Source organism: Opisthocomus hoazin, chromosome 23 (genome assembly GCF_030867145.1).
Source record: "Opisthocomus hoazin isolate bOpiHoa1 chromosome 23, bOpiHoa1.hap1, whole genome shotgun sequence".
NCBI lineage: Eukaryota > Metazoa > Chordata > Aves > Opisthocomiformes > Opisthocomidae > Opisthocomus > Opisthocomus hoazin.
This window is the reverse complement of record NC_134436.1, coordinates 12,311,888-12,447,802: the sequence shown is the minus strand read 5'-3', so window position 1 is coordinate 12,447,802 and position 135,915 is coordinate 12,311,888. Positions and strand designations below refer to the sequence as shown.

The 135,915-nt window shown below is 55.4% G+C and overlaps 6 protein-coding genes across 20 annotated transcripts in view; 4 read left to right on the top strand and 2 right to left on the bottom strand.

Moving 5' to 3' along the window:
* The window catches only part of SH3TC2 (SH3 domain and tetratricopeptide repeats 2), a 24,717-nt gene extending 11,711 nt beyond the window's left edge, over positions 1–13,006 (bottom strand). For 3 of the 5 annotated variants that reach the window (XM_075442121.1, XM_075442123.1, XM_075442125.1), the window contains exons 1-10: positions 12,812–13,006; positions 6,339–6,458; positions 5,109–5,213; positions 4,708–4,835; positions 3,620–3,725; positions 3,120–3,263; positions 2,792–2,993; positions 2,067–2,140; positions 1,063–1,258; positions 1–28 (exon numbers count right to left, since the gene is read on the bottom strand). The exon at positions 1–28 is cut by the window's left edge and continues 109 nt beyond it. In XM_075442121.1, coding sequence (XP_075298236.1) covers positions 1–28; positions 1,063–1,258; positions 2,067–2,140; positions 2,792–2,993; positions 3,120–3,263; positions 3,620–3,725; positions 4,708–4,835; positions 5,109–5,213; positions 6,339–6,458; positions 12,812–12,956 — 1,248 coding nt within the window. In that variant the 5' untranslated portion in view covers positions 12,957–13,006. Of the gene's footprint in view, positions 29–1,062; positions 1,259–2,066; positions 2,141–2,791; positions 2,994–3,119; positions 3,264–3,619; positions 3,726–4,524; positions 4,621–4,707; positions 4,836–5,108; positions 5,214–6,338; positions 6,459–12,811 lie in introns of those variants that run through there. The other 2 variants (XM_075442122.1, XM_075442124.1) reach the window with 2 other exon arrangements.
* Positions 13,007–24,451: 11,445 nt separating this feature from the next.
* On the top strand, positions 24,452–81,040 carry ABLIM3 (actin binding LIM protein family member 3). Of its 5 annotated transcripts, XM_075442131.1 has the most exons (23): positions 24,452–24,922; positions 56,317–56,457; positions 59,871–60,054; positions 60,449–60,561; positions 63,075–63,201; positions 63,338–63,431; positions 68,485–68,572; positions 69,723–69,781; positions 70,345–70,416; positions 70,801–70,956; positions 72,110–72,139; positions 72,718–72,847; positions 73,736–73,834; positions 75,246–75,296; positions 76,657–76,776; positions 77,025–77,089; positions 77,454–77,601; positions 78,352–78,381; positions 78,834–78,892; positions 79,419–79,479; positions 79,710–79,717; positions 80,293–80,373; positions 80,771–81,040. In XM_075442131.1, exons 1-23 carry the CDS (start codon positions 24,910–24,912, stop codon positions 80,882–80,884), a joined length of 2,043 nt encoding a protein of 680 aa, XP_075298246.1. In that variant the 5' UTR covers positions 24,452–24,909; the 3' UTR covers positions 80,885–81,040. The 5 variants fall into 5 exon arrangements, with proteins under 5 accessions (XP_075298246.1, XP_075298242.1, XP_075298243.1 ...); XM_075442127.1 differs by lacking the exons at positions 80,293–80,373; positions 80,771–81,040 and having other exon boundaries at positions 56,320–56,457; positions 79,710–80,039; XM_075442128.1 differs by lacking the exons at positions 78,352–78,381; positions 80,293–80,373; positions 80,771–81,040 and having other exon boundaries at positions 79,710–80,041.
* A 1,950-nt stretch (positions 81,041–82,990) lies between these two features.
* AFAP1L1 (actin filament associated protein 1 like 1) lies at positions 82,991–105,864 on the top strand. 6 transcript variants are annotated; one of them, XM_075442174.1, is made up of 20 exons: positions 82,991–83,074; positions 92,570–92,686; positions 97,093–97,221; positions 97,799–97,882; positions 98,257–98,354; positions 98,518–98,629; positions 99,023–99,121; positions 99,835–100,046; positions 100,414–100,593; positions 101,318–101,404; positions 101,668–101,761; positions 101,909–102,061; positions 102,529–102,740; positions 103,170–103,315; positions 103,746–103,824; positions 103,958–104,072; positions 104,286–104,450; positions 104,660–104,886; positions 105,139–105,267; positions 105,662–105,864. In XM_075442174.1, exons 4-20 carry the CDS (start codon positions 97,807–97,809, stop codon positions 105,683–105,685), a joined length of 2,208 nt encoding a protein of 735 aa, XP_075298289.1. In that variant the 5' UTR covers positions 82,991–83,074; positions 92,570–92,686; positions 97,093–97,221; positions 97,799–97,806; the 3' UTR covers positions 105,686–105,864. The 6 variants fall into 6 exon arrangements, 4 of the variants coding, with proteins under 4 accessions (XP_075298289.1, XP_075298287.1, XP_075298288.1 ...); XM_075442172.1 differs by lacking the exon at positions 92,570–92,686 and having other exon boundaries at positions 83,002–83,074; positions 101,668–101,752; XM_075442173.1 differs by lacking the exon at positions 92,570–92,686 and having other exon boundaries at positions 83,002–83,074; positions 104,708–104,886.
* A 42-nt stretch (positions 105,865–105,906) lies between these two features.
* Positions 105,907–120,607, top strand: GRPEL2 (GrpE like 2, mitochondrial). The gene is made up of 5 exons (XM_075442016.1): positions 105,907–106,350; positions 107,765–108,119; positions 113,574–113,742; positions 114,615–114,696; positions 116,291–120,607. Exons 2-5 carry the CDS (start codon positions 108,052–108,054, stop codon positions 116,644–116,646), a joined length of 675 nt encoding a protein of 224 aa, XP_075298131.1. The 5' UTR covers positions 105,907–106,350; positions 107,765–108,051; the 3' UTR covers positions 116,647–120,607.
* A 2,212-nt stretch (positions 120,608–122,819) lies between these two features.
* PCYOX1L (prenylcysteine oxidase 1 like) lies at positions 122,820–126,655 on the top strand. Of its 2 annotated transcripts, none has more exons than XM_075442029.1 (6): positions 122,820–122,834; positions 123,570–123,776; positions 124,248–124,422; positions 124,512–124,723; positions 124,810–124,950; positions 125,557–126,655. In XM_075442029.1, exons 2-6 carry the CDS (start codon positions 123,752–123,754, stop codon positions 126,213–126,215), a joined length of 1,212 nt encoding a protein of 403 aa, XP_075298144.1. In that variant the 5' UTR covers positions 122,820–122,834; positions 123,570–123,751; the 3' UTR covers positions 126,216–126,655. The 2 variants fall into 2 exon arrangements, with proteins under 2 accessions (XP_075298144.1, XP_075298143.1); XM_075442028.1 differs by lacking the exon at positions 122,820–122,834 and adding an exon at positions 123,192–123,282.
* An 823-nt stretch (positions 126,656–127,478) lies between these two features.
* On the bottom strand, positions 127,479–129,789 carry IL17B (interleukin 17B). The gene is made up of 3 exons (XM_009935786.2): positions 129,727–129,789; positions 128,453–128,739; positions 127,479–128,235 (listed from the first exon to the last, which is right to left on the bottom strand). The coding sequence occupies exons 1-3, from the start codon at positions 129,745–129,747 to the stop codon at positions 127,980–127,982; spliced, it is 564 nt and encodes a 187-aa protein (XP_009934088.1). The 5' UTR covers positions 129,748–129,789; the 3' UTR covers positions 127,479–127,979.
* Between the last annotated feature and the right edge of the window lie 6,126 nt (positions 129,790–135,915).

Genomic DNA, 135,915 nt, shown 5'->3' with positions numbered 1-135,915 from the left:
CTCGCTCAGAAACACCGTGCCCTTTCCCCTAGGTTGAGGCAGACATCAGGAGAAAACAGTCAGTGTCTCCCCATCCCCTGACACTACAGCTGTCCTGTGGGATGGAGATGGGCTTTTTCATCTCTCCTCTTCTTCCCACCAGAAAAGCTCTGCTGCAGGTGAATACCAGCATCTGGACACCTTCACCACCAGGGCTGTCAGATCTAGCCTCTCCATGGAGGACCCAATAGTTGTCAGAGGGAGCCACCTATTGGTCTTTTTTGTCTCCAGAAGCCCTTTCTGAGGCCAAGGCATCATCTGATCTCCTCTGTAGTGTCAGAGAAAAATGCCAAAGACTTACCTTCAGTGAGTTTGTCCCAGGAAAGCCCAAAAGACCTAGCAACAGGTTGAGAACCCTGCCCTCCCACGTACACTCTTGGAGGTGAAGCGTTTAGGATGGGTATTGAACTGGAGCTATGTCTTTAAGCCACCAACAAAGACAACTGTCTGGGTCATCACAGTGGGGCTGTGTCACCCTCCCTCCCCAGATAACTCTTGCCTATGTTCTTGAGAGGGGGTTTAATTCTGCCCAGTGAGGAACTATGCCAGTGGTCGTTCTGCCTCAACATCCCACAGAAAGCAAAGGGGCAGAAGGAAGCAGAGCAGGACTTGGTTTCCTCGGCAGTGATCGCTCTCCCTGCCCTTGCCAGACTCACAGTCCCTCAGACAATATTAAAAAGACAAGAATTTTTCTAGGTGAAACTGTGAAGCCAGCTTGTTTGGTACACAGATGTCCTGGGGTGCTTTTACATAAAGCCAGGTCTATCCCAGGGCCAAATCTGTTCCTCTCCAAGAATAATTTGAGGCAAGTGAAATACCATTGCTTTGTCTGCATAGAGGCTCCTGCAGCCTCTCAGCAGCAGAGTCTGGCCAAAGGCTTCTGGGCAACCTCAAATGGATCGTCTGTGAAAGACTCGCAAAGCAAATTACCTGGACTTTCACATAGTCTTGAGTTGGGACTTGGAGTTTTCCCTTCATTTTCTCCTGAGCTTAAATCAATCTGGGTGGTAGCAGTAAACTTACAGAGGTCCGCAAGCCTCAGGATTTATGTATCGGGTTGGGACAAAGCCGATGCTCCCACTGCTGAGGGATTTGCCCAGAAACCATGGCAGTCCTGGAATGAGGAAGCCGATGACTTCTATGCTGTCACCTTTGGAGAAAGTCAGTTCATCCCATGCTGCTCCTCTGTGGTCCTCTGTGGCTGTGCACCTGCCTTTGACTGGAAACCAAGGCAAACAAAGGCATTTCAGTGTGAGGCCACTGTTAAAACTTACTTGCTTGAAAAGACTTGGGCAAGGAGTGACCATGATTTCAGCTTGAGAAGGCTGCCTCTCTGTCCCCTAAGATTTATTGTGCTCTCAGACTCAGATCTCTGCAGTTTCTTCTTGAAAAGGGGATTATAATAAAATATACAAGAGGCATGAATAAATGCCACACAGCCATAAAATGAAACCTCTGAGAGCTGCAGTATTCAAGGTGGCTGGAAACACAGAGATTCACAGAAGCTGCACTGTCTCAACTCTCCGCCAGCACTAAAATCTTTAACAGTGCAAATGTCCACCACAGTACTCTCCAAATGCACACCTGCAGTGACCTCCCATGTCCAGAGTGCTCTGAACAATGCCCATGTCCAGGCAGGAATGGTCTGGGGCTAGTGTGTGAATGGTGGGCACAGGTTTCATGTGCACACTGGTGAGACCCTAATTATTTAAAATTTCAGTCCTGAAGGAATTAAAGGAGAGATAAGATTGCAGTAGAGTAGAAAAACACAGCAGCAGAAAGGATGCCACCGGCAGCCCTCTGTGCTCTGTGCTCTTCAGATCACCCTTTTAAGTAGACGCAATTTGCAAGCTCTACTCTCTGTTCAAGAGAGTCCAAATATACAATATTCCCTTACAGCACCTTGCAATGGAATGTAATTGTCAGATCAAGAGATGGGCCCTTTGCATTTGTGGCCAAACCTAGGTTTGCAAGAGCCATACTCTTCCCTGTGGGAAGGGCAGTTGCGTTGCACAGTTATCACTCACTAATTGGCTGAGAGGTCGTCCCGCTGATCTCCTCAGAGAAGCCAAAACTCACAGCATAATTTTTCAGGAACCACCTGCAAGGCAAAAGGGAACAACACTGGTCCTCTCTGAGCAGTCCTGTCCTCAGGCCACCACCACGGATGGTCTCACACAAGCAGAACAGATGTTCTGTCCCATGGGAGTGCCAGAGCTGCTGTGGAGCATGGCCAGCAAGGCCAGTCCGGTAATTCCTTGTAATGGTGTTACTGGGCATGGGGGGAAGTTTGCACCTCGTGACTGCAGCCTCACACCACATGGTAAGAGCAGGTTAATTTTGTCAGCCTGTAAGGAGGATTTCACTGTGTGAGTACAAGAGGAGCTGTGGGTGTCTTTGAGGCTCAGCCAGCTGTCCAGTGAGAGGACCCACTTTGATATTATCTAAGTCTTGGGCTATGCTTTTTCTCCCAGTTATTCACCTGTGAATCACAAATAATCTTATGTATGACCTAGATCAATATCATACAAGAAAGATATCTGAACTATGTCCTTCCCCTGTCCCATTAACAGGACCTGAATTGGTTCCAGTGGTTGTTTTTATGTATAACGTATATACTCACAAAGTTATGTAGCTCTTGCCCATTGCCAGAGGCAAGAGCAGTTTCTCACCCCAGGTTTGTCACTAGCTCATGCATCAGGATCAGGAAAGAAACTTGGCTTGAGCACTATTAATTGGCCAGTCTACTTACTGGTAAAATGGGTGAGGTATTGGCTCTAGAGCTGTCACAGGAACCAGGCCTCGTTGACCCGTCAGTAAGGACATCCCTTCCCACTTGGACTCTTCTCCAATGTTCTTCACGTGGATCAGCTCATTCTTGCAGAGCTGCAGGCCTTCCTCTCCCTCCTGCTCTGGCTGCCGGACACCAGGCACCACTCTGGAAAAAAAGTTACCTGCACATCGAAAGAGTCATGCCCAGGTCAATGGCATCAGAGCAAGACATCGCCCAGCACAGGGCTACAACACAGCCCTGCTGAGGTGCTTTTGAGGAAGTCCCTACACATGCAGTCCCTTCTCACCTTCCTGGAGTAGCAGACCCATATATATGGTGGCCAAGCGAACTTCATCCACAGTGACTCTGACCTCTGTGTCCTCCATCAGAGCACAGTTTAGCCAGTACTCCCAGTCAAAGAGAAGCTGCTCCAAGCAGCTGCCCACATACCCTAAGAAACCAACAGGGAAAGCAGTGTTAGCACCCTCCTTCACTGTGCAGGATGAAGTGCTCTTTGGATGTCTTCCAGTTTGCCATCTGCAACCATGCTGTGAGGCAGCAGCCTCTAATTCTGTCTCCATCCCAAAATGCGATAGCAGCATTACCCAAAAGGTGTCCTCCTGGGTCTCTTTCACTGATCCAGACAGTGGTTTCATAAACCTGTAGATGGACACCAAGGTCTTCTAATTCATATTCTTTATCTGTTCACCCTGTTACATCACTGGGTTTTTTGCTGTCAAAGAATACCTTCTCCAAAAATGCTTCTCACACTGTCTGTTTAGATCTCCCATACCTTGAAAACATTACCTAAGGTCAGATACGTGGAAAACTTCCAGACTTCTTCTAGGGTTTTGAAAGTGAGGAGGAACCGATCCTCCTGTGCTTGCATACAGACCAGCCTGGCTGACAGCTCCTACACACAGAAGACAAAGAAAGATTAAGGGACTGTCCTGGGATGCTGGCAGGGGGTCTGCTTTGTCAGTGTGGAAGTGATATTAGAACCTGAAATGAGACTGGGCACTCATCTATTAGCATAGTTGAGAACGAAGCTGTGTGAGTTGGCTGCTTGGGGTTACAGGGAGGGTGATATAGCCAGCTGAGTCCTTCAGCCAGGAGGGGTGGAGTACCCACTGTGACAACTCCACATAGTGCAGCAGTGGGAGAGCAAGGAAGCTCCGTCTCCTCCAAATCTTTTCCCCTGTAGCGCACACCTGAACCACTGTGCTTTTGAAACCCAGACACCCGAACCATACCACACATGGGTTAATGTTCAGTCAGGACAGGCATAGCTTCCAAACTGCAGCTCTGAGGCTGAAAGCAGAAGCTGTGCCCTGAGGGTGAAGCTCTCCTTTCACTATTGCTGGCACTGGTATGTCTTTACTGTTCCAGGTCTTCCAGGAAGCTCTGCAGGGAGCCCTGAGGGGCAAGGGCCTTAAAAACCGGCAGAGAAGGAGAGTTCTGTCCAGGAAATGTCACTATACATGCAATGATGTTTCTAAGTGAAGCCAAATACTCTGAGAACCCCTGCGCATGTCCAAAGATGCCACCTCCAGTGGGGACCTGAGGCTGGCACACAGTTTTGGTGATCCCAGCCTTGTGAAATGCTGCCTATTTCAACTCACACCAGGACTGTCTGCATGATCCCTCAGGCAGCTCAGAGCTTCCAATATGGTGCTCCTGACACGAGGTTCAGCTTTGCATCTGCCTCTCACCTGTTACAAGTTCATTTCCCCCATCATTCCAGTCCCCTGTAGCGTCCCCCTGTGCAGGAACACATTTTGCAGTGGCCTTGGAGGAACGTCTCTTTCTCAGCTGGGTTTGGCATCTCATCACAGATCCCATCATGCCAGGAGCCTCCCAGCACATGCTCTGCCCTGCCAGGATGGGGCTCCCACCTTGAACAGGGCACGGACGTCTCTGTCATCACTCTCCAGGGCCCACAGCTTCTTTCTGGCTGCTTCCTGGAGCTGGGAATTGAGGCACCGGGATGAGCGGCTCTCAATGGAGAAGAAGAGCGAAATCTCTTGGAAAGGAAATGTGCATGGTTAAGGGGGGGAAGGAGATCCATGCCACTCAAAGCTGCCTCTGCCTCACTGTCTCTTTTCAGCCAGCCCCACCAGTGCCTCCAGGCCTTGCCTGGTTGTGATGCTCAGACAATACAAACCCAGCCTGTTATCCCCCTCCAGCAATAAAGATGAGAAACTCAAGAGATCACAGGGGGTCAGTTAGCTGCACTGCCAAGCCTTGCTACATTCCACCACTGGAAATCTGGGTGATGCCAAAGGCAGCATCTTACCTAGTGGAAAGCCCTCCCCGACATCCAGCAGCACTGAGGAGGGGTCTGGCGAGACTTCTGCTGCTGCCATAGCAGGGTCGCTTGGCTCCAATGCCCCAGCCTTACCTAGCAAGGAGGGGGGACACAAAAGACCTGCTGTCAAATTTTGTGGCAGAGGTCTATGATATTCTGCCTAACCAAGCCACCTGAAAGCAAAGCCCATGGGTTGCACTGCAGCTCTGGCTGGCGATTGTGTGAATCTAATATCACCCTAAAATCATGCTGAAGCATGGAGGCAAGATCCATGGGACTGAGGTGTCCTAACTACATGATAACCTTGGTGACTGGCTTCTTTCCGGTGCTGGAGTGGCTTTGAAGTGAGGGGACTTTCCTTCCTTGCTCTTGTGACAGACCCTCACTGAGCAGGTAGAAGGATGACCCTGTGACACAGAGATTTTTTTGTAGGAGACCTCAGAGTGGGGGCACTTCACCAGCACAGGAGAGCCAAGAGCTTGCAAAACTCTTTGCTCATCAATTTGACAGTCAAAATGTGATTTTTTTCCCCTGCCTACTCTGGTTGGTATCTGCCATTAGACAGATAAGTGCCACAAAGGATTCGGGAACTGAAACTTTAGCTTCAGTTGTGCTAATGAAGGCTGAGGCACATAAAAATCCAGCTTGCTCTTCCACAGCTGTATTGGCTGTGGAGGGATAACAAGATTAAAAACCATTTTTTTTCAGTAATCAGACTGGACTTGTGAGACAAACATGGAGCTGGAACATGCAGCAGCATCTTTTGTAAGTCACTTCTGTGACCATAACTATACTCTACAGCTCTTTTTATCGAGCCAGCTTAGCTACTCAGTCAAATAAACTGTTAATTGCATGCAGAATTATAATCCTTATTTATAGTTAGCAGTAGAAAAGAATGGCCCAAGGCTGGATATGTAATGAATGAGCTTTTCTTTGAAAGAAAAGGCTCTACATTTCTCAACAGCTGATTTGAACACACTTAACAAAGAACTTCATCCAGCAACTCTGTCCCCTTCCACACATGCAAGAAACAGAGACAGGAAAGTGAAATGAGCCAGAGGCAGAGCTAAACCTGAGCTGGCTCCTGCTTGGGCTGGGCTTGCCTGCCAGTTCCTTCACTCCTCCCTCTCTTGCTCTTTTCCCTGCATCCCAGCAGACCCTGGGTTCAGCACGGCCTGGTGGGCAGAGGCTGGTTGCCCCTTCCCTGGGGATGGGTACCTGATGCCATGGTCTTCTCCTGACACCATTTTCCCCAGCGCTCGGCTGCGGTGCTCTGCAGGCGGTCCCAGCAGGGCAGGAGCACGGGTGAGCGGGGACAGCAGGAGTTGTGCTCTTCACCTGGAGAAGATGAGTGGTGGGGAGAGGCGTGCAGACCCCTGGCAGAATGCTCCCCGCCCAAGGGGTCTCCATATGATGTGCTGAAGGAGGTGGCAAGTTGTACACCGCTCATGCCACCTCTGCCAGTGGCATGACAAAGCATGCTGGTGGGTCTTCACAGAGCCAGGCAGGGACAAGGGTTTGCTTGAGCAAGAGGAGAAATGCGTTTGCTCCCCGCAGTGCTTGCCAGTTCAGTGTTTATTTGTATTTGAACCAGGCTCAGAAAGGGAACTGGGAGCTTTTTGAAGGGACCAATTGAAACTGCTGGTGGGGAGTCATTCCCAGTTGTGCCAGTGACTCATTTACCTCCCCGGTGCTGAAGTATTTTGTAACAGCGGGCAGTAAACACCCCCCAGCCTGGAGACAATTGCAGGTTCCGGTGCTTAGGGCTGCCCTCCTGGCAGCCGGGGCATCGGCTCTCCCAGGGTTCACCTGGCCACAGCTGCTGCCCTGAGCCATCTCCCTCCTCCCACCTGTTAGCACAGTCCCACTAGCTCTTTCGGGCACGCTGGTACGGGAATTGTGCCTCAGGGGCTGGCATCAGCCCATGGGCTCTGCAAGCCTTGCGATGCTTCAGGGGCTCCTGGGCAACAGTGACAGCAGGACAGGAGGGGTAAGGGGGCTCCTGAAAAGCCAACAGCAAGGGAATAAACCAGTCCCCTGAGTCATCCTCTCCCCTCCCTGGCCAAAATTCCCTGCCTCGTTCCCCACACAACCAAATCTAGTGACACAGCAAGTGCTCAGCAAGAGCAGGGGACACCAGTGTCCACCTCAGGAAAAGCAGGCAAGCAGCCAAAGGGAGCCATTGCTCAGCGCTGGAGACTCCCCAGGAGCTCCGACAGCAGAGTGAGCTCTGCAGCCACAGGTCTCGCAACCCCACTCAGACAGAGCAGGGTCGTAGCATCCCCATGGACAGCTTACCTGTGCACCCCAGGGACAGGTCCTGGTGCCAGGGGGTCCTCAAACAGCAGCCCATGTGTCCAGCAACACTGCCAGCCCCGAGCCGGTGGGTTGCTGCTGTGCTAGCAGGGGCGAGCGTGCCGCTTGCTTCCCGGCTGCACAATGCGCCTTTTGACTGGGGACCGTCTGCCAGCGAGGCGGGGGCAATGGGCACAGAGTCAGAGAATGGTTTGGGTTCGAATCATAGAATCATTTAGGTTGGAAAAGACCTTTAAGATCACTGAGTCCAACTGTAAACCTCACACTGCCAAGTCCACCACTAAACCATGTCCCTAAGCGCCACATCTACATGTCTTTCAAATACCTCCAGGGGTGGTGACTCCACCACTGCCCCGGGCAGCCTGTTCCAATGTTTGAACACTCTTTCAGTGAAGAAATATTTCCTAATCACAGAATCAGAGAATGGTAGGGGTTGAAAGGGACCTCTGGGGATCACCTAGTCCAACCCCCCTGCCGAGGCAGAGTCACCTAGAGCAGGCTGCAGAAGACCACGTCCAGGCAGGTTTTGAATATCTCCAGAGAAGCAGATTCCACAACCCCTCTGGGCAGCCTGTTCCAGTGCTCTGTCACCCTCAAAGCAAAGAAGTTCTTCCTCATGTTCATCTGGAACTTCTCATGCTTCAGTTTGTGCCTGTTGCCCCTTGTCCTGTTGCTGGGCACCACTGAAAAGAGTCTGGCCCCATCCTCCTGACACCCACCCTTAAGATATTTAGAAGCTGTTATAAGATCCCCTCTCAGCCTTCTCTTCCTCAGGCTAAATAAGCCCAGCTCCCTCAGCCTTTCCTCGTAGCAGAGGTGCTCCTGTCCCCTAATCATCTTTGTAGCCCTCCACTGGACTCTCTCTAGTAGTTCCTCATCTTTCTTGAACTGGGGACCCAGAACTGGACGCTAAAAGTCTACTTACTGAAGTCCAGGTAAACAACATCCACAGCCTTTCCCTCATCCACTAAGTGGGTCACCTTGTCGTAGAAGTAGGTCAGGTCAGTCAAGCAGGACCTACCTTTCATAAACCCGTGCTGACTGGACCTGATCACCTGGTTGCCCTGTATGTGCCATGTGATTCCACTCAAAATGAGCTGCTCCGTGACCTTTGTTGGCACCGAGGTCAGATGACAGGCCTGTAGTTCTCCGGATCCTCCTTCTGGCCCTGCTTGTAGATGGGTGTCACATTTGCTAACCTCCAGCCAACCAGATGCTGGTTAGCCGAGACTACTCATCAATGATTGAAAGAGGCTTGGTGAGCACTTTATCCAGCTCCCTCAGTACACTTGGGTAGATTCCATCCGGCCTCAGTGACTTGTGTGTGTCTAAGTGGTGTAGCAGGTCGCTAACCATTTCCCGTTGGGTTACGGGGGCTTCATTCTGCTCCCCATCCCTGTCTTCTAGCTTAGGGGCTGGGTACCCTGAGAACAACTGGTCTTACTATTAAAGGCTGAGGCAAAGGTGGCATTAAGTACCTCAGCCTTTTCCTCATCCTTTGTTGCTATGCTTCCCCACACATTCAATAAAGGACGGAGATTCTCCTTAGCCCTCATTTTGTTGTTAATGTATTTGTAGAAACTGTTTTTATTGTCTTTTATGGCAGCAGCCAGATTAAGTTCTAGTTTGGCTTTGGTCCTTCTGATTTTCTCCCTGCATAACCTCACAGCATCTTCGTAGTCCTGAGTTGGCTGCCCCTTCTTCCAATGGTCATAAACTCTGTAGTATTGCCTGAGTTCCAGCCAAAGCTCTCTGTTCAGCCAGGCTGGTCTTCTTTCCTGCCGGCTCATTTTTCAGCACAAGGGGATGGCCTGCTCCTGTACCTTGAAGATTTCCTTCTTGAAGAATGTCCAGCCTTCCTGGGCTTCTTTGCCCTTCAACAGTGCCTCCCAAGGGACTCCGTCAACCAGGCCCCTAAACAGGCCAAAGTCTGCACTCCAGAAGTCCAGGGTGGCAGTTTTGCTAACCCCCCTCCTTACTTCTGTGAGAATCAAAAACTCTCTCATTTCTATGCCCAAGATGGCCTCCAACCATCACATCACCCACCAGTCCTTCTCTGTTCACAAACAACAGGTCCAGTGGGGTGCCTTCCCTAGTTGGCTCACTCACCAACTGTGTCAGGAAGTTGTCTTCCACACACTCCGGGCACCTCCTAGACTATTTCCTCTCCACTGTGCTGTATTTCCAGCAGATACATGGTAAGTTTAAGTAAATCCTCCAATGAAAATTTAAAGACCTTGTTCCAACCACCTTGCCATGGGCAGCAACAACTTCCATTAGATCGGGTTGCTCAAAGCCCCGTCCAACCTGACCTTGAACATTTCCGGGCACAGGGCATCCACAGCTTCTCTGGGCAACCTGTTCCAGTGTCTCACCACTCTCATAGTGAAGAATTTCTTCCTTATATCTCATCCATATCTATGGTCTTTCAGTTTAAAACCATTGCCCTGTATCCTACCACTACAGGACCTCTCTCCATCCTTCTTATAAGCCCCCTTTAGGTATTGAAAGGCTGCAATAAGGTCTCCCCAGAGCCTTCTCTTCTCAGCCTTTCTTCCTAGGAGAGGAGTTCCAGCCCCCCGATCATTTTCACAGCCCTCCTCTGGATCCTCTCTAACAGGTCCATGTCTTTCTTGTGCTGGTGGCCGCAGGCCTGGATGCAGCACTCCAGGGGGCTCTCATCCCACCAGCTGGCATTGCTGCCTTGTGCTGGTCTCACTGTTGCCCTAGGCTCCTCTCTCTCGCCCTTGCCTTTGGGAGCATGTGGCCCAGCCCACATGGAACATTCCTCTCATTCCTCCTGCCGCGGCAGCACGGGGAGCCCCACGGTCTGCTGGGCCTGCCCAAGGTTCTGGAGAGCTTCAATGCTGATCTCCTCTCACCTCCAAAGGCAGCCCTGTTCCTGACACTGCTGCAAGCACCTGCCTCACCTGCGGGGACACCCCACTGGGGCTCATCCAGCATCCTCCATCTGGGGTTGGTTCCTGGACCACTTTCCTGCCTGGCTGAGCCGGCACAGCCATGTTCTCCCAGTTTCACAGCAAGGGCAGCTGGCAGTACCACGCACTCCACGCTGACCTCAACGGAGCAGAGCTATGTCCAGGCAAGCCACAGATGCGTTTCCTGCAAGTACAGATGCTGCAGGCTCCTGTGGGACTAGCAGGACTCCTCTCGTCTTTGAGATCAGAACTGTCTGAACCGCAGATGTGAACCCCAGGAGGGACCGATTTGGCTGCTGTGCGGGATCTCTTGAGCTGCCCAGAACGGAGTCTCATTCCCTCTTCGCTCACACACTCTGACCTTCCCCAGCCCCAGAACTAGGACTCGGGACTGGCTTGCAGCAGTCCTACTGCGCTATGGGTGGCAGATGTCTGCAGAGCATCTCTTGGGAAGAGAAACACAGCCCCTGCAAAATGAAAACCAAAAGGGCTAGGGAGAGAAGTCACGGGTAGGGAGGTCTTTTACGGAAGGACTTTTACTTCAGCAATCAGCCAATGCCAGTGCCACCACAGGAGTGACTTGTTAGCTGTGGTGTGCTCCAGGAGCACTGCTGGCGTTCCCAGACACCCAGGCTGCATCCCAATGCATGATAAAACCTTTAGCTTCTACAGAGTAGTAAGTAATTACTCCAGTGAGTAATGTCTCACCAGACTCCTGTGCCATGACAGGAGCTGCCAGACACCACTGCAATACCCCTAAAGCAAAGCATGAGGAGTAGCTAGCTGTAGGACAGGCTGTGGCAGGATGGAGTCCATGGTTATGGAGATGGCTGGGAAACTTCTAACAGAAGTGAAGTGAAACCAAAAGACTTTGTGGGGAGGATTGCACTGAATGATAATGCTGTGCAGTCCTGGCCTGGTACCAGCCTGCCTGCCCAGGAGAAGGCTGAAAGAGTGGAGGTTTCTAGTCCTCATCAGGAGAAACCATATGTCAAAATGTTGGCGATACCTGGAGAAGGGACCATCCTCCTCATCCTCCTTGCTGCAGCTCATCTGCCCTCCTGAGCCCCAGACTTTAGGGTTCAAAGCGCTGTGGCTTTCTCCTGACATGCTAAAGTCAAGCTGATGTTTCCCATGCAAAGCTGCGCAGCCACAGAGATCTGCACAAAGGTGAGCTGCTGGGACAGGCCAGCGCTGCTTACCCTGTGGCGAGGACACTGTCTGTTTCTGCTGCATGCCAGCCCTGGAAAGCTTGGCATTTAGAAAACTCCCCTAGTCAACCTAGGGATGCTCTGAAGGTGCAGAACTGGAGCGGGAATACAGATCCAGACACGGGTTTTGGCCTGCCTGTGCTCAGAGCACACAGCCTGAGTTTCTGTGATGGAGCCAGGCACATCTTTACATGAAAGTTGTTGCTGTTTTGGGCCCATGCTGTCGAAGTGGTCAATGCTCAAACATGGCAGGTGCTTTCAGACAAAGCTGTTTGCTTCACTCAGTAAGCAGTTGGTTTTAGCAATGCCTGCTCACTAATTAGCCTCAAAATATTCTACCCAGTGAAAAATAATATATTTTTTAAAAATCAGCAGAATCTTATGTTTCATTTTCTAAACAAAAATGTCATCTTTTGTGGTTTCGAAATTTCTTTTTCCTTGTAAGTTTACCTAGATAACTTGGTGACCAAACCCACCCCTCTACAAGCAAAGGTATCAACCTCCTGTTTGACCTGAAATGGAATTTTCCTTTTGGCAAGTAACCTGAAAGCCTCCTGTTCCACTCCCTACCGCTCTGCTTACCATCCCTGGATCTCCCCTGGGGAGCCCCCATTGCAGCAGCTGAAGCCCTTAGCCTGGCCTCCCTGGAACAGACCAGGCCTAATAAGTACAGAAGCAATTTCCCAGGGGTCCCAGCCTGTGCTAGGTAGGGATCTCTGCCTGTGCCAGCTCTCCAGGGTCTCTACACCCTTTGCAAACCTGGTACAGCCATGCCAGCGAGGCAGCCTCTGCGGGCAGGCACCAGCGGGCCATGCTTCCGTCCCCAGCAGAGGATACCCTTTGTCTGGGGGATGTAGCAGCTGCAGACGCTGTCGGTTTCCAGGGCTGTCACACAGCAGTACGCTTCCCTGGGACCAAATCTACTTTCCTAAATCCAGCATGTCTGCTATGATTTCTCCTGTCCTTCTCCTATCAGTTCCTGTGTGCTCATCACCACTGCATCTGAGCCTCAAATTCAGCCAGGACCAAAAACTCATTCTCTCTGCCCCAACCTGGATTTACGCAGCCGTGCCCCTGCACTGGACTGCTCCAACCACCTGCAACCACAGTGTCCCGAATGTGTTTGCTCAGCTGGGGACGAAGGGCACAGGCATGCGACCAGCAGCCAGCAAGACACCCAGCATGGTGGCTGCAAGGGCAGAGCGGTGCAAGCAGCTGTACTGACCTGCTCCTCCACACACGCCTGTGCAGGGCCCCTCACTCTGCTCACCGGCACCACTTTCCTCCTGGAGAACTCTTGGCCACGAAGCTCCAACCTCTCCAAGCTGGGTCTCCAGAGGGAACACTGCTGGCGCTGGGACGCAGCGCATGCCCGTGCGTGTGCACAGGGCTGTGTACGTGTTTACGAGGCAGGCGAGCACGCCCAGCTCCGCCACTCCCTCACACAAGGAAAGGAATTTCTTCCAAGAGCAGCTTATCATCTTGGGAACCTCTGCTTCCCAGAAGAGCCGCCGGTGCGGAGGTCAATGAGTTACCCAGAGTTAAGCTATAAACAGCCCGGCATGCTGGCAGAGTGCCAGCCCCTGAGAGGAAGCACAAGCATACAGGCACCACCCTGGCTCTGCAGTAAACAAGATCCAGCAAAGCTGCCCACAGGTGTGGTGTCAGGGAGCAACTCGGGGCTCTGCTCAGCCTGAACGTGGCTGCACCAGCTGCAGCTCACTCCCGTTATTGCAAGAGGCTGCTTTGCAAGAGCAGCCTCTCCCAGACTCACCTGTTCCCTGCTCACAGCCCTGGTGCTGTGTCCTTGGGGCTCCAGACTCTCCGTCCTTGCTGCGCGCTGACTACCCCTGCTACAGTAGAGCCAAGGGAAAATCTCTACCTGCACCACGGTTCAGGCATCCCAGGGAGGTGGCAGAGGCGCTCAGCCCTGAAACCCCCTCTTCTCTGACAAACTGCAAGTATAGACACACAGAACAAGAGATCTGTGGACGCAGCAGTATTTGTGCACCCCAGCTAAACTACACAAACAAGGCTAGCAGAGAAAAATACAGGGATATTTTTTTCTTTCAAAAACAATAAAAGAGTTAGTATTCCCTTCTATGTTCCCTTCTATGAGTGCTCAGAAGTTGGCCATTCCTTGGCAGGTTCAAAACGAAGCTTCCTTGCTTTTCACGTTATTTAAAAATTAACCTGAAAGAGAAAGGAAGTCAGCCTAAACGTGACTTCAGTCTAGGAAAAAAAGCAAACAAACAAGAAGAAACATTTTGTTTCAAGGTCAAACTCCTATTTCATGGCTTTGATTCTCTGATATGGGTGGAGGGACACATCTGGCATTATGTGGAGCAGTGCTTTCCTTTCCTCCTCTGAAAGCCACCCAGCCCGAGCACTGACTGCAGCCAGAGGAGCAACGGGGACACTGGCAGGAGGGAGCAGGGCCAGTGGGGACATTTCCTGCTTCTTGCATTCTGCTTTTGCTTCCACCCTCTGCAAATGGGCACAGAGCAGTGGTAAGCAGCTGCCTGCACCATGCCTCCCCCTGCAGTCCTGGGCCTTTCAGTGCCTGCCTGCTCAGTTGGGGGGACAGGAGCATGGGGAAGAGAGACCTGCCCCCATGTACCTCCATGTGTGCCTATGTGTGCCCAAGATGCGATTGCCTTACGACAGCACCTTTCCTGGTGTGCTGGCAACTATAAGGACAGCTTGGAAAGTAGGGGGTTCATGCACGGCTGCAGGACACAAGGGAAGTGCAGCATTTTGCAGCAAAACCGCTGTGGCAAGTCACTGAAATGCAGCGGGACAGGCCCAGCTTTAAGACATTTCTTCACTGATGGCCCTCACTCAAGTCTTTTCTTCCACCTCCAAGACCCTTCTTTCTTTTCTCCATTCTGTGCTGCACATAGCAATCCAAAGCTGCTGCCTGCACCAGGAGATTTGCTCCATTCCGCAACTAAAGGGTTAAGCAGGCTCTAGGGTTGAACTAAGCTGAACTCAGTGCTTAATTGTCAGAAATGCTGAGGCCTGCTCCTCGCATTGTTTCCAGCCAGAGGCAGCGGAAGTAAGCGCTCTTGGAAAACAGACTGTGTGCGTCAGCCCTGCCCTGGTGGGCCAGACAGCTGGGATCACCCTTGCAGCAAATACGGCGGCCGCCCCTGCACCAGCGGGACCCGTGCAGGGAGCAGCCCGGGCTGCTGCTCTGAGGTCTCCTCCTTGGCATTGGGGTATGAAGCCCCAGCATCCTCCCTGCTCCTGTCTGCAGCTCTGAACATGACCACCCCTTCAAAGGCAGCAGCGTGGCACTATGGCCCACGGGAGCCTCCAGACTGCACGGAGACAGAGCCAGGGAAGTGGAGGCCACAGATAAGGCGTGGGAAGGAAGAAGGAAGGACGAGAGCCAGCCAGCTGAGCTCCTGGGTTTGAAGATTGCTGCGGCCCCTGCCTGTGCTGTGTTGCTGAAAGGATCCTTCTAGTTCACCCTGGGAAAACATCTTGGGTTTTTTCCAGTTCGGCTTGCGGAAAGGTTCAGAGGCGTCAGGGAAAGCCCCACTGTAATACTCCATGTGCAGGTGTCTCAGAGGCACCAGTTTTGTTGCACAGAGCTTAATGATAAGGTGTAGGAGAGCAGCAAGGAATAGCAGTTGCAAGTATACAGCCCCACAGTGCTGCCTCTCAAAGTCTTTTTGAGCTCTTTTGATCATTGCACCCCTTCCTCGGCCATCCTGCCTGCAGCAGTCACTGCTCCAATGTGCTGTCTTGCTCAGGCACCCTCACACAGGTGCTGGCAGAGCTACAGCACCTTCCAGCACCACCACTGCTTTGGCAACTGTTGCAGAGGGGACAGCCACAGCATCACACATCACAGCAGTTTTTAGGCACAGGAGTATCAGGGAAAACCTCTTTCTGCCTCTAGAATAGCTTCTTCCAAGGTCACAGAGGTAGCCCAGACCTCGTGTCCTCTGCGAGATCCGAGCTAACAGCTTGTGAAACCATCACACACCCTCCGGATACTCCTCCCAGCTGCCTCTGACTCCTGTCAAGTCTCTCCTGTCTGCACTACGACAAGGTTGCTGGGGTAAGGGGTGGGGTGCCAGGCTCTCCGCCCCAGAGCTACTCCACCCTGCACAAGGATGCCTAGTCCCCATTGAAGGGCACAAGGGGACATGAGGAGGTGTGTTGTGAGCTTCTGATGCTCTCAGCTTGTCCCACATCCACAGGCAGCCCAGTCCCAGACCCCTGACTCTCCTGGGATGGAGCAGGGACTGCTCTCCACATCATCTGCAGAAGAGGAGCCCTTCCTACTGCCCCTCTAACCAGTGCCTGCCCTGAAGCCATTGTGCCCCCTTGCACCCTCAACACCGCTTTCTCAGCTTTCCCACTGCCATGAAGCCTGGCCCTGCCGTGCACCCAGCCAAGGTGGCCACCCACCCCAGGAATCAGCCGCACAAGGACAGACTCACAGCTGGCAGCCACATCCACCCGGTCTTCACAGCAGAAGAAGGTCCTCAGCCGATGACAAGTGTCTCTTGGCCACCTGATCTCTCCTGGCCGATGGAAGAACTGCTGCAAAGAGGTCCCCCAGCTCCACCCTTCCTTCTGCCCCATCCACTGATGGCTTCTCTCATCAGCATCTCATCCCTGGTCTTCTCCCAGACTGGAAGTATCTCTGCCCAGCACTGGACAGAATATTCGATGGCCTTAACCCTATCAGTAATGCAGGATAATTGATTGCACGTAGCTTGTAGACAGCTACCAGCCTCTGAGGGGCACTGAGACCTCCCTGAGTATGGCCAGGCAGGACCTGGGGTGCAGATAAACACCTGGAGCCCACACTGGGGTGGTGAGCTCAGGCAGTATCTGACTGAGATCCCTTCTGCCTTGCCCACCTCGCTGGACATGGAGCGACCTGAAGGGGATCCTCTCTGCTGGTCCACGTGAGGTGGCTGCTTACTGGCCAGAAGGACACAGGGAAAGCACGGGCTGGACGTGGCTGTGTGCAAGCAGCCATCTCAGCCTTTGCACCATGGCCTTGTACGTACTGGACAGGTTTACCCTCGGCCCCAGGTAGCCCATGGCTATCGGGTGGTGCTGGGGACAGCAGAGGAAGGTCTCTCTCATGTGTCCCCTGTGTGTTGGGGAGCTGTTGCTAAGCCCAGAGGCTGTGCTATTCCTGTCCAATAAACTGGAAAAAGGTGGCACTGTGCCTTTCTTTGCGAAGGTGCTTGGAAAGCCATTGCATCAGGGTTACATGCCTGAGAGAGGTGAATGTGAGCTGTTTTCTTGCAAGTTGCCGACTGGTCTGGGAGCCGCTGAAGTGCAGCTGCTGGCTGGGAGAAACAGGCCAGGTGGCTGCTCTTGTACCCAGGGGAAGTGCGGGGCCCGTCAGGGCACTGCAGCCGGTGCCAGGCCACCCTTTTCGGCACCGTAGTGATGCTTGAGTGCATTGAGGCTGGGGGGTTCTGCTGTCCAGGGGCACTTACAGGCAGTGTCAGGAGCACAGCCCTGCCAGGGACTTGCTGCATCGCCCAGTTCTTTGCTGCAAGAGAATAAATCTGCTGAGGGGGCCCACTTGGCTGCTGGGAGACTGCCACCAAATCTCCCGAGGTGGGTTTGGGAAGCAGACCTTCAGCATGCAAATCCCACTGCTTCCACAGGCTTGCAGATTTCAGAGTGTGACAATGTCTTCAACCTCCCCCAGGGAAGAACAGAGCTACTGGGCCTGGCAAGCATCACCTCTAAGCATCTTGTCCCAGGCTTTGAAATAGGAATGCCAGACCTCTGCCTTCCCCTCTGTACCCAGTGTCACCTTTTGGGACGTTGTGCTGCTTTTCAGGCTCGGCATTCCCCCGGCAGCCCTGCAGCCCCCCGGGAGCGCTCATTAGCCGATAGCTACCACGACGGCAGAGGTGCACAGTGCAGCCGGGCTCTCCTTCTCCTGCACACTGATTGCCAGCACCCTTAGATGGCAGCAGCCACCATGCCACCAGCGCCGCGCTCCCTGCGCAGTCCAAACCTGGCAAAAATGGTTTTGGAGCCCTGCTGCCCTCAGACCCCAAGCACCAGCAGCCTGCACCTGGTCCACAGGGTGGACCCTGGGATGGGGAAATAACCCTGGGATGGGGCAAGCACTGAGGGACTGCAGAACTGGGCTTTCAAGGAGAAACGAGGGAAGGCTCCAAAATAGGGGTCTGGCACCCCCAGCAGCAATGTCAGGCTCAGCGGGGATACAAGTGTGACCAGCTGGTTCTGGATGACATCTCCGGGAGAGATGACTCCCTGGAGTCCGTCTGCAAGGGACTGCTGTGAGCACACAGCTCGGAACTGCCAGTTGCTGACTTGCAAAAGCCAGCCTCCATGCACTGCACTAACGAGCAGTCAGTGAAGCCACACAGACTTCCAGCAGTGATTTTACTGTCTCTGTGTTAAAGACACTATGGGTCAGGTAACACGTTGGGCAAACCCCACCTGGGATGTGCAGCCAAGGTTCATTCTGGTGCTGTGTTTGATAGAGCTGACTGGAAATCAGAAGGAAAAATTACTCAAAGTGTCAAAAGTTGCTCTCCTTGGAGAGGTTTCCAAGGGAAATACATTTCATTTGGAAATATCTCTAGAAAATCAAACTTTCAAAATGTTTCATTTTAACTTCTCAATTTCCCTGTGTTTCTCCCCTCTAGTCTCTCTTTTCCTTTATTATTCTCCTCTGCCTCTGCTTCTATCCTGTTCCTATTTTTCCACTGAAACAGAAATGAATCAGACGAGGAAGGTGAATGAAAAATAACAAAGTGAGCATATCATCCCAGATCTCCAATTTTTCATTTTTCAGTTTCATCCAAAGTAGGAAAATGGTCATGAAAACACATTTTGTTCATCTTGAAACTGCAAATGTAGAAAATCCCAACCTCCGTATTACTTTTCATTCCAATATCCATGATACAAGTTGTAAGGTGCTGAATATCTGTCTCCCACACATATAGCACCAAAAAGCAAATCCAGTGCTGCTTTCCCCATGGCCTGCCCAGAAACTGTTGGTACGAGCAGAGCCTGCCACGGAGCAAAGATGCGATTCACATGAACCGCCCCATCTAATTCACACAGCTCAAGCTTAACCATAGAGTAAAGGGAAAATACTTAAAGAAATCTTTTGATAATTTGGAAAAAATCAGTATTTTTAGACTTTCCTCTGGAAGAAAAAGAGAAAAACTGATTAAGATGTTAATTGCTTATGCTGATACAGAGGTTTTTTTGAAGTTCTTAGTGATCTAAGCTGCTTGTAAAGGTGTTGGTCGTGATGCCATTTCCTTTTAGAAAGCAACAAAGCAGCTCGTTTTGATATTTTCAGGGTGGAACATTTTGATATTTCAACTTACAAAGCTTTGCTGCTTTAATTTTTTGTACATAAAGCCACGGCTGAAATCAGAATGAAAGCTTTCAGTTAAAGCTAATTAATCCAAATACTTTGATTCAAATCTCATTGTGTTTTCTCAGTTTTGTTGTCTGGGAATTTATTTTAAGTGTCTGCATTCCACTTTTAAACTGGGGGGAGGAAAGGTGAGATTTCCTAGAAAACAGATAACCCGCTATCTACCAGGGGATAGCCGTTCTGCAGTATTTCGTATGCTTAGAAGTGTAAAAAGAAATTACCTTTTCTTAATTATGTTGTTCGGTCTCCTTCTGAACTGCATGGACAGCACGGTCTGGAGACCTATCAGCTTTCCCACCAGCCCCCGGAGCAAGGAGTGCCATGCTCATACCTGAAGATCCCCCAGTTCAGGAATCACCCTTCTTCTCAGTCTTGCCTTGAAACAGTAGGAGGAACAAAAGGAAAAACAGGTTATCATGATGATGCCACTCCAGCAATAAGAAAGACGCAGCATTTGCAGAGGCTAAACTGCTGTTTCTGAGAAGCTGGTGCTCCCCAAGGAGCTCTGGAGAGATGAAAGATGTTCCAGCCAGCTTCCATGAGGGGAGAGGTCCATGGGCTGGGCTTCTCACAGGCAGCTCATGATGGGCAAGGCTGTCCATTAACAACATCTCGGGATCCTGACCTAATGGCTGATGGGAGGGAGGATGCTTCTTCCTGACTAAAAATAGACTCAACTTCCGATGACCTTTAGTGGGTTGAAACATAGCTGGCAATGGGAAAGCAGGTCAGGTACCTCGAGGGCCAGAGCTGCAGCTGGTATATATATTTCTCCCTTTGCACCACTTTGCTAATGCTGCTCATCAGGAACCGCGGCCTGGGCTTTGCAGGGCAGCTGTCCCCGGTGGGTCCCTGTGCACCCTGCAGCAGGGCTGGAAGCAGGTGCTGCGCTAGCATGGTGGACACAAACTCAGCTACATACGCAGAGGGGGAGAGCTAAGCAGCCTCAAGATGCTCAACTTCAGGCAATAAGCCCCAGTATTGCCTGGGAGCCCCCAGCCTTGCTGCATGCCACAACAGCGTGCTGCTTGGCTTCTGTGGCATGCTGCTGCAGCAGAGGTCTGTGCAGGGACATTAGCTCTCCTGAAGGGCTAGAGAGTGAAAAACTCTTGCAGGTTTTAGGACAAACACCGGCTTCCAATGCCCTAAAACCTTTGCCACCACCCCTCCCTTAGGCAGATCATGCAGCACCTCTCCTCTCCTGGAGTCCTGATCTTTTGAGGGGGGGAGGTGAAGGCCTAGCACTCCCCAAATGCAAGATGAGTCGCTCCAGAGCTTCTGCAGCATTTGTTTTCACTCATCTGCTTTTGACTTGGGAACATTGGTTGCACTTGACCTAGGGATTCAGCCCCCATAATAATAAGATAAGGACCTGTCGCTCCTTACATGCACAGCACGGGCATCCCTTCCTGGGTTTGCAGGATGGCTACAGGTCACAGATGGGCTATAGTGCACACCAGCACCACCTAGAGAAGATTCAGCTCACAACCATTCTCCACTGTCTGGGTACTTTTTTTTGCTGAAACCATTTGCACAGCACTAAAACTAAAGACTGAAAACATGAAATTGCTTGAAAATACTCTGTCATTTGATTATCACTTTAACGCAGGCAGCCTGAGGAACATCTGCCTCTTCCTGCCAACACAGGGAATTGCTGGGAAGGGCTGTTGTGCTGCTGTGTAAACTGGAAGAAAGCCAAACCACTGGTGAATGACTTGGTGGTTGCTATGACTGAGGAAGAGGAGTGGGGTCCTGTGATGGATGAGGCACCAACTGTGCTGTCAGGTCCCAGCACAGCCTCCCAGGGCCCTTTTTAAAACACCTACTGCACAGTTCACTGTCTCTGGTCTCAGTTGCTATATTATCCAGGGACTCCCAAAGGAAAATGCTGATGTCCATCATCTAGAAAGTAATTCTGGCATCACTAGAAGAGCTAGTCTGGCTTTGCACCAGGGCAGCAGGCAGCAGTATCTGACCACTCCTGGTTTTACCTCTGCCAGATCCCACCTTACAGGGGAGGCAGGGGACAAGAGAAAAATGGGTGGGGAATTGCCCAGTGCTGCAGAATTTCCTCCATCTCATGACACAGACTATGTGCTGTGGTATAATGGGGTGTCCAGACCCCTTAGGCTTCTCTGCTGCCTTTTGGGAACATTGTAGCCCTGGACTTACAGGTTTTTTTTGGAAAATGTCACCAGCTTCCGATGAGTCAGAGTCCTACTTCTCTGCAGCCTGTCCAAGGCTTCATGCGATGCGTCAGGCTGTGCCGTGCTGGGGTCCCTATGGGCATCTTGCTGCTGTTGTTTGGACCTCAGTCTTCTTGCTGGGAATCGAGAGCCTTTCGCAGCCAGCGCACATGCAGTCAAGTGTGCTGAGAGCTTGGCCTGGCAGGGGTACATTCAGCCAGCTGGTGCCTCTGGGACAGATGCATTTGTGCTAGAGCACTCTGGAGCAAGGGCTGCAGCTGGGATCTCCGGCCAAGGCATTTCCACTCCTCCTGCCACTGTGATTCACAGGGCCCAGCAGTGAAGGTTGTTCACCAAGATGACTACCACCAAAGGGGAAAGAAAATGGGTGGAAAGCCTGGGGCTCCTATAGAAAGACGTCTGAAAGCTGGTCCATGTGATTGCAAACATGTACGTATGCATGTGTCTGTATCTCAGCGTGCTGAAAGGGATGCTATGGCTTCAAGTAAAACAGAAATGCCACAGCTAAGGCTGCTGCTGAACCATCCCTCGTGCACTTTGAGGACAGAAACGCTTACATGATCTTTTAACTCTCTGACCCCTCCTAACCGTGTCTTTCCTGGTCTTAGGACCTGCTATCTGATATTTCCCATTCATTTCCCTCTCCATTACTCACCCGGTCATGCAGGAGTGAGGGGGGATCCCCCTCCCCAGGGCTTTCCCCAGGCAGCAGCAGAATGGGGGCTGCCCCTCAGGCCCTGGGGGACCAACATCCCTTCCCAGGGACAGCAGATGAGCACAGCCTCAAACAGAAAAGCATGGGTGGTAGCTTCCCAGGTCACCAGCTGCAGAGGTGGTGGGCCTGATTTCTCGAAGTTCCTGGTGTTTCTATAGCACAAGATACATTTTGAGCCCAGCTCCCAGTGATTTCACAAGCAGCCAGTAACTTCCAGCTCTTCCAGTAATCAGTGAGCCAGTGTTCAAGTCAGGCATCAGGAAAGAAGAAAAGCAGTTACCAACCAGGTGGGGAAAGATTGGTTCAGGTGATTCTCAGCATCTCATAAGGCCAAGGATGCAGGGATAAGAAACCCAGTGTCCAGGGAAGCTGTCAGTAAAATTAAATTAACAACTTTTTTTTTCTTCTGTCCTCTTACCCCTGTCACTACCGTGTCCCTTTTCACTGAATGATGCAGGGTCCTGCAGGCAGCAGCTTCCTCTGCACAGCCTGAGCTACATGGTACATGCTGGGTGCTGAACGAGGCAGGCGCCTTATGGGAAAAATATGCATCTAATAATTGCCATGAAAGACTGTGTTGCAATGCACAGCCACAAAGGGATGAAAGGAGGCTGCATTAACATCCTGACATTTCCTCATTTCTGACTTCTTGTTTCAGGCATCTGTAACACCCTTTTATGGCAGATTTGCAGCCAGTTTCCTCAGTCAATGAAAAGGAAATGGGATTTCCAAAACACGCTGGGACAGTGCAGATGGTGAGAGGCTCTGACCAATGACCATGGGCCCCTGCTGCAGCCCGGCCAGGGGGCAGGTACCTGTGTGGGAGGCCCTGGAAAAGGTGGGTGGTGGCAGAGGTTTGAGCTCCCTGTTGTCAGCTCACCAGTGCCAAACCCTGTGGTGGGGGCACCTAATGCCCTGCCTGTCTGCCCCCCCGGCAGCACCTACTGCACCTTCCCCACAGTGTAGCTCTGCAGTGCTGGGACCGTCCGCTAGGAGGGGACGAAGGGGAAGAGGTTCTGCACTGGCAAATCCTGAGCTCCGCCAAAGCACCATGTCCTCCTCCGCAGTCCTCTACAATCCCAGCCTGTCTGTGCTGGAAATTTCAAGTTGTTCTGAAGGCAGCAGGTTTACAAGATTTGGAAACCAGGTCAGCAGAATAAGTTTAATTAGCTCGCTGAACCGTGGGGACCAGCTCTCACATCGTGTCTGCTTTATTGTCGCCCCAAATGGACGTTATTGATATGATAGGCGTGAGCCTCACCACGACGGCGTCCCCTCAAGGAGGGGACAACCCAAATATTTGTCAGGCACAGGGAAACTTCACAACGGGCCCCAAATCAGTTCCATGCTGCACAGGCAGCACCACTTTCCCCTTGCATGTTCCCCTCAGCCCTGCAGGGAGCCCCCTCCCACAGCTGGTCCTGCTCTTCCCACCCATCTGATACCTTTCACCGGCAGCACAGGCGTAGCTCAAACGACCTGCTACCTGTCTTGCCATGTCACTGCAAACATCTACTGCCACAAATGAAACAGCAAGAGAAAGGGAAAGCAAAAGGCTCTCTCTGGGTGACACTCCAGCCCCAGGAGCGGGAGAGATGCAGTGCCTGGCATGCTGCGTGAAAAACCCCTTTCATTAGCAGCAAGATCGTTGCTCGCCTCTTTGAATCGCAGCGCAGGTTCTCGGGGGCTCTGCAGGCAGGGCGGGCACAGCCCTGTCTTCGCTCGCACCGTGGGAGCAGCTCCTCTGGGTAAGGCTTTATTCTGATAGATCACGTCTCAGAAACAGAACAAGGAGCTAATGGCTTTGAAGCCCTTCCAGGAATCATTTGATGCGCTGCTAGCAGAAAAGGCTTCTTGCTGTTTGTGAGGGAACAGCCCCCTCTCCATCCTGCAGCCAGGTGCTGTGCAGACACCCACAGCCCCCTCCCTGATCCCGACGTGGGACAGGCACCCGGACTGCCTTGCACGGAACTGCCAGGACAGCTGGAGCTGGCAAGCCTGGACAGCTGATGGAGGGGAACCTTAGCACTAGAGGAAATCCAATTTTTCAGCACAAATTGTATCCCTCCCCGCCACGTCTGTCCTGGAACAGCATTTCTTTGCACACTCAGCCACCACAGGGCCAAGCCGGACAATATGCAGTGCAGGACTGACAGCCGGTCGCACCCAGGGCTGTATGGGAGCAGCACCAGGCTGGGCGGGGGCCCAGTGGTGCGTGTGTAGTGGGAGCCCCACGGCAAGGAGGGACCAGCCTCGGGGCGCCGGGAGCTGCAGGCAGAGTCGCAGGCAGGGCTGACGGCAAGGCAGGGAGTGGGTCCCCAGGCAGGGCAGCCTGCAGGATTGAAGACAGAGGGCAGCGGGCAGCGCCGGACCGCGGGCAGAACTGCGGGCAGGGCAACCACCAGGCGGTGCCCAGCAGATGGCGGCGGTGCCGAGGCGGCGCGTCCCGCAGCCGTCCCCCGCGCGGCTCCGCGCTGCCCCGCCCGACGCGGCTGTCCGCGGGCTGAGCCGCCGGGGCGGGGCGTGGCGGGGCGGGGCGGCCGAGCGGGGAGAGGTGATGCTCGGGGCTGCGCGTTCCCCGCCGCGGCTCCGCACCCCGCTATAAGACGAGCGGCCGCGGCTGCGTGCCGCAGTGTATAGCAGCGCCTGGCTCGGGGTTCCGCGGCCCCGCCGGGAGCTTCCGCCCCGGGCCGGTTCGGGGCGTCCCCCTTCCCGCCTTGCCACCTCCTAGCTGCCGACATCCTTGACCTTGCCGCCTGGCAGCTCGGGAGCGAGAGCAGCGGCAGCTGGGGAGATAGCCCTGCTGGGTCGCGGAGCTGCCTTGGGATGCGTTAGCCGGCGGATCGCACAGAAATATTTCTCCTAGCAAGGATAGAGACAAACTCCTCCCACTGACAGGGCGCGGATGAGAAGAAGAAAAAGAGGATTTAAAGAGCATCTTTGTGCCTTTCGTTGAATGAGAAGGACAGAGCAGGACCAGCAAGATGAGCACTAGCAGTAAGTACAGCTTTCCCTTGCCTCTGCTATGGGAATGGGGCTGGCATTGGACTGACTTGGCTGCGAGGAATTGGAAAGAAGAGGTCACAACATGGTTGACAAGCCTAATAGGATGATATTTTTTTTTAATCTGCCTGCCTGCCGTTTGCTTTCTGACAGGGTCTGGCTTTGCTGGCCCTTCTTTCATGTGGGCTAAGCCATGGTGCTTGTCTCCACTGAGTACTTTTCTTGGCTTGTATTTCTGGGGTTTGGAGGGCAGATCATGGACTAAGATGTCAATACGCAACGTGGTGAGAGGAAGCCAGGAGCACTCAGACAGGCAGCAGGCTCTCTTGCTGATGCCACTGCCTGTGTATAAATGGACATAGGAGGAACAGCCAATGGGGAGGAGGAGCAGGGTGAGGAGGGGCCCAGAAACCAGGCACCTGAGCAAAGCACAGGTGCAATACTGAAAAACATGGACCTTCTGCAGCTGGGGATGTGGGCGTTTCTATTGTGCATGTGAGAGACAGGACAGAGGCACTCATGCACTATGTATGAATTTCTAAAGAAGCAGAGCTTGGAGATGTGCTGCATAAGATGAGAACTGGCACCTGGTACTAGTCTGGCTGGTTCTGGTTTTGTCCTTGTTGCAAAGTCTGGAAAGATTGATCAGGTTTGATCAAGTCACAGTCAATCTCTTTCTTCACTGATACGATGTGTGACTACTGTACCACCTTTGATGGCTTTAAAAGCAGTGAGCCCCCAGCCAAAGAAACTGATGCTGATGGCCACCTGAGGGTCTTCCTCCTGGGATAACCTGCCCAAGGAAGGTGCCCTCCCTTCTGTGGGTCCTAGAAGCTATGTGAAGAGAGGACAGACACTCACCCACCTCAGGCTGAAAGCAGCAGAGCAGTGACTTCTCCATTGCATTGGTGCATTGAGGTTTCTCAATCCAAGGGCTTGGGTGGTTCCCAAGCAAAACACCATGAAAAATGCCTTGACATGCTTCAGGCCACCAGAACAGGTGATTGCAGCTCTGTTGGGCTGTGTCCAGGTGCCCTCTGCCACACCTGGGACAGGAGCTAGCCCCCTTCCCAGGGGAGCAGGGCTGGCAATGCCCGGGTAGGAAACAATAGCGACTGATTCTTCCTGAGCCTGGTGGATGCCTCATAACAAAGGACCCTCCCTCTGCCTCTGGGAGATGAGCTCAGGTCTGGTGCGGAGTGCTGGGATGGCACATAGTGCTTACTGGGGTCAGTGACCACAGTGGTCAGGTGGAACTGTTAAGCTTCCTCTAAGCCAATTCTGACAAACGTGTTGGTTCCTTTTGGGATTCCTTTCCAGCTCTTAATAGCCAGCTTGGCTGATGATAGTGATAAGGGCTGTTTATGGTACTAGTGTGTTATAACTATCTGTTTGCGCCACAAAACTCCTTCACTGGGTCCTCCCCTGCACAGAGAGAAGTGCCAGAAAACCCTAACGTGCTGCCTGCCTGTTGCTCTGACATAACTCATGGGAGCAGGCCACTGGGAAGGCAGCGAGCGCAGAGCTGGGAATCACTTGGGACATGCTCCAACCTTCTGCCACTGCCTTGCTCTGTGACCTGGAGCACATTATTCAGCTGTGCCTCACCTGCTGGATTTGCCAGCAACAGGCTGCCACCATGGGTCTTGCCCAGTCCTTTGGATAGCTTTGCAATCTTTGTCCAAATATTGCCATTACCTTTTTCTAAGTAGCCATGTGTTTTAGTAAAGGTTTGGGAATTTTGTAACAGCTGCTGATCACTTCCTGTGCTGTGGGTTGATTACTTATGGATTACTTTTTGTCCCTTTGGGACCACACCTGGTACAAGGGATGTGCAAACCCTGCAAGGCAGTGGGCTCTGCCCTCTTAGGTTTCCAGACTCTTTACCAGTAGCTGAGGGGCTCAAAGCAGGGCTTGCCGTACCCAAAAGCTGGCTCATGTCTGCTCTTTGCAATGGCATGATCCTCTCCTAGCTGGTTTTATGAGCAAGGCATGGGGTGTGGGGCCAGCTATTCTGTCAGCATGTTCTGTGACTGGCATGTGCATTGCCAAAAGCTGTCTCTCCCCTCTCGCTGATGCCTTGCCCAACTCTGCACATCCCTACCCAGCCTGTATCACTCGGGTCTGTGTGCCCACAAGGCAAAAATTTGCTGAGGAACCTTGTGTCTGTGCCTTCTGCCATCTCTATTTCATCCCACTGATGTTGCCTGGCAGTGACCTGCAACGACTTTTGCAGCCCTTTGCTAGCAGCCAGTGGCTCAAGGGAGTTTGGTGCCACTTGTTGGTCAGAGGCTTCCCAGCCCTGCTTGCAGCTCTGCCTCCCAAGCATGGCTAGCTCTGCTCTCTGTGCTGATTTTTTTTGTTGTTGTTTGTTTGGGTTTTTTCCGCCAGCCCCTGTAGTGACCAAGGGCTCAGATGTGGTGGGATCCAGCCGGCAGGCTCAGCTGCACTCCAGCCTCACCAGTATGGTCTCTCTCCTGGTGCACAGGACCCTACCTGTGCAGATGTGAAGAGAGGGAAACACAGGAAGAGGAGGAGGAAGATGGATGATGAAGTCAGATCGTCATCACCCCATGCACATACCTGTGGCTGCAGGACCAAAATTTGGGGGCTGGCAAATCAATGAGATATGCAGCTGAAAATAAAATGCCACCAACTGATCTGTGAATTCCCACCACTCCCTTCCATCTTTGCTGGTACATTTTGATAACACTTCTGTCCTGTCTGAAGCTGACATGAGCCAGGAAACCTGTGGCTGTGGGCCATGGCTGGCTTCAAGCCATTCTGTTACACAAAACTGCCTGTGAGGCCTCTGGGGAGCTCTGTGTGGGATGTGCTGGGCTGTGCAGGTGTATCTCTGAAGATGTTTCATGCACAGCACACAGGAGTCTTGCCTGGCCTTGCTGAGGGGACAGGGGTTTGCTTTTTGCCCGAGTATGGGTCCAGGGGTTGAAGGCCCTATGTCACGTCCTCTCCCATGATGCAGGGAAGGCAAAGCCATTTGGAAATCTTCCTTTTAACAGAAAGAGGAAAAGGCCCTTGATCTTGGGTGCAAACTCATATCCTGAGGCTACAGAGCAGTTCAGGCAGCCTTGAGGGTGTGAGGGTTATGCTGTCTGGGAAGGCAACCTCTCCTCCCAGGCTCACCAGATGTGCGGTGAGCATTTGGAGGGCACAGTGTTGATATTTACATTAGCCATGCTATTTATACCTCCCACTCTGGTTAGCACTGCTAATTGGTTGCAGATAGATTCATAAACGGGTCTATCAGTGCTGTGCTGCATTTCCATTGAAGCTGGATCCTGTAGTACAAATCCTTGCCCGAGAGAACATCCCTTAAATCACTCCCTTAAGTCCTCTAGTTTTTGGGTTCAGCCTCTCCCTGAGAAACTGGTCTGATGCAGGGAGGGTAACATGGGCAATGCTGAGTTTGTGCTCATTGAAAGGCAAAGCTGAAGCTGTCAACTGCCCCAGAGATTTAAGACTCTGAAATGCATGAATAATCCCTTCTGCTTCTTTGAAGATAGCCACCAGGTCTGGGTGCTGCAGGTCCATGCAGTGACTACAGTCTGTGAGTAGAGGTCACCCTTGTGGGATCTATGGCAGATGATATTTGCATGTTGTCTCTCCTGGTCCAGCTGTACTGGGGTGGGAAAGGGGGCTGCTGCAAGTCTTGGCACTGGTCTTGATGGGATCAAGGTCACCCTGGTCTGAGCAAAGACACATGCAGCTCCTGAGGGAGGTTAAACCCCAGTGAACTCCTCGGTTGGATTTGGTTTGGATGGATTTGGGTTGCAATGGGTAATTGAAACTGGCTCACAAACTAGAGATCCTCTAGACACTTTTGTCTCCAGTAAGCATCCTGAAGATGGAAACCAGAATCTGTCCCCATACCAAGTTAATTTAGTGTGGGGGGAACCAGTACCGTCTATCCCCATCCTCTTGCCTCTGAGCAGCTGAGAGCCTGTCAGAGCATGGAGAGGTCTTGCAGGGGAGTTTGGTATGTGAGGTGGAAAGTTTCCCCAGACCATTCCACCACCTGGTACCTCTCAAATTCCTGCTCGGAGACTCCACTAGGCTGAGAAAGCTGAGGAATGAGACATGAGGAAAGACTGGCCAGCTAAGCATTTGGGCAGGAAGGCTTCATTACAGATACTGATGAAGGCAGCATGTTTGGTTATTTTTGTCTTTCCTAAATCACGCTCCCTGTTACATGGTGATCGACTAATTACTGAGTAATCTCTAGGCACATGTGGTTACAAGGTGTTTACGAGCAAACTGTTAAATCCCTGTGTAATTAAAGAAGAATCACATGGTGCTATGTGTCTTCAGGAGCTCCAGCTCTGCCCTGTACAGCTCATCAGGCAGAGTGATTCACTGGGTTTTCCCACCCAGGGAGGTAGGACCTGTTGAGGAGGACATGGTGTTGCTCCTGTGTTCAGAAGTGCAGTGAACCCAGAGGGATCAGCCCATTGGTATGATGAGCGGTGTTAGTGATGTCCCCATGAGGAAGTTCTATTTTTTTGTAGATGTGGCACCAGGCCTGGGGGCTTAAGGTAGAGGTGAATCTTCCATCATAGCACTCATGGTTCCTGGTCAACACTGGTTCCCATTTCATCTTTGCAATGTTGGAGGCTGCCACAGGCGTGCAGCAAACTGGGGACAAAGCACAGCTCCAGTGAGGGAGGACCCAGCAGGGTAAGACATTGCCCACATCAGTGGTGTTGCTGCCTAGCTCCCAGGTGCGTGGCGAGATGGCTGGAGATCAAGGCATGGGGACAGATGGGGAAGAGGGGAAAGGAAGGCCACAGATGCAAGACAGTCTTGCAAGAGATGAAAAACTACGTTTCCAGTATGTTCTTTCCAAACCCAGCAATGAACATTACTTAGTGTCCATGCTTCTCCAAGGAGGGCTATAGTACTGCGTTTTTCCGAACTAGGGCACCAAGGGGAAGTCCAGGCTCTCCACCCACATCTTGGTCCTCTCAATTAACACCCAAGCTTGACTCTGCTGTCACAAACAACATGATACAAATTGTCCCCTCTGTTCTCCTGGGCAACCTAGCAAAGGCACAATCATCCGTTGTGTTCACTTTAGTGTCAGAAAATTCAGAGCCCAGGCAGCTTCTCTCTGTCCTCAGGCTGGTGGATGGACTCTGTCCTCTCACCAGGCTTTGTTCAGGCTCTCTTGCAAACCATCTTTCTTGGCCACTTGCCCTTTGAAGAGCAGAAGCCATGGCAAGTGGCCCTGCAGGCCAATGAAGTGCATTCTGTAAAGTCAATTGAAGAGACTGAATTATTTCAAGGGCCTGCCATGCTCTTATAAAATAAATAGGAAGTTTTCTAATGATGAAGTGACAATTGGTTTAGCCAGATAATTGTATTTGTGAGGCCAGCAGCCTGGACTAATGACAGACTGTCCTGTTATCAGCAAGCAGTCAGTGTGGTGCTGCTGCCTTTGCTCGCTGCAAAGGAGTGAAGGCAAACCCATCAAGTTCCTGCCAGACCCTGCAGTCCTGATGCTGCCATAATGAAGTGGTTGGAACATCTAATTAGGTATTTTTAGACTAAATACATCAGCACCTCTCAGTTGTGAGCACTGCAGCACCTCTGGAAAGCATTCTGGGGGTAGACTGGTGACAGCAACGACTTGGGTGGAGAGTGATGGGGGAAGGAGATAGCTTTGTAGGGTGGAAGGGGACTAGGAGTGACCACAGTAGCCATAGGGAAAGCAGAGCCCAAGTCCAGTTGTTTCAGGCCCGGGAAGTTCGCTTGTGAGCAGCTCAGGGCAAGCGTGGCAGGGTGACTGATAGCCTGCAGCAGGGAAGGTGGTTCTTACTTGGAGGACACCTAGGCTGTCCCAAGTCCTTCTGTGCCCAGCCTTTCTGAGTTTTGAGTCTGTAGGCTCAGTAAACCACTGGGGAAGTAGAAGAGCTTGAGTGCACTGATACACAACCCTGATGGACATGACTTGCTTTCTAGAAAAGGGCTGTCTGAAGCTTAACAAGACCAAACTTATCTAGTGTGGCAGCAAACTCAGTTCCTGTTTATTTGACGGTGGCTCAGGTTTTTGGTAGTCCATAGTTTATACGTCCATATTTTGGTTTGGGTATAGAATGCTTTATCAGTATCAGCCATAAGCCCTGGCCTGGGAATTGGTGTGCCTTCTCTGCTGCCTGGGGCGGAGATCCAAAAGAAAAAAGAGCTGGTGATATGGTTTCCTTATGCAGCCTGTCTGACCTTCCTTTCTTCTTACCCTTTCTACCCTGGCAAGCTCCTCTGAGCCCCAAGCATTACTTGTTTTTCTGTTCATGGACACTTCACTTCTGTTTTGAATCATCTTGTTTCTGAGACTTGGACAACTGGGAAGGTCCTTGGGAGGGAAGGTTTCTCTAAGAAACAGGCCAGCATAAGAGGGGAGCACGTGCTTGAAGGTTTGAAGCCATCCTGTTGGTTTCTATGTTCTTTCTTGGCAACGAGCAGCACATCTCGGAGAACACTACGCTGCTGTGGGGCAAGAAAGTCTTTGCTGGTGCAATGCCAGCCCCGGGAGCCCTTCCGCAACCAAACTTGAGTCCATTGCAATCTGAAATTAAGTTTCAGGGTTTGACCTGTTCTCACAGTAATGAATTATATGACTGTTTCTCAGATACATGTGGCTGGGCTGCAGTCTGCTGCTAGATCAGACAAGCAAAACCTAGACCAGGACTTGAAGTGTAAGCTCCCAAAGCGCACATGCCAGACTCTGCAATCCAGCACCCTTCACAAACACACTTGTAGCATCTTGCTTGTGACAGCAAGTTGCAAGGCCCTGCCTGTCCTTCCCAGCATCTGTGTTCTGTACTAGCTGAGCTTGAAGATCTTGCTACTTTTCTCCTGGCATCCATCCCCTGCCAGCTGTGGGGACCCCTTTGCTCAGAGCTGTCCCAGGGAGCGCTGCCCAGCCCAGGGGTGCTTGCTTGCGAAGGGGATCTGTTTTTAAAGCAGCTGGGGGACCAGTTGGGTTGTTCCTGGCTCAGCGGCACTTGCTGGGACATGTCGTGGTGGGGATCTCCCAGTCACAGCTGCTCCCCCGCCTGGATTCTCAGCAGAGGCAGGGAGGGTTGAAGAAGGGTGGCTGACCTTGGGCGACTGTGTTTCACCCCCCAGTCAAGGACTTTTTCCTGCTAAAAGCTTGAGAAGAGAAGGAGGGAAGGAAGCTGTGTGTGAAATCCATTTCTGTTGCACAACCATCCAAGCCCAAGAGCCATGGGAGGGGAGGCAGCTGCTTACCCTAGCAGCACTTCTTCAAAAGAATGGGCTTCCTTGCCTTGGCCATGAGGCAGGGCTGGATCAGGTCTTGTCTGTCAGCTGCTGCTGCCCTGTCTGTCTCCTGCTGCACTTAATCACTGAGTGCTCCTCCTGGGTAAAATTACCCCCGGGTGGCTCAGCCACAGCAATGTCCAGCTGGGGATGTGAGTGGCTTTCTCAGCTGGCTGGTGTGGCTGCAAGGTGTGCACCAGCCAGGATGCCTGTGTGTGACTACATGAGCAAACACATCTCTGGGCTACCAGGAGGGACCTACAGCAGGTCCCCATGGTTTGCGCCTGCCCTTTGAACCAGGGATCGATAGTCAGGTGCTGAGTACAGTAAAGGCATGGAAAGATTCTCCTTGTCTGGCCCAAAGAAATGGGGGCTGTGGCAAGCAGAGGTCACAGAGCACCTCCAGTAGTGGTGCAAAACCCACTTGCTTTCAGCACCCAGCTCAAACACAGCCCACCTAGGGCATCTGCCTGCACAGGGATGCAGGAACCAGGTCCAGGTAGCGCTGGGCAGGCAGTGTGCTCTTGGGCTTAGTGTCAGCTTTTCCTGCTGTCCAAGTGGGCAGTTCTGCTCTGGATTTTCCATCTCTCTGCTCATATCGCAGCAGTCCTTGGAGCATGATAGAGTACCGGCTTTCCTCAGCTCTCCTCTGTGCTCGCGCAGCGTCTCCTCTCTGCTCAGATCACAGCACAGCACTGGTCTTTGCAAACTGCTCCCTCCCTCCGCCTCCGCTACGCTTTGCCAGGGGCTGTGGGGTGTCCCCGCCCCATCGCCCTGCTTCCCCCTCTGCCTTGGCACCTTCTGCATCATCTCCCAGTCCTCAGAGGATGAAGAAGTTGCAGCGAGGTAAGATGAGTTCCCTCTAACCTCCTACGTGCTATAAATAGCCGTGTTGCCCAAGCATTGTCTGAGGGTGATGTGGCTGAGTTCAGGCTCCTGGAGACCTGCTGCCTCCGTTGTAGACACACCCAACACTTGGTCATCGGAGCTGATGGAAAAGGGCTCCCACGGGTCCCACTGGTGACATGGAGTGTGTCATCGCATTAGCGCGCAGCAGGACACCTCTCAGGTTATGCACAGTTTAATCTTATCTGGCAGCTGCCGAGGCTGGCATCCTGCAGCTGGATCAGCATGCCCACACCTCGCTGGCAACAGCAGCCAGACAGCTTGCACCAGGGAGCCTTTCCCCTCCGGTAAAGGTTTAGCACCCTGCCTTCAGGTCTTACCAAGCTGTGCCAGGGTACAAGTGGCATGGATGAGCCAGGGCAAAAGGGTATATTTGGTATATGCATCGGGTCTCCAGTCAGACATTTGAGGGGGAAGGCAGCTCTTCTGTAGGCAATAACCAGATCTGGGAGAGAAAAGTGGTTTTCATGGTGCTGGTGGAGTGCCTGTGTGATCCCTGAGTGCTCCTTTGCTCCTTCCATCCAGGCTGGGCTGGAGTTGTTCAGGAAACCTTGGTCCTCCTTATTTATCCAGGGTGTTGCCAGAGAGATTCAGTTCTTGGGGCAGGCTGTGCCTTTGGGGGGTGGTTTTGCTGGCAGCACCAAAATATCCCCCACCTGAGATGTGACTCTCTCGGATCACTTTCAGACCACCGACCAACATGGGAATCAAGCAGTACAGCAGCTTACATGTGCATGGGCATACAACGAGAAACACAACCATCTTCTCAGCAGGGAAGCCCTCATCCATCTGGCAGAGATGCTAAGGCACGAGGCTGGATGATGCCCAGCTCGGAGCCTTTTTAATTCAGTGAGCAAAACCATCCTTCATACACTCACAGATGCTACTTGAGAGGACTTGCACTGTTGCCCTGCCGTCTGGCCCAGCCACCTCCTTGAGAGAGGTGGGGGTTGGACCTGATCCTTCCCCTCCAGGATGGGAGGTACCTGCCAATGCTGCCCTGGGTGAGCCAGCCAGGGAGAGCGCAGGGACCAAGCATGGATGCTCTACCCTCCCCTGCTTTTGAAAAAAATAAAAGTCACTGTCCACATGGTGAGGTATGTGGTGATGATGGCTTATGATGGGTTACATATAAAATCCCTCACATCCCTGAGGATGCTACCAGTTGAAAGCTTTTATGGCATTTTAAAAATAGCCACACAGGGGGAGAGAATGAGAAGATAGATAGGTAGGTGGATCCCTGATAAGGAGAGAAGAGGAAATGGCTGGAGAAGGAATGGAAAGACTTTAGTGAACGGCATATGAGTCATTACTGAGGGAGGGGGTGGTGTGGTCGTACCGAGCGGCTGAGCTGCATGCCCAGCAGGAATGGGAAACCCTATAAAAAGCCTGACTGTGAGATATGCTCCTTGCATGTGCCAGGGAGAGGGATGGGGTAAGCATCAGCTTGGGCTGTCCCTCCTGTGGATGCTCACTGTCTTCTACAAGTAGCGATTAAAAATAGTCTGTGACTCTTGGATGGCTGGGCTTGGGCTGTCTGCTGCTGCTCTTGCGTGATTCCCCGAACAGCTTCAGGCTCGTCTGTGCTCCTTTCCTTGCCTCGAGGCTCAGGCTGATGGCCTTGCCTGAGAGCTGATGGATGAGGTTGGTCCTGGCCCTGGTTTTCCCCAGGATGGCCTCTTCTACCTGGGCTGTGCTCCAAGAAGGATGCTGAGAGCTGCCTCTCTGCTCTATCTTCCTGCTGCCTGACAGCTTGCAGCACCCAGAGGCAAGATCTGGTGGTGGTGGGTCTGGGGCTGTGGCTGAGTGAGGGTGCAGTTCCGCAGCGCATGGCTGGAGCAGTGGTCCCCAAGCTGCTGGCAGGAGGTCTTTTCAGTGGAACAGCCCTGCTATGCCTTGGGTCACTGCCAGCAGAGTGTCACCCTGGTCCCAGGAAGTGGCTCCAGGCCCTTTCCAGTGCTTCTGGCAGCTCTCTGCATCACTCAGGGAAGATTACACAGAGTGTCTCCAAGAAATGCTAATTGCTTTGGCTTGTGCTTGGTACAGCAGAGCCACTGGGCATTCAGAGCTCTTAGTCAGCTTAGAGATCTGCCAGATCCTTCCTCTCCTTCCCCTGGAGAGCTGGCAGAGGCCTGCTGTGGTGGCTGCCGATCCCCACATCCCTGGGCCCCAGCTGAGCTGCAGACTTGCACCGAAGCTGGCCCAGACCTGCGGTCCCAAATACCTGGAGGTACAAGGCACGGTGCGCTTTCATCGGGGTGTTGCAGCCTTGGGGTGAAACACCCCAAGCTCAGCCCCTGGCAGGCATAGCGTGGGGTCAGATGCACCCCTTATGCTGGAGAGATGTATACTGCAGCAGTAGCCATCAGCACTGCTCTGCTGCCTGTCCTCCTGGACCCCTCAGCTGCTGCTGCCCACCCCTGCTCTGCCACTGGCAATTAAAGCTCTTGTGCAGCTGGCTCACTTGGTGCAGGCTGCTGGGAGGCATTCCTTGGCTTTGCCCCTGCTCGAAGTGCAAGTTAAAAGTGCTGCTAACAAGACTTGTCTGTCAAACTTGCTAGCCTGTCACATCCAGGCCATCTCCCCCTTGCTTTCTTGCCTTTTTATTTCTCATCAACTAGGAAAATACCTAGGGAAGCAGAGGCTGGTGGTGGGTTAGCCCTGCCTGGCTCTGGGCTGGGGAATGGCAAAGCCAGAGAGTGGGTGCTGCACAGTCCTTGTGCTGGCCTCTTGCAAAGGTTTGCCACTCATCTGTGCGCTGATGTCACTGTATTTCTCAAGCCCACAGCTTTTTTTTAATGCTGTAGCATGGGAGCTGAAGTCCAAGTCCAGCCACCCTCTGTGGGTGCTGTCTCCTTTGCCAAACACCAAGGCAGCCTCTAACTTGGGGAGGGTGAAGAGGTGCCTCCTGCCCTGACTGGCTGCTGCTGACTGAGGAGCTGCTCACCAGGTCTGAAAACTTCTGGAGGAGCAGCAGGTAGTTCTGAGCCAGCAGCACAGTCCTAGCTGGTGAGTGCCTGTTACCTTCCCCAAGGCAGGGGATACCCCTAGTCCTTGCTCCTGCCTTGCCTGCCGTTTGGTGGGCTGCTGTGAGAGCATGCCATGGGCACATAGCAGAGCAAGGGCTTGCCGAGAGAGGTCATCTGTGGCTGCCCCAGCCCTTGCTCCTCACTTGGCTGATCAAGTAGCATAAAGGGTCCAGTTTGCGAAATAATTCTGTTCCTTGGCAGGCAGTTTTTGGCTCATTTAAGCCAAAAGCGTGCACAACAAAGCACTTGTTCATTTTTTCCTCTTGAAAGGGGACTTGTTCTCTAGAAAATGCCAGCTCTGCTGTGCCCATTGATTGCCTGTTAATTGTCACTAATGAGGAGCTGGGAGACGTGGTTTCTGTAGGCTGTTGGTGACAGACCCTCGCTTCAGCTCTGGAGGGACATCTCAACGGGGAAGGGAGCTGTGACCTCAGTGGAGGCAGGTTTAGCTGCATGAATGGGTTTGTTACTGGAGAATGCCCCAATTCCTGTGCCTACAGCATAGGATGGCAATGCTTAGCCCTGACTCCAGAGCAGAGAGCGTGGAGGGTTAAGAGGATCTCTGGTGCTTATTGTACACAGAAGGATTTATTTACATATATATCGCAGGGAGGTGGGATGGGGAGGGCTAAACCCACCCTGTCTGGGAGGGAGGGTTAAACCTCTGCAGCTGGCCCATATCAGGAGTGCATCGCTGCCGGGCAGCGGGAACCTGATGCCAGGGCTTAGCCATTTGACTCCAGCCCAACAGATGAAGGCTGTTTTTTCTCCTTGTCCCTGATGAAAGGCACTGAAAAATTCTAGCAGGAGATAGCCTTTTCTGCCTGCCTGCTACTTCCTGTGCTGGCAGCTACCCCCCTCCTTTTGAAGTCGGGTTTCTGGGCATACGCAGGAGCTGAGGAGAGCATGAGTGCGGGAAGGAGGAGGGCAGAGAATTACATCTGTACCAAAACCCCTCATATGCTCAGGGGAGTTTATTGCTCTAGATGTGCCTCATCCTGCCACGTCCCCCACTGTCCCCAGCCTGGTTTGTGCTTGCCCTGCACTGAGCCCTGCTTGGTGCCTTTTGGTCCCATCACTGGGCCACTCCATGTCCTACCAGCGGAGGCTCAGGATTTGGCTGGGGGCGATGCTGAGCCCCCTTTGAGAGTGTCATGTTGTGTGAGCAGCGGTGCAGAGGTGTGCTTTTGCCTGCCAAGGCAGCACCGTGCTGCAGCGGGGACGGGCTCTCCTTGCCCACAGCAGCAGCTCTCTGGGTGCCTATTGCCTGCTGCTCTGCTCCAGCCGCTCCTGTAGCATCTGTGCTAATTACTTCAGTGGTGTCTCATCTTCTCTTGCTAAAATGGCTGAACTGTTTCACCCAGTGATTATCTTGGGAGTTTTCTCAGTTTTTTCTCCCATTCCCACCAGGCTTTCTTGTACAGCCAGCCCCACTGACCACCTCCTGCTCCCCAGGTACCTGGTCTCATCCACATGGCACCACCCTGCCACTTGCTATCTGCCTACAAGAGGCTGTTTCTGTGTTTACCATTCAGCTATTGCGAGGGTAGCTCAGCAGAGGGGGGGCTTCCCTATGGGATTTGTTATTTTTTGGAATAAACAGCCAAGTGGGATGTTGTTTTCCGTTCCATCTGACAGGTTGTAGTTGCTGCTTTTAGACCCAGACCCTGATGTCTATTTTTAATTCTCTGCCTTTAATGAAGTGGGATGGCAGTATGAGGGCTTATGTCAGTGTTTGTGGTTACATCTCTGCCTCCTATTCTGACCTTGGGTTAGGGGTTCAGGTGACCACCAAGCCATGTGACAAATGGTACCTTGTCCCCTGCTGCCTCTGGGCTCGTTTCACAACCAGCTGTGGAGATGGCCCACTGTTGTGGGTTGGGACTGGCCATTGCTCCAGAGGGCCCTGTGTTCCACTTGGGAGTCTTGGCAGTCTGGCTGCTGAAATGCTGCCCTGGGAGCTTGGGAGACACAGGCAGCTCTGCTTTGCTTGGGAAGTAGCAGGATGAACATCTGACACAGCTGGGCTGAGAAATGGGCCTAGAACCCAGGACTGATGTGCAGTGGGGAGTGGGAGCGTAGGCAGCCCAGAGCTAGCACGCTTCGTGTGATCTGCTGTGACCAAAGGCTGGGCCAATCCATCTGTGCTAGTGGAAGAAGGACGGTGCTGAGTAACCTGGCCCCAGACACCCATCTACCCATCACCCTTAAGGGTCTCTTCAGTTTGGGGTTTGAGAGCTGTTTCGGGTGTGGGCAGGGGTCCTTGCAGCCTCCTGGGTCTCTAGCAGGGTGCTGCCTGCCTGCACCGCAGCAGGACGTCCTGGAGCATGGCTTCAGGCTGCCACCCTGGGAACTGGCAAGGGGAGTCCTGGAGGGACTCTTTCCTGGGACAGTTGCAGCTGGGCCAACAGACAATGTCTTGGTGGTGCACTCAGTGCACACCCTGGGTCACCTTGCTGAAGGTCATCCCAAGGTGAGCCGCTTAAAGGCAGCTCTTCTCTTCCACAACACCTGTGCTTTCCCACCCCATCTCTCCCTCCGGCCCCAGCCTTTTCTCCATGACTTTAGGCTGTTTCGCTTTCCTTCTTTTTTGCTTCCCCTCAGCTTCTTCTCTCTTTCCTTTTTCTCTCTGTTTCTCTATCAGCTTTGTTCGCCTGGCTGTGTACTGGGGTTTCCATGGTGACTGCTAGAGCATCTCTGCATTCTGGAGTAATGGTCCTGTGCCTGCCCTGGCCATGAGGAGTGGCAGGGCACCATCCTGCCCCTTGGAGGGACGAGCTGCCCCTCCTCCTAGGGATGGAGGTGCCTGGGGAGATGCCAGCAACTCATCCTGGTGTCTGGGGAGAGGACAGGTCAGGGCACGGTGTGGCCCTCGCCAGCTCAGAGTGGGGCCATGCAGCACGTTGTGCAGGAGGCTGGGGGAGGCACCGGCAGGGGTGGCTGCGTGGCACAGCTTTATTTGCCTCTTGCTGCCAGAACTATTAATCTTCAATAAATATGTTTTTAATGAGCGAGCACTACTTAAGGAAAATAGTGGAGCTGCTGCACTCCAGGCAGTCCCTTTAGGTTTAATGGGGCACCACCACTTGCCAGTGGAGAGGAATACAAAACTGTGTAAATACAGAGCTGTATCCCATTGCAGGACATGTACACCTTTCCTCTTGCTCTTGGGAGTAAGCTTCCTTTTCCAACCCTAGGACCCACGCTATTTCTTCTCTTGATATCATCACCTGTCACTGTGCAAGTGGCTGTGGTGACGACCTTGCCTTGGCCAGGCTCAGGGCCCCTGGCTGCAAACCTCCCTCTATCTTTGGGCAAAGTGTCATCTGGATCCTAAATCTAGTCTTTGCCTGTGACATGGGGAGGACTAAGGCTGGCAGCAGGGACTTGGATGCATCCACTGGCTGTGGTCTGGTGTTGGAGGACCAAGTGGAGCTGTGGTTTCGAGGCAGAGCGCAGCTTGTGGCTTTCTGGTGCTGCTTTGCAGACAGCAATGTATCTTTTCAGTATTTGTCAGAGTGTCTGTGCCCATTTCATGAGATAATTAGGATGACATGTTATTAGCTAATTACTGGAGAAACCTATATTTACTGAGAATTTATTCTGGAAACAACATTAATCTCCTATATAAACCCCCATAAATAATCTGATTTTGATAATCAATTGCTATTCCACCCCCCATAAAGCTCAATTAAATGCACATTTAATTCACATAAAGTTGCCAGATTTGCTTGTATGTTACTGTCCTGCTGTTTGCCTCAGGCAGATGTCTGTATGTGCAAGCTCAAGTCTGTTTATCAGACAGCCTGAAACCAGAATATGGTTTGCCAAAGAGGGGTGGTTACAGTATTAGCAGCACTCCTCTCCTGTGGTCCTGGAGGAAGAACCCAGCACATCCTGGCTTCCTGCTGCCAGAGCTGCTCAAACACAAGTGCTTTGCAAACATCACTGTGCATGGCCCTTTCCCAGCCATTGTCTTTGTGCTGGGGTTAGCAGTGAGGGGAACAGGAACAACCGTAGAAGGCTGTGCGCATGGAGCAACCTGGACATGCCCAAGGTGCGCGGGTGTGGGTGTGCTCCAGGAGAGGCAGGGAGGAGAGACGCAGTTGCTGAAACCTGTGCAGAATCTTTTGACAGTGCTAGTCCAGGATGGAAACTGAGGTCTTGCTGGGCTTGGTTGAGTCCTGACCGCCTTCGGGCTAGCTGGAGTAACTCTTCAAGCCTTAGTGACAGCGGGTAGGTTGGAGAGGGAGGAAGCAGAGGTGTGCTTCAGGGAGGAGGTGGCTGGCCCTGGCCTAGAGGGATACGGTGCTGCCACCTTCCTTCAGAGCTGGAGGGAGATTCCAGGCATCGGCTGGGCTCTGTTTGTTGTCAGGGCCGTATTTATTTATTTTATCTTCTTGTTTTCGCAAATAGTGCACAGCTAGCTGCAGTGGTGCGCACCCCAGAGAGGTGGCAGAGCTCCGGAGGTGCTGGTGGTGTGGGTCCACGCTGGGGGACCCGGCTGGCGCACAGCAAACCTCCTGCTGCCTGTCATGGCATGGGGTTTTGGCACTCACTTGTGCTGTTCAGGTGCTGACCCCCACACCTGCAGGGGCTGATGCTCTTTGGAGCGCAGCCTCACCATCCCTGCTGCTTCTGCCAGGGTGCTGGGACAGCTTGGGCTGTGATGATCTCAGTGATGGGGACCACACTAGGGGAACCATAAAAGAAACAATGAAGCTGTTCAAATTGCTGAGAAGACAACTCCTAAGATCTCCTGCTGAGCCTGGCTAGAGCCCAGCCTGCTAATTATGGTGATAGGGGAAATACACAAACATACAGATGGCAAGAGGAACGAAAACTGCTGTCTTGCAATATTGAAGGCTCAGTTTCTGGCCAGCTGAAACTGATACATAGCAAAAGCTAAATGCTAACAGCTTTGGGTGAGACCAGAGTGCCTCACCAGCCTTCGCAGGAGCTCTTCGAGCCCTTGCAGAGCCCAGAGGGGGATCTGCCTCTCCCTGGGCAGCAGGAAGGACCCGAGCCTGCAGCAGCTGCCAGCAGAGGAGCAGAGAGGCCAGGCTGCAACGTCGGCTGGCCATGCACACCTGCGTGAGCGCAGGAGACAGCTGTGGGCAGGGCTTGCAGCTGCAGGCTGCCAAAAGCCCTATGCTGGCTCTGCACCAAGGGTGGCCCTGCAGTCTGCTTTGCCCTGGGGACTTCTTAGTGCATCCCTACACTGCAGGAAGGGAGTTTCCACCCCCTGAACCAACCTTTCCCCTCTGCTAGGTGGTTTGGGCAGTGGCTCATGGAGAGGTCTCAGCTGCTGCCACCAGGCACTTGTCACTGCTGTTGGCCAGCTCCACATTATCGTGCTCAGAGGTGCTGCTGGTCGGGGAGCATCCCCTCCACGGTATCTTTCTGTTGACCCTTGCAGTGCCGAGGGGCTGTGCTCTTCATAGCTTGTAAAAGATGCTCTGTCCCACAAAGTTTTACGTGAACTGCGGGCACTAAGGATGGGGTGGGCGAGAGAGACATCAGGCAGCAAGAGGCTGGTGATGTGGTGTTTTCTCACACTGTCCTGAGAAGCCTGCAGGTCAGGGTGCTTGTCTGATGTCTTGCACTGTCCCACAGTGCTTGTGGTGCCTGAACCTGGTTGGTGGCCATGGGGCTCTCCCTGGCATGGTGCTGTGTCGCAGTGCACCCCACCACTTGCACAGCCCTGGTGCCTGCTGCACTCCTCTCTCTGCCACCCGTATGCATGGCCAGGTGTCTCAAATAAGCTCCATGGGGAGTGGGTACAATCTTTTTATGACCACTTAAAGGCTTCATTTGCTACCTCTAACAGAATTAGAGCAGGGAATCACAGTAGATTAAGAAAAGCAGTAAACATCCTCTGTGTGGCCTGGCTCTCGGCTGCAGGGATCCTGCTGGGGCTGTGAGGGCTGGGGCTCTCTGAAAGAGGGTTTGCACAGTTTTTGTGAGATGGTTTGCATTAATTGACTGCAGGTGTATGTTTTGGCTCTTCCAACCCCACAGTTTGCAGGCAGTTTGATGGCTCAGCACGGCTCCAAGGGGATGTGGTGATGTCTTTTAGGCTGCAGCCTTGGGCTATGTTGCCTCCCTTCCAGAAGCACAGCTGATGAGATCCCAGTTGTTTTAGAAAGCACCTTCCCAGGATATAAGAGTGGACAGAGGAATTTGGAGCCTGCTGGGGAAGCTCCTGATAGTGTTTTGCCGCCAGCCCTGAGCTGTAATTCATCCTCTGGAATGGGAGCGGCTGGTCTTGAACCTGCTGTCCCTCTGAGCACACACACACTGATGGCATTCAGATTGCTCTGTAACATATACCCCTTGCATGCATCCTATTTTTGGGGAGATTGTCCCCTCTGTGACGCCAGGGCTCACTTTACCAGCTGTCACCTCCAGTCCAAATTCCCATTTCATTGCATTAATATCTATGCAGTGTCTCTGGATAGAGATTTGATTTCAGTTCCCTCCCTGGAGTAGGAGGAGTTAAAAATAGCAAATCCAACACCCCTCATTCCCTGGCTATGATGCAGTCTCCCAGGTTGGAGTTACAATGCTAGTGTGAATATGGTTTAAAATAAAACAAGTGAGTGTACTACACTTTGCAGAATAGGAGAACAAGCTTCAGCCTGGAAAAATGATATGGAGGAGTCTCTGATCTTCTAACATGTGCCTGCAAAAGGCAAGAATTTCTCTTCCTTGCAGTGCTTGTATTGGCCAAATAAATGATGCTATGCACAGAGCGATTAGTAGAGTAACACAGGAGGTATTCAGCCCACTAGGGAATCAACTCATCACAGAAGAAACCAGCAAGAAATTAGCTCAGTGCATTATGGCTGGAGGCTGTCTTTCTAGAGCATCATGTGCAGACCACCTTGCCAAGTATTGGCTGGATGCTAAAATAAGTGATCAGGGCAGAGAGGTGCTGGACTCAGCAGTACTGTGGTCCCTCTGAAATAGCAGGGTGCAGATGTGCAGGCTAACCGGGTGGATCCTTTCCCAGAAGTGAGTACCAGACTATGTAAGCAACAGTCTGCTGCAAGGAGGAAGGTTGCCAACCTGATTCTATCTTGTCTAAAGGGGCTATTTGATCTGGTGTAGAAAATCCTAAATCCCCACATTTTTGACTCTCAGACACTGTCCTAGTTTAAAAATGCTGGCTCCTGGCTTGCTTTGTAATATTTTAAATATAGCATCCGTTATGTTTTTGATGTATGCACCATATGTTTTGAAAACTGCAACAAAATCCATTGGGCTTGTGGGTTGGAGGTTAAAGGGAAAAAGCATTTCCATACGGGAAGCCGCAAATACAAAACACAGCAGCAAACAGAAAATCCATGTATCAGCCAGAAATAAGCTCCTTTCTGTTCTGGCTGTCTCCAGTGCGTTTGTGTGCGTGCGAGGAACCAGCCTGAATGTTTCCATTGTGTTAGCTCCTGTCCCAGACACCCTGGCACTGACTCTACAGCCCCCTCCAAGATCCAGCGGATGATGCCACCGTGTCAGAGACCATCTGACAGCTCATTTGCCCTTTCCATTCCTCAGAAAGCCCCTTTGCTGCTTTCTGGGTTGTTTTGGTACTTTTTTTGTTTTTGTCTGGGACGGATCCTTCCTGCTAAAGCTTGCCCAGGCTACTGTGTCCCTGGCTGGCAGTGGCGGGTGGGATTTGGTGGTGAAGGGGAGCATCCCCCCAGGCTCGTTGCACTCCCACACATCACGGACTGCATCCCAGCATTGAACACCCTCTATTTAGCAGGAGATCTGGCCTCAGCAAAATAGTGAGCTGATGGTTTTCATCTTTTGGCCAGAGCCTCAAGTTTAGTCTCTTCTGCCATGCATATCTGGCACCCCTTGACTCTAGGACCCAAGGACATCCGTTCACATGGATCCCCCAAACCTGTCCAGCCCAGTTAAAGCAGAAAATAGCATCGTGTGGGCTGGATCCAGCACCCAGCCGAGGTGCACTCCTCCTGCATTCTCGTTGTCTGAGGCTGCTGGGTGAGCTGTTTGGCTGGCTGCAGCTCACCCACTTGTCATGCCTCATGAATAAAATCCAGGGGAGGTGATGGGGTCTGGCCGGTGCCTGGCTGCCAAGTGGGCTGCCTCCCTCGAGACTACCATGCCAGGTCCCCTTCCTTACAAACATCACCCCAGGTGGGCAGGAGAGAGGCTGGGGCGGCCAAGGGCAGCAGTGGGGAGGAGGAGGCTGGTGGGACCCACGTGGCCATCAGGTGGCCTGAAACTCCTGCTGGGAGTGGCAGCTCCGGTTTGGCCCCGCACCTGGAGGGTGGGTGGGATGCAGTGGCCACGTGTACTGAGGGAGGGGGATGTCATGGGATGGCCACAGTGGAAGAGGGGGCATGGGGGAGGCTTTCATACTTGCTCTTGCTCTGCAGCGTCCCATTGCACTGGAGATTTGGGGCTGGGATTGTGTGTCACCTGGGGACAGCAGGGTCCAGCAGCAGGGCAGGGGGAGGCTGCTACCAAGGATTTGGCTCCACGCTGGTGTCCTCCAGACAGCATGGCCTCAGGTGGTCCTTCTGTATCTTGGATCTGCAAGCAGCCACCGAGGGCAGCCATGTATTTCCTTCACTGCTTGGGTGGGTTTGCACTCGCCCCGATCCCTGTCCCAGGGTAGTCCTCACCCCATTTTGGGATCCAGGCAGATCTTGAGCCCAGCGTGCCATGGATGTGCCATGTGTCTGTGTGCAGGATACACTCATCTGCCTCATGCCCCCTCGCTCACACACAGTTTATTTGTATCTATAGCAGCTCGGGCAAGATTTCTTAAGCTGAACCAGATGTAAGGATGAAATCCCATCTTCAGCCTCTCAGCAGGGATCCCTCCTTGCCTGCCTCAAAGAAACCTTTCCGCAGCCCAAAATACTGATCTCAGAGAGTGCTGCTAATCTGCCAGGGAGGCAGTGGCCAGTGGGAGCAGCAATAAATGCTGGCAGTGGGAGCAGCCCTGGCTGCTCATGGTGGGCATGGGGTGCCTCTGGCTGCGGGTTGGGGCTGGAATGCTGCAGAGAGACGTGTGCAGGAGTTTTGTGCAGTGCTGCAGAAGCCTGGTCTCGCCTCTTCTGGCGGGTACTGCGAGGACCCTGGACCTGGAGGGCTGTGACCCCCTGGCATAGGGCTGGGATGAACGGCATGAGGCTGTTCTGGCCTTCTGGGCCCGTATCCAGCATCTTAGCAGCCTCCAAAGTGAAGAGCTGATGTGTATGCATGCAGGCATCTGCTCAGGACATCCGAGTGTGTGTGTACCCTGCGGTGGTGGGGCACCTCTGTCATCTGCTGAGGCGAGGGGAATAGAGAAGAGCTCTGGGTAGTACATGTGCAGGAGTAATACATGTGCTCTGGATTCAGCCCCTGGGGATGCCTGTTTGCTGTCTGCCTCCTCCATCTCTCCTTCAGCTCGCACACACGTGCCTCTCGCCCTCTCTCCCTCATGGCTTCACTGCTCCATTTTTCTAGAAAGCAAATCAAATCAATAGTTGCTTGCACTCCCGGGCAGCTCTGCACAGCTCCCCGGCCCTGCATCAGCTTGTGCCATGCAGTCCAGTGTGCTGCCATGGTCCCCTGCCCAGCTGCTGGCTCTGCACCAGCTCCGTGGTGGTCCCTGCACAGCTTGGCCAGCTCCCAGACTGCAGATGGCATGTGGGCTCCTGATTGCAGCTGTGGGAGCTGCAGGATGCTTTGGCATGTCTGAATCAAGCCCTTCTCAGCCCTGAAGAACTGGTAGCACAAGTTACCTTGTAATCCTCAGGGGATGGAAACACATATCCCACTTGTTGGGGAAGCATCTCACTTCCCAGCACTGCTAGTCCCAAGTTGCTGGTGGGGGCTTCAAACCGCTGTAGTGGATCTGGATAGCCAAATGCTGGGAGCCACACCAGCAAGGAGAAGTCCTGTTCACCCCAAAAGCATGCTTGGGACTGCCGTGATCCTCACTGGTGTCCCACTGAACCTGGGCTCCAGCAGCCAAGAGCCTCAGCCACCTCCGGGTGCCGCGGCTGGGGCTGGCCATGCAGACGGCTGCTACTCGCCAGTTGCACCATCGGGGTGGCTCCCCCTTCACCAGGCTATTTTGGGACTGGTGCATGAGTATGAGCTCCTGTCAGAGTGAGACATGAGCTTCAGGTCTGTGACTAGCTAATGTCCTCACAAAGATTTTAAGAGGAAGAAGGAAAGTAGCCATCTGGCTTGCAGAGGTGCAGTGCATCCTTGTTCCTGCCTGGGAACTGGGCAGAGAGGGCTGCTCCCAGCTGTCCTGCCAGAGCCACACCAGGGCAGGACCCAGCACCAGCCCTCCGGTGCCTGGGGATCACCATGCCGTCCCATCCCATTCGGCATAACTCCCTACTGTGGGCTCAACACCGCTCCTGCCGTGGGCAGCCATGCATTTCAGCAATTATTGATTAAAATGCAATGTATGCTTTCTCTTCCTTTGTCCAAGACACCAAGAACTGCTGAAATATTCTCAGGGATAATAGGGAGGTGAATTAAATAGTTACTGTGAAATTTGAGCTGTGCGTTTTGGAGATTTATTGCTGCTCCTAGAGCCTGCGATTCTACATGGAGCAGTACATCTGCAGCCCCACGCTCAGTGGAAATAGCATGCCTGCCTGGGAGACTGGCCACGCCATGTCAGATACACAGGCAGCTGCGGTGTGTTCAGCCTGCATGCGGATATGGTGCACCAGGTGCTGGTGATGGCTCTTTTCCATGAGCCATCAGAGGGGCTGAACCCATCATCTCTGACTGTGTGGTGATCTGCAGCACTTGGTATCAGTTCTGGGATGCAGCCCCGATGGGACAGGCACTGTGGGTGCGATACCGCATGTTAGGATGAGAAGAACAATATTGCTTGTGGAGAGCAGCTCCCAAAGCAAGCACAGTGCTGGGAGCAGAGGTGGGCAGCAGCTAGGAGGATTTTGCTTGCAGCTCGGAGTGCTGTGTCCAGGAGGGTGACCATGGGGAAAGCAGCCCCAGCCCCTGCTCCTGCCCTGCGGGCGAGCAGGGGGCTGCCAGATGCACAGCCTTCCTTCTCCCACATCACCCAGTTCTTCCATTCCTGCTTTAAATTGCTGATGGGAGCGGGGCATGCGCAAGGTAGGAAGCAGCTGGCCCAGCACAGTGTGGCTGAACGCTCCACAGACCCTTCTTGGGAAACAGGAGGAACTGCCTGGTGCTCTCTGTTAGTCATAATAAAACATCCCCAAATCCTGGTTGCATCTCAGTTAGGGGGCAGATTGGGCCTGAAAGTGGGGAGGCAGGCTGCCACCTGCCCTTGGGGGTCCCGCTCACATCGAGTTTGGGGGTCCATTGATCCAAGGGCTCTGCTGGAAGGGGTTGCCATGATGTCTGCAGACTGGCAAACGTGCTAGCACCAGGCGTCCCGGCTGCAATTGCAGTTCAAGGAGATCTTGTTGCCATGACAAGCTGTACAAGTATTATCTGGGAAAAAAAGACCCCAGCAGCACTTGTTGGAGATGGGAGAAAAGCAGCCAGCGCAAAGGGCACATACATACCACGCAAGCCATGCGCTAATGTAGCTGCAAGCATGTGTGCTCAACTGCACACGTTAAACTCCTTCTAACACGTGTTATCTCCAGTGTGACACCCCCAAGACCTCCTGCCTTGCCCCAGCCCCCTCCAGAGCTCTGTGCCCCCAAGCTCCCATGCACGGAGGTGCAAAGCCATGCTCCCGGCCCCTTTGCCTCCTCCAGTCCCCACGCAATCATGCCAGCAGGGCCCTTGCAGGAAAGGGAACATGTTAGTGAAGCTCTCGAGAGACGCTGGTCCCACGCCACAGCGCTTGCCAGGCGATGGAGACTTGTGCCCACCAAGTCCTCCACTTCTTCATTTGTTTAGTAGCCAGGGCTGGTGAGTGATGATTAAACTTTAAAGGGTTGTTCTGTGCTGGCAAGCATGTTAAAAACCCTGGTGCCTCTGAGCAGGCGCTGCTACCCAGGAGAGAGCATTGGTAGCAGGGGGTACAGCCCAGCTCCAGGCACCCACCCCATGGCACAGATCAGCATGGGGCTGGGGATGCTGTTTAGACTGTGGCAGGGAGCTTGTCTTCCTTCTTTGCCTGGTAAGCGGTGAAAGGACCTCTTTCCCTGGATGATGACTCTCGCCTCAGTGGTGCTCTGGGTATGATGGTCGCTGCAACCCTGCGAGTGAGGATGCCATGCACAGGCTTGTTCCCTGTGGTGCTCCCTGGCTGCTGCTGGGTTGGGTGTTTGGGGGTTGTTGGGACAGTATGCTCCCTGGCTCGCCAGCTCCAGGCAGCCCAGGAAATAACTTGTCAGTCTGGGAATCTTGGGAGCACTACACAAGGCTTTCTGTTGTTATGCTGCTCTGCACCAAGGTCTTCAAATTTCCCTGCAGATGCAAGAACTAGAAGAGCGAGTTTCTCCGCTTTTTCCTGAGAATCTGGAAAAATTACAATTGCAGCAGTTGGTTCTTTCAGCAAACCAGGGATGTCCTGGGGCCCCTTGACCCAGCACACCCCATGGCCCAGCTGGCAGTGGGGCTGAGTGGTGGCAGGGGGGTTCCCCAGAGGGTTGCAGGTTTCTACAGGGGAGCAGGTAAAACATGCTGCAGCCTTAGCTGGCAGCAGTCTTTTGGTTTCCTCGGCATGTTGTGGCCCTGGCTGGGCTGCCGGCACTGGGGAAGTAAACATCCTGCAGGCAGGCACGGGCAGCTGCTGGCAGCCAGGTCAGCGCACAGAGACAATTGCTGGCTTCCTCAGTGCTTGTGTTGGGAGAATAATTTCCATGAACGGAGCCAGAAATGAACTCTGCCATGCAACAGGGCCCTCAACTTTCACTGCTCCGTCTTTTTTTCCTTCTTCCTTCTATCTTCTTTCTTATTCTCCTTCTCTTCTTCCCTCTTTCCTCTTCTCCTTTGTGTCCTCCAACTGTGTTTTTGACCCCCCTCCTCTCTCTTTTCAGAGTGGTAGCAGTGTGTCCCCCTCAAATACCATGTCCCACCCCAGCACATGGTTCTGTCATGTGCTTGCTATTAGCACAAGGCTTTGGCACCCATTTGGGCACTGTCCCATGTCACTTGGCCAGCCACAGCAGGTGCCACCACTCAAGTCTGTGTGACAGTGACAGTTTGCTGCCTTCTCCCAGCTCCAGCTTGACATGAGGTCTGGGGACCCCCATCAGCACTGTGGAAGCCCCCCGGCACTGGCTGCTTTGCTTACCAGTGCAATACTGGGAGATTGGGGAGCAGAGCAAGAGGAGAAGCTGGTTCTGCCTGCTGCACCCCTCTGCACAGGCAGCATTGCTCATGCAATGCAAACCATGGTGCTCCTGGCGCTCTGAGCTATGCCCATGCCCCTGGCCCCTATCCTTCCTGTTTGCCGCCCTGCCAAGGCAGGGCATGAGCCTTCGAGCATCCTAAGGTTCAAATCCGCAGCGAGCCACAGGGTCAGGGGCTGGAGCGGGGCCAGAGCATGCATTTGAGCTCATTAGGAGCCTGTTGCAGTGGTTTGGCCCAGCTGACAGCTCTCCTGGGAGACGCAGTGGGTTGGGGAGGTGCAGACAGGCCAGGCGGTGGCACATGAGCAGTGAGGGTTCTGCGGGGTGGGAGTGTGGGGCTAGCATCTCTGCCCTGCCTGCATCCTTGACCTACCTCTGCAAAGAGAGGACTTGCACAGAGCTTAGCTGCTGCTATCCTGTGTGATATTCAGCCATGCTCATTCAGGTCCTCCCTGCAATACCCAACTAAAGAGGACTCCCCTGTGAAGTGCTGGTGCTGGCTCAGTGTCCGTGTCCCAGCCCCGTCCTGCTGCCAGCAGCCACGTGCCCTCACCCACGCTGGCATCTGCCAGTGCAGCTCCACTGGCTGCCGTCCTTGCAGCACCCACCTCTTGTTTGTGTCCTGTGTCATGCCAAGGGAGGTGATGGGGTACAGGATTGACAACAGTGGGGGCAAGGGGACAGCGTGAGGCAGGTGGAAGCACTAATTGGTCATGATCTAATCAGGGAAGCCTAGAGCTAGATTAGGAGCTGTGACACAGTAGAGGGTTTTTAGCTGTAAGCCACAGATGGCTCTGCCTGCGAGCTGGGAGAGGAGAGGCTGGCATGGACTTGCTGGGAGTTCGTAATCCTGCCTGCATGACAGTCCGTGCTGGCTAACCGGACTGTTTTCTGATGGCTTGGAAATACCTTGGTGCCTGGTCCATGTAAGGCGGGTAGTCCCTGTTGCTCCCCGCCCACACTCCCTGCTTTGTCCCACTCCCTGCCCACCCTCCCCACCGGTGCCTGTCACAGCCCACTCCTGTGCTGCACGCATGGGGACAGCAATGGATGCAATACAAACATTGGGAAAAGCAGCAAAGCACAAAGCAGCTGGAGCCGCTCAAACTATCCCACAGCAGTTCTATGGTACTTGCCTTCAGCCCATTCCTTTATCAGGAGCACCTGGCCTGCGCCAGCTTAAAAATGTAAATATTAAGTAAGGAATCATGCAACACTTCTGGATTTTACTGAGGGGAAAGCTCATAAGAGAAAAGGTAAATATGTGATTTTCTTCTTAGTCAAAATGACTTTTATCTGCGGAAGCTCAATGGAAAGCAGTGGCCAGCTGCCTGAGCACCGAGATGGCCATGCAGATGTCACAGCAGGTGTCATACTTGCCACCAGAGCTGAGCACCCAGACTGTTGGCCCCTTCCTCTGTTTCAGGGGTAATTCAGCTGATCTTTCAGTTGGGTCACCAGCATGGTGCGGTGCACATGCCTACATTGTGCCCCTTACCCGGCTATCCGCTGCCAACACACTCCAGTGCCTTTCCCCACCATTGCCTACTTGGCAGGGAGCTGAAGCAAGCAAGCATCCATGGCAGCCAGAGCAGGGTCATTGCCATGCACCAGGGTCAGAGGCAGCCCTGGCAGGACAGCAGGCTGTGGCTCTCCCTGTGCCCACCTGTTGCACCAGCATCATTTGGCTCTGAGCCTGTTTTCCCCTTCCTCCCCAAGGCATTTTTACAGCTGCAGCCAAGCTCTTTGGCTGCTGCAGGACAGCAGGCAGGAGCGCTCAGCCCCACTGATGATGAGAGACGCAAGTCCTGCAGCCGCTGGAGCTCCCACCCTTCCTCCCTGGCTGCCCTTGTGACACAGCACGGCTCCTGCCTGGAGGGGAAATCCTCCCCCTCGCCTCCCACAGGGCTCAGAGCCGGCCAGGCTGCCCCGCATCCATGCCGAGGCAAAAGGATTTGGGGTAAAGGCTCCTGGAGTGCCACCTTTCCCTCACTGCATCCCAGCAAGGGTTTCTTTTGTGCCCCCTCACTCTCCACCCCTAGCCCGGCACATAGTGTTCTATCGCTGGTGCTTTACCCCAGCCTCTAGCTCTTCCAGCAAAATTCCTTTCTGGCCAGTCATTGCCACCCCTCAACTTCGACAATTCTGGGCTGGCGCTTCCTTTTCCTGAGCCACCCCAGTTCCCGCCACATTCCCGGCCCCCTCCTCGCCTTCACCCAGTGCCATGGCATCAGCCCTTCCCTGGGGACTTGGGGGTGCAGGGTCCGCCAGTTGAGCCCGCCTCAGGATTCGGATGCCTGGTGGGGGTCCCCAGCTCCCCTCACCCTTCTCCAAGGAGCTGCATCCTGCGCATTCTCTGTTCAACTCCAGCCCCACTGCCCTCAGTGGGTTTTTGTGAGAGGATTTACAGCCCCAGTTAGCATAGGGATTGTCCAGAGGGTGAATCACTCACTGTGGGACAGTGGGGAGGAGTGGGAGGCAGTGGCTGCTGGAAGGGGGCTCAGCCACATGGAGGGGTGAGGACCCCCAAGGGCATCATCTGTCCTTGACACACCACTGCAGCTCCCACACCAACTGGCATCTCACCCAGGCATACACCCAGCACCCCTGGAGCTGGCCGTGTGCTGACACCCACAGCACCCAAAGGGGACATGTCCCCCACATGTGGCCAGCACCCACTTGCTCACACCTCACTGTGTGTGCCCATCATGCTCAGACCCCATGGCACCCACCCAGCTCAGCTTCCCACAGTGGCACTGCCTCTTATTACTAAATAAAGGGTCAATGCTTTGCTTTTCCACAGTCCCCTTCACCTGTGGCTCTCCAAGCATTGTGCAAATATTAATTACTGGTATTTAATTAAATCAGGCCTTCCCATCCCCCTGTGTAGATGCTGTCTCATAAACATGCAGGTAGTAAACACGGCATCAGGGTAGGCTCTCTGAGCTGGGTGGGAGCTTCCAATTACCTGTTGCTAATGATGCAAAGCCCGCCTGCAGCTGTTTCTACCTAATTGACCTTCCTGGAGGGCTAATGGGCTGGGAGAGGGAGATAGGTGGGAAACCTGTAGGACCTGGTCTGATCTCATTAAGGAATGATTAGATGGACCCTTATAAATGCCCCTGGATCTCCTATTCCTTGCAGCTTGTGCTCCTGGAAACTTGATTCTGGTTTGTTGCTGCTGGGGTATGTAGCTGTGATACATGGGGCTGCCTGGGTGGGGGGGTCCCAAGCAGCTGATGGAGCTTGCCTTGTGTCAGCCTTTCAGCTCTGAGCCACCCTGGGGTACTGTGCCCTGTTATCTGCACTGGTGCTGAGCTGCCATTCCTTTAAGGTAGATGGGGATCATCTCCTATTAGCCCTCTGCCTCTTGAAGGGTGACTCAATGTGTTTCAGAAGCAGCATAAGGGTTCAGCACTCTCCCCTGTCTTGCTGCTCCCTCAGCAGAGAGCTGGGATGCTGTGCAGGAAGAGGACAGGAAGGCAAACAAGGTTGTTGAGCCTCCCGAAGCAGAAGGTGGATGTACAGTAGGAACCTTCAGATTGCTTATGGCAGCATGGCCTGGACCATCTCTTGGGCAAGATCCCTCTGCCCTCCCAAGGGACAAAGCTCCTCTAGGCAGCCTTGGGTGTTGTTTGGGGGCACCATCTCTCTACCTAGCAGGTCACAATCTCCCTTGCTTGAATATGGCTGCCGCTGTCTGTCCCTAAGACTGTGCAGGGCACCAATTTCTGACCGGAGGTGTCACCTTAATCTGGATCAGTGGGAAATCTGTTGCATGCCCACGCAGCCCCGTGTTGCAGGTTGCTGCCCAGCCAAGGCTGCAGCAGCTCCTCCAGCTTTGTGAATCAAGTGCCAGCTGGGACATGGGGGTAGCCATGGAGGAACCCAGTCCTGGGCAGACTTTTGTGCTGTGTTGTGGAGAACAAATGCATTAATTGCTGAGCGAAGCCAGCTTAATTTTCCATTCTACCAGCAAAAGCAGGAGAAAACTGGGGTGAGATTAAGGCATTCCTTGGGCAGCTGCTACTCCCTCACCCCGACTGCTGTACCTTGGCCTGTGAGGCTACTAATGCTATTTACATTATTACTGGATTATTTTGGTGTAATGAGCTTTGCCCTGCTCAGCTGTCCCTCTGCTCAGGGGTGTTGTGATGTGTAATACTTCCTGCACAAGTCCACGAGGCGGGCAGCTGCCTGCTCAAAAACAAGCAGAGCCCCAGCAAAACAATGCATTAATGTTTCCAGAGCAAAATTCCAGCATGGGCCAGAGGTTAATCACAAATCAGGGAGCTTTTGGCTTAGTACTGAGCAAAGCCAGCAGGCGGGAGAGCGATGGTGCCCTAAGCCGGGTCCTGACCCATCTCTGTGGGTACAAATAGGAGTGACCATATTGGTTTCATCTCTGCTAGCAGTGTAACACAGCTATGAGCATCTCTTCCTTGACTCCTTTTCCTATGCCTTCCCTCCCATCAGACCTGCTAGTGCAGGGGCTTGGTGGATGTGTTGCTATGGACACCGAGAAGATTCCCCTAGAGACCAGAGGCCCGGAATAACTGATGCCTGTGTTTTCTGTCATTGATTTCTTTTTCTTCCCCTTTTTTTGTTATTAATGTTTGTTTAAGTGTTGATTAATTCCCAGCCTTTCACTCCCTCCCATCCTGCTTTTCGCTCCAAGCTTTGTGCATTGCTGTGGCTGTATCCCAGGACTTGGCTTCTGCTCTGTTGTCAGCGAGGGTGCAAGCATGGGGTGCGTGGGAGGAAGTTTCAGTGCTGTAACTCTTGCTCTGCTGGAGAGCCCTGCAGAAGAGATCCCCCATTTCTTCCAGCCTCTTGAGATCCTGTTGGGGTCAGGCCTGGGTCCCCCCAGGCTGCTAGAGAGTTCATGGGCACCCACCAGCAGCAGCCATTGCAGGAGGTTCTGGACCCCTCTTCCCAGGGCTTGAGCCTCCCTGCAAAACATGCCTGCAAAAGCATGGGTGGGGGCACCCTACTCCCTTTACAGGTGTCCATCATGTTTGGTACCTCAGAGTGATTTAGATCTAGATTAGTTAGTGACTCTGCTGGTCTGAGCTCCAGGCCTGATTCCTGTTTTATAGCTCCTGCGTTGGCACTGCAGTACCCTTTAGTACCTCAAGTGCCCCAGCTGGCCTCTGAGAGCTCTTGGCCTGCAAAAGCACTGTCAGGAGGCAAGTCCCTGCAACTCTTGGAAGTTCATGTCAAGGTTGGAGCCAGAGTTTGCTGGGGGGGCACTCACAGGAAAGCACCTTGGCTTTCCTTGCAACATTCAGGTTGGACTTGGCAAGGCAGCCTGTCCCCAGCATCTCCATAGCGCCAGGGCATGGAGCAGTGGTCAGGGAGGGTGACCCCATTTCCCCAGTGTGGTGCAGTGCTGCAAGTCTGTAGAGCATGTCTCTGGACACTTGGCGTGCAGGATGGGATTTTCCCGTGAGATAGTCTCAATGTCATTTTGACTTCTCTTTCTTTGCTCTTGAAGCTAATAACGGGCTGTTTCTGTTCCCTGTCACATGATCTGCCACATGCTGAATGAGGAGCCCCTCTGGTGAGTGATCTCCTCTGTCCTGTGCCTCTCCCTTTCTGCTCTGGAGGGAGTTCACATTCCAGGTTTCAATCAGCTGCTTCTCTAGTTCCTGGAAATACAGTTCAACACTGGGTCAGAAAGTCTCTGGTCCACCGAAATCCTGCCTGTCACAGCTTGGGTTGCCAAAATTGCAAGTCCCTCTCTGAAATCTTACAACAAACAAGTTCTTTGTTGCTTGACCCCTGCCTGCAGCAGTTAGCATGGTGTCAGCCAGCCCAGAGCTCCTGCAAGCAGCCCATGCACTGGCAGGTGGGGCAGGGAAGGCAGGAGCTGCTACTTAGAATGTTTTTTCTGTGTGTTTGGGGATTGTGCTGGGACAGCAGAAAGACCCCCTGCTCTGTACTGTTCCTCCTCTGGAGTGTGGGGTAAGGCTGCAGAGCATCAGCCCTTCACGGTGGTTTGCAGAGGTGCTGCAGGGGGATGAGGAGTAGAGGTGAGTCCTAGGACCAAATACAGCAGGAGAGGGTCAGCTCTTGCCTATAGCTCTGGGAGAGCTGTGTTGCCCTCCCCTCCCCTGCAGCCCCCAGCTCAGCACAGAGGACTGCACGTGCCATGGTGCCACTCTGGAAGGAGCAGTAAGGCTGGATGCTGCTGCTTGCTGAGGAGGTGAGAGCCCCACCAGGGCCAAACACTCAATTGCTGTGATGTCTGAAAGCTACTTGAAAAATGACTCCTTTATCCAGTTCCAAGTAAGTGGAACTGAACAAGTGGAAGCTCCAAAAAGCAACAGTTCCTTCCCATGCTGTTGCCAAATCAGTGCTTGCTGGTATGTTTCTGAGCAGGCCAGGACTGCCTGAGGGCTAAGCGGAGCAGAGCCGGTGGGTAGCTGGTCCCTGTGTTGTCCTCCTGCACCTGCTTAGGACTTATGAGAGCATCTGGGGAGCTCTGCATGGCTTTGGGGAGATGGTGCAGGTGACCTGGTTGTCCACACAGGGACAGGGAGCAGAGCCCAGGCACTTGCACTGCACAGCACTTAGGACTGCAGACCTGCAAGCCAAGCATGGATAGTGGCTCTTTTGTGGGGACAGGGAAATCACAAATCCAGACAGGGATGTGCACCCAGCTCAGAGTCACCAAGTGCTGGCATGGTCTCTGCTGTCCTCTGCGCTTGGCAATGGCCTGATGTCTGGCTGCTGTGTTGCAGTTGCCAGAGGTCTCTTCTGCAGCTGCCCAGCTGAGGTCAGTGCCATGATGCCCGGCTGTGTCCTGAATGCTAAACAGACCCTTCCCCTCTCACTTTCCCTCCCTCCTTTCTGCCAGCAGTTCCCTATCAGCAAAACCCCTACACCCCTGGAAGCAGCTCCACTGTCATCCAGTGCTACCGCTGCGGGGACACCTGCAAGGGAGAGGTGGTGCGCGTCCAGAGCAATCACTTCCACATCCGCTGCTTCACCTGCCAAGGTAGGATAGTGCCACCCAAAGAGGTGGTGGCCAGGTTGCCCCCTGGCCCCAGGTGCAATATAGAAAGCAGAATGCTGGGGACAGACCTACCTGGTCCACTGAGATGTGGTCACATGCCCAGGGGTGGCAGCTTCCCGCAGGGATGGATGTGGCACAGTGCAGGTGGGGAGGCAACATCACAAGGCTGGCACAGTGCAGGCAGTGCCCTGCGTGATGCCAGAGTGGGTGGGCTGTGAACAGGGGTGGCCGAGACCTGGGTACCGTGACTACCCTTGAGCTGCCTGAATGCCACTAGCCTGCGCTGCACTGGTCCCAAACATACCCACAACATATCTGTGATCTGGGGAGGGCCACCACATCCTTCAGCTGCCTGCCTGTCCCCAAACCGAGAGGAGGAGGAGGAGGTGTTGCCAGCCTGGCTGGGGGACAGTGAGGCAAGGGAGAGACTCAGAGCGGCTCCTGATGGGGCTGGGGCTGGGTGATGGATTGCTGCCACCCACACATGGGAGGCAACTGAGGTGCTATGGGATGCTGCTGGGGCTTGTCGGCCCCCAGGGGCTGGCAGAACTAGAGGAGAGGGGTTCCTGAAACCCTCCCTGAGCACAAGAGGAGAGCTGCAGAGCTGTAAAAGCTAACGGCCCAGAGCTGATGCTGAAGGAGGGCTCCTTAGTGCGTTTATTAGAGCAGCTGCTCTCAACCAGGCCAGTGGATGCTTCTGTAGGCTGTAAAGCATCCCATTACCAGGGCTTTTTAAAGGTCTCTGGTCTTCCAAGCTCCCAGCACCTTGTGATAAGCAGGGCATAAATCCCTCTTCCCTTGGCCATGCTTTGCTGCTCCTCCACCAGGAACAGAGGCTTTGGCTGGAGGGGACTCTTCCCCTGGGCTGACACAATGCCTGCTGCAGCCTTGTCCCCGATGGTGTGGGCAGATCAGCCCATGACCTCTGCAAGGGTGTGGGGGCCCCAGGTTGTGCTGAGGGCTGACATACACATGTGGGGCCCGTGCTTGAATATGTAGGATCCAGCAGGAGGTGCACAAGCAGACAAAGAGCTCAGACAGCCGTCGGCTTCAAAGGGTCCAGGAGCCAGCAGGGAGAGGTTGGCAGTGCTCGCTGCCCGATTTCCAAGTGAAAGAGAATAAATAATAAGAGGAAATCCTCCTGTCTCACTTTCCCTCACAGCTCTTACCCCCTGCCACCTCAGGCTGGCTGCCGCCAGCTCTCACGCCAGCCCTGTGGCTTGTCCCTAATGTGTCCCCGGGAGCCTGGCACGGCTGGTGCAGCCCCTGGGGATGTGCTCTGCATCCCACAGCAAACAGGGCCCAGACCTGCCTTGTTTTTTCTTGCTTCTGCTTCCTCATGCTGTCCTAGACCTGGTGGCCTGTCGCACCTTACTGACGAGGAAGCACTGGCAGGCTGTTTTAGAGAGCAGTGGGTGCTGGCGTCATACCCCCCGGCTGTCTGCCCACAGTTTTGGGGTGTGTCTTTGCCAGGGGATGCTCTGCAGGAGAGGAGCTGCTTCTCTGCCCCTGTGGGCCCCACAGCCAGTGGGTCCAGCTGTGCCCTGGTGAGGGTGGCTACTGTGAGGGGTGGTCCACAGCTGCAGGTGAGGCATGCAAGGACAGGACAGAGGGGTGCTTGGGGATGAAGGGTAAAGCAGAGACCAAGATGGGCTGTGTTAGTGGGTGCTCAGTTGCTCTGTAGTTCCTCCCTCCACCCCGTCATCTTACAGGACAGGTGATGGCCATCATGCAAAGGCCCCAGGACCTGGTCACTGGGACGCTGCTGAAGTGCCTTTCAGGGTCTGATGCTCTCTGTGGATGGAGAAGATGTAGGAGGGATATGACATTAAGTGCCAGGGCTTGCCACATCTACTTGGGTTACAGAATCACAGGATGTTAGGTGTTGGAAGGGACCTCTGTGGGTCATCTAGTCCAACCCCCCTGCTGAAGCAGAGTCACCTACAGCAGGCTGCACAGGACCTTGTCCAGGCGGGGTTTGAATATCTCCAGAGAAGGAGACTCCACAGCCTCCCTGGGCAATCTGTTCCAGTGCTCTGCCACCCTCAAAGTGAAGAAGGTCTTCCTCATGTTCAGATGGAACTTTCTAAGCTTCAGTTTGTGCCCGTTGCCCCTTGTCCTGTCGCAGGGCACCACTGAAAAGAGTCTGGCCCCATCCTCCTGACACCCACCCTTAAGATATTTATAAGGTCCCCTCTCTGCCTTCTCTTCTTCAGGCTAAATAAGCCCAGCTCCCTCAGCCTTTCCTCATAGGAGAGATGCTCCAGTCCCCTCATCATCCTTGTAGCCCTCCGCTGGACTCTCTCTAGTAGTTCCTCATCTTCTTGAACTGGGGAGCCCAGAACTGGACACAGTTCTCCAGATGGGGCCTCACCAGGGCAGAGTAGAGGGGGAGGAAAACCTCCCCCAACCTGCTGGCCACACTCTTCTTAATGCATCTCAGGATCCCATTGGCCTTCTTGGCAGCCAGGGCACACTGTTGGCTCATGGTCAACTTGTCGTCCACCAGGACTCCCAGGTCCCTCTCCACAGAGCTGCTCTCCAGCAGGTACGCCCCAAGCCTGTACTGGTGCATGGGGTTGTTCCTGCCCAGGTGCAGGACCCTGCACTTGCCCTTGTTGAATTTCATCAGGTTCCTCTGCGCCAATCTCCCCAGCCTGTCCAGGTCTCGCTGAATGGCAGCACAGCTTTCCGGTGTATCCACCACGCCTCCCAGTTTTGTGTCACCAGCCGTACTCTGATGGGCTGTGTACCACCCATGGTTCCCACACCAGGGAAGGAAGCAAGGTAGAGCTGGATACCTATGGAAAAACAAGCTGTGAGAGCATCAGTCCCAGTGTGTCCCAGGCCCTGTTCCCATTAGGGCATGCCTTCATGTCCAGGCCAGGGAGTGGAGATAGCTCGTTGTGGGGAAGGCCATGCCCCAGGGTGTGGACCTCTCCCCAACTTTCCCTAGGGCATGCCCAACTCTTTGCCAGTCTTGTTCTCAGCTTCCTGACACCATAGAAGTGTCAAATGGAGGGGCTGAGCTCCATCCGGGTGCCGTGGGTCCAGGAGGGGGTGCCACGGGCGCTCCCGGGCTGTTTGTGCACGGTGAGTGGGGGCTGCAGGGGCTCCCTTTCCGGCGCTGCTGTTTCCCCCGGGAGGGCCCAGCCTCGGCTGTCTGGGCAGCATCGTCCTGCACCCTGCCACAGCCCAACACTGACATCTTGTGGTGCTGGGGAAAGGCCCCGGTGCGCCTTGTGGGAAGGGAAACCCTCCGAGATGCTTGCAGAAATCTGTGTCTTCGGAGATGCCCTGGGACCGCTGCGGGAGAGGCAGCAGAGGCGTCTCGGAGATCCTGGGGCTGGACCTGCCCGCTACCCCCTTGACGGGTGTGTGTTCTCCCTCTGCAGTGTGCGGCTGCGACCTGGCCCAGTCAGGCTTCTTCTTTAAGAACCAGGAGTACATCTGCACCCATGACTACCAGCAGCTCTACGGGACCCGCTGCGACAGCTGCGGGGATTTCATCACTGGAGAGGTCATCTCTGCCCTGGGGAGGACCTACCACCCCAAGTGCTTTGTCTGCAGCACCTGCAGGTGAGCTGAAGTCGTTACCGAGGGTGCACGACCCCCTGCAGAAGCCCTGTGCAGCCCTTGGCTGTGCACCAGGGAGAGGGCTGTTCACTAGCCTGCAGCCCCGCAGTCCCCTCTCAGCACCACAGCAGGTAACTCCTCTGCATTTTCTTAGTGGAAACACTTTGGAGCAGTGAAACGGCTCTGACCCTTCCCTCTGCAGCCTGCAGACCTGCCCAAATGCCTGCCTTGGTCCTCCTGCCCCAGCACATGTGCACATTCACTGCCTCCCCTTGTAGCCCTTGCCTGGAGCCCCTCTGCTCCCTGGCACCACGGGTCCAGCTGACCCTAGGGAAGGAGCTCACAGGCAGTGGAAGGGAGCAAGTGTCTCATGCCTCCCACCTCCCCTTGGCCACAGGAAGCCATTCCCCATCGGAGACAAGGTCACGTTCAGCGGGAAGGACTGTGTCTGCCAGAACTGCTCCCATTCTCTCGTCATCACCAAACCCATCAAGATCCATGGGCCCAGCCGTAAGTTGACTGCTTTTGTGTTATGTGATGGCATAAGATCCTCCTCTGCGAGGAGAGTGAGCATGTGCCCCTGGACAGTGCTGGGGCGGGGGGTGTGGGGGGGTGTGGGTGGGTGATGAGGCGGGCTTTGGGGCCAGCGTGCAGCACTGCATGGAGACACAGGTGTTCGCAGATGTTTCAGAGGAGGAATAGGCTTGGCCTGTTTGTGTCCTGGGCAGGTGCCACCACCCTGGCAGGCACTGTCTGGGACAGCAGGGAGGCATTGGAGCCAGGTTTGCTCTGAGGCAGTGCCCAGATGTTGCTTTGTGTCCAGCTGCACCAAGGTGTATGTCCAAGTGTCAGCCCCAGGACTGCCTGCCTGGCTTTCCCAACACTGGCATTACTCACTGTCTCTACAAGCACTGAAAAGCTTCTTACACTCACCCCCTTTCACTGACTAACCCAAGCTAAAGTTTAAGATCAATGGACAGGCACTTATGGGTGGACTGGGCCTTGCTTTTGACCCCAGGTTGTTCCTCGGGATATCATCCCTTCATGCCATGCTTTGCCCCCCCATTTTTTCCTTGTTACTGCCTCTGCCCTGGGCCACCGCAGAGCATCCCGTGGGTGCTGTGCTTGGGGGCTGGCAGAGCATCCATGCAGCATGGAGCTACTGCACGCAGGGCTCTCTTCAGCCCATGTCCAGAGTGAGGGGACTGCAGCATTAAAGCATGGCTTTGCTGTCTTCCATACGCCCCATGTTTGCTGCTGTCAAGTCCCAGGGGAGCTGTCTCAGTGTAGTGTGCGGGCAGCTGGCAGAAGGCAGGGAGAGCTGGGAGCTGTGCCACTCCTTAGTGCCCAAACCCTGCCACATCAACAGGCTGAGCTGTGGCAGGGCCGGGCACGGGGCCTTGCTGCTGTGGCTCAATAAGCCTTGGAGCATCAGTGCCTGGAGCCAAGTCCTGCAGCCAGAGCCAGACCCAGGATGGTCATGTCACCCATGGTCCTTGCCACCTCGTCACCGTGGTGGCACTGATAGTGGCTGTTCAGATTGAGTTACAAGTCGATGCTGATGGGATCCAGGGAGCCCCCCCAGGCTGCCTGCCCCCAGCTCTTGCCATGACCTTGGTGCAGTTAAGGGATGTGGCAGTGTTTGAATGAGCCCCAGCCAGGCGACGGGGCTTCCCGCATCTTCCTCCACCACCACCCCAAGCTGTTCAGAGGCAGGCTGTGGCCAGCTCGCAGCACTCTGCTGTCTCCCATAGCAGGGCCGAGGCATCGGGCAGGGGAAGGGCAGCTGCACACTCTGCCTTTCCGCTGCCTTCCTCTGCATCCCCATCCTGCCTGTGCTCCTCCCCAGCCTGCAGGATGGGGTTACCTGAGGGCACCATGCTTTATTCATAGGCAGCTGCAGGCAGCAGCCAGATGAAGCCTACTGCCTGCATGTGCCCCTTGCAGCCCAGGTGGCCCTGGCAGTGCCACCCAAACATGGTGGCAGGGGAGGCATTTCTGCTGGAGCTCACACTGCTGCACTCTGCAAGGAGGATATCCCTAGAAGAAGGATGCTGAACCTGTCCCTCCAGCCCTAGCCCTGTGAGCAACTCGAAAACCAGCAGCACTTGTGTGAGAGCGGGAACGGATCCTGGCTCAGCTGAGCTGGCCAGCCTGCTTTTTGCCAGGTGTCAAAAATCTGCCCCCCAGCTTTGTCTAGCTGGCAGGGCCTTCGTGCAGAGCTGCCTGGGGTTGGGCTGAGTGGAAAAGCCTGCTTGCTCAGGCTGCCTGTGCAGTGCTGCTGCAGGGAGGGGGTTAAGCACAAATCCCATCCGGCAGAACCTGTTGCCCACGGGGAGAAGAGGACAAGGAGGAGTCCAGGTCAGGGGTCCGAGGCCCATGTGCTTCCTGCTCCCAGCCTTGATGAGAGGCAGGGGAAGCGAGGAAGGAAGGGAGTCTCGTAAATACTGCAGTGGGGCCGGACGTGGCTGCCGGAGAGCACAGCCCTTCCTCTGCTGCTCTCAGTGCCGGACACTTCCCACCCCTTCTGCCTCGGAGGGGAGACCCTGGGGACCTGCCAGGGCAGCATGGCCCCAGCAGCCCGTGCACTCGCCCTGGCTCAAGCTGGCCACTCGGCAGGGAGTTCCAGCTCTGTGCCACAGTGGGTGCTTGGCCAGGGTGGCTGGGTGCCAGCAATGTCTCAGAAGTCCCAGCTGCAGCAGGAGGCTTTCTCCTGGCTCGTTTGCTGGGAGCAAACAGAGGGGGCATATTCCCATACAGAAATGATTCCCCATAAAGAAATGATCCCCAAGGGGCTGCCCCTGGCATGGTCTCAGCAGTTGGATGTTTATAACAGCAGCATCCCCTAGAAGAGGGGGTCCTCTGGGGCAGGGCTTTCCTCTAGGTGCAAGGGGTGTGCCAGGTTAGACAGCCGGGCTGCCTTGGTGTGAGCCGGCAGATGTGGGTGTTCCTGCCACGCTGTCAAGCCCCCACCAGGGAGCTGTGGTTGTCCCATGCACTCTCCCCTCCTTCTGTCCCCCCAGACTGTGCAGGCTGCAAGGAGGAGATCAAGCAAGGCCAGTCCCTCCTGGCCCTGGAGAAGCAGTGGCACGTCAGCTGCTTCAAGTGCCAAACATGTGGGATCATCCTCACCGGCGAATACATCAGCAAGTGAGTACCACCACACCAGCGACAGGCTTGGCTGTGCTGGCCATTGATGGGGTGTCCCTCGGGGCTAGGGCTGCAGTGAGTGTGTTGCCAGGCCAGCTCACCCACCACTTACACCCTTCTCTTCCCTCTCCCAAAGGGATGGCATCCCATACTGCGAGTCTGACTATCATGCCCAGTTTGGCATCAAGTGTGAGACCTGCAACCGGTACATCAGTGGCAGGGTCCTGGAGGTGAGTCCCGGGGCCGCAGCCACCCTGTCTCATTCTGTAATAGGGACCACCTGTGTCCTGCTCCAAGGTGCATGCCTTGGGGAGGCATGGGAGTTTCATCATCCTGCACCCTTATCATGCTGCCCTTGGTCTCTCAGGGCCATGGCTCTCTTCCTGCGGTGGGTGTGTGGACACAGTCTGACCACCTTCTCTGGAGGGGGGGAGGGAGCACCACCATGCTGCATACTTTCAGAGAGGTGGCTTGGGTACTGGAGCTCCAGAAGCAGCCAGGGCATGCAGTGGCCTGCCTGTGCTGGGATGTGTCCAGAGCCCAAGGTGTGGGGACACTAGCCTTAATCAGCTGCTGCCATGCCCAGCTCTGGAGTGTCCTCACCATGCTCGCCCCAGCCCATCTTAGCGCATCCCTGTGCAGGCAGCCTCCCTGTTGCCTTGGAAACACATCCAGCGTGACTGCCCGCTGCAGAGCCTGGGCGAGGGGCTGCAGCACCCTGCCTGCACATTACATGCCTCCTCACAGCACACGCCTTCGCAGGCAGCCACCGGAGCAGGGGGTCCCCTGCCGTGGGCCAAATCCAGAGGGGGCTTTGCTCAGAGCCAGGATGCTGGCCAGCAGGAGCTGCTCTGGCAGAATCACCAAGGGATGCAGGTATCCCACAGGGATCACAGAGCAGGACATGGGCACAGGTGGCTGTGGAGCATGTTTTGGGTGATGGTGGAGCTGCACAGCCAGTGGGGGGAGAGGGGGTTACTGTTGAGGAGGGACAGAGAGGTCCATCAGGGCTGGTCCTTCCCGACAGCCAGACAGTCAGGTCCTTTCTGCGATCCCTGCTCCTGGAGGTGAGGTGTCCTGTCATGCTTTCTGTTTCTACCCCAACATTTGTGGGGGACTGGGGGGGGAAGCTGGAAAATCCAGTCCGAGGGTAAACTAAAGCTCAGGAGGCAGAGAGAAAGATGTCAGAATGAAACCTGTTGTATTTTTGTAGACCCCCTGCTGATGCTGTGGGGCTGGGCTGTGGTGGTATAGAGAGGCAGCAATGCTGAAAGTGTGCTCAGTCACTCCTGAGAGCTTTGCTTTGTGGGATGGGACGATGTGGGTGGCATTGGCACTGACACCTCTGCCATCTCAAGACAGCAGCGATAGGAAGCTATATCCCAAAATCAGAGGTACTGTGGCTCCACAGCAAGCCAGACTGCAGGTGCTGTGGACTGGAGCAGCAGAGGCTATCTCCAGCCTGCTGAGAGCTATTCCAGGACATCTCCAGCCTGTTTCACTCACAGCCTACGAAGAAGTGGTCACCTCCTCTGGTCCTGCTGGCTGGGCTGCCCTGAGAGCACCCAGCCTGGCCAGGGAACCTCTCCTGAAGCTGGAGCCAGGTTCCAGGAGCCTTCCAGCATCTTCCTCCTCTTCAGGGACCTGCCTCCACCTGGGAAGGCTTTCTGCTGACTCCAGACTTCAGCACCAGTCCCAGCGCTGGCTGCTATGAGCATGAGCTCAGTGCTGCAGCAGCTGCTGTCAGCCGGCTGCCCGTCATGAGGCCACTTGATTAGCAAATGTCTGAGCAGAGCAGGGTGAAGCCAGAGGGTGCCCTGAGGTCAAATCCCTCCTCACCTGGGCAGTCTGGTCCCTGATAACCTCCTGCCAGGACAGGAGCGTCCTAGGCCACCCCAGCAGGGCAAGCAGGCTGGGCGTTGTGTGGTGTGGGTTGTTCAGCATATGAGGGTGGGTGAGAAGAGCCAGAGGGGACCTGGGACCCCTGCCCTAAGCTTGGAGGCTGTTCTGCCAGCCTGGCCAGCACTGTTGGTCACCACTGCCTCCTCACTGCACCACTCTCAGGGTTTTCCTCACTTGTCGCAACCCCAGTGAAGTCAGGATAAGCATAGCACATTCCTGCTGCTGCGTGTCTGAGGGGAAGGACAGAGATCAGCTCTGCAGGGCATGACAGGCATGCAGGTGGTGGCAGCCCACCTGTGAGCTGGAGACAGCCCTGGGGCCATGGCAAAGAGGCAGCCTTCCCTGCTCTCCCTCGCCTCCATCTCCCTCAGGTGTTGTCCCAGCATTAGCTCTACATTCCCTCCCCCTTCATCCTCTGCCTCTTCCCTGGGCCCTCTGTTCCAGATTCTGCTCCCAGCATCAGCTCTCCCTGGCTGGAGTGGCTGGCCAGCTCTGCCAGGCCATAGGAAGAGGCTGGCTGAATCCCACAAGATGCTCTGAATGGCCATCATCTTGCATTAGCAACTTGCCTGTGGCACACACGTCTGGGCACACGAGCCCTCCTTGTGTGATGAGATTCCGGTGGGCTGAAAGTAATGTGCCTCAGTGCTGGGGTTCCCACGGGCAGAGCTGAAGTGCCACCTCCTCACACGCACTGTCATGGAGACAAGAGGAGCATTGAGTTTGGGTGCCAGGGGGCTGTTCCAGGCAAGGATGTCAGAGCACCCCTTGCCTCCCCACAGCCAGGGCCCAGGCCACGCTCCCCACCCTCCCCAGGTACGTGCCTGCTAGGGGTGTTGAATGATCTCCTGCAAAACCAGAGGCTGTAATTGTTTTCTCTGGCAGAGCATGAAATAGAAAGGGCACCTTTAAATAATTTTAGGCCTTAAGGAGACTTCTTGTGCTATCTCAGCAGCCTCTGGGCTTTCCCAGCTGCTCTGAACTGCACAGCCAGGCTTGGATGATTAATGACTCTTTAAGGGACGGCAAGTGATAACGAGCAGGTCTCTTCCCTCGAAGCCTCTACCAGCCTTTTACAAGCTGTAATTTCAACCAATATAAAAGGAGCAAGGTTTGTGCGTGGGTTGGAGAATTGCTTCTCAAGGGGGAGTGGTGGCTGTTGAGGTGTGTTTGTGTTTTTGGAGAAGGTATGTGTTGAAATGAAAGTTGAGACTGAGCTCGTATGTGGTCCTGGGGGACCAGCCAGCCTTGCTCCATGTCTATGCACCCAGATCTGCAAAGCGTCACCTTCCAGCATGGTCTGACCTGTGACAGCAGCCCATATAGTCTAGATAGCAAAGGATTTTTGGTGTTTTATTTCTTACTGTCAGCACACCAAGCCTTTGGGTTGCTAAGAGGATCCAAGAGCACCAAACCATCCCAGATTCAGAGGACTGGGGGAGGCGGCATACCAGTCATCGGGGCCCTGTGTCCCCAGCATTAGCTGTCTCTCGTCAGCTGGAAATACAAGCGAGGGGAACTGTAGGCACACTAGCTCGAAGTGTTTAGGAGCTGGGCTTTAGCTGGGTTGTTTTTCATCGCTTTTCCCTGTGTTTACAGCCATCTCCTCTGAATGACGCAGCTCAGCGTGCCTGTCCTGGGTGCGCAGTTCTGGCTGGTGGGTGCCTGCTGCGGGGGTGCTGGTATGACATTGTGGTGGGCAGCAGCCCAGGCAGGGCTTTGTGCACAGGGGCTCAGGCAGACCAGCAGAAATCAGCCATCCTTAGGGAGCCTCTGCCTTGCTGGGACTGGTGGGTCACCACCCTGAAGCAGCGGGCATGAAACTCAATGAGACCATTGGCACAATGTCAATTGTGGGGCTCCAGATGAGGCTTTTAGGGGTAAATCGGTTTAGGATCTGTATAGCCTGGAACCAGCTGGCACATTTGCTCGGGCTGGCAAAGCGTTCAATGCAAGCCCCTGCCATGGGCCAGCGTGACTGGGCCCAGGCTCAGGGCGGCTGCTTGCTGGGGCTGCTGCGAGGACTTCTCCTGTCCCACCAGAGAGCCTGGGGGACTGGGGCTGGGGCCTTCCTTGCTACTCATCTGCCTTCACGGTGGGTCTGAGTCTACAGCCCTCCCACCTGTGACTTTCCTGCCATGTTATCAAGCTTGTGGATGTGAATTGGGCATGTTTGGGCTGTGGGCTCACTCGGACCAGCCCAGGAGTACCTTGTGCTGCTGCTAGCTGGCATGAGGAGGTGCCTCTCACTGGACTGAGGTGCACTGCAATGAAAGGAAGAGGGGCACAAACTCTCCCACTCATCTGCCCTGCCTGCCCTAAAATATTCCACTCAGTTTTGGGATAAGCTGGACGGCTGCCATCTGCACCCCAAAGACATGGAGCTCCAGGTTGACTTTTATGGGCAATCAACTGGCAGATTCTCAGTTATCCTCACAGTAATTTTTCCTGTCGATCCTCCCTGTTTCAAACCACCTCTAGCCCCCTCTATCACAGCCTTTGTCAGCCAGAGCCTCGTCTTCCTTCTGCTGCCTTAAATTATCCTTCATCTTCTCCTGGATTGTTACGGGAGTAAAATGTCCTTTGGGGTCAAGCTCTAACAGTGCAGCCCAGATTCCTCCTGCCCTGAGCCAGCTCCTGCCTCCCAGCTCCCAGCCCAGAAAAAGAGCCTATAACCGAAATGCTAGCAGACACTTTGAGTGGAAACAAGCTACCAATTAAAGCTATTATCCCTGTCAAAGAGCAAAAGCAGCAGCCCAGTTCCTGCTCATCTGGGGAATAGCATGTCTCTAGCACTGAAGTGTGGGCATGGCTTCACAGGAAAAAAGTTTCTTTACGGGGAGGGAGAGGGGCCGGCAATGGTAGCCAGGGAGGGTTTGACAGCAAGAGGAAGCCTGTGCTTTGGCAGGTTTATCTTTGGGGCCCTACTTCTCCCTTTAGTGTTTCCCTGCTGTGACATCCTGGGCCAAATTTGCTATTTCTCCTCATAACTACAGAGGGAAGGAGCTGGTGCAAAGCATGGCTGCTAGGCTGATCATTGATGTGGGGAGTCTCTGTTATTTCCAGAGTCCAAGGACAATTTATTATCGGTGAGGTTTGTAGGGATACTTTGTTTAGTATCTCCTAATTCTGCTTTCTTGTGTGTTGGGCAGTTCAAGGAGAGCAGAAGGGTCACAGTCCAGCTTGTAGTCCTGCAGAAGCATTAGTGATGAAGTGGTCTCTGGTTTTCTCTGTACATTGCAGTGGTTTCCAAGGCCACTCTAAGCAGTTTTGCCACACTCGCCTTACCATTGCCTGCAGCAGAAAGGACTGCTGGGGATGCAAGCAGGTTGCCATGTCCTGCTTTGGTCAGGGGCCCCTCTTCTCTGCTTGCTTTTGCAGGCAGGAGGGAAACACTACCACCCCACCTGTGCCAGATGTGTCCGTTGCCATCAGATGTTCACAGAAGGCGAGGAGATGTATCTCACAGGTAGGTGTCTTGCTGTGGCGGTGAGGGACTCCCTGCCCTACACTGGGGTGCAGACCTGAGTGGGGCAGACCAGCATAGCTGTGGGGGGGTGTGCTGGCTCTGGGGGCACTTGAGGTTCGGGTCCTTATGGCAGTCAAAGCTCCCCACTCTCCCCAGCCCCAGGGGAAGTGGTCCAGGACTCCATCCCCACCGCCCCCAACTGCCCCCATCCAGGTTATGCTGTGAGCAGCACCGGAGGGTAAGGCTTTTGCTTGGAACAGCCAGATGGTTTGGGTTCGGTTTTGGCAAGGAACTCATCCCTTCCCGGAGCTGCCTTAGGGCCTATTTCCAGTGCAGAAAGGGAGTTTGTTTTCTCCCAGTAACCTGTTCTTGTCTGTCACCCTGAGTCGCTAATGATCCCCTGGGAGGCAAAGGGGCAATTGTGCACTGAGAGAACCCGAGTGGTGGTCCCAGCAAGGCCCTGTCATGGGCAGCAGGATGGGTGTGCTCAGCATCCATACCAGGGCACACATGGGCAAAGCTTGGCAGCTTTGCTTGTTCCAGCCCAGAGGGCATGCGAGGTGCTATGGGTGCCCCAGGCTCAGTGTTATCCTGAGTTTAACCAGCAGGAGCTGCCTGGCTGAGCGCTGACTGGGCTGGGCCAAAACACGTCCAAGTTGCTGTCACGGTTTAGTAGTGTTGGCCACTATGTCTCAGTGCTCAGGAGCTGTTTTGTTTCTTAGTGTGGACACTCAGTCCCCACTGCCCTGCCTTCTCAGTGGGCACGTGCCCGTAGCCACACTGTAGTGGAGAAGGTACCCAGAAAAGTCGGTGGGACCCAGCAGGTGACACCCACCTCTGCATCCTCAGGGGTCACTGCCTCCCTCCTGCTCTTCTCCCCATGGAGAGACTCCAGTTCCTACCTCCTGCCCCTGCAGGACCCCCCAGTAGCTGCCCCCCCAGCATGCTGGGGCTGCAATCCTATAACACTGATTGCTCAATGCAGCTGCTGCTTGGCAGAGCACCAGCACATCCTCTCTGGGGACCATGGGCTGCAGGTCAGTGCAGGGACAGAACAGAACTCCCCAATGGCAGACGGAACTGGACAATCCCTAGCAGCAGGGGTGAGCTGTGCATGGAGCTCAAACACTTTCCTTTTGCTGCGTTGCAGGCTCTGAAGTGTGGCACCCCATCTGCAAGCAAGCAGCCAGAGCAGAGAAGAAGCTAAAGGTAGGCAGCAGGGTGAGGGACATCTCTGAGAGGTGACACGTCCCAGGTGATGTTGCCCCTGAGTGTCTGCTGGAGGTGAACTGCTGTGGTAATGTCCAAGCCCAGGGTGGCTTTCTGAGGCTGACACGAGCTCTGTCCCCACTGCCCAGAGGATGGCGGGTGGCCGTGGAGGAGGCTGTTAGTGGGGACTTACCTCCTGGTTGGCACCACGGCCAGGGAGTGGGCACAGCAGTCCGCTCGCCAACCCTCTTGTGCCCCTCGAGCTGTTGCTCCCTCTTTGCACCCGAGTGGCCACTGGCACAGCTGCCTGCTGGGTCTTGCCGGGCCACTCACCTGACTCCGGATCTGGCCCCAAGAGAGGCCAGGATGCAAAGCTGGACAGCAGGGCAGCCTGCAACAGCCATGGGTGCTGGCAGCAAGCAGATGAAAGGGCAGAGGAACTGGACCTTGAGTCAAATTCAGTCCCGAAGCCAGTGATTTGCTTACTGCACCCAGCACTGTGCCTGCTCAGGGGTCCCTCCCCACAGCGTTCTCACCTGTCCTCTGCTTTTCTGCCTCCACAGCACAGAAGGACGTCAGAAACCTCCATCTCACCCCCTGGTTCCAGCATCGGCTCCCCAAACCGTGTCATCTGTGTAAGTACAGCTGTGCCCCTTGACTGCGTGAGGCAGGACAGACGCTCTGGCTGGAGGGAAGGGAGTAACAGCTCCCAGTACCACTCTGCAGCATGAAGTGTCCCCTGAGAATGAGCCCAGTGTTTGGGGACAGCACAGACAAGCTGTGCCAGCACTGCCGTTGGCACACACTGGGAGCACTCAGAGGGGCACAGTCCCACCCTCCCAGCTCCTCTGCCCCTTCCCACTGCTGCCTCTTTGGCACCTCCTCTTACCTCTTCTGCTGCTGGGGTGACAGCGGGCTCTGTCTACTCTGTGCCAGCTCTGCACTGCGTTCACCAGTTTCCCCTCCCCTCTCTCCTCCTCTTCCTTTCCATCTCTCTGTCTGTCTTTCCCTCTCCCTAGGCTAAAGTGGATAATGAGATCCTAAATTACAAAGACTTGGCAGCTCTTCCCAAGATCAAAGCCATCTATGAAGTACAGCGTCCTGACCTCATTTCCTACGAGCCCTATCACAGATACACATCGGATGAGACACTGGAGAGATATAGCTATGGGGAGGTACTGAGTCTTGATATGCCCAATGCCAGGCTGCACAGGGAGCTGGGCCCCAGTTCGGGGTGATGGGGAAAACTGTATGTGGGTTTGCTCACACCAGTGGGAATACTGCAGGGAGGCAGAAGCTCTGGTAAGACCTCTTCCAGAGGCTCCCTGTCACTGGGAGGAGGGCCTGGGCTGGAAGGGAAATCTTGGTGCTGCTGCTTTAGAGTAAGAAAGAAACCAGTGACCTTATCAGCTGACGGCAGCACCCTGCGCACACTGACCCGATGTGCAGGGACAGATAGCACTGCATGGGAGGAGACATCACCCTCGGCAGTGATGTGGCAGGGAGCTCACCCATCGCAGGGTGCAGCAGGAGAGGAGGAGGGCACACAGCACGCGTGCATCCCTCCAAGGTGGAGGGACAACCAGCCAGCCAGCCGGCTCAGCCCAAAGCATGGCCCCTGGCAGGCAATCCTCCTGGACACCCAGCCCCAGCATGGCGTCTCTGGAGCACAGCAGGGCTGCCCCTGTTGGGTGCTAGTGCCATAGCCAGGGGAAGAGGGCTTGTTCAGTGCATTTTTGCAAGCATATTATGAGATGATGCTAAAGCAGCACATGGCATGGGATTGCCCTGCCCCTCTCCCCTGTGCAGGCTAGGGCTGCTGGACATTTGAGTAAGTCTGTGGAAGCAGAGAGCCTGAGCAGCTCGCACAGAGATGGGAGACCTGAGGTGGTCCTGGAAGAGGATTTTGTAATGGCCGGCAGCAGCATCCCCTACATCTCCAGTCTCATGGCTTCTCACAAGCCTGCTTTCCTCCAGCCCACCTGGTGATGGTGCAGGCAGCATGGCTGTGGCCCACTGTGGAGCACCGCGGGTCTGGAAGCCACCTTTTCCCCTTGAAGCTGCTCCACTGAGATCTCCAAGAAGGGGCACAGGCTGCTTGTTCAGGAGGTGCCATCCTCACGCCAGCTCCCCTCCCAGCCAAGGGCTCCCTGCCGAGCATCCTGAGATAGTTTGTCTCCGACTGTGCCACCAGCTGTCCTCACTGCCTTGCAGAGATGATGAGGCCGTAACATGGGGAAAACGAGCTGCTGGGGGACCTCAATCTGTCACTGCTCCCGTTAACTATGTGCTGTCTCTCTCCCCCCCTTTTCCTCCTGCTGCCTCCAGTCCCTGGGGACCCTCTCCCCGTACTCGCAGGTAATGCCCCGGCGGGTACCAAGGAGTGTGTCACCTGCTGCTGCTGCAGGGCTTCCCTCTGCTCAGGGACTGCTGGGATCTGCTGAATGTCCCCCTGCCTGGGTGCTGCCCCAAAGTGGGGGGAGATGGGGCAACCAGTCAGGGAGGGTCCTGTCCTTTGGGCCCCAGGGAGCATGGCATGCAGACCTCCCTGGCAGAGTGGGCCTGGGATGTGGCTTCTTCCCCATGGAGGGGGACACTGGAAACTGGGAACAAGCTCAGGGGAAAGGGACAATCTCCAGGGAAGGGGGGTGAAAGCCTCTGGCCAGACACCGTTGCCTGGTCCCAAACCCTGAGCTTCGCTGCCTGCGCTTTGGTGGCGGGGAGGCAGAGCAGCCTGGGGAGCCCCTCCAGCCACAGAGGACACACGTGCTGCCTGGCAAGTCACACTGTGGAGTGTGTGCCCTTCTGGGCTGCCACAAGCACAGGGATCCCCGGCCATGGGACATCTCCGTGCAGGGCTGGCAAGACTGACCTGCCTCATCTGTCATCCCACCAGCTCTAACCCTACTTCTCTCCGCTCTTTTACTGGTCCCCAGGACATTTACGAGAGCTTTGACACACGGCAGAGGCGAGCCTCCAGCCCTGGCTACATCGACTCCCCCACCTACAGCCGCCAGGGCATGTCCCCCACCATCCCGAGGTCCCCCCACCATTTCTACCGCTCAGGTGAGGATTTCAGCTGCAACCCCAGGCTGGGCTAAGCTCAGACCCCCAGGTGAAGTGCAGGTCATCAAACTGTCCCCTGCTTCTCCCAGGGGACCTCAGTGGTCCCTCCTCTGTCAAGCAGGCAGGAGGCCTTGGGGGGGGGGGCCCGTGGGGGACTGAGAGCAACAGGAGCTGTGGGGTAGTGACCAACTCTGCTGTGTGCTTCCTCCAGTTCCCCTGACTCTCATCTTGCAAGCAATGAGGAAAGGCTGAGGGGGCTTTGTCCTGGCTCAGACCTGAGCTGGGGCTTATAGAGGATGGAGTGGGGAGAGAGGTGACCACCAGGTCCAGTGAAGACCCCTCAGCTGGATTAGTAGCTCTGGGAGGGCACGAGAGTGCTAGTGCCCAGCCAGTGCTGTAAGGGGGGGTTCCTTACACACATATGTGTGTGCATGGCACGGAGCATGTCAGGAGGGAAGCAGAGTGTGTCTGTGCCATATCTTCTGTCCTTCGGAGCCGGGGAGGAACAACTGGGAAAATCTGAGGTCAGTAATTCCGGAGGTCCCACATTCCCCGAGCTACCCCTGCACTGCACCGCTGAGGGCCTGTCACTGTTTGCCTCTGCAGCACACTCGGCTTTCCTCCCACCAGCGGCAGGGCAACCTGCTGCCCTGTAACAGCACCCGCATGCAGGGTTTGCTCTGCATCCCACCTTCCTCTGGAGATGCGGGAAATCTCCCACTGCTCTATCATGCCCCATCCTGGACCATGGCCTGGCACACGTCCCCGTCACCCCCAGCCCGTGGGTCGCCTCCTGCTCTTCTAACACTGCTGCATTTAACACCCAGTTTCTTCTGCCTCTTGTTCTCTCTCGGTCATTTTTGGCTGCTTCTGCTCGGCACCGCATAGGCACCGAGAGCGGGCGCAGCTCCCCCTACTATAGCCAGTTAGATGTGAGGTCCTCCACTCCAACCTCATACCAAGCGCCCAAGCATTTCCACATCCCAGGTAGGCTCTGGAGCACCCCGGGGAAGCTCCCTGTCTGTGGCATGCCCGCATGTGTCGTCCCCCCTGTGTCGCATGCGTAGCTCCACCGCCTGTCTAGAGCCAGCTGGCAGCAGGATCTACCCCTGGTAGAGGCCATCCATAAACAAGACTTGCAGCTTGAACCCTCTCCCTCCCCATCACCACCAAGACATCCCAGAGCTGCCCAGAGTCTGCTTGATCCTTGCAACATCCCTCCTCTTCCTCTTACCTGACGTTCCTCCACCTCCCACACAAAGATGAGTCCCCTGAGGAGAGCCTGCCCCCTCCCCTGCCTTCCCCCCAGGATGATGAGCTGAAGTGTGTCTGCCGGAGGCCTTTCCGCACCCATCCACTACAGATGACTATTTTATACTCCCCATAGGGCCCGCCGCTCCCTCCCCCCAGAGTCTTCTGGGCTTTGCAGATGCCTGCTCCCCTTCTGCAGGGATTGCAGGGGGCCACCAGGTAAGGGCCACCACCCACTCCCGGCCACACAGAGCCCATGGGGATGGGGACAAAGCGGGCAGAAGGGGAGAATGGGGAGGGAAGCAGGCAGAGCTGCCCATCCATCCTTTAGCACGCGCAGGAGGGCCGGAGCCCCAGATCACACTGCTCAGCTGTAGGCGTTTCCCACTGCCCTTGTCCTCGTCCAAAGTGTGGAACCCTTCACAATGCATAGCTGATGCCCTGGGACAGCACCATAAGGACACCCAGAGGCTCCCCACCGTGGTTCGAAGCTCCCATCCCATCCCTGCCAGGGTTCAGCCCCACTGCCTGCCCTGCCTTCCCGCTGACGGTCAGTGGTTTATGGATGGCCCCCTCCCTGCTCCACCAGCTCTGCTGCCTGGCCCCTGCGTTGGGGCCATAGCTCTCAGTGCCAGGCTCCACCTCGCTTTCCCTCCCAGCTCGCTCTTTTCTCTTTCTGCCGTGGAAAGAGGCTTTGGCTGATGTTGTTCCATCCCCAGGTAGATTGCAGGTGGTTCTTCCAGGTGCTGGCACCCACAAGAAATTGCACCAGCACAAGCCGTGGTGCGTTGCTGCGGGCTGGCAGGGGTGGCCTGTGGTTCCTTGCTGGGCCACTCCCTCCTGCGGCCAGCAGTGCCCACCACCTCGCAGTGCATGCTGACGCCGGGTGCTCACTGCATGTCCTCTGTGCGCACCGCCGCCCAAGGGCAGCCCCGGGACCGTGCTCCTGCTGCCCGTCCTGGAGCCTGCCTGGCCCTGGCCTGGCACTGTACTCTCGTGGGACGCATGGACCCAGAGGTGGCTGTGTGATGGAAACGTGGCGTGGGGATAGCATCTCCTGCAGGACCTCTGTCCTGTCTGCTCTCAGCACGCCCATACTGAACTTCCCTTCCTCCCTTCTTTCCTTCTTTCTTCCTTCTGCCACCAGCTGCTGGCGAGAGTAACATCTACCGGAAACCCCCCATCTATAAGCGACACGGTACAGTCTGCCATCTGCACATGGGGCTCTGCTTCATGGGGGAAGGGGATGGGGTGCTGATGTGGGGCTTGGTCTGGTTGAGTTGCATTTTGGGGCAGGGCAGGAGATGGGAGCAGGCATCAGGATGAGATGGCTTTGATGTGCTAATGCTCCTGCTTCCCCTCCGGGCAGCAGAGAACAGGTTTCAGTGCAAGAAAAAGGCAGTTTGAACTGCATCCCTGTTGCGAGAAATGGAGGCAAAGGCTGTCAGCGGCACCAGGGACAGCCATGGGAGGGGGAGCAAGGCCCCGGAGGGGTGGTAGAGGGAGTAAGGGTGGCCATTGCTAGCTGATGCCAGGAAGCAGAGCAGCCTCAGGAAAGGGGTGAAGAATACAATTTGCAGTTTCATGTGGAGCCCTGGAGGAAAATCACAGCCTGTCCTGAATGGATGCTCCAGGGTGAAACGGGCCCAGGAGTTCTTGAAGGCTGGGGAGGAGTCACAGAGGTGGTTGATGTCTCTCAGTGGGGCTGGCTTGTGCTCTCCATGCTTGCTTCTGCACGTAAGGGGACAGCTTCCCCTGAGCAATAACTGTGTGTTCTCTGTCCTTGGGTTCTCTGTTCCCACCTGCCCAACTCCCACCGCTCTGCTGCTGGCTGCACCCGCTGCTGTAAGTAGCTGCCGTTGGCAGGGTCCCCTGTGTGGTCTTGGGGTGGTGGGATGGCTCTGCCCCACAGCCCGTCCTTGGTGCTCCTTCTCCTGTGAGTCTCCTGGCCTGTGGGGGAAAGGGGCAGGGCTCACCCCTGGGTTTCTCACACGTGTTGCCGAGGCTCAGCCCCCAGCCTGAGCAGAGCTCTGTGTGTGGCCCTGCCATGGTGGGCTGAGCCACTGCTAGATCTGAAGCTGCTGGGGTCACCCCTCTGCTCCCCCCTGCTGCACAGCCCACCACTACTCTGGCAGTAACAGACTGAGAGCCCTTTCCCTGCTGGGACTGAGCCTTCCTCCATCCCCTCCTGCCTGTGCGGTTATGGCCCTCTGGGTGACAGGACACCCTGGGGCACAGGGAGGTCGGTGGTGCTGGGGCTGAAGATGAACTCTTTGCAGGAGCCAGAGCTTGTGGTGCTGTGGGCTGTGAGCCATTCAGGCCATCTCCACTCTTTGCCTCTGCACCCTTGTCTCCAAGAGGTGTCAGCAGTTTGAATATGGATTATTCCCCGCTCTGTTCTGTGCTGTTCTGGACATAAATCACTGGTGGCCACTGGGGAGAGGGGAGCAAAGAGGATTTGCCTTCATCCTGGGGTGGATCTTTGCAAGTCCTGCTGGAGGGACTCAGGGTCCTCATTACATCTCTCGCTGTTCCTTTTGCAGACAACTTCTCCGCAGCCACGAAAAGCAAAACCAGCGAAGACATTGCACAGTCATCCAAGTACAGCCCTGCCTACTCCCCGGACCCATACTACCACTCCGAGTCAGAGTACTGGTCGTTCCAAGGATCCCCCAAAGGTAACAGCCCCCCACTGGGCTAGGGGGAAGAGAAATCCATTCCTGGCCCCAAACCCAGCCGTTGCTCAGGAGGGAACCCCGTCCCTGAGCAGGGTCTGGACCTGAAGGTGGGGTTGGGCCAAGATACCTGCCAAAGTGACCCCAAAATCCTAGCAGCCCTTGGGACCTGGCTTTCCTCATGCAGTTGGGGACTGTCTCCTCCCCACACCTTCATCCCCATCTGACCCCCCCCACATGTCTTCTTGCAGCCCGCCGGGCCCGGAGGTTCTCGTCAGGAGGTGAGGAGGATGAGTACGACCGGGGCATGCACAAGGTGAGTGATCTCCCTGCCTGCAGCCTGGCAGGGGAGAGCTGGCAGCAAACTGCCCCCATGGTGGCTGGGTTTGGGGAGGAGGCCCATCCCAGCTCTGCCACCCAAGAAGGGGCCACCACAATCGCTCTTGCCCACCATCTCTGCCCCCTTGGCCACCCCCAGCATGGGGCCTTAAGGAGGGGGGACGCACACCCCCTTGCTGAGGCATCGCACCCCAGCTCCTCATCCCCAGGGACAAGGGAGCACATGGGAGAAGCTGAGGCTGTGCCGGGAGGTGCTGTGCCCTGCCACACAATGTGCCAGTGGTCACGGAGGGCTGAGCAAGGTAAGGAGGGGTGCAACCTGGCTTTCCCCCCCTGCCCAGATCCAGAGCGGCATCGGCAGGCTGATCCTGAGGGAGGAGATGAAGGCTCGGTCCAACTCCTACGCAGACCCCTGGACACCGCCTCGCAGCTCAGCCAGCAGCAGAGAAGCGCTGCACACGGCTGGCTACGAGGGCTCCCTCAATGGCTGTAAGGACAGTCCTGTCAATCTGTCTGTTCCATCTGGCAGGGCCCCAGCCCCTGTGGGAAGTTTGTTGGGGTGAAGAGGGAAGAACAGGGGACTGTGAAGGGGTTGTGGGAGAGGTGCTGGGCACCAGAGTTGGACTTGGGAGGCTCTTTTCCTCTCTGGAGGGCTCCATCCATTCCCTGTGCCCCAGGTGGGATGGGGCATTGCCTGGCAGGTGTTGCAGTCTGTCCGGGCAGCCTGGTGAAGTGCCTCACTGTGTTGTCAAAGTGTCCCTTGGGAATCTCACAGCCCAGCCACACTGGGTTTCCTCTGACCTGCTTTGGGCTCACTGCATGTGCATTCTGACCTGTTTTGGGCTCGCTGCATGTGCATTCCCATCCTCAATAATGGCACATCTGGGACCTCCTGGCACCCCAGACCTGCTGGCTGGCCCCAGGCTTGCCTTCCTTGCTTGTGCTGCTCTCACTGCACAGCACCCAGGGCACCCAGCCTCTCTCCCCTTTGGGCTTCAAGGGGTCCCAGGGGCATTGGGGATCCTGGCAGCACAGTACCCCTGCTTGCTCCGTGCTCTCCTTCCTGATGGCGCATCTGCCCTCACAGAGCTGGGACTGTGCAGGGATGCTCAGGGATCCCCTCAGCTGCACTGGGCTCCCAGGAGCCCCAAGGAGGACCCATAGGGCTGGCAGCCAGGCAGCTCTGCGTGGCGTGGGGCGCTCGGTCCTCCCTCAAGTGTGGCTCTGCTCTCCTTGCAGCTCCCCGGACGCACTACCTGGCTGACAGCGGTGAGTGTGTGAGCCTGCAGCCCTCTGTGGCCAGTTCCCCGTGGCTGCGGGGACCAGACCCTGAGCCTCAGGAGATGCTGGGACTTGGGGGGAAGAAGCAGAGAGAAGAAGGAGCCCTTGAAAGGCTAGGCCATGGTAGAGCTGAACCAGGGCAGAGCTGGTGGCTGCGCCAGGAGAGGATGAGTCAGAGAAACTGAGAGAGGAGATGGTGTTGCGCTGAGTGGTGAGGCAGGAGGGCTGCCATGGGAAAGGGATTTCATGGAGAGGAATATCAGCGTGGGAGGAAGCCAGGCTGGAAATGAGTTGGAGCTGGAAGGAGACAGAGCTGGGTGAATGTGGAGCTGGGTAGCAACATGGGAACACAGGGGTAGGGCTGGCCTAGTGGGTGCTCTCCTGGGGTGTGGGACTCACCCCTGCATTTTCCCTTAAGCACCTTGGTGTCTTCTTTGCAGACCCACTCATTTCTAAGTCGGCCTCCCTCCCTGCCTACAGGAGGAATGGACTGCACAGGGTAAGTGCCTGCTGCCTGCATCCTACTACTGCCAGGCATCTCTGCACTCTTCGTCATTATCCCCAGGCTCCTCACAGTCCCTCATGCTCCCCTTTCAGGACTAGGGTGTCCTGCTAACCCCTTCTCTGCACCCATGTTGTAGCTGCTGGTCTGTGCCAATCCAAAATGACCCTTACTGGGGACCAATGTGCCCTGTCCAGGCACTGCAGGAGAGAGGTGCCTGCCCTAAATGTCCTGCAGGGCCACTTCAGAGGGATGCTGGTGTTGCTTCCCAGCATGAGAGCTTTGCGTTATACCCTGGGGCAGCAATTACTGGGGTTCGGGAGGACTGGTCCTGCCTCCATGTGACCTACGCTTGTCACTTCACCTCGTTGTGCCTCAGTTTCCCCACTGCCAGGTGTGGGGAGTAGGTCCTGCTTTGGGGTTGGTGGGTGCCTTCCCCCCTGGGGACATGCGAGGTCCTGTGCCAAATGTCTGGAGGCGACCCCCTCTTACTCCTCCCTCCCTCTCTGTATCCCTCCCACAGCCTCCCAGTGCCGAGCTTTTCCACTACGACAGCACGAATGCCGTCAACTGGGGGATGCGAGGTAAGGCACTGCAGGGCTGGGGAGCAGCACGGGCAGGGGACCTTGTAGGCATAGAGCCAGATGCCATGGGGCTACCTACGCCACTGCAGGCAGCTCCAGAAAATGGGGGTCCAGGCTGGAGGGAGAAGGAGGGAGACAGGTGGGGGTCCCCGCAGCTCTAGGGAGAGGATCCTGGCAGTAGAGGGGTCAACGTGGCTTATGTCTCTCTTGTCTTTTCTCTCTCCCCACAGAGTACAAGGTAAGATGCTCCAGCTCCAAGGAGCAGTTGCCAGCTGGAGGTGCGAGGACCATGCAGACAGAGTCCCAGAGATGTGTCCATGTGTCCCCAGGCCCTTGAGGAGGAAGTTTTGCCCTCTGCCTGCAATGCCCTGCGTTCATCCCCCTTCATCCCCCACCTGACAGCCCTATCCTGGGACTGTGGGGCTCAGACCAGAGTCCTTCCCCTCCTGCCAAGGTCCCAAGCACGTTGGCCGAGCAGAGGTGTCTCCCCATTGAGGAAGGGAGAAGTGGTCATGCGGGTGGTTCCCTACTCACACTCGTCCCTGGGTCACTCCTGGCTTTGCAGAACAAGCAGGAGACCTTGAGGTTGCTATTTCAGAACAGCCAAGGTGGTTCAAAGTGTATTAGGGTCACCCTGAGAGCAAGTCCCTACTCCACCTCGTCCCATCCATGCCCTGGTGGCAACCGTGCCACCCAAACACTGCTAAATGGAAGGCTTTGTCCTGGTGGCCCTCATGGCCCCGTTCCCAAGTGCACCCCAGCTGTCCTCTCCTGGCCCCAGAGCTACACCACGGTCTTCCTGTCCTTGTGCAGATATACCCCTACGAGCTGCTCCTGGTGAAGACAAGGGGCAGGAACCAGTTACCCAAAGACGTGGACAGGACTCGGTTAGAGGTGAGGGGAGCCTTTTCCACTGGGAACAATCTCCTCGGGGCTCAGAGGGACCCAGTCCCACGGGGTGTCTCTTTAGCCCCAGCAAGCAGCGTGGGGCTGCAAGAGGCTCGTGGATGTGTGAGGAGCATCTCCACAGCTCGCCAGGAGCACACATGTGCCAGCAGCACATGGTCCTGCTCCTGCTCTGCTGGCCGGGGCAGAGTTGTTCCCCGTGCCCATGGCACAAGTGCATTTGGCAGGAGCAGGATGTAGCCGGGTTCTTCCTCTCTCCTGGGTGAACGCTGCTGGGGTTTGCAGCACCCCATCACACCCAGCTGGGCAGGGGATGCCATCAGACCACCTTGCATGTCCTCTCCGCCGTGGTGACCTTGGTCCCCAGCATTCCCTCTCTCCCCAGCGCCACCTCTCCCAGGAGGAGTTCTACCAGATCTTCGGCATGACCATCGCCGAGTTCGACCGCCTGGCCCTCTGGAAGAGGAATGAGCTGAAGAAGCAGGCCCGGCTGTTTTAAATGCAGTGCACTATAAATATATACATACCTATAAATATATACATAGAAAGATCTCTATATTGCAGCTCTGTATGATTCTCGGTGCTGTACGTACACTGAGAGTGAATTGGAGTCTCGCAGATTGTTTTATGCTCTTTGTTTCCTTTTCCAGCTCTGTTTCTGTATTGATCCCAGGGTTTTCACAGAGGCTAAAGCCACTTGGGCCCTGAAGCTCTTGGTGTCTGTCACTGCTGCCCTGTGGGGGCAATGGGGGAGGATTTTCTGGCTGTGGCTGTGGTACCCAGGGCTGTGTCCTGGGGCTGGGGGGCAGGGGTTGGGATGGGGTGGTGCCCTGTGCTGCTCTGCTCAGCTGGTCTCTGTGTTTACTTATGGGTTGGAAAACACCCTGGGTACATTTGCAGGGAAAGGGGATCCCACCACGGGCTCCTTAATGTCTTCCCTGCCTTTAATACGGCCATGCACTGGGTGCGCCTTCAGCCTCACCCTCAGGATCAGAAACACAGAGCTTGGGGTGAGGGTACAAGGAGGAGCAGGGTGCACCCCAACCGGTCAAGGTGCAAGCCTGAGCCCCAGTGCTTCCCAAGCTGTTGGCAAACCCGGTATTGCTACGGAGCCAGTTTCTATTCCCAAAGTGCCAGAACAACAGCTTTCCATACCATCCCAAAACCAAGCCCTTCTTAAATGACGACAGCCAAAGCCGCTGCCTCATCCCTTGTGCAGTTTCTTGCTGCTCTTCAGGTTTTTCCAGGGCTGACAAGCTGTGATAGCGGCTGGTCATGGACTTGGGCCACCTCACTTTGGGCCCTATCAGAAGTGGGGTGAGCACCTAGCCCTGCTGCTCCAGGGTCTCGGCACCCATGTGAGCAGCAGTGGGAGCCGTCTGTGTGGGAGCTGGGGGCAAGGCTAGGAGTGGGGGGGCCAGTCCCACTAACTGCTGGGCCTTTTTGGGGTGGGGGGTGAGGGGGGCTCCTGAGTTACCCCATCACTGATGTCTGTCCCAGATGAAGCCCTCTGCAACCTCCAGGAATGAAGGCCATTACCAGGGTTATTCAGCATTCACTCCACTGCAAACTAAGCGATTTTTTTTGCCTTTGCATATTTTTTTAAAAAATTAATAGGGTTATTTCCACACAAACATCTTTCCTGGTGTCATCTGTGGTGCTCTGGTTTCCTGTTTGCTTCTCTGGCACAATGTTCAGGCACACCACAGGACTGAGCAGACCCAAACAGGCCAGCAAGGCACGAGGCACCTCAGCAAGAGCAGAGTCAGCAGGGTTCCTCCAAGGGGACGGTGACAGTCTTACCTTCACTGTGCCACGGGCCAGCTCTTCTTCTGCCTGTTCTGGTCATCTTTGAAACCATCTTGTCCTGGTGTCTCCCATCAGGTGGATCGAATGCCCCCCCTGCCATCAGCAACACTACCATTGGGTGCTGAGCCTGCCCAGCTTGTTGCCCAAAAAAGCCATCACCGGTTTGCTACGTGAGGCGGGAGAGACGTGTGGGCCCCTTGCAGGGGTTTGCCAGGGTGCAGGGTGCTCAAGGCAGGAGGTGTCCCATCAGCAGCAGCCCCAGCTCTGAGAGTTTTATGCTGGCATGGAAGGGGCTGGGGCCTGAGGTAGAGATGGCGATATTGCACTGGTAATTGCTCCTGTCTGCTTTAGTGCAGTAGTAAATGAACCAGTTGTATTGATAATGATTTCACTCACGTAAACTACAGCTCTCTAAGTCAAGCTCAACCGTTTGTAGCTATAGGAACCTTCCATGAGCACCATGACCAGGCAGAGGCCGGGCACACAAGGGACACCAGGAGGGAGCAGATATGAAGGGGTCTGGGGGTAGCACCTGTGGGAGATGCAGGAGGGGGGACCCCGCGACGCCCTCAGCCGTGCAAGGGTTGGTGGAGGGAGGTGGGTGCCGCAGGGCTGCACGCGGAGAGGGGTCACCAGCGACGGGGACACACCACCCACCCGTCCCGCGGGCAGGGACACCCCCGCCCGCTCGCCGCGCGCCGGGCCGGGCCGCGCCGGCGCTCGGCGCCGCCGTGCTCCGAGGGAGGGGCGGGCGCGGCGATTGGCCGCCCGCAGCTGAGGCCCGGCCCCGCCGCGCGGCCGCTACCGGCGGCACAGCCCGCCCGCGCCTCCCGGGGCGGCCGGCGCTGCAGCGGCTCCGGCGCCATGGACCGACTCAGCGGTAAGGGGGACGGGACGGGACGGGACGGGACGGGACGGGACGGGACGGGACGGACGTTCCGCTTTCCCGGCCCGGGGAGCTGGGTGTCGCGCGTCGCTTCCCAGCCGAGCGGGTGCAACTCTCTGGATCGATGTGGCACCCTGTCCCCAGGGTGCCCTTGTCTCTCACCAGCCCTGTGGCAGGGCCAGCTGGGACACAAACTGGTACCAGTTTCCCTTTGCTGGTTAGATGGGTGAAAAGCCAGTGGCTTGTAGGGAAGCCTGAGGGGTGTAAGCACTTGTTAGGGTAAGTTACAGTGGTAGAAAGGGAGGTGACTGGTGTTTCCATGTAGAGCTGATCGGATGCAGAGAGTTTCCCCAGCTGGAGAAGATGCCGGTGGTCTCGTAAAGCCATGGAGGGCCTGATCCTCACCCTGCTGGGAAGTGGCTGTGTTCCCACATGTGTGCCGTTCTCGCCTGCAGCTTGTGGCATCAGGCGCACGTAGCTGCTAGGCTTTGATCTGGGATACGAATCAACCTGCCAGGGCTTTGGGCCAACTTTGCAGAGAAGGTCCTAGCTTTCTGCTGGGTTGGCAGGTCCCTGGATAGGAGCAGAGGGAGGCTTTCAGGGGGATTGCTGCTTGCTGCTGCAGAATGGTGGCCTAGGGCTGTAGAGGAGGAGCAGGTGCTGATACGGTGTAGCATGGAGGTCCTGGCCCTTGACCAGTCTTCAGAGCTGTTACAGCAGCACCGGTGAAAAGTGGTGACGGGGGCCGGGGGCATTGCTCCAGCTTTGTGGGCTGCGACCATGCTGAAGTCCCAGGGTGGTTCACGCAGTGCTGTGTCTGCTGCTCTGGATCAGCACCAGAAAGACCCGAGGGTCAAGAGTTCCCCTTCCTTATGTAAAAGGATGGGGTGGTGTTTCCGCGGTGGAAAAGTGGTATGAAGAGTTTGACTCTTGGACTGCAGCTCGCCATGTTGGTGCTTGGCAAGCAGTGTCAGTGCCCAGCAGCCTCGGAGAGGACAGGGACAGCCTTCCCCCACGGCTGCAGCTTGCCCTGCCTGCCAGACAGACAGAGTAACTTTGCCAGCTCAGAAGGAGGGTGCTGTTGCAGGAGGGGGAGCGTTGTCAAGTGACACGTGATGCTAGAGCTGTTCTTCAAGGTCCAAGAGGACCACACTGATGGGCAGAGGGGAAAGCAGAGGGTCTCAGCTTCCCTGTTCTCTTGCTGTGCGAGCTGGTGGAAGGCTACCCTGTTTGCATCCCAGCCCACCCCAAAAATCAAACCCAGGACCTCACTGCAGGAAAGGGCAGGGGATGCCCAGCACACTGTGGAACCCATCCTGGAGCATCACGGAGACAAGCCTGGGCACAGTGTGGCCACTCCGTGGGCTGGGCCTGCCAGGGGAGAGCCTCTCTGCTGTTCTATTCCCCTTGCCGGTGCCTTCTATGGTAGCAGCAGCGGTGCCTGCTTGCTTTGCTTTGAGGGCTTGTAATGAATTGCTGTTGGCACCTGGGTGGCTGTTTGCTAATGTAAACCTCCTCCAGACCCTCCTGCTCATCACCCAGAGCCACTGGATCTCTCTGGGGGCTGTGGCTTGCAGGGGGAAGGTGTAGGGGTCTTGCCGGCCTCCCTTCTCTGGTGCAAGGGGTGCTGGGTCTGTTGGTGGGTAGGAGCTCAGTGCCCCATTCCTAGCCTCTACCTGTCCTCTGGCAGCCACTTTCTTTTCCTGGAGCTCCGCTTAGCCCCTGACTTGCTCTTGCTTTATGATCCGTCAGCTTCTTCATCGCTTTCCATGCTGCAGCCGAACCTGCTGCCTTCCCCGGCAGACTGGGCAGCAGCCGGTGCGGGGCTCAGCTCTACACCAGCACCTAACCTGGGGAACTGGTGCTGTGGGCTGTTTGCAGAGTTGTTCCAGGTTGTGCTGATGGAGAAGTGCATGTGTGCATGCTTTGGGAGGTGATATGTGCCACAAGCCTTTGCTCTAGCAGGGCCGTGCTCACATATGGCTTCTCATTAGTGACTCTTCCCCGACCTTTTGTGCCACCAGAATTTGGGTCCTGCACCAAACTTATCTGGGGTCTAAATCCAGCAAGGCTGGTGGAGATGTGTCAGGGATAAACTTGGCTCCAGCTTGCCCACAGGAATGGGGAAGCCGTGGGTTTGGTGGGAGGGAGCCCAGGTCATTCCTGACCTGCTGCCTGCAAGCTGGGGGTGGGAATGCCGCCCGCCCAGCGTACTTAGCCTGGTGGAAGGGGCTGCAGAGTGGGTGCGAAACACAGATCGGGCCAGCTGTTAGCATGCTAGGCAAATGCCGAGCTCTCCCCCGCATTGTAGCCATTCCTTCAGCTGGAAACTCAGCTGCCCGGGGCCACCGCCTGTTTATCGCCGGGAAGCATGCAGGGGAGGGGGCTGAGCCCACCACGGGCTGCGCTGGCCACACCGTGCAGCATCCCTGGGGATGTTGACACCGTGCAAAGCAGGAGGCACTGGAGTTAGTTTTCCCGTGCATCTTCCAGTATCCTTCCGTGAGCAACGCTGCCCTTAACTGTGGGAAATGAGTATTGCTGTAGGTAGTGGATCCCTGCTGAAGCCAGCCTGGCTGCACTGGAGGGGCGCAGAGCTGCCCTGCCCTGCACATTGTGGGTGCCTACTGCAGCAGGGGCTGCTAGAGAGGGGAAGGAGCGGGCTGGTACCCTTACTGACTGCTGTGGGGGTAGTGTCCTCCAGCCAGGGACTCTGGGGACTGGGCTGTCTGGAAAACCTGCCTCTTTCCCGTGTTTGCTCTTGACCTGGAAATGCTGCTTTCCGGTGCAAATGTGCTGAGCTGTGAGGCTGACGCACCCTCTGCTATGGAGCAGTGCTGAGCGCCGGTGTGCCTGAAATCCTCTTGCCTGCAGCTGGCAGGCGGTTCTTATCCCAGCCCAGGAAAACTTTGTTTAAGGTTTGGAAGTAGTTGTCTGATCCCAGACAGTGGGAAGGCTTTTCAGAGGAGGACTGGGAGTGAAAACTGGTCTTGACGCAAGATTGGCCTGTTGTTCAGTAGCCAAATAACTTGCTGGGGACAGGAGATAACAATTTAGCAGAGTGGAGGCTTGAAGTGCTTTCTGGCATCCCAGACTCACGTCCTAACCCCTTAACCCTCCCCTACAACAGCTACTGTCTAGTCTGGCACAGCTCAAGCTCTTTCCTGAGGAACACCCATCTCCTGCATGCAAGAAACCTTCTTCCAGTGAAAATGAATGTCCCAGCTGTCAGTCCTGCAAAATATCAATTAAATGTCACTCTTCCAGGGCAGCAGCAGGACAGTTTGCTTAGAAACCTCCCAAGGAGTTCTGCATTGTCTCTGCCAGCCCTGCCCTGCTGCCCATGCTAACAAGCGGCTGGCTCCCTCTGCCAGGGCACCTGTGGGATGAACAGAGGGCACCTGTGCAGCCCCCAACAGCCTGCCTTTCCTTACTCTGCGGCACTAAAAGCGGCGGCATTTAGGGAGCTCAAGTCCCTCTGCAGACACTGTGCTGACAATCTGCAGCCTCCACAGTGGGGAAGGATGAAAATAACTTCTCTGCCCCTCATTCCCCCAGGCTCCCTCCATGGGATGGCTGCTGCAGCCCCTTCCATTTTTGCTCCTGATATGCCTCCAGTCACATCAAAGGCAGGCTCTTTGGCAGGCAAGGGAGAACACTGACATTTCATAACAGTCTGGAATGAAAACAGATCTCTGCTGCAAGGGGTTTCCATGCTCAAAATACTTTTTTTTTTTTTTTTTTTTTTGAAGTGGGTTTCATGTGCATGTGATCCTGGAAGTGATAGGAGGGAGTTCTGGGAGATGCTAGTATGCTCTGATTGCTGGCAATTAGCAGGAGATGTGTAAGGAGCAGCTTGAAGAATGGCTTTGGCTTTCTTCTGGGTTCTTTTTAACATTAAACCCACCCAACTTGGTGATGGGGGAACAGCCCCTTTTTGGCTCCTTGTCCAGTGGGTTGAGTCTTCCATTTTCATATGGTCCCAGTGTCATTTGCGCTTTGGGAAACCAAGGTTGTAAAGGACAGAGCCAGGAACAGGTTTGATAGCTGGCTTTCATGTCCTGGAGTTAAAAGCAGATGCGGTGAACCAGTCCTGGCACTGACAGAGCCGTCAGCAATAACCAGAGCAGTTGGATCTTCCCCTCTGCTCAAGCTTGTCAGCTTTCCTGACGGGTTAAACTGGTTTTCCTGCCTCTCTGCCCCTGCCCCGTAGGGGTTAAGCGGATAGGAAATGCTGTTGGCCTTGCCGCTGCACCTGATGCTCCTGGCGGAGCTGGGCAAGGGAAGGAAATGGAAGGGGTGTTCTCAGCTGAGAAAATACACTTAATCCTGCCCTCCTCGGGTTCTCTGCCATGCCCTGCCTGCCCCATCCCAGGATCATTGCTCTCCAGCAGGGACAGGGCTGAGGTGGCCATTGAGAGGGTCCCAATCCCCGCGCCGGGCAGGGGGGACTTGTGCCTGGCACAGCTCCCAAGCTCCTGGGCATTTCTGGGATCAGGGCAGGGATGCTAACACAGACAGCTGGGTGCGGAGTGCTTGTTTCCCTCCCCCTGACTCTTCAAGGGTATTGTCCCCATAGGGGTTCTGTAGCTGCTTCTCCCACCGCCTCTGAAAAGAGGGGTCCACATTGTGCATTGTGGCTGAAAGCGTTTGGGAAAGTGGAGCTGACTGGTAGCCAATGCACCAGCTCCTTCCTGCAGATCTCACACCCTCCCTGCCCACATCCTGCTAGGTGAGGGTCCCGTACCTTCCTCTGCTTCTGAGGGTCCAGGCACAACTGTCTCCTGTGATTCTTCCTCTTAGAAGTGTCAGCCCTGCTAGCCTCCCCACATCTCACTCCTGTGGGTTGGGTATTGCATCCGAGATGTTTTGGATCTTGGCTTCAGGGAAGGGGGGGGTTGTAGGGCATGGAGAGCAGCCTTTTGGGATGCAGAGAGCTTTCCACCCCCATCAGTGGGGCTGGGGTGTCTATTTTGGAGATTTGGGGGCTGGAGGACCCACCTGGCTCTCGGTGCAGGGTGGTGGGAAGGGCATGCCCACGGGAGAGCCGTCACCAGCACCGGGGTGCTGAATCAGCAGGTTTACCACCACCATGCCTGCAATTAGCTGTAATTCCTGCTGTCCTGGAGGCTGAGGTTTGGTGGAGATGAAGGGCTACACAGAGGTCAGAGCTTTACGTCCTCCAGCTCCAAGATAGCAGCAGGCAGGAAGGTGCAACTTGGGGAGGCTTCCTGGTGCTCTGCCTGCCGTGGAGGGTGGTCACAGGGGTGGGCAAATGGCTGTGGCACTGGTCCTGGGGTCTCTCTGGGTGCTGGAGAGGAGCCTAGGCCAACCTGCTGCTCTCTGTGCTGTGGAGTTTGTTTGGAAAAGGCTGACGCTAAAATTTTGGTTGGAGAAAACACAGTTTATTCTGGGTTCTGACTAATCCTAACATCTCCCCTCTGCCTGCAGCTTGTTTTTTATACATTACTCAGCAGGTCTCGCCCCTGCCTGACTATTCCTTTAAAGGGCATCTCAAACCTCTCTTTTTCATCCATTATTTAAACCTGTTCTCCAGCTAGCAGATTCTGAGACCAGCTCACACGCTGGCCCGACAGAGCATCCTGCCATGCGCCCACTGAAGCTAGCACAGAGTTTTGAGATGTAGCCTGGAAGTACTGAATCTGGTCCACACGTATTTGCAGAGCTAATTGTGTTGATTGGGCCAAGCTGTGGCTGGAAACAACTTGTGCCTGGAGTTGCGAGCCCCCCAGGGTTCAGGGGTCCGGGGCAGAGGTGGAGAAGGCTGCCCGTGCCCTGCCTGGGAGTGTGAGCAGGGTCACACAGCAATATCTCACCTGCGTGCTTTTATTTCCTTGACTTCTTGCTGTGCTCAGCAGTAAGAGAGGGTGACCCAGAAGCTACCCCCTCCTCCTCTGGGGTGTGGGCAGCTGCAGCCTCTTCGGGTTAGAGGGGTAAAGTTTGCTTTTGGGGAGCTAAAGTAAACCACCACAACCTTCTCCAGGAGGTGGAGAAAGGGCTGCTAAGCCATGAGCAGTGGGGTAGCAGCCCCTGGAGAAGGACTCCTGCCTCGGCATGGGGCACCGGGAGGGTCGTTATCTGCCTGGGTCACAGGAGATGTTTGTGGGTGATTTAATCAGCCTGTTAATCATTACCGGCACCACTTGTGAAGCTGCTCTGCTTCGGTGTGAGCTGCTGCGAGGAAGGACACTGCCCTGCAACCCAGGAAGGCTGCCCTCGGGTTTTCTTCCAGCAGCAATGCCAGCTCAGAGAGCCTCAGCCCCTCCAATGCCCCGTGGCTCTGTTGGGGGCTCCCTGGGGAGGTGACGCCCCTCTGTGAGTCACTGCTCAGGGGGACTGGGGCACCAAGCAGAGCATGTGGGATGAGGGTGCTGCAGCCCTGGGGCAAGGCTGCAGCTCTGGGCATGCAGTTGCGGCTGCACAGGGGGAGATTTTCCACCCACAGCCATGCCCTGAGTGTGGGCATCGCCAGGAGAGCCGCGTCCCAGCGTGGAGCTTCAGCTGCAGAGCAGCCCCCCTCTCTCTGGGCCGTGCTGCAGCGGGTGTGCTGCCAGCACCAGGCTGGGTGGGAAGGGAAGCACCATGATCACCTTTCTCTCCAGTTTCTCCTTTAATCCAGTTACATAGAGAAGGGGCTTGACTTGCCCCACAGCAGTGAATGATGGTTTCTGCAGTGTGTGAGCTGGCAGGGGCGTGAAGAGGGGTGATAATCTTTAGTCTGTATAACGCTCTGTTGGCTTGTAATTACACTTCTCTCTATTCAGGACTTCTGTTTTTATGTGTAAGACTGTGGGGAGGATGTGAAACTGTCTCTTCTCCAGAAACGAGTGCATTGGGATGGGAGGTTTGGGGTCCTGCTCCTGCTGCGAATTGCTTTGTGTCCAGGCTCTTGGCACTGGCTGGGTGCACCGGACAGAGCATTAGCCCTGGGCATGCGCTGCAGCTCTCCTTGCTCTTCTCCGCTTTTTGGTATGTGGCAAGGACTCCAAGAAACTGCTTCGGCACAGAGGACCAAGGTGAAGCAAGTGGACTGGGAGAGTGCGTGGTTAAGAGTATGGCTCTGCCCCGGGTTGGACTTGCTGCTCGACCAGCCTCTGCTGAGGTGGGCAAGCATCTGGGAGCAAGGCCATGCGATAAGGCTTTCTGCAGAGTTATTTATACTGGGGAGACGAGCCGCTGCTGGCAAAGGCACAGGGCCAGATGCAGCAGGACCCTTCACACAAAAAGCGGCACACTGAAAGTGGCTGAGATGGCCATGCTGGGAAAGGAATCCCCCACCCCCCCAAGCTGCTGTCAGCATTGGGGTGTGTGTCTGGAGCACATGGGGGAGAAGTTGAAGGAGGCTCAGTAGACACAGCCAGGGCAGCCTTCTTGCTATTTAACATCTCTGGTTGCTCATCTTCCCCTCTCCCAGGGCTGGAACGAGATGGAGTGGCCCTGCAAACCCTGTGGGCTCCTGCGTGTAAGGACAGAAGCCAGCGGGCGACTGCGCCGGGATGGAGAGCTGGCCGGGGACGTTCTGTCCCCTTGAGCAAGCAGGTTTCATGTTAATCTTCTGGGACTGATTTTCCAAGGTTATCAGCTAAGGATATTAGTTACTGTAAGGTCACGATGATGAGATCTGCAAGAGACATGCATGCCTGCCCTGCCTGCTGCAGCCTGGCATGGCAGGGCATAGGGTGTGCCGTCGGGCACTGGGGAGGCAGCAGGGAGGCGCCAGGAGTTTGGGGTCCAAAGGTTTGAGCTCTGCAACACTCGGGGATGCTGCGGCGTCTAAGCTGGGAGCCACTGGGGGAGGAGGGATGGCTGCCGGGGTCCTGGCGTTAACAACACGGAGGGGTTAATCACAGGGAGGGATGGGAAAGGCACTGCCTGGGACAGCTGAGAGCCGGGGTGGGGTGGGGGGGGCAGCGGGCTCCCAGCCACGCCGGAGCCGGCCCCAAGCACTCCGGCTTCTGCTGACATTGTTGGGAGTCAGAGGTGCTCCCCCCATCTGTCCCACTCAAGGGGCCCTTGTTTCCAGGGAGGAGATGATTCATGTGCATCGAGTGGCCCCTTAGCAAATCTTCCACTGTTATGGGATGTTGTCAGAGCTCAAGTGTGATCATTAATTGTTGGCTTTTCTCTAAAAACCCTCCGGGCTGGAGCACGCCAAGTTGCTCTGTAGCTGTACAGGCAGCCGTGCTCGGAGGAGGAGGTACTTTCCAGGCTTGTGTTCCTGGCCCCACCAGCCCGTCCCAGTCATCCCAATTTGCCCCACACCCAGCTGGTGATGGATGGCCAGGAAGCTGAGCCTGGCTGGCAGGGATGCCCTGCTCACCCCTGCTGCCTCCCGGGGCCTGAGCACTGCCCTGCTGCTCACTTGGCAGGGCACTGCTCCTGCATGCTCCGGAGGAGCGGTGGCCGCAGGCAGAGTGCAGGCAGGCAGCAGTCTGTCCTCCTGTCTTCTGCACAAAGGAACAATTCTAGGAGTGCCACTCAGCCCCTGCCAAGGCATTTCCTCACCGGCTGCATGCCTCCCTCCTGTCTGTCAGAAAGAAACCTCCCTGGGAATGGGAGTGGGAACAGGAACTGCCCTGGGAGCTCAGCAAAGAGCTCGGGAGGCCATTGCCTTCCTCAAAGAGCAGCAGTGGGGGAAAGCTGGCCCCACTGGGGTGGGAAGCAGTGCGCTGGGGCTGGAGGGGGCTGTCAACACCCACTTCAGGCATCACTCCTCCAGTGATGCCTGCAGCCGGTGCTGGGGCAGGAGAAGGCTGGGGACAGGCAGAGAGGTGTGGAGGCACGTCCTGGTGCCTGGGTGTCTCTTGCAGGCGGCTCAACATCAGGCCGTGGAGAGGGCAGAGCGGTTTGCGTGCTGAAGGCGGCTCCTCCAGCAGCACTGGGTCTGTTTGTCTCACAGGATAGGCGACCTTCCTGCAGGGCTACTCCTGGGGCTGGAGTGTCTCTGGGTAACCTCTGGCTGTGCCCCCTTCCCTGGCCCACAGGCCACCTATTTATGGCATCCCAGGAGCTATAGATGTTTGTTTACTGCTGGTGGTGGCTCTTAGCAGCCCTGACCAGGCAGAGTATCACAGGGCCCTGCCCACACCAGCAGGAAGGATTTATTTTTGTTTGGGTTTTATTTTAGCTAAAAACAATGGCTGTTACTCCCAGCATCCGATTTCCCGTGGCCCCCCTCACCCCCAGCCTTCACCTGGAGCAGGAGGAAGTGCGGCCAGGGGCAGGCGGAGGACGATAGAGCCGTGGCTGCACCCCCCACTGCAGCAGCCTTGCAGCGTTATGGTGCTGTGAAACATCTCCCCTCCCTGTGGCTCTCTTTCAGGCTGCAGATCGGCTTTGCTTGGGGTGACAACTCCGCTTGCATTGTCTTATCTCTCCCCCTGCAAAAGCTGGGTCTCTACACCGGGAAACTCCAACTTTGACTTGGCTGGACCCTCTTTCTCCTCCTTCTCCTCTTCCTCTCTGCAGGTTGCTGGAGGAAGACCTGATTTTTGCACCTGTGACAGAGCAGAGGCCGTAGAGGGGGAGATGGGCTCTGCAGCTGCGAACTGCACCCGGACCCTTATCTGCGCACTGTGGAAGCAGGTCCCTGAGGAGGGGAGCACTCGTGGGGTCTAAAAATAGAGCTGGCCTGGGTGCAAGGTGGAGAGAGGTGGTGGAGTGTTGGAGGGGACACAGCTCCCCTGCCAGCATTGTGCTTGGTGCTGCTTCTAACACAGGCTTTAGCAGCAGAAGAAATACTGCCCCGTTGTCCTGAACAGCAGCAGTGTCCTGGTGCTGGTCCCCTAGCTCACCATCAGAGCTGCCTTGAGGCCTCCCAGCCCATCCAGCCCAAGTTACCTAATGCTAAAGCCATCTGCTGCCACGGCTCCTGGCCTTCCCAGGCTCAGAGACCTTGCTGGCATCTCCCCATCCTGCCACAGCAGTGAGACAGGCTGCAAACATGGAGAGGAGTGAGTTTCTGGGAGGGGAGGTTGGCATCACTCCCTGCCCTGGGATGCCTGTGTCCAAAGCCTGAGCCCAACAAAGTGATGCAGTCCTGCAGGATTTCACTTGCAAGAGAAGCTGCAGAAGAAAGCAGCAGGTGGGAGCCGTTTGTCAGGGCTGGAGGCAGGCGCAAGGCTGGAGTTGTCCCCCAAGTGAGTGAGTGGCTCAGCGGGCAGGGGATGCAAGGTCCCTTTTCAGCTGCATCCCCTGCTCAGCACCTGTGGCCACTCTGATGTAGTGCTCCCCCAGGAGCCCCTTGATGTCCTGCTGCCACCTCTGTCCCTGGACTCCACGGTTTCACACCGCAGTTGCCAGAGCCCCCAAGGGCAGGGCTGTTCACCCACACCAGCACATGAGCCCCGTCCCCTGCCCGCCATACCGTGGGCACGGATGCCGGCTGGTGCGGGGTCTGTGCTCACTCCCACCAGGTATTGCAGAAGTAACATGCCAGTCCTTGTTTGCTGGGTGGCCTTGGGTCAGTCACATCAGCCTCCGCTGCCCTCCACACAGCAACCCTGGAGCAATCTCCCCTTGCTTCCTGCAGCCACCCCATTAACCTTACGAGGGCTGGAAAACTAACAAGTGTAGGAAATTAATTCCTTCCCTTCCCTTCCTCCACTCGCGGGGGCAGAGGCTCAGCTCAGCAGGCTGTGCGCTCTCCTGGGATCATAGACGTCTTTCACTGTGCGCCCCCCCCCCGCCTTGTGTTTTGGAGGATGTTTAACAAGGGAGATGGAGGGGACAGCTCAGCTGGGCAGAAACAAAGGCGCCTTCAGTGCTCGCCCCGCTCTGTGCTTCGTGCGCCCCGGCTCAGAGCTGGCGCTTGGGGCGTTGCTGATGAGTTGATCTGCCTGCCATGGCAGGCAACAAACCTTGCTTATTGGGCACTGTCATTTCTTGTGCACAGCAGGGTCTCCTCGCCACACATGCCACCTGCTTTGTCACTATTAATAGAATCCTGCTTGCCCTTTTGCTGTCGGCTAGTCCAAAGCCTTGACAAAGGAGTTGGTGGCTGTGATAGGAGATGTCCTACACATGGCAGGGCAGGGGGATGCTGGTGAGCACCGTGGCCTAGGCTTTGGTGAGCTGTGGGAAGCTGATGTAGGGAATGTGCATGATCCTCGTCTCCTCTGTGGGAGCTCATGGCTGGCTGAGAGCCTGCTGAGCTGGGGTGGCAGGAAGATAGGTGTCTCCCTAGATGCTTGTGGGTGCTGGATGGACGGGGGGGCATCTTGCTTTTTGTCCCAGCTGCTTCCTTGCTAGTTCCCTGCCCCGCCAGTCCCTGCAGGGGAGGATGTCTCATCTGGTCTGGAGACCACCACTGCATCCCTGAGCAGAAGCCTGCTCCTGTCTGCCTGTGCAAACATCCCAGGGAGAATCTGCCCTCCCTGTGGTTGCCCTCTCCTTTCCTGCAGGCTGGGGTTGCTGCCAGCTTCCCAGGCTTGCTTGCTCCTTCTGGAGCTGTGCTGAGGCTTCTCGCCCTGCCCGGGGGCTACCTGTCCTGGTGTGGCCTGCCCATGGGAGATGGGCACTGGCAAAGCCACCCTTGCCAAAAGGGTTGAAGCTGCTGTTTAGCTTGGCACTGGAGAGGGAGGAGGAAGCAGAAGGTCTGCAGAGATAGAAACCCATCGGCTGGGGTGGCAGGAAGAGGCTTGTGAGCCGCATCCTGCCTCGTGTCCTGGGGAGTCAGTGATTTGGGGCCAGTCATGCTGTCTCCTTGCCCGGGGCCTTGTGTTGGCCGGGTGCTGATCCGCATTGACTCACTTGTGTTGGGTTCCCCTTCATCCGAAGATCTTTGAAACAGTGGTTGGTTTTACTGCACTGTCCCTGCTTTGGTCAGCAGTGCCAGCCTGGTCCCAGGGGACTTGCTTTGTGCCCTGGGCCACGGCTTGCGAGGGTGAAGGGTGGGCACTCAAAATCCTAGGTCAGACCTGAAGCAGCCCAGTTTTTGATGGGTGTTCAGCAGAGTGGATGCAGTGTTTGGATAGGACCCAGCAGAAGCTCATTAAAAAACACAGCATCCTGCCCTTCCCCTGGGAAATACGCCCTATGCCAGCCCTCGCTGCCGCCCAGCTCTGCTCTGCCAGGGCCCTTTTCCTGGCATTGCCCAGAGGGGCAGCAGTGGGGACGGGTAAAGCATGGGCAGGGTGTCCCCAATGCTCCATGCAGCTGAGGCACACACTTTGCCCTCCTTGCAAACTATCCCCATCGGTCAGCACGTCTGACCTGCCTCTGCGGTCACCTCTGGCCTCTGCTCTTGTCCCTGGAGACCCAAAGCCAGCTGCATGCCTGCCCCAGCTGTGCTCTGATGACTTTCAGTTGCTGCCAAGAGAAGGGATCCTGCTCACACTTTCATTGGAAGAAACAACAGCTTTTTTTTTTTCCCCCACCGCCCTCTGTAGCCTCCAGAGCTGCAGGTTTCCAGGTGTCCCTGAGCTTGGCCTCTCCATGCAGGCCAGCTCCTGCAGGCACTGGACCCTGCAGGAGCTACCCTGGATGCCAGTGGAGCTGGGCAGGTGTGTTGTCCTTGGTAAAATGGGAGCTTGGCTCTGGATCCAGTTCAGTTTTGTCTTATCCTGCTCGGAGGAGGTATGGTACAGAAAGAGACCTGGGATGAGGATGTCGGTGCACATGCAGAATGGGGGGTGTAGGAGCTTGTGAGAGATGTGGAGTCCAGAGCTCACCTTGTTCACTTGGACACTCCCTGTCAGTCCCATCCCCGGCCAACACATTTTTCTAAAGCTGTCGGTCAGCTGCTGCCAGCACCATAAACACTCCTTCCAGTGATTAATTTTTTTTTTTGTAGCCCTGCTCTGATATGCAAACATCCAAATGTTTTCTGGAGCCCTGCTGCACAGGTAACGGTCACAGCTACAGCGTGCTTTTGCTTCATAAAAACTAGCCCATGAATCACCATGTCAAAGAGAAGACCTACACTTTTATGTGTTGTGCCTGTAACGGTAATGTGTGGTGAATTCTCTTGCTGCATTTTGCTGGGCTCTCCCTATCTCCCCTGCCTGGTTCTGCCTGCTGGGCTGATGCTGTGTTCAGGTGCAGCAGCAGCCGCCCAGGAGCTGGTGGGTACTGGGATCCCACACACTGGAAATCTGACAAATGGTGGCTTCTGGTACGGTTCCACTTTGCCAAGATTTCAGCTTCTCTGACCCTCTTGGCCATCTCTGGCGCTGTGTGTGTTGGACCGAGGCTCAGCTAACACCGATCTGAGTGGGGAGAGCCCCTCCTGTGCTGCAGTCCCCATTCCCTCCCTGGCACAATTCAGGTGCCTGTGTGGGGCAGGGACTGTGCCTTGGGGAAGTGACTCCATGCCTGGAGGGAAGAGTGGGGTGGCCTTAGAGCAGCGTGGATGAGCTGGGATGATACAGGCAAGGAGTGACAGCAGGGCAGAGAACCTGCTGTTGAGCGTGGGGGGGAGGGCTCTAGCCTGTGTATGGGGACCCTGTGAAGGTGGCACTGGGCTGGGAGGTCACAGGTGGTCTGAGCACAGCAGGGGAATGCGAATGTCCCTCAGCAGGTGAGGAGCGGGAGGATGTGTCCCTGGGTGGTGTTGCCAGGTGGCTCTGGAGATGGTATTTGGGTTTCCTTTCCTTCTTTTCTTCTTCCTTCCCTCCATCACCACCCAGCGTCCATAACAGCGAGGCGGCACCAGCAGCAACGATACACTGCCATGTGGACAGAGGTGTAGTTTTATCTGCGTGGAAAAGTATGTGTGCTGAGCCCTTTGATAGCAATCCAGTAGCCCTGCAGAGCTGGTGTTTCCATTCGTGGGCTCAGCAGGCTGCATCCTGGTGTCTGTGTCCTGGTGGAAAAGCTTATGCATGGGAGGAGCACATATGCACTTGGCAAACACCACCTGAGCTGTGCTGGGCCAGCTGGGAAAGACCCCCATCTTGGAGTCTTCCACACATTCCAGCTCCTTCTGCCTTGTCTTAACCCCAGTACCCTGGCACCACCCTGGCTGATGGGCTTCTTCCTGTTCCCCCCAGTGCTGGACCAGCTCCTGCCAGAGCTCAGCGTCTTGCTCAAGCTGCTGGACCACGAGTACTTGAGTGCCACCACGCAGGAGAAGAAGCTGGCTGTCTCTACCATCCTGCAGAAGCTGCAGCCGCCCACAGGTCTGTGTCCTGCTCCTGCGGTGTCCGGTGGCTGTCCCCAGGGGCAGTGGGTGTCCCCAGCAGCTGTCCCAGGCCAAAACCCCAGCAGGGTAGGGAAAACAATCTTCAGGGCAGGGATGAGCTGCCTCTGTGCCCAGCACCCAGCACCTGCTCAGCCCCCTCACGGCGCTTCGCTCCCTGCTCTCACTTCCTGGCTTCCCCCCCGCCCCGGGCGTGGGGGCTGGCGTCATCCCCGCTATGGCTGCGGGGCAGGGGGGCTGCTCCCTGCGGAAACACCACTTTGCAGCAGTCTTCCTGCCACTGGTTTCTGCTGAGCGCAGGGGTTTCTGCGGAAAGGCCAGGAGCACCATGCACCTGGGGCTTCACAGCCTTCCCCCCCTTCCTGCCTCCCGGGGGAGCAGCAGGATCCCTGGGGGCTCCTCGACTCCCCGGGTACATGCTCCGGAGGAGCACCCCGTGGTACGGTGGGGTGGGCTGGACTCTGTCCTTTGGTTTATGTTTGTGGGGAGGAGGGGTGCCGGTGCTTGCCCCAGCCACCCTGCCCACCCTCGGGCTGAGAGCATCCCCTCGCTCCCAGGGAAGGACATGGACTACATGTACGTCAACACAGCATCCCTCAGCAATGGCACCAGCTTTGTGGAGTCTCTCTTTGAAGAGTTTGGTAAGTGTGGACAACCCAGATCGACATGCCAGGGGTCACACTGTGTGGGTGCAGGGGTGGCCCTGGGGTCCTTGCTGACAGCGGGTGCTCTTGGGGTTCCCCAGGGAAGGAAGGTGAAAGCTGCATCCTTGCGCCTGCAATGGGCGCTGTCACCCCAGGCTCTTGTTCCCACTCCCCTGAAGCTGCCTGGGAGCTGGCCATGGAGGGGTTCATGCACACCCCAGCCCAGCTGCATTTACCGGCGGTGCCTGTTTCCCAGCACCTTCCCTGTGAAGGGCCATGGGTGCTTGCCTTGGGGTCCCTGGAGGGCATGGCTAGGGGGGCCAGCTCTGGCATTTCCTGCTCCCTTCACCTCTCCGCTTACCCCTGGGCAGACTGTGACCTGCGGGATCTCCAGGACATGCAGGAGGAGGAGGGGGACACAGGTGATGGCATTGGCTTGGAGCTGGCCAGGAGCCAGACAGCAAAACCAGTAAGTCTCTGAATGCCCACCTCAGAGGTCTGCTCAACACCTGCCCAGGAAGGTGGCCGTGGCTGGGGCTGGGACTCCTTCCTGTCCCTTGCCACCATGGTAGCTGTTGGGACTCGTGACCCTTTCCGCTGCCCAGCTAATGCTGGTGGTGTTTCTGCTGTAGGTTCCTGTGGACCCTGCTCCACCGCTGCCCACCACTCCCCCACCTGAGGATTACTATGAGGAAGCCCTGCCCCTGGGCCCTGGCAAGGCTCCTGAGTACATCACCTCCCGCAGTGAGTTCTGCTCTGCGCCAGGACAGCAGGAGGGTGGAGGGAGCCCTGCAAGCTGGCGGCTGCATCCCCCCACCTGCCTGCCCACCCAGCAAAGTAGGCAGCCCTCGGCGAGCGTGACAGCTCATCCCAGGGAAGGAAACGTTGCTGCTCCCACCAGCAGCACTCCTGTCCCGCTTCCTTCCCATCGCGCTGTGCTGTTATTGCAAGGAGTTGTTTGCTCTGGCTCGAGTGGGAAGGGGGTGATGGGAGAGGTCAGAGCTGCAGGGGGACCAATGCTGAGATGCCTTGCGAGGGTGTGCTTTGCTCTGCCCCAGCTCGCAGGCTTGCTGCTTGGAGTATCCTTGGGGGAAAACCAGGTGTAACAGCCCCAGCTGCCCTCTGCTTCCTCTGCAGACAGCTCCAGCCCCCCCAACTCCATCGAGGATGGCTATTATGAGGATGCAGACAGCAACTACCCTGTCACCAGGATGAACGGGGAGCAAAAAAACTCCTGTAGGTATCCAGGTGCCCTCGCCAGGGAGGGGAGAGCTTTGGTAAAGTCCAGCCCTGAGATGGGGGCTTAAGGACTGGGCTGTGGGCCAGAGCCTGGGCTGGTAGAGGCTGGAGAACCTCTCCCATTTCATAGGCTGCTGGGCAAAAAGCAAGGAGCATGGAGTGCTGTTTGTCGTGCAAGCCAGAGCCCTCGTGCTGCGGAAGGGACATAATCGGTGCCATGTTTGTCAGCAGTATGGGGAACGGGTGTCCCTGCGTATGCAGCTCTCATGCCCTGCATGAGCTGCCTCTGCCACAGCAGAGGAGACCTGGGGCAGGGACACCACTGCGGAACCCTGCTCCTCTGTGCCCTGCACAGGAGGTGTGGGGCAGAGGGCCAACACATGATCCGCTGTTGCGGGTAGAAGGTTTAATCCAGGCTTTCAAAGTTTCAGGCTTGCAATGAAGTAAGCCAGCCCAGGGGTTTCGATAGACACACCTGGGACTGGCATTTGGCCCACGAGCATCCTGCCTGGTTTGGAAGGGAAATGGAGACAGCTGGGGTCAAAACGGTGCTGTTTTCAAAGGCTGACATGGAGTCCATCCATTGTGGCGCCCAGCGCAGGCTCTGTGCTGGAGCCCACTGGGCACAGGGAGCCCTGGCAGCGTGTGAGCGTGCCTGACAGGCAGGGCCCCGGACCGCTATTTGCGGTGACTTGCCTGCTTCCTTCCAGACAATGACTCGGATGCAATGAGCAGCTCTTATGAGTCGTATGAGGAGGAGGAGGAGGAGGGAAAGGGCCAGCAGCTGACACACCAATGGCCATCGGAGGAAGCCTCCATGAACCTGGTGAAGGATTGCAGGATTTGTGCTTTCTTGTTGCGCAAGAAGCGCTTTGGACAGTGGGCCAAGCAGCTCACCATCATTCGAGACAGCAAACTCCTGGTGAGCCAAGAGCTGGTGGAGACCAGAAACCTACTGGTGGGTTGGGCGGGAGGTCAGGTCCAGGCTGAAGCAAAATAGCACTGTCCATGCCAAGATGCTGCCCCAAGGCTGCGACTGCCCTGCAGAGCACATGCAAGGGTTGCCCTTACTTCCCTTGCAAGTAAACAGAGGGCTCCTCTCTTTGGGGACCGCACAGAGTGAGAGGGCACCTCGCAGCCCTCTGCCACGGAGGGTGTTGCAGAGACTGAGGCACCTCTGTCTGTGCCACCTGTGAGGGACCCCTAAAGGGACCCCAGCTCTGCCCGGTATGGCAGTGGGACAGGCAGGTTTTGGCAGAGCCCTGAGCAGTTCCCTTTGCTTCCCCTAGTGCTACAAAAGCTCCAAGGATCGGCAGCCACACGTGGAGGTGCCCCTGGGCACATGCAGCGTCATCTACGTCCCCAAGGATGGTCGACGCAAGAAGCATGAGCTGCGGTTCTCACTGCCAGGGGCCGAGGCACTGGTGCTGGCCGTGCAGAGCAAGGAGCAGGCTGAGGAGTGGCTGAAGGTACCATGGCTACCCCCCACCTTGCCTGGGGGGCCACAGACTCTCCTTGGCATCCTCCCTGGCTCAGGTGGGGAGGGGGCTGTTCTGGGAAAGCTCTTGCCTTGCTGGAAGGGGAAAGGGAGCTTTGCTCCTGTCTTTTATCGGCTAGTGGGGGCTGGCCAGCCACTTCCCAGGGCCTGGTCATCTCCGGTGCTGACAGACGCTGTGGGGTGGGGATGTTTGCTCTCCCACTCCTCTTCCCCATGGCCCTTTCCTGCCTTTGTTCGGGGGGCGGGGGGGGGAGGCCATTGGCAAGGGGCCATGGGTGGGAAAGGAGCCTCTGTGCACACCACAAACCCAGCTGTTGCCCAAATGTGGGAGAACAGGGTCATTTTATATGGCCTGGGCAAGCCACGCTGTGCCTGCCTGTAAAATGGGGGGTCATGAGGTGCCCTGTGCCAGCAGGATGACTGTGCAGCTTGGCACCCAGGTCCCTTACCTCTGAGATTTCTGACAAAATATGTCAAACTGGTTGCAGTTTTGAAGGGCCAAGGTGTGTGCAATCCCCCAGGCAAGCTGGGCTTGTGCCCCAAGCAGGGCTCGCTGTCCTGTCCTGCAGAGACCGGGACCTCTGTCCTCGTGGTTCAGTCCGGCTCTGGTAGCGAGAAGGGAGTGTGCTGAGCCAGGGGAAGTAGCCCTGGCTCTCGGGTCCATTTTGAGTGGCTGCTTGGGGCTGTCTCCACAGGTGATAAAGGAAGCGAGCAGTCCAGCAGCGGGTGGGATGGAAGCCCCCACCTCCCTAGTGTTGCCATGCAAGATGGACCTGGATAAGGTGACAGTTTCTAACTGCCCTGCTGAGGTGCTGCATGGGGCTGCTGCTATCGAGCCTGGGGAGTGGGAGGCCACCGAGCTCCCAGTGCTGCACGGGGGGCCCTTCCCATCCTTGCAGCAGGTCTGCAGGGCTTATGGGGCAACCCTGGCACTGGGGGGATGTGCCAGCCGCACGCAGGAGGGACAAAGGGCTGACAGTGGCTGTCACTGGGGGCTGCACAGGGGGATGCTGCTGACAGGGTGCATGCTTCACTCATCCTGCAGCGGCTGTCACAGGAGAAGCACACCTCCGACTCGGACAGCGTGGCGACGGGTGAGACCGGCTCCCCAGCAGCCTGCAGAGAGCCCGGTGAGCACGGTATGGCACCTGTCCCCAGCCAGGCGGTCTTTACCCCCAGCCGGTGGGGCCGGCTGTGTGCACCACAGCCGCAGAGCATCCTCTCCTAGCAAGGGGAGATGCTGTGACGTTCACCGGGGGCACACAGCTACCCTGTTGTCCTTCCAGGGAAAGGCAAAAAGAGCGGCCTGGCTGACCTGAAGGGCTCGATGAGTCGGGTGGCAGGGAAGAAGATCACTAGGATCATCAGCTTCTCCAAGAAGAAGCCTCCCGCCGAGGACACGCAGACCTCCTCCACCGAGGAAGACATCCCCTGCTGTGGTTTGTGTGGGCCGGAGGCAGAGACAGGGCTCGGCTTGTGCAAGGCCAGGAGTGGAGGGGAGCAGGCATCCTTCCCCCCATCCTGACTGTATGGGGGGCCGGCAGGGGGTGAGGGGGCGGTTGAGTGGGGGCAAGGTCACCGAGCCGATGGAGAGCTGTGACACTCCCTTGGGATACAAAATGGTGCCTGGTCCTGGCTCTGCAACTTCCCGTGGTGCGTGGGGAAGGGGCGAGGGGTCACCCGTGTCTCAGAAAGCAGGCTCGGGTGACTGTGTGGCACTGAGCTGGCACCTCACCTGGGCCCAGGGTGTCCCAGCTGGCTCTCTGAGGGGAAACTGAGACACAGAAGGACTAAACGAGTAGGGAGCCATGCCGTAATCTCTGGGCAGCTGTGTATCATTAAAGCCTGCCTGAGGTCCAGCCGAGCAGGCACTGAGACCATTCCCTCGGCCCTACCATCCCCCCAGGCTACCTCAGCGTCCTGGTCAGCCAGTGCTGGAAGGAGCGCTGGTGTCGCCTGAAGGGCAACACCCTCTACTTCCACAAGGACCGCACCGACCTGCGGACCCATGCGAACGCCATCGTCCTCCGGGGCTGTGAGGTGGTCCCAGGGCTGGGCCCCAAACACCCCTTTGCCTTCCGCATCCTTCGCAACGGGCAGGAGGTGGCAGCGCTGGAGGTGAGCGGGCAGCAGGGCAGGCAGGGTGTGCCGGTCCCGTGAGGAGGGGTTTGCCAAGCTCCGTGAGCATCTCCTGTGATGATCCACGCTTGCATGCAAGCAGTGCCTTGTTTTCCCTTCTCCTGCATGTTAAGGAAGCCCAGGGCATCGTTTGGGTGAGCCAGGGCCAGCCACACAGGTATTTGCAGGCTGGAGGCAGGGAGGAGGCTGGCAGGGCTGAAGCTGGCAGGTTGCAGCGGGTGGTTGGGAGTTTGGGACTGGGACCTCCTGCATGTGCCTGTGTGCGTTCTTTTGGATCCTCCTAAGTCTTGCACACACGTTTCATGTTGGAGGGCCCTTCTCCAAGGCGGGGCTTTGCGTCAGGAGGCAGGAGCAAGGGCCAGGGGCAAGGAGGTGAGTGTGCACCCCAACTTTTTCTCTCTCCTGCAGGCAAGCTGCTCTGAAGACCTGGGCCGCTGGCTGGGTCTCCTCTTGGTGGAGACAGGCTCGCAGACAGCACCGGAGGCCTTGCACTATGACTATGTGGATGTGGAGACAATTGCCAACATAGTGACGGCTGTGAGGCACTCCTACCTGTAAGGCTGCCCTCCTGCTGTGCCACGGGCTGGACAGGGGCTGTGCCGTGGGCAGAGCGTTGGGCTGCGGATGGTGACTGTGTCAGCCCTGTGTGCTCCCTAGAAAAGGCATGGCCTGGGACACGGCTTGTGCTGTGATCTTGGGGAGAGCTGGTGGCTGGTGTCCTGGGGGTTGGTTGTTCCCAAAGCAAGGCAGCTTCCCTTGGGCAGGATGGAAAGCAGAAGGCATTTCATCAATGCTGATGAAGGACTTAGGGGATACACGTGGTAGGGTAGGGTAGGGTAGGGTAGGGTAGGGTAAATAGGGTAGGATAGAGTGCTTGTGAGTAAAGCTGGGAGAGCAATGCAGGAAGCCCTTTGAGATGGACGGGCTTACTGGGTGACTGGCAGGGATGTCCTGGAAAGGAAGAACCCATCCCTCCTCCCACAGGTGGGCCAGCTACTCCCAGGACCACCGGCCAGACTCCTCCCGTGTGGTGTACGATGATGTCCCCTACGAGAAGGTTCAGGTGAGCATGGCTCAGGGGCTCGCCCTCTCCCACATCTGTGGCCAGGCTATGGAATATGCCACGGGGAGCCTTGGCCAGGCTACGATGGCCCCGCGGGTGTTTCAGCACGCCCTCCCTCCTGTCCCCACCGCAGGCTGAGGAGGAGCCGGGGCGGCCGTCAGGAGCCCAGGTGAAGCGCCATGCCTCCTCCTGCAGTGAGAAGTCACGGCGGGTAGACCCTCAAGTCAAAGTAAAGAGGCATGCATCCAGTGAGTGGTGGTCCTCGGCCGCAGACATCCCTGGGGGAACCCTGGCCAGTGTGGGAGGACGCTGTTCCCCCGAGGGGTTCTGCAGCCAGGCTGGGGCTGGCCAGCTCTGGCACATCGGTGATGGGTTGTACTGTGCCAGCTCAGCTGGACCTTGGGTGGCATTGGTGCAGCCAGGGCCAGAGCCTTCATGACCGGCTCTCCTTGTGTCTGCAGACGCCAACCAGTACAGGTATGGGAAGAACCGGGCCGAGGAGGATGCCAGGCGATTTCTGACAGAGAAGGAGAAGCTGGAGAAGGAGAAAGCATTGATCCGCACTGAGCTGGTGCTGCTGCGGAAAGAGAAGCGAGAGCTGCGGGAAGCCATGAAGGGCAGCACAGGTAGGTTTGTGCCATCCAAGCGCCGTGGCTGGGGATGCTTGGAGGCACTCTGGTACAGGAGGAAGGCTGCAGACCCCCAGTGGGCTGGGGACGCTGGGCGAGCGGTGGCATTGTGGCTGTGAGCAGAGCTGGCTGCAGCGCACTGCCGGGCTGGCAGCCCCATCTAGCATCCCTGTCCAGGAGGATGGGTGGCTTCACTGTCCCCACAGCCTCATCCTCTGGCGAAAGTGCTGAGCTGGGCACGCTTGTGCAAGCAGGGTCAAAGCTACAGGACCTGGAGCAGCAGGTGGTGGTGCTGGAGGAGCAGTGCCGGCAGAAGGAGGAGCGCCGCGTCGACCTGGAGCTCAAGCTGACCGAAGTGAAGGAGCGGCTGAAGCAGTCGCTGGCGGGAGGGCCGGCCCTGGGGCTGGCTGTGACTGGCAAGGCTGAGAACGAGGTACGCACCGCTGCTTCCTCAGTTTTGTGGCTCCAGCTTCCCTTGGGGTGGTGGGGGGGAGCAGCACGTGGGAAACAAGGGACATCCCTGCTGCTTTGTCACATTGTAGATAGAGGTGGGAGGAAAAGCGTCAGTTATATTTGGCCACAGCAGCTTTGACCTCGTGATAGTTTGTGCTTTTCTTTTTCCCTGGCTGTCCTTGCTCTCGAGGTCTCCTAACTCCTTCTCCTTCTCGCTCCCCTTTTTCCACAGGAAGCTACGAACAAGCCAAACGGGAGCCCCCCTGAGCACTTGGTCCCCGTTAACTGTGCAGCTGAACTGAGGAAGAGAAGTCCCTCCGTCCTCCCAGCCAACAAGGGAAATGTGCTGCGGAAGGCCAAGGTCCTGCTTCGCTCCCCCTCTCCTCCCTGATGCCATGGGAAAGCTCATTCTTTGTCCCATCCTCCTTGCTTGACCATGAAATCTGGGGACCAGAGATGCTCCCTTCCCCAAAAGCAGGGTGTACTGCCAGGGTACCCTGCAGCCAGGCTGGCCCAGCTCAGTGGCACTCTCTGCTAGCATGAGCCTGGTTTGCAGAGAGATTTGGGAGGTGTGGGGCTGGGTGGACAGAGAGGAGAGCATCGCCTCTACGATGACCGAGGCAGCAGTGACTCCAAGCTTTGAAGATACTGGGGTGGTCCAAAGCCCTCCAGTAGGGATGGATGCCCTCAGAGGCTCAGTGCTCACTTCTCTAGCGATGTCTCCTCATCCCCCACTTTTGCCCTTTTCTCTGCAGGAATGGGAAAAGAAGCAGACTTAAGCCGGGCTGCAGGAACGCCCACCAAGCCCCCAACGGACACTGGGGCTCACAGAGGAGCTACAAGCCCCCTTTCTCCGAGGCGCCAGGAGGGTGCTGGGAAGGCATGGGGGAAGAGGCACCCTCCCATGCCCCGCCACTGCAGCACTGTCTGCCTCGTGGGCAACACTATGAACCATGGGGAAGGGGGTGGGAGGGGGATTTGGGAGGTGGGTGGGGAAGGGGAGTCCTTCATCGATCAGGGTTGCGTACTACTGGGAAACCCACCTCTGGGGGCAGCCTCCCACGGGGCCAGGAGTTCGGTGTAAGGTGTGTGTGCGCACGGTGGTGCAGAAGGAAAGGAGGGGAGAGCCCTGAGGCTGGCAGTCCGTGCTGCCTTACAGGCACTCTGATTTGTCAGGATCAGCATGTGCAACCCTAGGGACACTGGAGGCCAGGCTAACACTTTCCAAAGCGACCACGGACTTGTTGGGGATTTTTGGCTGCCTCAGTGTTGGGAGTTCATGAGCTGCTTTGGACCAGACGCTTCAGAGATGCTGATCATTCACCCTGCTCTCTGCTTCCAGCTCCACAGGGTCTCATCTCAGGTTTCCTTATGTCTCGAGCTTGCTGTGCCTCAACCAAGTGTCCTTGTCCAGTATTTCCTTCTTGTCCTCCAGGCAGTAAGGGTGAGGACACGTTGGCTTCCTTTGGGAACAAACAAAGCTCAAGTGTTGGCATTTGAAAGCAAATTAACAGCAGACACCTTTCAGCCTTGCTAAACAGCTAGAGTGCTGCAAAGGACAGGCTGGAGGCAGCCCAGCTCTCTCTGCCCTAGCCCTGTGCCAGCATTCGGGGGAGCAGGGAAAGGGATAGAGTTGTCTCCCGGCCAACAGCGCATTCACACTATTGCTGCCGCAGTCAGACACAGGTTGCCAAGGCATGTGGTCAATATGGAGTGAAGGGAAGTTTAAAAATTTTTAAAAAACAGTGGTTTCAAATGAGGAGACTGGAACAGGAAACAGAAATAGGGGAAGGTCATATAGCACAGGCAGAAATGAGGGACAGGAATAGAAACAAAAGGCCCTGGCTTTTGTGCCAGAAACAAGGGAGCAGGTCCATCACTCACTCATGCTAATGACTGCCACAATTAACCTTTGGAGCTCCCTCTTTCAAAGCCCCCTTGTTAATAACTAGGTAAGCAGCTTTTAATAAAAACACTGATGCTGGCACAGCCCTTCCCCTGGCTGTAGGGAGCACGGTGGGTAAACTACTGCTCAGAGTCAAATGGTCCAGGACAGGTCTGAAGGGTGGGCTTGGCAGCCCTGTGACAGCAGCTGCCAGGGTGGGCGAGTCCTCTACGCCAGGTTAGTGACTACAGGTAGCTTTGAGCCACAAGCTTAGCTGCCTGCTGCCCAGGCTGCAGGGGGAAATCCGCATCTCCTGGGGATGAGGTGCAGGAACAGGTTCCTGACAGTGCTCATCCTCTTCCTGGCAGCAGCTTCCCCGTGCCAGTTGTCACTGCTCCTGTTCCGTCTGGGACCTGGAGCCAGACTGTCAGGTTTCACTTCAGAAATGAGTAAAAACCCTCTCCTCAAAGCATCACCTCTCCTGCTAAAGGAACAAGGAGGTTGTGCCTTCAGTGGGTGGAAATGGAGCTGGACCACCACAGCCTGTGGCAGCATGGCATAGAATCATAGAATAGTTTGGGTTGGACGGGACCTTAAAGGTCATCTCTTTCCAACCCCCCTGCCATGAGCAGGGACCCCTTCCACCAGCCCAGGCTGCTCACAGCCCCGTCCAACCTGGCCGTGAGCCCTGACAGAGAGGAGGCAGCCACAGTTTCTCTGGGCAGTCTGGGCCAGGGCCTTACCACCCTCATGGGGAAGAATTTCTTCCTTGTAGCTAATCTAAATCTACCCTCTTTCTGTTTAAAAGCATTATCCCTCGTCCTGTCGCTACGCTCCCTGACAGTCCCTCCCTGTCTTTCCTGCAGGCCCCCGTGGCGGTAGTCATCAGTTAAAAGGCAGGCTTGGCCAAGGTTTGGGGGCGGGTTAATGTTTATTCACCATGAGGTAGGAAACGCTATTTCTTCCACCTCAGGTGTGTCTGCTGGCCCCAGCCTCTCTCAGTCTTTACTGAAGAAGAGGTTAAACCTGCAGCGTCATTACCGCCTGCGCTGCGCAGCTCGGCGTGGCAGCACCAGCGTACCAAGCTCCGCTGCCAGCCCAGGGCCCGGGCCCGCCGCGGAAGCTGCGTGGAACACCAGGCTGAACGCCCACTGAGCCGCGCTGCCCGCCGGGACTCGTAGTCCGGCAGCCGTAGGTGGCGGGCGGCGCCGGCGCGTCGCTTGCCTCGGTCGGTCGGTCCGTCGGTCGGTCTGCGGGGCGATGGCCGCCCGCTCCCTGCGGCGCTTCGGGACCGTCCTCTCCCTCGGCGGCGCGCCGCGGCGGGGCAGGTACGTGAGGCGATGGAGTGCGGGAGGGGGGCTCGGTGCGAGACGTGGCAGCGCCCCGGGCCCGGGCCCGCCGCCGCGCCTCGTTGGCTGCGCCGCCGTAAGGCGGTGGCGCGCCCGGGCCCGGGGCTCCGCTGGAAGGCCGCCGTCTTCCCCCCGGAGGGCTCTGCTTCGCCCCTTGTGAGGGGCACGCTGCCGGCCCTTAGCTCCTGAGAAGGCCTGGGACAGAAACAGGCCCTGAATCAGTAAGCTGTTTCCTGGAAAAGTAACATTTTGAGGGAAAAACCGTTTTCATTTTTAGGGAAGAGCGTTTCTGTGGTCAGTAAGTCATGTTGTGAGGTTTTCCTGCCGTTACACGTATCCACGGGTGATTTCTGTATCTCCTCTTGCCCATCTGAACCATTTATTCATGAACTATATGTTTAATGTGCTGCTCAGGTTTTATTTTTGGTAGTGGTGCAGCACCTCTACTTTCAGTGTGTTTTGGGTGGTCGAGAGAAGAGGGTCCATTTAACTCTGTCAATATTTAGACAAAAAAAACAGTGTCCAGTCATATTTTTGGACATTGTGGAATATGGCTTATAAAAGTGAACTCTGTAACAGGTGCGTTGGTTATTTGAGTGAAATGGGGGTAGGTGAAAAGAAAAAAATCAAAATGCATGTTAATTTATCCTAGACTTTTTCTCTGGGAGGGAAAAAAATTTCATTCACAATTTCATTACAATAAAATAATTCTGCAGCACGTAATAGAAGCATCTGTGTTTGTGGCCAGGTGAAATGAAAAAAAAGTCAAAATACATGTTTGCTTATTCTAGATTTTTTTTTTGCCTGGAATTAAAACTGAAAAGACCACTTAAACGCAATAAATAATTCTGCGGCACAGAACAGAAGCAACTGTGTTTGGGACTAAATGTAAAGATGCGTGTCTGAAAGTCCTTCCTCTTTCATGTGCTCATACGTGTGTGAAGACTGCTTTGCCCCTCTCAAATTGCGCACCGGGTTTGGAGTAGGTGACTTTGTCCGGTGGGAGCTGCGCGGGCTGCTCTGTGGAGGATGGCCAGACCCGGTGTCGGCATGAGAGCCACTCGCCCTTGTGCCCAGGTCCTGCGGCCGTGCCTGCGTCGCAGCCGCTCGGAACAGCCCTGCACGGCGAAGCAGTGGGTGCTGGGGCCCAGGCACCCGGGCCACGCGCTCCTGGGGGACTTCTGGCGCTGGACTCGCCGGACCCTGGGAGCCGCGGCCCAGTGCACAGCCACCCTGCACTAAGGTGTGCCGCACAAGCTGGTTCTCCAGTTTCATCAGAGAGGAATCCGCATAGGATAAATCTCTGGTGTCACTCCCTAGTGAGACAGCACGGGTAGCTGGGGGTTATTAGGAGATGACCTTCCAAAGCATGATCACCTGAGCTAAAACACCAGTGTGGATGTTTCTCTGTATCTCTGCACTTTTGTGCTTTGTCATGTGGATTTGGGAGGAGGAGGAGCAGCAGCAGGGAGTGTTTAAGGAGAGATGGGGTAGGACCCTTGTGCTCAGAGGGAACGTGACAGGTTGGGGTGGTCGGATGTTATGCCTGTGCTCTGGAAAGAGGTGATACTATTGTTCTGACCACAGGCACCTGTTCTCATCATTTAAATTCTAATCTTTAAGGACAACTGGGTGAAACCATATGGATACAATCAACTTCTCTGCTACATCTGTTTGGCTTTCTGTGACATCAGTTTGTAAATCTTTTTGTATGACCAGCTTAGTTGTATAATCCCTTCACACGCTCTGGGACTTCCACGTGTCTGTCACTTCAGGATGTGTCAACTTCCTCCAGTGGGATTTCTGCCTATTTTTAGGGCAGCTGTGATCACGACTGTGTTTAGAAGATGGAGCACAGTGCAGTGGACAGGCTGTAAATAGCACTTACTCTTTTTAGTGGAATATTTCTTTCATCCCGAAGGAAGAAGTAAAGTGAGCGGCATTTTCAGTTCTGCATAATAGTCCTTCTTAAGAATTCCCTTTGGAGTCAGTCTGTATTTTTATTTCTTGCCTACAACTTTTAAGGCAGGCTTGTGTGAACACAGGTGGTACCTGGGGCATTTCACTGCACTGGGGAGTGTTCTATGGCTTGGTTTCACAAGCTGGAGAAAGGACTTCATGCAGGCAGCGCTCAGCTTCACGTAGGCAGGTCCCTGTAGCTGAGGCACCAGCTCATTCATGCCTCCTTCCTCCTACACACCGCCGAAACGCACCCATTCCTGTAGTGCAACTCCCTTGCAGGGGGAAGTGACTCGCTACTCTTTGCTTCTTGGATGCAAAAGAGTTAACTCATTTGTATACCTTTTTTGAGACATAGGAGTCTAACCTGTGAAGCACCTAGCAAGACTGCTTTCTCAGCTGCATTTCAGGTTCTTTGGTTCATCTGTAGCATAGGTAATTTCCAGGCTTGCAGCACTTCAAAAGAAATGGGAGATGATAAAGGACAGAGCTTGTAGTTGGTGCTTGTGCTTCCACGGACATACCTTTTATTTACAAAGAAAGCTTTACAGTGGTTTAAAGCTTCCTGGATTGATTATGAAGGCATGGTGAAGGGGGTCCTCCTCTGTCCTCACTTCTGATTTAGTCGACTTTCTATAACTTTGAAAAAGTGCTATGTTAATCAGTCAACAGCACGAATGTGACCAGCATCTTAAAAGCCATTCAAGATGGGGTCTCGTGCCCCAGAAAAATCTCTCTGCAGCCAGGGTTGAGATTTGGGGATTTCTTCTGTCTTGGTATTCCTGGAACACAGAACCAGGGTGGCTGGGCAGCTTTTTGAAAAGAGCCTAGTGACAGCCCCTTGCCTGGCTCTTTAAAGATTAGTGTGAGGAACGTCCTACTCCAGAGCACATGTACATAGCAAAAGCACTTTTAGACTTGTTTTTGGCATGTAATGTGTTGAAAAGGAGCAGTTTGACATACACATTGTGTTTTAAGTACTCACTTGGTAAAAAATTTTATATGCAATTATCTTCAGGTGGGAAAAGAAAGCTTGTCATTAGTGTTGTGGGACACATAGCAACCTCGTGTTAGAGATAAAATGAGGGAATATCTGGGCAGCTAAGCAGGGAGTGGTAGGAGATGCTTGGTGGTCTTTGGGCAGATATAAATCTCTTAAACTGTGCTTTGATCATAGAGCTGAGTCAGTCTAAGCCCTGGCTGCCACCCAAAGGGGGACACCGCTTGCCTTACCCGTATTCTTCCTCCTGCGTCTCAGCAGGCTTCATGTGTTTGTCTTCTCTTTTGTACTGGCACTTGCACTCATCTGATTTGTCAGCAAACTGATTCAGGGATACAGGCAGAACAGTCTTTTTGTTTTGTAGGGTTAGTTTTCAGCTGGTTTAACTCCCTGAATCTTCGTCCTGCACAGTTCCAGTACTGGAATAAGGGGAGCACACCTGTCACTTCCCGTTGCTGCAGTAGACTCAGCATAGCTGCCTGCTGAACAACACTTGGGTCTCATGACCAATTTGATAGACCCAGAAACAAAAGCTGTGCCCTTCTCCGACATTGTACACGGGCAATACAGCCTTGCTGAAAAGTGAGGGAGCTTAATGGTGCAGGCCTGGTAATGTGAATTTGGCTATATTGATTCTGGGGCCTAAGTTAGCGTCTCTGTGCAGTGTTGAATTGTGCTGTATACACACAGAAGTTTGAGTCGGTGCCGATGCAGTGATTTCTGGGCTGTGCTGCATTTCACTTGGTAGAAGTGCACTTAGTATATACAAAACCCTCTGTTAAAGGGGATGTTGAAAGCCCTGCTCAGAGGAAGAGCCCAGGTGTTCCCAAAAAAGGAGACACCCTTCCTTGTTAAGCATATACTGAAATGTTTCCTGAATGGAGCTGGTTTGGCAGTAAATTGAACTTTCTGCTGCGAACTCTGTTCCTGGTGTAAGGCGTGAGAGGGAGGTGGGCTGAGGCTTTAGCCTCATGCTGGCAGGAATGAGTCCTGTCTAGGTCAGTTTGTAAAAGCAGGTGTTGGAGGAGGAGGAGTGAAAACTCTTGGTTTCACTCTTGGAGTGACAGCATTAGTACTGCAGGTGAAGAAGGGCTTTCTGGAAAAGAACGGAAGGAAGTGAAAAATATTTATTTTTCAAAGTGTCTAGCATACTGGTTTTGATCATCTTTTGACCAAACAGTTTTCAGACAGACTTCTATTATCTAGTTTTCAAGAAACCTGTGAGTTTGTTACAGTATAGAATAGGCTGCTGAGCACCTAGGCAGCGTTTGTACAGCTCAATCCAATTATCTGACATTCTGGTTGTTTCATCATTTCATCTGCAAGTTGTGGAGGCAGCCTCCTGAATGAGCTTCACCTGCTGTTCTAGCATGAACCACTGTCAAATGTGCTTTTTAGTTGAAAAGCGTACTTAGGATGAAAATGTCTTTGGAAATACGGTAGGCTTCAGCACTTGAGGCTTGGGTTTGTTTGTGTTTTTTTGCCTTTGTGACTCTTTCAATGCCAGTAGAGATAAAAACAATTGAAGTGCTTAGAACTTGTTTGAGAATACTGGGGCAATCTTCAGCTGACATGTTCAGTCCCTTTTCCAAACACAGCTAACTGTGCTGTGAAGGTCCTGGCAGAAGGCCTCAGAGTATTTGGGCTGCGCACAACTTGGTCATGTCTCTGACAGTTTTTTTTGCTTTCTTAGCTGTTCTTTGTGCAGTGGACTTGAAAGCTGGGTACACTCTAGCGATTGCTACTTTGCAAGAAGAACTGATTGGCAAACAATTCAAACTCTCCTCCTCTTCACTCTGTAGGAGGAAAACTGAATACACCAAGTACTATGTCTATTTGCACCCAGGAGAACAAGCAGGTCAGAGCGTTGGAGAGTTGGATCCTCCGTTAGCCAGCAGTTTGAGATGTGTGTGTGTGTGTCTCCTTGCTTGTTTAATTGCTCCACAGAAATCCACAGCCATTCCAGTGGTGTGACTTGCCTTTCTGCAGTCACTGTACCATCTTAGGTAGCAGGCTAGGCTCTGCCTGCAAATCTTAAGTGCCACGGGTTTGCAGATCATACTGAATTGTGCTCAGAACATTTGGGGTTTTTTTAAATAACTGTAAAGACAGCTTTATACTACCTGCCTCCTTTTCAAGACTATCTTGCAAAAGTGTTTCTGAAGTGTATCATCCAATATTGACCACTTGTAGGGGGAGGTTGGCAAAAATGCAATCCACAACTTGTTTTCCTGTGAAAATATGACTCTTTTCAAGGTATGTTAAAGAAGTGGTGTACAGCCTCTGTAGTGACATGTGAGTCTAAAATAAGACATCTGTATCTGTGTTTCTGTGCTAGCTGTCCATGTGTTCAGAAAAGAGCTAAAATTTTGTCTGGAATCCTTTTTTAAGAGAGTCTGCATTTAGTAATGGCACTGAACTAGAATTCTTCTTTTTGGCCCTGTTGTTACTTAACTTTCCTTCTTTGTCACTAGTTTGTATTTCAGGGGGTCGCCCTGTGTTTTCAGCACTGCAGCTCAGCAGAGAAGTACAGGAGATGAGTGTGGCCCAGAAGATCCCCGTGATGAGCCTAAGCATCCCCTTTCTGACTGTGCCTTAGAGCACAAAGCCATCAAATTGGAAGAACAAGTCCGGGATTTAACTGTGAGTATGCTGCTGGTGGCATCATGGTGTTTTTCGTTCAATCCCGATGACTTGGTCTTGTCTTTCAGTCCTAGTTTTTTGCATAAGCTCTGTAACATGCACACAACAGCGGTGGGCTATGGCAGCCTTCAAAACAGCTGTGCTCTAAGTGTGAGAGGGTGCACTGTGAAAGTACAGTCTGCCTTCCCCAGAAGCATCATCTGTCAGTAGTATCTAGGAGCAAGGCACTGATAGTATGATCCTGGTAGGCAAAACTGTATATTGGAGATGGTCTGGTCAGTTTTTTCACAGCATTGGACAGAGGGAATGGCAGTAGCTTTGTCCTGATTAGCATCACATATTGTGTCGCACCAGATCCAGATTGTCCGAGAAGGGAAGTCCTCTTTAGTGACAGCGATGTGGTGGAAGTGGGAGGGACCCTGTTTAGGGACTTTGAAGAACAGATGTGACTAAGGAGAGGATTGAATACCGCAGCACCAGGCAATTCTGGAGGTAATTGCCTTAAGAACACTACTGCACCAGGCAATAAATCAGTTGTGTGCAGATCTGTAGCTGAGACCACCAACTTGCCTGCTAGAGAAAGGAGTGTCTCAACAGCCGCAGTGAGTCATGCGAAAAGCAGCAGCCTGACAATGCGGTGTTCAGTTGAGCTACACCCTGAATGCTTCTGGCCCTCACTTGGGTCTTTTGAGGGAGCTGCAGTTGTGCTGATTACTCAGACTTGGGTTTGCACTTAATGAAAATGCAAGATCCCAGCACAACCTTCTGACGTGAACTGAGCTCTTTTTAAAGCGTTTCTAAGGGGTCAGTGACTGTCAGAAAATGGGTTTTACCTCCTTGTTTGAAGTCGGCTCTTGCTATTGTGATTACAGGAGAGATACCGGAAAGCCTTGGCAGATTCTGAGAATGTCCGGAGGAGAACGCAGAAGTTTGTGGAAGATGCCAAGCTCTTTGGTAAGCAAAGTGCGGCAGAGCTGTGTTTACTGCAGTGGCCTGTCTGCCTGAGCATAAAATGCTGAACAACAGCTTTTCTGTCCCCCTGTCCTGCCCTCGTTCATTGTAAAATCTGGCATGATGTTTGGCGTGGACTCTTGGTGTCTGGGCTTACTTGCTATTTTTTCTGTATGTCCAGCTGTGTCCTCTAAGGTTTACCTCAGTGACTATTTTGTGATTTTTTTTTTTTATTTTTTTTTTTTAGGCACAGTGCAGTTGTGTGTAGTTCTGCTGGCTTGGTTAAAATTACAGGCTTTTCTGTATGCTGAAAATTGGCTACGGCAGGGTGTATTTCACATTCTTAGCTGTATCATCAGGTTGCGATCTCCTTTACTATATTAACAGCCTCTTCTCTTCTGCTCTAGCTTCTAGGAGGCAGATCCTGCCTGGGACAAAGGTTGTCAATTCTTACATCAGATGGTCTTTAAAACCTCTGTAAGAAATATTTTACCATCAGTGAAGTGAGGTGGATTTGTGGCTTTGGCAACAGAGGCAGGTGAAGGGGGACGAAACTGCTGTTTAATCATTGCACTCCACCAGCAACATCTCTGAGAATGAGAAACTGTTATTCTCCATAATGCATGAATCTCAAGGAGGGTTTTTGTTAGTTAATTCCAGAAGCTTTGAAATTAGAGCTCCTGTATTTTTCTTACAGTTCTACCCATTGTGCTATAAAATGGCTGTTGAGATCTGAGCTAATCAGCACCGCTGGTTTTGAGATTTTGGGTTTTTTCCTAGCTCTTTGAATTTTAGATGCGTTATGCTTCAGATCTGAAGAAAAATTAGGTTCTTTATTAGAAGTTGCTCGTGGAGTGAGGCACGGGGGTATATAAAGTGTTGAAACAGACTCTGGTGCAAGAGGAAATGGTTGGCAATCAGTCTGCTCTGTCTGCTCCTTTGTTGCTTCTCTTTCATGCTTCTTTGTACATGTTTAAACATGTATGTACAGCTATAGACAGCACCAAACTATTGTTTCTCTTTCTATGTTTTCCGAATGTGTCTTTCTGGTAAGTGAGTTATGGCACCTATGTAGCTGAGAGAGGCTTGTTTTCCTGAAATTTCTGCACAGTGTAATACACCACTTCTGGAAATGTATACAATCTAAACCCATTTTTCTAAACGAGAAAAACTGCGTGACTTTTTCATGACCAACCCAAGGACCATTTTGTCCAGTCCTTTCACTGTAGTTTTAGCGTATGAATAAAATTGTGGATGCACTTCATGTATTATTTTAACTTCCCCCCATTGTGTTTGCTCCCTGTGTGCATGGGCATTTGTGTGAGTTGTTGGCCAAAACATTTTTTTTTGTGGGACTGTGTGAGAGGGTGTGGAACAGTGTCCTAAATGACAAGTCATAGTTGCAAGAGTTTTTGGAGTGAAATACTAGTGCTCTGCTTTGTCAGGTATACACTCTCACGCGCTCTCTCTCTGTCTCTGTCTCTCTCTCTGTCTCTCTCTCTCTCAAACTGCTGTGACTTTGCCTGTTACTGATACTGTAGCTGTGTATGTTCTGTAAATTGCCTTTCATTTACTTCTTGCTTCTTTGTGCCTGTAGGGATCCAGAGTTTCTGCAGAGACCTTGTGGAAGTAGCAGATATCTTGGAGAAGACTGCTGAGAGTGCCGCAGAAGAAGCGGAGCCTGCTATTCCAAATCCAACCCTGAAGAAAATCTATGAAGGCCTCTCTCTCATAGAGGCCAAATTGCAAAGTGTATTTGCCAAACATGGCCTTCAGAAGATGAACCCTGTTGGTGGCAAATATGATCCATATGACCATGAAATAGTCTGCCATGTACCAGCCGAGGGAATGCAGCCAGGCACGATAGCTCTGGTGACTCAGGATGGCTATAAACTCCATGGTCGCACTATCAGGCACGCACTCGTTGGCGTGGCAGTAGAGTCACAGGAATGACATGGGCTTACCCATTGGCATCTGGGACCTTACTGAGCTGAGGACCCCTCAGCACTTGGTCGCAACTGCAGCTGCATGTGTTTACTTATTTATTAAGCTAGGTTTGTATTGTATGTTGGCTTCTTTATAATTTGTGCAGTCATTTTGCCATTAATTCTAAGGTACTTGTATATTTAATAATCATTTTTGGAGTATGTGAGTAGTACTAGGAGTCCTGCTATGTGTCAGAAATGTGGCACTGTAGTTCCTTTCTCTGTTGCTCATTTCTCCTTTAAGACTTGTATGGGGAAGAGGAGAGATATGAAAGAGAAAGGGAAATTCTCTGAGAGCTAAGGAATCTTGTCTCCCAGTTCCATCTCTTGAGACAGACTCCTGCAGCGGCCTTGAGGAAAGTAACTTCTCTGCCTCAGTTTCCATGTCTGTATTAAGGGAATATAATAATACTTATTGACCTACCTCACAGGGATGTGGTGAGGCTTTTTCTTTGCAAAGCACTCGGAAGAGGAAAAGCCCAAAGGGCTAAGTAGTATTATCAGGCTAGTTTTGGTGTCTTCCCTTGTCTCCAGACCCCTCAGGTGTGGATGAAGATTATCACTTGAAATGTCATTTAGGGGCAGCTTTTTCATATGTCATTTCAGGAAAACCATCCTGAAATAATGAAATCTCTGTCATGCTACAGTTGCATAGGGATGAGGTTTTAAAGAGAATTCAGTTGTTAGGTCAGACTTTAACATGTTAATATTTGTATTCCAGGTAAAATTGCAGCTTGCCTCCTTGTTCCTAAAGGTAAAAGAGGGAGTAGTGGTTCTTGGTGGAGCCGGAAGACTGTTCTCAAATCTCTCTTTCTCCAGCCAAAAAGTGTATTTTAGAGGAGAGTAATCTCTCTTCCCCGATGGGTATTTGTGCAGCTTTCAAGCGTGATAAACTGTATGCTCTTTGTTGCAGCTGCTGGCAAAGTGGAAATGTGCCCTTAAGCAGCAAATCTGGACTGTTTTGTTTTCTCAGCTCTCCAATAACGGTACTCAGATAACACTAACTTCCAGTTCACATTCAGATTCTACTTTTGTGTGGTCATAGTAAATATTAAACCTTCTGGGTTTTGATGCAAGGAGAAAAATATTTTCTACTAAAAGTCTCAAGTGCTCTTGAACCAATTTTAGCAGCGGTGACAAGAGAGCAAGAGAAGCAGAAGGCTGAGGAAGTGAAAGCTGACCTCAAGCCGTCCTCTTAGTTGGAGGTATGTTGTTGTCGCAGCATGGCATACATACTTCCCAGTGGTGCTTTTGCCTGGAAGTCCATTTATCTGGGCTGAAAGGATGCAGTCACTGAGTAAGATCAGAATTTAACCCTTTACAGATCAGCGAGCACTATAATGACGAGTTATATAAACCAGCCTGTGGTCTGCACTACACAAAACCAAGGCAGGAGTGGTTGTTTTGAGGTTGTTTCTTACTGATTCATTAATTCTTGCCTTTTTACTTTCTGGAATTGGATCCGTGGCCTGACAGTTATTTGAGATCCACTTCCAAAAACTCTTGACTTGTGGTGGATGCCACCACTCGTTTGGAAGACAGCTTATTCTTCTCCCATTCCTTTGCAGGCTGCAGTCACATAATCCTTTTGTGGTGGTCTTCAGGATTATCACAGCCTTCAGTTAGCAGCTATTGACAGTCTTTCATCTGGGGAGATTATGTGCAGCTAGTTCGTTGTTATTCCAGAATTTTAAGGAAGATGCACATTTCTAATATGCTCCGTGCAAGCTGCTTGAGTGACAAGCTGTATATGGGTGACTTGGTAGTTGATACTTTTTGAAGTGCAGTTTTCTGCCTCTGTGTAGTTAGGTTTTCAGGCAGGTACTTCAGATTTCAACCCTGAAACAGTGCTTCATGGCAGCATTAGATCACTTTGAACAGACCTCTTGTTCAGTGCTCTTGTTTTATCACGTTGCTGGAAATTTCAGAGATCTACAGGACTTCCTGTTCATTGTATTGCTGGTCTAAGTGCTGACTGGGTCACACCGGGTTACACTATTGCTCAAGACAAAGAACAGGTAAAGTAGGGAGCATGGCAATGCAAGTCTTGCTGTTCTGCCTCAAGATTGTCTGCAGCCTCTTCTGAAGAAACTGTGTCCTCAGCTGGAAGGAGCGGTTGGGTTCTCTGCTGCCTCTTCGGCCCCTGCTGTGTGAGCTGGGTCTTCTTGCAATATGAGGGGAAAGCTGGCTATGGAAACAAAGCTTGAATGTGAAACTTTATTTATAAGGAGCTAAACAAAAACAAAGGTATTGTACACAACAGGTAGTTTTCTGTCACAGAAAGGCTGCAACTTGCCTGTGCCGGACTGAAAAGTAGTGTGTGACCAGAAGTGATGGGATCCAAGTCCTCTTTAAACTGACCCACAGAGGCGCTTCACTGTGAAAGTATACTACAGCTACTTGGTCCACTTTTGGACTATTTACTAGGCCTGCCTGTCTCCTTAGCTAGTATTCACCCATTTTTGCCTTAAAGAAATACCCTAAAATGCACTCCAGACCTTCTGTCTGTAACAAGAGGTTATTGATTCGGGTTGTGTATCTCACTTTCACCAAGGCGCTGTTGTGTGACTAGAGCAGGAGTCTGAGGGATCCAGTTCCTGTGCAGTCTTTCTCACCCTCCCACGGGCCCTGTTTAATTTTGGACAAGCGATTTTCCCAGATCATGCCGCAGTTTTTTTCAATCTGTGAAACTTCTGCAGGATCTTATCGGTCTTTTATGATGATTACTGTAAGATGTCCCCATTGCTTAGAGGCTCTCTTACAGAAGTTACCAAAGAGATAAATACTGTAGCTGTTATTTGTCCTAGTTTCTGCTTCCTTTGAATGGTGAAGTGAAAATGAAATAGCTGAACCTGGATTCCATCACAGAATCCAGCTTTCCTAGGCAAAATTTGATTCTCTTGCCTTTCAAGCACACTTAATGATCTGTTTTATCATGGATGAAATTGTGTAAGGGTGGAGTGAATTTCTCCTTTGTAGGTTCTTGCTCCCTTATCTGCCCTGTTTGTGTAAGGCTTACACACTCAGCATGATGGAGCAGAGTCCGCATTGGTGCGGTTCCGTTGCACTCTGCAGAGGTACACCAGAGAGGAGACTGACCCCTGAGCGTTTTCTCTCCAGTCACTTTATTGAATGACTGTTCCATAAAACACAGGAGTATGTTAGCAGGCACAGAACAGCAGAGGAGCGGAAGTGTCACGTACGTCGTAGTCATTTCCACTCTGTTTGCCCAGCCATGAACTGAGGAGCTTGAGCTGGGAATGCAGATGACTAGATGAGACATGCATGTGATGGTGATGTGTGGACCTGCATTTCCACTCTCGGGAAGCAGGCAGCCCCGCTGTACATGGGTGTGTGTTTGCCTCGTTCTGTGACCTTGCCGTACCCCATCAGTGGGACATATTTGAGTTGTACTCCTGGATGAGCCTCCAGTGGCACTGTCTCATGAGCACTGCAGCCTCTTAACTCTGACCAGGAGCCATGCCCAATGTGAATGTTGCTTTGTGAACCTTAAATTCTCAGTGCTTCATCAGCAGAGCTTCTGTTGAAAGAGACAGCTGTGATAAATCAATAGCTATTAGCAGTCCTTTGATTTTTAAAAAAATTTATTTAAGTTTTATATTGTGAATATTGTAGTATTTTTTTATTTTAAAGCTTGAGATGTTTTGATATTACTTGCAAAGTCAGATGAAAAAAGCATTGCTAATCTCCAAAAATCGAAGTCGATTTAGTTGGTGAAAACCTGTATGTATTGTATTTTTTTTGTTTTTCTGTGCTCTTTGTTTACCCAAAGGTTCTGGCTGTACAAAAGACAAAGTGTGGGAATGGTGCAAATAATTGACAATGACATTTGAGTTAATGTTGGAAAGGGCTGATTTCCTTTAGATGTCCAGATACTGTTCGTTTGCTAATTAAAAAAAAAAAAATATTGCAGTTGCTTCTTTTTCTTTTTTTCCGTGTCCCAAACTGCCGCTCCTTCCAACTGTTGCTTTAATTGGGTGGGACCGTGTATTGAAAGGTTTCTTGCTATTCCTGAGCTGGTTGTCTAAAATAAAGGCTATAGTCCATGGCAGCAGAGAACTTTGTTTAACATGTTATTAACCATCCTTTATGTGGGCTCCAAGAAACGCGCTCATGCATGCGTGTCATCTGTCCTCACAGAGCTGGGTTGCTGGGGATTTCTGCACTGATAAACTGCCTGGGTGTGGTGTTCTCTGGTCCTTCTGTGCCTGCTTCTCTCTCTGTTTCTAGAAGTCCACTCATGCACCATTGTGTAGAGAAATGCTGTCTGCCAGCCTTCAGTGATGGTTCGTTCTGCAGAACTCTGCTAACAGTTGAAATCTTGATACCTGGTTTTATTTTTGCCATTCTGTTCTCTCACAGCTCCGCTTTGCTGTATTTTTGCCCTTTTGTGCGTCGTGTGTTGTAGCAGGCGTACTGTATGGCAGCTCAATTCAGACGGCTTAATATGCAGAGGTAATACGCTTGTGGTATCCTCAGGTGGGTTATGATTCCAGGGATTTGTTGGAGAGAAGAACAGGCTTTTTCTGTAGAGGTGTGATTGTAACAGATCGCGTTCTCCCTTCGCGTGTCCTCTGCAAAAATAACTGGGCCTCCGTTCCTGGTTTTGCCTTAGTCTCATAACACTTGGTGCCATGTCCTTGGGTCTTGTTTGCCTTGTTCTCCTGAGGCTCTGTATGCCCCTGGGCATTTCTCACGAGGAAAAAACCTTTGCAAAAGACCATTTACAGATGGCCTTTCTGGGGCGAGGTCTACGTTTTTGTGCAGAAGATCTGCCAGCAAAATGCCCTTGTGATCGCAGAGTTCATGTCCCATTATAGGGGCTCTTCCTCACTCTGCCTAAAATGCATGGGCGTTGCTCGGTGTTCTCTGATGGCATTGCGCGGTGTTTGCTCACCAGGTGAGACCAGGAAATGCTGCTCCTTGCTGCTGCGTAATTTCTGGCTCTTCTGTTTTTTCTCTGCAGGAGCAGTGAGAGCTGAGAGTTTTCAAACCACAGCCACCCCTATGTGTTGGAAAGCATAGGAGCTTGTGAGCAAGGGGAAGAGCATTTTGCTGATGGCACAGTATTGCAGAACACCTGCAAGGAGGGTATGGTCTGCTATGAGAGGCAGGCAGTCGGGGGCGGTACTGATTCAGACTCCTAGGAGCTCTGCTGTATGTACAGCCAGATTTCTTGTCGCCCACAGGCATGGTGAAATCAGGCTGGTTAAGTAAGAGCTTGTTAAAACTTGAGGCACACTGCAGAGATATTTGTGTGCTGTGTTTTAAGCTGCTTTGGGGAACATTGTCTCCCTGTCCTGGTGGGTTGATATTGCCCGTTATAAGGACTTGGGTGAGCTGAGCGGTGGTAGTTTTTGTCTGTGCCATCCCAAAATGTTCATACCTGAGTTTCTGGGTTGTGCATGCTGCCCCATGCAGGAACTCTGCTGTGAAGCAGCTTATGGCTGGGGGAAAGAAGGGGTCCTGTCTTTGTGTGGTGTTTCTCCTGAGATGAAGTTCAGATGACGGATTCCCAAACTAAATTTTGTTGCTTGGTACGGAGCCAGCCCTGGGCTACAGCAGGCTCTGGGTCTGTAATTACATGTCCTACCTGTTCCAGAGTTTTCACTCAGTCTTTGCTATCCTTTGTAATCCAGGTAGCAGCAGGCTGCCCCATGGGATCCCAGCAGCACAAGCTGCTTGCTGTCGGGCTCCATGTTTTGCCCAGAGCAGAAAGCGCAAGCAGAATCTTGAAATGCCCTTGCTGATGCATGAGCCACATGGGATCTGGCCTGCTCCCCTCAGCCACTGTGCCTTCACCCCATGCGCAGACTGAGCACATGGAAAACATGCTGCGGCAGCAGCTTGGCCCAAGTACTGCCCCACGGCACAGCCCCCATGGCGCAGCCCCCCGCACGCTCGCCACAGGAGAGAGGTGGTGCCAGGGGCAGCTCCTGGGCTTGGGCCCTGGGTTCACCGTTGGGTTGGTTGTGAGCGGGATGCTGCCGGGCGTCCTGGTAGATACGCAACCGGTGTGTGAGGAGCAGAGGGCCCCGAGGGTCCTCACTCTGTTCGTGAGCCACACCCGCACTGCTGGATGCTGAGGGCCTCCTCCGAGCCTGCGCGTCCTTCTCCGAGGGCGAGTGCTGGGAGGTGAGTTATCGCGGGGCCTGCTTTCGTACCGCTGCTGTGCTGCGGTGCCCTGGGGCCGGGGAGCAGCGCGAGGCTGCGGGCACTCCGCGGGGCCGACGCCCGCTCCCCCGCCCGCGCCCGCCCCGCTGCTCCTCGCCCCGCCGCCGGCGGACGCGCGCGCCCCGGGCCTGCAGCGCCGGGACCGGCCCGGCCCCGCCGCCGGGAGCGCGCCCTCCGCCCGGGCCGGCGCCGCTGCCGCTGCCCGGGCGGGGCGGGGCGGCCGCGGGGGGCGCGGGGCCGAGCCTGCGGTAAGGGGCGGGCCGGGGCGGGCGCTGCCTCCACCCGCGCTCCGCTCCACGCCGCGCCGCCGTCCGCGCCATGGCCGCGCCGCCCGCCGCGCTGCTGCTGCCGGCCCTCGCCGCCGTCCTGGTCGCGCCCGCCGCCGCCCGCGCCCCGCCGCGCAGCATCGGTAGGAGCGGGGGGGGGGGGGGGCGAGCGGGGCGGAGAGGGGAGGGGGCACCCGGCCACCGGCGGCGGCGCCCGGCCTCGTCCCTCCCTCCCTGCCTGCCTCCGGGAGTGGGAGAGGGGAGCCCCGGCACACCCCTCCGCGGCGGGAGCAGGGAGTGCTGCGGCGCATCCCCTCGGCACCCCCGCTGGCCCCTTCCCTCCCCGCGGCCGGGCAGCCCGGGTGTCCGGGCGAGGGGCAGCTCGGGGTGCGCTGCTGACCCCGCTGCCCTCGCCCCTTTCTGCCGGCAGCCGTGGTGGGCGCCGGGCTGGGCGGCTCGGCCGTCGCCTACTTTCTGCAGCAGCACTTCGGGCCGCAGGTGCAGCTGGACGTGTACGAGCCGGTGGGCGTGGGCGGGCGGCTGGCCACTGTCACCGTCAACAAGCAGCAGTACGAGAGCAGGGGAGCATCCATCCACGCCCTCAGCCTCCACATGCAGGACTTCGTCAAGATCCTGGGTGAGCATGGGCACCCCAGCGCTTGTATGGCCTCCCTCCCTGAGCCGGGGGCCTGCACCCTGGGGCCGTGGGGAAGGCTGCTTCCAGCCCACCTCGGCACCCCGGGTACGCAGGGCCCCCCTTGCTGTCTCTGCGCCCCAGCCCTGTTGTGCCCTGAAAGAGAAAGGGACAAGGCAGCCCAGCAGAGCATCAGAGCGAGGGGTAATGGTGGAATTAGTGTGTGGGAGGGGGTTCACAAAATCCCAGCAGTTTGTCCCGGCCAGCAGCATGTCAACTCCATGGGATGCCCCAGCATGCAGGGTCTGGCTGGGGTCCCAGTGCCCTGGGCTCTCACTCCCTGATACTCTTCCAAGAGCATCTTTGCCCACATTTCCGCCGCGACGATGTTCGGCATTGGCCTTTCCCAGCAGCCAGCCAGCCTCAGGGAGGTGTGTGAGCCTGGCGGGGCTGGGGCCCCTCTGCTCCCTGCAGGCCTCAAGCACCGGCGCGAGGTGGCAGGGAAGAGTGCCATATTCAGTGGGGCACACTTCATCCTGGAGGAGACCGACTGGTATCTGCTCAACCTCTTCCGGCTCTGGTGGCACTATGGCATCAGCTTCCTACGCCTGCAGATGTGGGTGGAGGAGGTGATGGAGAAGTTCATGAGGTAGGAGAGCCTGCGGGGCTGGGAGGATGCAGGGGGTCTTCCCTGGCACTGGATCATCACCAGGGGCCCTGTGCTCCTGTCCACTCCAGGATCTACAAGTACCAGGCACATGGCTACGCGTTCTCCAGCCTGGAGGAGCTACTGCGCTCGCTGGGCGGGGATGCCTTCATCAACATGACACAGCGCTCGGTGGCTGAGTCCTTGCTGGAGGTGGGCATCACACAGCGCTTTGTGGACGATGTCATCGCGGCCGTCCTGCGCTCCAGCTATGGACAGTCGGTGCTGGTGCCCGCCTTTGCAGGTGAAACTAGTGACTCACTCTCCTCCCTGTGTGACTTTCCTTCCCATGGGCAGGTTGTTGAGCCACCCTCCTCTTCCTTTCCCCAGGAGCCATGTCGCTGGCGGGGGCCCAGGGCAGCACCTGGGCAGTGGAAGGAGGCAACAAGCTGGTGTGTTCGGGTCTGCTGAAGCTGACCAAAGCCAATGTCATCCCGGCCAGGGTGACGGGCATCTTTCTGCACAGCTCGGGTGAGCCTGGGCACAGGGTCTGCTTTGGGTGCTGCCAGCCTGGGCGTGGGTCTGGACTCACTGGGACGGGAGGTGGGTGTTGGCAGCACGGGGATGTCAGAGAAGGGAGGGAGCATTGGGAGGCTGGAGAGCATCCTGGTCCTGGTAAAGCATTTGGGCGAGAGCCCAGGGGCCTGTCTGTCTCCTCCCCTTGTCTGGTCCAGCGGGGGCCCTGTGGTACAGATCTCAGCCTTGGAGTTCCCCTCCCTCCCTCCTGAGGTCCCTCAGGTCTCTTCTATGGCCCCATCCTTGATGCAGGCTTGCTTCCCCATCCACCACAGCAGAAGGGCTGGATAGCTGGGGTTTGTAGGGTGGGCTGCTCTGTCCCAGTCCTCCTTGCTCCACTAGGCTGGGCTTCTCTGGAAACTTTTTTCCACAGGCTTGATAAAACCGTTCATTCCACTGCCCTAAAGAACCAGCAACTCAAGATAACCACCAAATGCTATGGTCCGGTGCTGGTGTGTACTGGAAAACCAGGGGATTGAGGCTGTGCTAGAAAAAAGGGGGCTAGGGCAATACAGCTTGGAGCTCAGGGCTACTCATAACTGTCCACCATCTCTTTTTCAGAGGGGAAAGCCCTGTACCAGGTGCACTACGAGGGCAGTGAAGGCCAGGGCTCAGTTTTCTATGACATGGTGGTGGTGACGACTCCCCTGCACCCCAGCAGGAGCAACTTCACCTTCAGAAACTTCGAGCCGCCCATCGCTGACTTCCCCGGCGCCTTCCAGCCCTCTGTCACCTCTGTGGTGCATGGCTACCTCAACTCCTCCTACTTCGGCTTCCCCGACCCCAAGCTCTTCCCCTTCACTAGCATCCTCACCACCGACACCCCTGACCTCTTCTTCAATGCTGTGGACAACATCTGTCCTGTCAACATCTCAGCGACTTTCCGTCGCAAGCAGCCCCAGGAGGCTGCGGTGTGGCGCGTCCTCTCCCAGCAGCCACTGGACAAGCAGCAGCTGAAGACCCTCTTCAGGTCCTACTACTCGGTGCAGGTGACGGAGTCGCAGGCATATCCCCGCTACGACTCCGCCAAGTCACTCCCACCCATCGTGCTCCATGAAAACCTCTTCTACCTCAGCGGCATGGAGTGGGTGGCCAGCTCCATGGAGATGATAGCAGTGGCGGCCAAAAACGTGGCCCTGCTGGCTTACAACCGTTGGCATCAGGACCTGGAGAAAATCGACCAGAAGGACTTGATACACAAGGTGAAGACCGAGCTGTGAAACCCAGGGGAGGCGGTGGGCCAGGAGCTTCTGCGTGTACTAGTGTACTAGTGTTCTGGTTTCGGCTGAGATAGAGTTAGTTTTCTTTCTTGTAGCTGGTGTAGTGCTGTGTTTTGGATTTGGGATGAAAATAATGTTGACAAGCTACTGATGTTTTTAGTTGTTGCTAGGCAGATAAGGATTTTTCAGCTTCCAGGTGCACAGGAAGCTGGGAGAGGACACAGCTGGGACAGCTGACCCAAACTGGGCAAAGGGGTGTTCTGTTCCATATGGAGTCATACTCAGTATATAAACTGGGGGAGCTGGCTGGGGAGCAGCGGTCACTGCTCAGGGACAGGCTGTGTATCATTCATCGGGTGGTGAGCAATTGCATTTGTGCACCACTTGTTTTGTGTATATACTATTATTATTATCTCTTCCTTTGCTTTCCTATGAAACTGTCTTTATCTCAACCCATGAGTTTTACTTTTTTTTTTTTTTTTTTTTTCCCCCATTCTCCTTCCCATCCCACTGGGGGGGTGAGGAGTAAGCGGGCAGCTGTGTGGTCCTAGTTGCCAGCTGGGGTTAAACCATGAGAAGTAGCCTGGGCAGTGTTTATTGCCTTAGGGACACCAAGGGATTTGGGGCTGGAGGAGAGGGGATGGGCCGTGTCCCGGGTGACTTGAACATGCTTCACCTTCAGGAATGCAGTCCCTGCCCAGTGTTGCTGCGTGTGTGTGCAGTGTGCCTCAGTTTGCCTGTTCCCCCTCCCCAGGCTCTACTGCCTTTTCCTATGAAAAGAGGTCACTGCGCATCTGTTTTTTGGAGGGAGCTCAGGGGGCTTCCAAGGACGAGGCTGGCTGGTGCCAGCAGCAGATGGGCGCTGGCTCTGGGCAGGGTCCTGCCTGCCAGCAGGCTGCCTGGCTCCTGCTCTGCCTTTGCTGCCTTCTTGGCTGTGCCCCTGGGAAGCTCTGTGGCAGGGCTGGGGCAGGAGGTCCCATGGCCTCTCTCACACCGTGCACATGTGGAGCCCAGCCCCCTTCACTGGCCTGGCACCCCGGGGATGGGCGTGCAGGGTGGGAGAGGTGCACACTGCTGGGTGCTCCCTGTTTCCAGGGGTGTCCAGGCTTCCCTGAGCCTGGGGCTCAGCCGTGTTTCGGGGGGCAGACGAGGCTCGCTGGGAGAAGTCTGGGCAGCACCCATGCCTGGGCCTGCAGGCAGGCAGGGGTGGAGGGGCAGCGCGACAGCCAAGGCGGGGCGTGGCTCAGACGGGGGACAGCGATGCACTTTATTGAGGACCTCAGAAACTGCCCAAACTGTCCTCCACTTGCCCCGCTCAGCACAGAGGAACTTGCAGGGGAGCGCTGGGGAGGAGCGGGCACTTCCGGAGCTGCCGCACCGATGGAGCGAGCACAGGCAGCAGGGGCTTTGGGGAGGGAGGAGGCTGGATCCTGCCCAGCCAGCTGGATCTGCTGGTGGCTGCCTTCCTCTCTCCCGCAGCCCACCCTGCTGAGCTCCCTGGAGCTGAGGGGGGGTCGGGGTGGTCTCTCGCTGAGAGGCTGGCTGCATAGCTGGGTGTCCCTGAAGGGGCTGCTTGGGCTGAGGCTGATGGAGTCTGCAGGGGGATTTCGGGGAGCTCATGGAGCTGCTATCTCCTTGCACAGGGGCTCTCCTTGCCCTGACGCTTGGCCAGGCAGCTCTCTCCCAGATGGCTGGGCAAGCTCAGGAAGCAAGAGCAAGCTGGTTAGATGCCCACGCATGGTTGCAGAGCTAAGCCCTGCAACCTCAGAAGATGCAGGTGCAGCCCACAGCAATGGTCTCCATGACCATCTGATACTTCTTGTGACACTTCTTCCCAGAGGGCTTGTGCCCAACCTCACCCGGCACCTGGCAGAGCAGCCGGCGGACAGGCAGCCGGCTGTAGATGGGAATGCTGGCCATGGTGCGGTCCTCCTGCATTGTGAAGGGGTTGATGCAGCCGGTGCAGAGGCATCGGGCCTCAGGGATGTCTGCTGGGATCCGTGTTGCGTCATGGTTTATGCTGGAGGAGAGGGACAGCAAGGTGAGGCTGGAGAGGTCGTGCGGTGAGTGGCTGGAGACAGGCAGGGCAATGCCTCCACAGGGCGAAACAGGGTGCTGCGTCCCATCGCACCCCCTAGCAGCCACTGCAGCCCTGTGACGCTGGAGCCGTGGCCACCACAGCACTTGCTGGCACGGAGCCACCATGCATGTCCCTGAGGTCCCTGCCCCAAGCTCACCTGTAGGCCCAGGGGGACAGGCTCCTCCGGTTGGATCTCCAGAGCCTCAGGTTGACCTGGCATTTGGTGTCTCCTGGCTCGGAGCTGTTCCTCAGCTGGTGTACCATGTCCTGGATGCTGCGCTCGTAGTCTGCCATGGAGGTGTAGGAGTCGTCCAGGGCCCAGGCCAGCGCAGGAGCATCTGTGGGGGGCCGTGTCGGGCCCCTTCTCCTGCCCTTCGCTGCCTTGCTTTGGTCCTTCGCTTCAGGGACCAGGACCATGGCAAAGGTGAAGATGCAGAGGAGAAGCTGAGGAGGAAGGAGGGTGGTGTGAGGCTGCCCAGGCCACAGGGCTGGCATGGAAGGGGAGCTCTCCCACCTCCTGTGGGTCATCGGGCTATGGCAGGACCACATTGACTTTGAGGTGGCACACGCAACCCCCAAAGGGCAATGCTGGCCTGTGGGTGAGACCCATGGAAGCACACGAGGGCAGTTTGCAGGGGTGGTGGGCACACGGTCATGGTGAGCCCATAGCCCAAGCCCCAGCTGATGTGTGTGGCTGCAAAGCCCCTTGCCCAGGTCGCAGCTGGCAATTTGCCTTGCCCAAAATGCCCCTGCATGTGCTGCCCGAGCTGTGCCCAGTCCCCTCCCTGCCCATCCCGGGGTGCCTGCATGCTGGGAGGGATGGGAACACCCTCAACTCAGGCTGTACCTGGGCAGCCTCTGGTTTAAAAGGAGCTTTAGAGATGAGACAGTCAAGAATGGGATCTTTATCCAAACCCTCCTCTCCTCTCTGTGTTCCAAGGACGATGAGAGAGAAAGAAAGATGCTTTTTCCTTTCCTTCTCCCTCCGGTCTCGCAGGGCCGAGCTCCTGTGTGCTGACACCCGGCAGGCTGCCCAGCAGCGAACAAAGTTGCTCTCTGTAGTCCTGTTCCCTGTTATTGGTGTCCCTGCAGCCAGCCGCAGGCAGCCCCGCACTCTGCCTGCTGTCCTGCAGCCCTGCCTGCTATCCGTAACCCTTCCTGCGGGTGTGCGGTGCCCCAGGGCAGGGACCGCTCGGCCGGGGCTGTTTGCCCTCTCCGGTGCCGGACCGTCCGGTCCAACTGTCGCAGCTTTGCTCTCCAAGGCTGTTGCGTCCTCCCCATGCCAGGCGTGGGACCGATGGGCCTGGCAGGCCACAGCATGCGTCTCCAAAGCAAACAAACCCAGGTAGCCACCCATAAACAAGCGTGCAAGTAGTTATATTAAAGAAGGAGAAGAAAGAGTGAGCCCTGAGCCACTGTGCAGTCACCTACCAGGTTTGGAGCCCGCTCCATTGCCGCAGAGGGGCTGCCGGCTGCTGTCCTGCAGTGTGGCTGGCACTGGCGAGCCAGGGAGCTAAAAAAGGAAAGCCCCAGCCCCCGGCTCCGCTCCGGCGGAGGTGTGTCCGGTCCCCGAGGTGCCAGGGAGCCTCGGCGCAGGCAGGGCTGGGGGCCAGCGTGGTCTGGGACTCGGCCACCCGCCGCCTCCCGGGCACGGCCTCCACCTGTGGCCGTGGATGTGGATGGTGGCGAGTCCCCTCCAGACCGGGCAGCCCCGAGGGGCTCACTGGGCAAAACCCTGCCCTGGCCAGGGGCTTCGGGCTCTGGTGGTGCCGGCAGCGTGGTCGCAGCCCTGCCCGGATGAGGAGGGACATGGCTGCTGGTCTGGGAGAGCAGGGGCTGGAGGGAGGGCCGGGGGTGGGCTGTGTCCTGCGCTGGCAGCAAGGTGTGCAGGGAGCCTGGGGCTGTTCTGCTGTCCCTGTGGGGACAGCTGAGCACCTGCCGTCATCCGTGTGCCACCACCAGCTCTGCTGTCCCTAGAAGCCACCAGACCCTTCTGCTCAGCAGTGAGATGATGGCACCCGTCACTTCCTGCACGCCTAGTCTGTCTGTCCCCAAACCCTTCCCCTCCTGCTGTCCTCGAATCTGTCCCCAACCCCTGGCAGTGGGGACACACCAGCTCTGCTCACCGCTGGCCTGAGGGCTGGGCCCCAGAGCTGCAGGGTGGTGAGTGTTAGTGGTGGGGTGGTGCCCGCGCCGTGCTGCTCTGCCTGCCGGGGGCCGAGCATGGGGATGCAGGGTGCTGTGGTGGGGGAAACTGAGGCACGGGAGGTGCCGGCTGCGACGCCCCGTCCCACGGACCGGGAGAAGGGGTCTCTCTCGGGAGGGGGCTGTCGTGGGCGTGGGCCGGGGGCTGCAGCAGCCCGGCATTGCAGCTCCCCGTCCTCGCTGTTCCTGTCCCTGCAGCCGGGCAGCCGCTCTGCCACAGGATGGTGCTGTCCTCCACCCAACCGCCCGCCAGCCCTCCGTCCCTCCCCGCTGCATCCCTCCTCCGCAACTTTCATCCCTCCTCCCCTCCATCCCGCCTCCCCTCTATCCTTCCTCCCCTCCATCCCTCCCTCCATCCCTCCTCCGCAACTTGCCTCCCTCCTCCCCTCCATCCCTGCCTCCATGCCTTCTCTCCTCCCTCCATCCCCCCTCTTCCCCTCCATCCATCCTCCCCTCCATCCATCCTCCCCTCCATCCCCCCTCCTCCCCTCCATCCCTCCTCCCCTCCATCTCTCACTCCATCCCCCCTCCTCCCCTCCTTCCTTCCTCCCCTCCATCCCTCCTCCCCTGCCAGCCCCAGCCAGCCTCGAGAGGCAGGGGTGTCCGGTGCCGCTCCCCATGCTCACAGACAGCAGGGTCTGCCTTGCTGCTTTGGAGGCTCCCTTTATATGGCTAGGGCTGCTGCCCCTGCAAGCTGGGTGGTTCGGGAGGGGCTGTTCCACCTCTCCGTGGTGTTTTCTGTCTCCTATTTTGCCCTGCCGCTCCCTCCCCGGCACCAACAGCTTTCATGGCGGCACTGGATGTTGAGTTTCCCTCTGCCTCCTGACTCATTGTACATCCCCAGCGGTTTGAAGGCCCTTGTACTTTGCAAGGGCAGTGGGAAATTTCCACCTCCTTTTCCCAGCTCATGAACTGGGCCTCTAGAAAATACCGCAAATAGGGTAAAACTCACTGCCCCTCTCCTCCCAGTCCTGCCGTCCTCAAGATGCAGCAGGGAATGCAGCCCAGTTGCTCCCACCCACACGGGAGCCCCGGCCCATGTTAACATGCCCAAGGACAGCCCCAGCACTGCATTTGGGGGGCTTTGCCATCCTCTCGGGTGAGGTCTGATGCTGTGCACTGAGCATGGTGTGTCCCTTTTGTCACCTCAGGAAGCCGGCAGAGATGTCCTGGCCGTAGCAGGGGCCTTGCAGCCGCCTGCCTTTGCTGCACCAGGCAGTGCAGCAGCACCCAGCCCTCTGCCACCAGCCTTTTCTGGGGTGCTGGGCCAGCCCCTGCCTGCACCCCAGCAATTTCACCCCCTATTCCACAATCCCCCAGGAAGGGCCAGTGAGCAGCCCTGGGCCCAGAGTGCCCAGAGGATGCTGGCCGCCTGCGTGTGCCACAGCCGTCTGCGTTGTGTCAGCGCTCGGCAATGCTGTTTACACATGAGAGAGGCTCAGAGGCATCTGCGCCGGCAGCCAATTACCCAGTTTTGATCTTTTTTGGTGAAAAGGAAACCAGGGCTTTTCAGACATGGCCAAATTTGATAAGCTGGGGGAGGCGTGGGCGGGCAGCTTTTCCCCACCCGCCTCACGTGAGTGAAGGGGCTGTGGGCGCGCAGGCGGCTGGGTCATGGCCAGCCCCTGCCTCCTGGCTGGGACGAGGCAGCCGATGGGCTCCGTGTGCCAGTGCCAGCCATGGTGCCGTCCCTGCGAGAGTGGGGTGTGGTAGGGTCAGCCCCGCGAGGGGGGAGGGAGGGGCGAGGGAGTGGGTGCCCAGAAAGGGCTGCAAACCCCCACACAGCTCTCCTGGGAGCGTGTTACCCGGGGAAGAGGGGACGTGATTTCAGGTTCTGTTGTACATGCTCGTCCCTGTTACCTTCCCACCATGTTGCCCCACTGCTGCAGGAAACTTGGGTGGAAAGCAGAGCCTGAGGAGTGGGAACAGGCCTCCAGACAAGGCAGGAGGAGCCATGAAGATCAGCTCTGCCTGCCCCAAGTCAACATGGGTGCGTATTTCCCAGGCTAGCTGTCATGAAATCTGCTTCTCTGCCCCCAGCCCCCAGCCGAGCCTGAGCTCTGGGGGTAGAGGGATGCAGGGCAGACATGCCATGCTGTGCTCACCAGGAGGGATGTGCTGGCCAGAGAGCATGTGGCAGAGCGCACGACGGGCCGCAGGTAAGGGAATGAGGGCAATCAGATCACAGTTCCCACGCTGGCACAAAATAGCTTTTTGCCTTTTTTCACCAGCAGGAGTGTCTCTGCCGGGATGGGAGCCACTGATCTGGGGTCTGTGCTCCCCTCCACCTGTGGCAAGTGGTGGGCAGCATTGCTGCTGATGCCACACAGCAGGGCATGGCCGGTCTGCCAGACACCAAGCTCCTCCTGAGCCCCGATCCTCTGCAGGGTTTGCGAGGCCCCAGCACACCTGAGCACAGACCGAGCCATGGGCCAGGCTGTTGGGGCCAGTGGGAGGCTCCTTAACTCTGCATGAGCACTCATCAAACCTAAGCGTGCTCCAGTCGTGCCAGAGCCAGCCCCGAGCCATGGCAGGGAGGAGGGCTGAGGCTGGGGCCACCAGTGCGGGGGGGCCAGCACAGGGTCCTCCTGGTTCCCCCCGCCGCCCCCCGGCAGGTAGGGCCCAGCCGGGCCGGCAGCGTGGTGCTCACATCCATATTTGCACAAAGGCCTGCTCAGCACGTGAGCAGCTCCAGAGACTCCCGGGCCAAAAAGGCTTATTTTAAGCTTGCTGGAAAAAGAACATTGTTTGGTGGGAATTAAAACTCCCCGTTCTCAAAAAAGGGAAAAACAAAAAGTGCTTAATTCTGCCGGCTCCTGCCGTTGCATAAACACAGAGCCGCAGGCCGGCTGGCGAGGGCAGCCAGGAATTCGTTGCCGGCATCGAGCGGGGTGCGTGCCTCCCCTGGGCAGCCGCCCGTGGCATGGGGACCCGTCCCCTCCCCTGCCCCCGAGCCGCCGGCGCTGTCCCCAGAGCCCCCACCCTGGCCGGGGAGGGTTTTCCTGCGGGAGGGAAGGGGCGGCCGTGCCATGGAGCCGGCCCGAGGTGCTGGGGTGCGGCGGGCGGGGGGGGACCACGGCGGCTGCGTGGGGGGCTGGACGAGGTGTCGGCAGCCCGGGGCCTCGCTGCGCCCGGGTCCTGCAGCAAAGGACAGCGTTATTTACACAGCCCCAACCCGGCTGCCTCGGCGGCCCTTCTGCCTCTGCGGGCGGGGGGCGGGGGACGCTCCGGGCCGCCTGTAAATCACGCCCTTCGGATCACGCGTGGGAGATAACAGCCAGGCTGTGGCGTCGGGAGGCAGAGCAGCGCGGGGCTGTGCTGCGGGGCCGGCGGAGCGGCGGGGGCCGGGGGGGCGCCGGGAGCGGGGCCGGGGGCGCCGGGAGCGGGAGCCGGGGGGCGCCGGGCCGGCGCGCCGGGAGGGGAGGGGAGGGGAGTGCGGGCGGGGGCCGGCGCATCCGTCCGCCGCCCGGCGTTTACAGCACGTCGCCGGTTACACGATCCAGACGCGCAGGTTCCTCCTGCCCCGCTCCTCTCCTGCCTTTTGTTTTCTTTTGCTTTTCGCTCCTGGAGACAGAGCACCTGATGGAAAAAGCCTGCTCCCCCACTCCCCGCTGGGAACACCCGCTTCCTTCCGCCGCTGCCCCGCACCGCGCCCGCCGCCCCGTGCCTGGCTGCCTCGGGGAGGCAGCGGGAGGGGCTCTGTGTGGGGCAGCCGCAGCTCCTCACCGGGCGGAGCAGGGCAGAGCTGTGGTCTCCTCCAGGCAGGGAGGCTGCAGGGACGGGCAAGGCACTCCCCGGGCACGGGTCCCGTCTGCCTGCCAAAGCCTGATAGGCACATGGCCACATGCCCTGCTCGCTCCCAGTCCCCCGTGCTTGCCCTCCTGCCTTGCCCAGCCCTTTGGGCTCCTGGCCTCAGTCCGTACTGGGTGCTCCTCACTGCCCAGCAGTGCAGAGCCCAGGCAGGCAATGCTGGGTTTCTGAATAACTTGCTTTTGCTTCCCTCCACAGCCTAAGCCAGCGAACATGGTGGTTGGACACCAATCCCTGAGCACCTTCGACGGGTGGCTGCATTTTGTGCTGGATTGCAAAGGTGAGACATGGTCCTGCCAGGATGCCTGCTACATCCTGGCTCCTAGCTGTGAGAAGGGCTGGCCTTCCAGCCCCGTGCAGGGCTCACTTAGCAGCCTGGAGCCCTCCCTGCTGCCCTCCCTGCAAGGCCATGGGGCCAGAAGGGAGCTCCCAGGGATGTGCTTCCAGGGCAGCGATGCCCTCTGGGTCTGTGAGAAGAGAGCCTCTTGTTTTTAGGGCTTGGTGGCTTTTGCTTGTGGGCAGGCATCCAATTTCCCAGTTTCTCAGGGCAAGGCGGAGGTGAATGGAAAGCTTGACGGTGGTACTGACATCTGCCCTGGCAGATTGTGCTCAAGTCAAACCTCTCCTCCCTGCAGCCCTGGGTGTGGGGCCACTCAGCACATGCAGGGACCCTCAAGCTCCTGGGGAGTCATCACCAGGTGGGAACTGGTGGTTTGAAGTCAGGGCCAAAAGTCTCCTGGCCTGGTCCCCATTCTCTGCTCCTACGTGTTGCTGTTTTAGCAGTCTGGGGAGGGAAGGGATGAACAAAGCAGCACGGGCCAGTCCTGAAGGTCACCTTCAGAGCTGCTCCAGCCCAGCTTGCCTATTAATCATGCTGTCCTGCCCCTGCAACAGAGATGGCGCATGCACGGGGGTGAAGGAGGCAGGGGCTGCCTCCTCTTGGGTGTAATAATATACGGGCTGAGCAACGCCCGCCTGCACCCCAGCAGCCCCCTCTGATGCTGGGCAGCAGATGAAAAGGCTGTAAATTTGGTGTGTTGAGATGTTAGGCAGGCTCACAGGAGAAAGGTTTCTCCTACTGCTCTCTGGGCTCTTGGGAAGGTGGGAGCAGCCCCGCAGAGCCTGCCCAGGGGCTCCTGCTCCATGGGCAGGGCAGCCAGCGGACCCGTCACCTACTGCCTGGGACGGGAGTGGGGCTGTCCCGGCTGCCTGGGACCACCTGGGCCCTCACGCCCAGCCAAGGGGGCTGGAGGTCAGTGGTGGGGCGGGAAAAATAATCACTTCTGTGGAGATACTGAAACTGAATCTGCTGCAAGAAGATGCTGGGCAGCATCTTAGCAAAGGAGTAACAAAAACAAACCCGCGCCGAGGAATCCTGCTTTGCCCCAAATGTTTTTCTTATGGAGTTGTAATAAGACAAGAACTGTAAAGATAGTAACCTCCTAAACATTACCTTATTAAGGCTTCTCAGAAACCACAGGGCACGACCCCTCTGGGTCATGGAACAAGAGAGCAGCATCCAGCGAACAAACAGAGGCTAATGTTACATTTTTCACTTCATTTAGGAAACCTGGTTTCTAATTATAGGGTTTGTTTAATGGCAGC

Bases quoted from the DNA above. Each gene is read 5' to 3' on its own strand.
- GRPEL2 (XM_075442016.1), top strand. From the start codon at position 108,052: ATGGCCGCCCGCTCCCTGCGGCGCTTCGGGACCGTCCTCTCCCTCGGC. The intron at 108,120-113,573 runs GTACGTGAGGCG...CTTTGTCACTAG, and splicing joins GGCGCGCCGCGGCGGGGCAG to TTTGTATTTCAGGGGGTCGC. The intron at 114,697-116,290 runs GTAAGCAAAGTG...TTGTGCCTGTAG, and splicing joins GGAAGATGCCAAGCTCTTTG to GGATCCAGAGTTTCTGCAGA.
- AFAP1L1 (XM_075442171.1), top strand. The intron at 98,630-99,022 runs GTGAGTTCTGCT...CTTCCTCTGCAG, and splicing joins TGAGTACATCACCTCCCGCA to ACAGCTCCAGCCCCCCCAAC. The intron at 104,073-104,285 runs GTGAGTGGTGGT...TTGTGTCTGCAG, and splicing joins AGTAAAGAGGCATGCATCCA to ACGCCAACCAGTACAGGTAT.
- IL17B (XM_009935786.2), bottom strand. From the start codon at position 129,747: ATGGAGCGGGCTCCAAACCTG. The intron at 128,740-129,726 runs GTAGGTGACTGC...CTTCCTCCTCAG, and splicing joins TGGAGCGGGCTCCAAACCTG to CTTCTCCTCTGCATCTTCAC. The intron at 128,236-128,452 runs GTGAGCTTGGGG...CCTCTCCTCCAG, and splicing joins CTGTCCCCCTGGGCCTACAG to CATAAACCATGACGCAACAC.
- PCYOX1L (XM_075442028.1), top strand. From the start codon at position 123,192: ATGGCCGCGCCGCCCGCCGCGCTGCTGCTGCCGGCCCTCGCCGCCGTC. The intron at 124,423-124,511 runs GTAGGAGAGCCT...TGTCCACTCCAG, and splicing joins GTGATGGAGAAGTTCATGAG to GATCTACAAGTACCAGGCAC. The intron at 124,951-125,556 runs GTGAGCCTGGGC...TCTCTTTTTCAG, and splicing joins CATCTTTCTGCACAGCTCGG to AGGGGAAAGCCCTGTACCAG.
- ABLIM3 (XM_075442131.1), top strand. The intron at 69,782-70,344 runs GTAGGCAGCAGG...CTGCCTCCACAG, and splicing joins GAGCAGAGAAGAAGCTAAAG to CACAGAAGGACGTCAGAAAC. The intron at 80,374-80,770 runs GTGAGGGGAGCC...CTCTCTCCCCAG, and splicing joins TGGACAGGACTCGGTTAGAG to CGCCACCTCTCCCAGGAGGA.